The 144,179-nt window shown below is 35.9% G+C and overlaps 8 protein-coding genes across 30 annotated transcripts in view; 3 read left to right on the top strand and 5 right to left on the bottom strand.

Annotated features, from left to right (window-relative positions):
* Nucleotides 1-10,243, bottom strand: part of LOC18442278 (P-loop containing nucleoside triphosphate hydrolases superfamily protein) — a 27,033-nt gene extending 16,790 nt beyond the window's left edge. For all 22 annotated transcript variants that reach the window (XR_016056586.1, XR_016056584.1, XR_016056588.1 and 19 more), the window contains exons 1-4: nucleotides 7,944-10,243; nucleotides 6,522-6,662; nucleotides 4,671-6,393; nucleotides 3,142-3,362 (exon numbers count right to left, since the gene is read on the bottom strand). Coding sequence is in view for 7 of the 22 variants with exons in the window: in XM_088868424.1 (XP_088724550.1) it covers nucleotides 3,142-3,362; nucleotides 4,671-6,393; nucleotides 6,522-6,662; nucleotides 7,944-9,689 (3,831 nt within the window). In the remaining 15 variants the exon portion in view is untranslated. The remainder of the gene's footprint in view (nucleotides 1-3,141; nucleotides 3,363-4,670; nucleotides 6,394-6,521; nucleotides 6,663-7,943) is intronic.
* A 47,069-nt stretch (nucleotides 10,244-57,312) lies between these two features.
* On the top strand, nucleotides 57,313-81,501 carry ETT (auxin response factor 3). 2 transcript variants are annotated; one of them, NM_001305825.1, is given in 13 exon segments: nucleotides 57,357-57,381; nucleotides 57,561-57,816; nucleotides 57,919-57,975; nucleotides 58,751-58,930; nucleotides 59,069-59,153; nucleotides 59,787-59,877; nucleotides 59,966-60,133; nucleotides 75,224-75,343; nucleotides 75,466-75,541; nucleotides 79,428-79,587; nucleotides 79,691-80,625; nucleotides 80,721-80,911; nucleotides 81,013-81,249. In NM_001305825.1, coding segments are annotated over 12 exon segments (2,523 nt in total). In that variant the 5' UTR covers nucleotides 57,357-57,381; nucleotides 57,561-57,570; the 3' UTR covers nucleotides 81,227-81,249.
* Nucleotides 81,502-87,874: 6,373 nt separating this feature from the next.
* Nucleotides 87,875-89,798, bottom strand: LOC18442276 (proteophosphoglycan-like protein). The gene has a single exon (XM_006852499.4). It carries the CDS (start codon nucleotides 89,096-89,098, stop codon nucleotides 88,106-88,108), a length of 993 nt encoding a protein of 330 aa, XP_006852561.1. The 5' UTR covers nucleotides 89,099-89,798; the 3' UTR covers nucleotides 87,875-88,105.
* Nucleotides 89,799-93,868: 4,070 nt separating this feature from the next.
* Nucleotides 93,869-94,369, top strand: LOC148783875 (protein FAR1-RELATED SEQUENCE 6-like). The gene has a single exon (XM_088846198.1). It carries the CDS (start codon nucleotides 93,869-93,871, stop codon nucleotides 94,367-94,369), a length of 501 nt encoding a protein of 166 aa, XP_088702324.1.
* A 4,932-nt stretch (nucleotides 94,370-99,301) lies between these two features.
* Nucleotides 99,302-102,451, top strand: LOC18442275 (uncharacterized). Its single transcript, XM_006852498.4, has 4 exons — nucleotides 99,302-99,725; nucleotides 99,852-100,067; nucleotides 101,922-101,947; nucleotides 102,032-102,451. Exons 1-4 carry the CDS (start codon nucleotides 99,381-99,383, stop codon nucleotides 102,243-102,245), a joined length of 801 nt encoding a protein of 266 aa, XP_006852560.1. The 5' UTR covers nucleotides 99,302-99,380; the 3' UTR covers nucleotides 102,246-102,451.
* LOC18442274 (spastin, putative (Protein of unknown function, DUF599)) lies at nucleotides 101,787-111,183 on the bottom strand. Its single transcript, XM_006852497.4, has 2 exons — nucleotides 110,902-111,183; nucleotides 101,787-103,302 (listed from the first exon to the last, which is right to left on the bottom strand). Exons 1-2 carry the CDS (start codon nucleotides 111,067-111,069, stop codon nucleotides 102,721-102,723), a joined length of 750 nt encoding a protein of 249 aa, XP_006852559.2. The 5' UTR covers nucleotides 111,070-111,183; the 3' UTR covers nucleotides 101,787-102,720.
* Nucleotides 111,184-117,094: 5,911 nt separating this feature from the next.
* HCF243 (Serine/Threonine-kinase pakA-like protein) lies at nucleotides 117,095-120,056 on the bottom strand. Its single transcript, XM_006852496.4, has one exon. The coding sequence runs from the start codon at nucleotides 119,385-119,387 to the stop codon at nucleotides 117,372-117,374; it is 2,016 nt and encodes a 671-aa protein (XP_006852558.2). The 5' UTR covers nucleotides 119,388-120,056; the 3' UTR covers nucleotides 117,095-117,371.
* A 5,915-nt stretch (nucleotides 120,057-125,971) lies between these two features.
* On the bottom strand, nucleotides 125,972-143,291 carry LOC18442272 (Optic atrophy 3 protein (OPA3)). The gene is made up of 4 exons (XM_006852495.4): nucleotides 143,055-143,291; nucleotides 138,601-138,735; nucleotides 127,709-127,795; nucleotides 125,972-126,518 (listed from the first exon to the last, which is right to left on the bottom strand). Exons 1-4 carry the CDS (start codon nucleotides 143,181-143,183, stop codon nucleotides 126,354-126,356), a joined length of 516 nt encoding a protein of 171 aa, XP_006852557.1. The 5' UTR covers nucleotides 143,184-143,291; the 3' UTR covers nucleotides 125,972-126,353.
* Between the last annotated feature and the right edge of the window lie 888 nt (nucleotides 143,292-144,179).

The raw sequence follows: 144,179 nt of genomic DNA, 5'->3' as shown, positions 1-144,179 counted from the left end.
AATGAAATAAAAATTATCAATCCAGTCTAGAGTTAAATCCCAATAAGCAAGTAGACAAATTTATGGGAAGTATACCCATACAATAATAATAATGGACAAAAAACCTTTGTAAAGACCATATTACCCCCAGGAATGGAAGCGAGGGGAGCTCCGGGATCGGAAGAAGCGGGAACCTAAGAGCGAGGGAAGCTCGAAAATCCTAGTTGAGGGAACGAGTTCCGTCCATCGTAAGGTAAAATGATCAAGATCCCTAACATTAAATGAGTGTGTTCCATAATTGCCCATGAACAGAAGCTAAACTAAATGGGATCCCCATCCGTCGAGCTTAGTTTCAAGTCTCACAAAGATCACTTACCCACGGTATTCTAGTTTGAGAGCGAAGTCCATTGAACAATTGTTTAACCAAGCTCCACTCCAAAAATTAACTCATGGTTCCAAACAAAAATTGCACACCTACCTACATTGGTCTGCCCATGTACGCACATGCCTCATTTTTGGCACCAATCGGTTGCATTGGACAATTACCCCTCAACTATCAATTGATTATATTTAAGAATGCTGCGGTAGATTATTTTCGAAAACGAAAAGCTGTGATAGATAATCTTTCCTTTGAGAAAAAAGGAAAGACGTAACCATATATAATTCCCAATAGCTCTCCCCATCAATGATTGCTAGTGGTTCAAGGACATATAGACAAGAGAGACCTCACATTTCCACGCATATATGTTGTTCCATTACCCATAAGGAAACCCATGAGTGGCTCAATTTGGGTGACCAACACTCAAGCAATAGTAAGTCCTTCGAGGTGGACAGGACCCAGTGGAACTAGCGCAAAAGAAGTTAAGCCTATTAATTGCGATTTCATTCCTCGATTAGAACCACAACTCATATTTTCTATCTCCTTCCATCTTCTCCCTTCTCTCTCCCTGCCCTCTCTTGTTACCTTTCTTTGAAACTAGTCAAGTCACAATTCACAAGGTGTGCAAAACTGTAAGCTGTAAAATATATTCGAAATCAGGGCCCTTAGAAAGCTTGTAGGTCATAAAAATTACAGATCCGCACTCCATTGTGTATGAACCTCAAAATGTGCAGGTGAAACTCTCTCCCAAACTAGAAGATACTCGATTCCAAGTAGTGAAATCGGTTCCAATTACTCACGTACCCATGATTTTGGGATCTAGCTCCTTGATTTCCCGTATCGAGATACCTAATTCAAGGAAATGCCCAGAATCGAGATCCCATGACTTGAAGCGTGGGTTCGAGCTTCCAGAGTATGAGTTAGAGCTTCTAGATCCCGGTAACTATGGTAAAGACATATATATGAATGCACAAACACTCACAAGCCGATACATTTACAAAGCCAGAGACCATCCTGTTTCCTTCCATTACACCTCTCCGAAGCTTCTTTGTTTTTCGAACTATTATGAATTGAGAAGAAACAATTCATCAGGTTGCTCGTTGAGGAGCATACAAACTTCTGTGAGCCTATATCTACGACCCTTAACATATCTAACGGCCTTTGACCTTCATTCATTTGATTTCAAGTTTCAGACAGCCAGCATAGATTTCTGCCAAGCAACTGTGAGAAATAGAGAATGAATTGGACCAGGGAGAAAAGGCTAAAAGTCTTGCATAATGCTATGATGATAAAGAAACTGTTAATTTAGGAAAGGGACCTCAGGCTGGGTGGTCAAGGTGGTTGATCCACAGCATGACACCAAAGGTTCCATTCCTAACCATTACTAAAATGTTTTAAAGAGAGAGAGAGAGAGAGAGAGAGAGAGTGAAAAAAGATAAAGAAATTGTTAGTTTGCAACTTCTCGCCAATGAGAGTTTCAGAAAGAGCTAAATTGTGAGAAACCAACAGATGTTCAACTAGAGATGCCTGAGAAGGCACAAAGGGATCGAGAATATACCACCTAAATCATGAGATACAAACATGAAAGCTTGGTAAGACACGAAAGCATAAATATGATACTCAAGCAAAGAGCCAATTTGAGGATGTGGTCCTCTAGTGCATAGCAATAAGAGTGAATCGAGCAGATCAGCTCGCCCTACAAAAGAATCAGTTAGATAGCACAGGGGTCCCAGAGCTGAAGTGGATCACAGCGTTAAAGTTGAAATCAGACGAAGTAACTTAAAGCATAAGCACGATAGAGATGGGGTCTATTAAGTGAGGGAAGTGATAGAAACATAGGCTCTGGCCTTTGAGGATGGTGCTGGAGAAACCAGTGGATAAGGTCACATATCAAAAGCTATAGCAAAGCAAGAAGCTGTACCAAGGTGGCACGCAAAAGTAATAGTAACCAAAGACATGCAAAGAGTCTAGAGGTTGCTGCAGAGAGACAAGTGAGCCAGCAAATATGCTCTCTCAGTCATCTCTAATGATATTTCATTGCAGGCTTCTGTGCATCACTTTCGAGAACCCAAACCACATTTGAAATTTTGTATTGCACAGCACTGCAGGCAATTTCAAAGACATCCATAATCACCACATTCCAAGGCCCCAACATTTGATCCAGGAAACATAGTAAGAGAAACAGGAAATATTACCATAACACCAACAGACTAGATCCCAGAACACCAGGAATACATGAGACAGTGGACTCCCTAAGGCAGAGCGCCCTACATATGATATAGTGAGGAAGCCTCAAGCTAGAAGAGAGACTTCCACATAAAAATTTTGAAGTTGCAAGCAAGTCAGCATTGAGAAAACCTTCGCATTGCAGCCTTCAATATTTTGGTTAGCCTTCAAGCCAAGCAATGACCGCTTTGAGATGCGACCGTTAGTATTAATTTATTCCTTTATGCTCACTAATCCGTGGAAATTAAATAAATGATGAACCAAAATTCACAAACTGAAGATGGTATAAAAGCAAGAACACAGCAGTCAACAGCAGATAAATATACATTATACTAGGAGACGTATAGAGTGATCAATTTGTGCATTGGCAATATCTTAACTACGTAAGAGAATTGGCAATATCTTAACTATGTAAAAGATTAAATGAATGGTGCCCATTTCCTTGCACAATATCAAGTAATACTGTAACAGAAGGATAGAATCGTGTCAATACTAATGCCAATAGAACAAAATTCAGAATTAAATATGCAACAGCATAATAAAGCATAATTTATTACCAAAATCATCAAGGATGAAGGACACAGAGAATCAACTTGCTCGACCAATGAATTCCATGCATGTGATGCTTTAATTGCTCCTTCTGCCTCTAGGAATTTGTTGCCAGCATTTATACAGAAATCAGTATCTTTTTCCGTGGCTTGATGGTCAGAAATCTCCACAGCCCATAAATCAATTCTCGGCATGTATATTACGCATGGACCAATACTTAGACATCTCACTGTTATAAAAATTAGTTCAATAATTAGAAAAAGAACGTAAAGATTAGCTCAAAAAAAAAGGTCAAGCGCCCTAAAAAGAAGCAAAACACACAAGATTTCAGATACCCTCCAGTTAATTTTGAAACTCCGCTAATCCCATAACTTCTCAAGACAAATTCAGAACCTTAGTAAAGACTCAAAGTAAAAACTTAGTGACTGATGCAATCAAGTTAATCAACTCATTCACATTGTCTTTTCCTTTTATTTTTTGTGCACAATTCATTCAGAATTTTTCGCTTAATTACAGCTTAAAAAAAAGTCTATATGGCAGTAAGCGAAAATAATTTCCATAAACACTATAAAAGCCCTCATCCCTCACATGCACAAGATCAGAATACAAACAACCAACCCTAGTGCTAATACCTTTGTTATGAATTTGCCCAAGTTACTCAAAACCAAAATAACACTTCACACATCCTATCTGGATGTGCATGATATTTGAGACACAAAAACCCAATTTGACAAGGTATTGAGGTTTATTGAACACAAAGACCCACAGGAAACAATCTCTAGGAAAGCTTCAGAAAAATTGTGCAAACAACGTATATCATCTATTGAAACAATTAGTTAATGTAACTTGCAAGATGTCAAAATATACTCCAAACATACACAAACGATACTCTCCCAAAGGTGACACAAGGCATAGAAGACAAAATTCACCATCAATAAACGAAGGGAACAATATGAGGCATGTGAACATATTCAACATACACACACAGACACAACAAGCGCATGCAACCACGAGTGTACACACAAGTAGAGTTCATAGTAGACTTATCAGAAGTCAGGACCAATATTTGACTTTTCTATAGCCAGATGCACAAACACAAAAACATGATATTCCACTTATAAAAGGGAGAAATAAAACCAATTTGTGTTGCACATTTATGCGAAGAGCAACAAATGCAGTAAGGCCCTAAAGTTCCAACGAATTGTATGCACTCAAAACCACAAAGATTCAAAAAACTCGATCACATCCACAATCAAATCCCAACAAGGTTCACATGCTACAGAACGGGTCAGACAGACTACTAAAGGAACAAATATACTGGGAGACGGGATGCCCAAGAATTACAATAAGATTGTGTCCTCCATGTCAACCTTATATATTAAATTACTCGCAGACCTACCTGTATTCTATACACAGCTACGAGGAGAACAGCCACCACAAAAAGCATAACATAATTTTCAAATTTCTAAATTCCAATAGCAACTACAAAAGCAAGAAAGAACTGGATCATAGGAGAATCGATGTTGTGAGCACTTACAGAGAATGTGTGTTAACCCTTGCACAATGTCACCATTCCCTTCTTGAGATATAGTTGCTGGATCAATCTTCCGAATTTCAACATGACCCTCAAAGCCATATAGAACACAACTGGCAAGATGCCTTTGACCTGACCTAGGACTTCCCCCAATCAAAACTCTAAATCCCCGTGATCTTTCCTTCTCATAAAGTCTACTGTGAGTCAGCATGCAGCCTGGTGGACAAGAAGCCTCCAACACACAGGAATCACAATCCTCAAGACCATCATCATTTTCACCATTGTCAATCAATAAGCCAGCCCGAGAAAGGCTTTTCTGAATGTCTCTTGCAACATCTGGCTCCCTTATCAAACAATTAATAGCAGACCACCAGGAAACAGTAGGAAGCTTCCTATGTTCCAAGGCAGAAATTAGGGAAATCTCAATAAGTTTTGCAGCTTTGAACAAGGGGGGAGGAAGGACTATGTGCCCGTCTAGGTAAAGGGAAATGAGTAACTCAACCAATGGTTGACACAAGCAAGAAAAAAGATGACTCTGAAGAGGACAGGGGGTGACATCATTTGCAATCATTCCTGCACCTCTTCGGGAGCAGGGAGGAGGGGCACATGCAAGAGCAGCTAACCAATCTCTTTCATCCACGGCAAATGTTGGAAGACTAATGCATTTATTACGTTCAGGATCAGATAAAAGTTCTTTCAATGGACAAGTCCTCTTCAAAGCAATCATAGCAGCTTGAGTACAAAGAGCCTGGAGATCAGCCCCTGCATACCCAGCAGTTCTTTCAGCTATCTTTGTCAGCAATGGTTCAAATGCAGGCCTCGGCCACTTTCGAGTGTGAAGGGCAAGAATAGCAGATCTGTCCTTGACAGATGGAAGAGGAAAATAAATTTCCCTATCAAATCTTCCAGGGCGCCTCAAAGCTGGATCAACTGCCTCAGGCCGATTAGTTGCACCAATTACAATGACTGAACCTCGAGATTTCAAACCATCCATGAGGGAAAGCAATGTCGATACAACTGAACTATGTGTTTGATCTTGTTGCCCGAATCGTGTTGGCGCTAACCCATCAATCTCATCAAAAAATATTATGGATGGCTGAGATTTCTCAGCAACCTGAAATAACAGCCTGAGTTGACGCTCAGCATCACCAACATATTTTCCTAAGCAATCTGCACCTTTACGAGCAAAATAAGCAATCCGCTTATCTCCACGAGAGCATGCTCCAATCAAGGCTCGAACAACAAGTGTTTTACCAGTCCCAGGGTATCCATGCAAAAGAACTCCCCTTGGAGGTGTAAGTCCTATACTACTAAAATATTCTGGGTATAAAAGTGGTAAAATGACAACCTCCTTCATGCATCGAATGACATCCTGGAGCCCAGCCACCGACTCCCAACCCTCATTCAACTTGATTCTATCAGAAGAAGAACCACCAATGTAGACGGGCGAAATTCTCAAGAGATCTCGATGAAGCCTTCTTTTTTCACGCTTCAAGAACTCTTCATCTTCACCACAGTTCTCCAACCACTTTTCTTCCGCTTCCAAGTCCTTGCGCCAGGCATCATTTGACTGCTTCCGTGTATCAAATCTCATCTTCCTGACTTTCAATTTGTTGATCCGCAGACGGTATAGTTCTCCTTGAGGTCGGAATAGATGGCGATGATCCGAACAGGCAATAAGGAATTTTCGATGATCAAAGACAGAGCCTTCAGCTCGCGCACAAGGCTGTAAGTACCAAAAAGAGCTTGAGAAAAGGATGTTACCAAACTAACTTGGCCATTAGAAAGGTGGAACAATGACAACAACAAAAAAATAAAGAAAGAAAAAAGATTTTGAATGACAACTGAGCATACCAAGTGATAGGTTTTAGGACAGCGGTCAACCCGACACCCAATCGTTGCTCCAGGCCTGCCGCAGCGGTTGCACTTCAATGCTCTTCCTCGGCAAAGTGCAGCTCTGACATTTTTCAGGCACCCCAAACCAGCAAAGTAAACCTGAAAAACCAAGCTATCAAATCTTGAACTTCCAAGAGTAAAAACCCAACTGTGATTTAACAGAATAAATTGAAGAAAACAATAAAAATTCCAACACAGCTCAACAAAGAGCCCATTGAACACTTTACAATCACTGTTCTTTCATAAGTCATTAAACAGGTTCCATAAAAACAACCCAAGATTACCTGGTGGAAAGTGTCGTGAAGGTAGTAATGTGATGTTGGAAACAAGGAGTAAGTCGAGCATCCATGATTAGGGTATGTAAGAGTTATAATCTATAGTTGGGCGTAATTCATATTCACAATTAAATTTAAACATGATATATGAGCTAAGAAAAAGCCAAAATGGTAATACCCTCCAAGAGGTGGAAAACTAATAAGACACCACATCTTCAATGAAGGCCCAGAACACTTGGGAGAAAATAAATGGTCCTCGCAAGGACCTCCTGAAACAAGGTTTTTTGGAACCAAAATTGGATTCATCGATCATGTGAGACAGATGTTCCATGCAAGTGGCTTGATCAGGGGGCTCTGATCCTACAGTCTTGTTTGTAACCTTTGTATGTATCGAACAGGGTATATTGGCAGGTCAGAAGAAATATATCAACACCTTTATTTTAAAATAGTCTCACTCGAATATCCAAATGAACATATCTCTTAAACCTGTCATAGTCCTGTAGAACAGGACTAATCGCAATTGTCATGATATTTGTGTTGGTAATATCTAAGTATAACAAACTAAACTTCAACAATTTGGAAACAGTCTTGAACAATTTGATTACAATCTAGTTGATTAGGAAACTTCATTTGAGTAAATATGCCCCCTAAAATTAAGAGCTGGAAAGACACAATAGGGATGCAAGAGTTGGAAGTTCCTTTGTTGAGCAACGTTGAAAATCTTGGGCAGAAAAACAACTATTTAGTTCGTAGGTTTTACATTGCTCTACACACAATTTCAAAGAAAAGTACAGAGCTTTTTATTAAGTCATCCCAAGGAACCATCAATCACTGTCTACTGCAAATTCGGAAAGCAGATCTCTATGTTTCATATTCTATATCAGACTATCCAAGATTTAAAAGACCACAATAGATGTGAAGCATTAGTTCCAGAATAAAACCAATGCCACAAACCTACTAATTGTCAGATTACAAGTACAATAAACTGTAAAATACCATGCATCCAAACATTCAGCATGCAGACAAGAAGAACATGGAGACATCAACACTCATATCAAGAAAATAATATAATTTATTCAACAATATACAGGTCAATAAGCCGCACCTCAGGGCTCCAAACTGCACAATGTTGATGTACCCATATGCCAGGGATTCCAAAACGATCAATTATAGGGCCCAAAAGGCGCCCAAGCCAACCAGGTTCATCACCAAAACCATCCCACACATCATAGTTAGGCTCATCTGAAGCCGATGACCCATCATAGGCCTCATTATCACTGTCAGCACCATCCTGCAACAGCCTCCTTGGAGGCTTTCCATCAACCCCTCCACCACATAGACCGCACCTTCGCCCCTCTGTTATCCCTGGTTTTGCAATATCAACATTTGACTTGAGCTTGCTATCATCTACATTTGCACGTTGAGATGATTCTTGATTGTCTGATCTTTCTTCAACCCTGTAAAAGCTATAATCCACAACACCAGGGCACACTTCCCTTATATTGCGTTTAATGTGGTTATCATTTTCCACAGTGGGTCCTTTAGAGCCAAGAGGATTGTTTTCGCCAATAGGTTCTTCAGAGCCAAGAGGATCGTTTTCGCCAATCGGTTCTCTAGAACCAGGAGGAATAATACTTTGAGGATTCTCAACACCATTGATGGGAATGTCAGGCTGTATCTCTCTGTCACCTTTTAAACAAGGATCTGCATTTTCCAAGTCCTTCCCACTTGGACTTGTCTCCAAATTACAATTGGGTATGGGCGGTGGAGCATTAACAGCTGATGGGTCCATGCCAGAATCATCAATTTTGTTTGGAGTATCCATAACTACACAAGATATTAAGTTTTCTGAGCCCCTATTCTTCTCCAATCTCTCGTTGTCTAATGCATCGTCACATGATGGAAACTGCTTTGATTCAAGAGCATCATTCCTCACCAGAAGAGCAGCACTTGAACTTGCGACCTGCATCCTTTCACTGTCAACTTGTAAACGATTATCATTCTTCAATTCCCCAGCATCCCCGTGGCTCATAGAGTTTGATTTATTAAAAGCTATACCTTCACCAACATCGCCTTTCTCCTTGCAAACCAAATCTTTAGGTGCTCGTGAATTGAGTCCACCATTACTATGCCTCAGCCAGTCCCTCAATGTTTTCTCATTGCTCTTTCCATAACTAACCTCATCGCTGATTTCTTCCTCACTTTTCTCTATAGAACACACCCTTGGCCTAAACTGCCTCTTTGATTTCCTTGCCCAAGAGATGCCACCATTGAATCCGTACTCATCTGAGACATCCAAATCCTTCAGAAGCTTCCTCTTTGCTCGTCTAGAAACACTTGTACCCTCATTATGAAAACCAGCCCTATCTTTAACTACTCTTGATCTAGGCCATCGCTCCCTGCTACTGGTTTTCTCCGCATCGTCAAGAAATGGTTTATTCAAATCCTTTCTATTAGAAACCCTGGTTTTTCCAACAACCTTTTCATCGGAAACACCTGCCTTTTCAGCCCTAACCCTGACTTTGTCCAATTCCTCCTTTTTCTCGACATTGTTTCTATTAATCTGAGGAGAAGGAAGAGAATCAGATGTTCTGTTAAGGCGTGAGCTTCGTCGAAGACCCAAATCTGGAAGGTCAGTAGTTTCCGATGAGGCCTTACCAGTCTTCTCCCACAGATGATTGGTTCTTTTTAGGGTAGAGCGATAGGAGTGAGGATCACAGAGGTCATCAAGCCTCTTGTGCTTCTTTGAAGCTTGAGAGAGCTCGCATTCACAACCACACGGTGGGCGAGAAGGCTGCTTCCTTCTCTTGCGACTCCTCGCAAGGGAAGTAAGAGCCTGAGAATATCGCATGACAAAGAAAGAGAGAGAAACCTAACAAAACTCTCAGTCACAAGCAGGCGCTCCTCTACCTCGTCAAATCAATACAACCCATAAATCTCCATTAAAATCAGACATCCGAGAGACATACAGAGAGATATAAACAGATAGATAGATACCGAGAGAGAAAAATAAACAACAGTGACCTGGTACCGATGGCTATGGAGACAAGATCGAGATCATTAACCAAGGTTTCTTCTCTTCGATTCTCCAGCCCGATTGCCCTATTCAAGTTGCAAAAGGAACGTCAAAGTTGGAGAAATAGAGAGAGAGTCCATTTTAGGGCACAGCAAGACTCTCCTGACCTTTGCCCTATTCTGGTTGCTGAGAGAGAGAGAGAGAGAGAGAGAGAGAGAGAGGAGTTGTTTAACCGGAGGAGCAAAGTCTGCGTTCTAGGGCGGGCGGAGAGGCGGAGATGGGCATAAGTATACGTTGGGGCATATAAGTAGTAGGAAGATGAAATGTTTTAGATGCTATTTTTGGAGCGCATTCTCCCACAGGTTAAATGTGTGTACATCTATGCACACAAAACAGTGACGTACTTCTTCCCTTTCCCACCAAGTTTTGCCGCCATTCCATTTCCTTAACTATAAAAAATTTAAGCTCATGCTCTCCTAGGCATCTTTTTTTCAAAATTTTGTATTTTACCCTAAGACTCATTCTTTTTCCTTTTTTTTTCATTTTTTTTCTTTCTACATAAATGTTTATAAAAGGATGACGCCTTATGTTTTCAAATTCATTTTCACCTCAAAAATCTATTAGAAATGGTTGTTATGATGTTGGCAAACTATTTAATTGGAATACCATCTAATCATCTGGACATCGAGATGTATATATATGAGGAACAAAATATTTCATGTCCCCAAGAAGCTAACATATTGCAACGCATTATCTAGACTGTTAATTTTCAATATTTTTATGCGTTTATAGATCTGCTTGATTTGAACTTTTTTTTTTAAATTTAAAATGTATAATTAGAGATAATTATAGATGATTGGGTCATCCTATTTTTTGACCTATACCCAGACCTAAATCGAGTCTACCCCTCGAGCCCGGGTCCATTGCCACCCCTAATCAAAACTCCTCAAACAATCACTGAGAGGTTCAATAGATCCCAACTAACGAAGGAGTTTAAGATTCCAAATTCATTGAGGTAATTTATATATATATATATATGTGTGTGTGTGTGTGTGTGTGGAAAATGTTAAGAGTAACCCACTAGCTCATATGAATATATGTGTTCATATGAGCCTAACAGTCCATATTGAATCTGAGCAGATCTGACGGTCACGACTTCATTTCATATAATATTTTAATTTTAATTTTTTGTAAATCTAAATAATTTGAAATTTTAGACGTGAATTCTTAACAAACAAGAAAATCTAATAAAAATATCATGATACAACATAAAACAAATATAAATTTTGTTAAATGGCTTAGGTATATCTTTAAAAAAAAAGGAATAAAATACCCAGAATTTCAAGATAATACTATCCATAATATTAATAATGTCCAAAACACATTTCGAACCTTTCATGCAGTTAAAGGCTAAAGCATTGAAGCTATCCATTATCCTGAAACTAGTCTGAACCTAAAAAAAGAAAAACAAGACATAAAAGCTTCACCTTTCAAAATTAGACCAAAATATTCTGATAACCAGATGGCTAAAATTGAAATCATACCCCATATAATAGAACAAAATAATTATATAAATTTATTCCTACAGACTATAAGGAAACAGACTAATATAATAGAACACGTCTTAAATAAAATAAAACCTCAAGAGAAGAAAAAAGATAAAGAAAATAGTGCAGTTTTATTCAAACCACCTCCGAGTATTGCCGCAGGAAAATTTAACCTGTAAGGAATTAAAAAGAAATAAGACAATAAAGAATTAGTAGATGAGTTAATGAAAAGATTTGAAAAATTAGATAATAAAGGAAAATCAGGTAATGTCCAAGTACTTCAATAAGACAAAAGTTTTTCTGATCTTGAAATATCTAAAATAGAAGAAACTTTTAAACCAGAGAGCTTAGAGCTTAATAGGATTAACTATGGGAGAAAAACTAGGCATGTAGCCCCAACAAGAATGTATTATCCTAGGCCCATTCCTGTAGATCTACAAATAGAATATGACGGCATTCCTACTTCAGTCTCCTATTCAATACAATCTATAGTAAATTGGAATATAAATGGGATGTCTGAGAATCAAATTCTCGATCTAATGAAACATGTGACTATGTATGCCACCGCATGTAAAGCAAGTAGAAACCAATACCACGAAATTGTTAAAGCCATTATATGTGGCTTTACTGGATTGATTAGAGGATGGTGGGATTTTCATATGGATGAATATCGAATCTTAAATGCTATTAAACAATAGGCTGTTAAAAGTGAGGTAGGACTTGGACAGGTCCTTTAGAATATGGTTACTGATGGAGATGCAGTTAATACTTTAATATATACCATTACACTTCACTTTGTGGAGAGTACGACCATTTTATCAGTTAGATCTGCGGATCTACTTTCAAATCTTCGTTGTCCAACTCTCTCACATTTCAAATGGTATAAAGATATATTTTATTTCAGACTGCTATCTAGAGAAGATAGTAAAGCTAACCATTGGAAAGAAAAATTCATTGCTGGACTTCCTCATTTGTTTGGAGAAAAAGTTAAGATAAGATTGAAAAATAAGTATGGAGGAATTATTCATTATTCTTTGTATACTCTTGAAGAATTATCAGCAGAAATTTGTGCTGAAGGTCTTGCTTTATGCACAAACTTAAAATTGAAAAGACAATTGGAGAAATAAAAAATGACGGGGAAAAAGGAATCATCTTTCATAGCTCTGAAACCATAAATAGTAGCAGAGGAATAAAATAGTGGAAGAGGAATATTGAACATATTCAAGGGAAAAATAATCATCTTCCTTTATAACAAATTCTACAAACAAAAGCCCAGTTCTGGGATCAAAACCTTGAGTTTTAAGGTTAAGAGTTAACACTTTTAATAAATTTGGATCGGATAGGGACACAGAAAAATTTAGAAAGCAGTTGAAATATATAGGTCCATTGCAGACACTTGACTCAACTATCCCTAAAAGAGAGTCATTGAATCTTCTATGTCTAGTATCTCTTAGACAGAGTAAAACCGAATTATTTAGTCCTTCTCTTGTTAATCGTTTTACTGCTATTTGTACAAGACTTATATAAAGATAGTTATAACCCCTTTTGATATGATTTGTAATCATTCTAATTGAAAAGAGGTGAAACTATCTTGATTTTCCATAACGGAGAGAGTTTATTCAATCGTTTTTATTGAAAAATTGCTTTTAAACTCAAATGTTCCGCTTTTATAAATATCATTTGTGAGGAACTTTAGGATATTCCAGTTTTGCAATTGTTTCTCAATATTATCTATTATTATTTCTTCTCTATTATTTACTCGTAGAGTATTATTACTAGAACTATCAAAAGCGGTTCTATTCGATAGTGTTCGAAACAAATTTGCCATTTTATCTTAGTTTTCTTTCCCTAAGTCATCCAGAAACAATCTCTGCACCTTATGGCCTTCATGGCTCACGGTGGTCCTTGGGTCACAACGACTTTAGGTATGTTAACAAGATAAAATGTACAAATTAGATCAGTTTTCTACTGAATAAACTTGGCTCTGATACCATAAATAGCGGAAGAGGAATAAAATAAATTTCATAAAGAAGAAAGAGTAACATTCATACATAATAACATTGATTTATAAAAATAGAAACAAAAGTACAAGATTTACAGAAGCAGAACAGAGGCATTTACATGAAAGCTCGAAGCAGATAGGAAGAAAATAGACTTGACATACTCACAGGAATCACTCAAACTTACAATAATAACTCAGAAAGCACTTACTTACAAAGTATTAAAACCCTAGCTATGATATTCGGAAGGAAATCCCAAGGTTCTGTCGTCGGGACATGAACCCGGGTCTCTCGGGTGAGAGTCGAGTATCCTAACATGAACCCAGGTCTCTCATGTGAGACCCATATATATATATATATATATATATTTGGGTTTGTCTAGAGTTAACAACCCCACAAAATACAAATGTTAAATGGCAAGGGCAAATTTAAATTTTTTACAAAAGTACAATGGCATTTTGGCAGTTAGTGGCCTAGAATTTATTTATAGAGTGCCTTACCCTTTAGTTAAAATTTTAATTTTACCCCTAATGGAGATGACAAAATTACCCTTTATATTGTAGTAATATTATAAAATTCTCACAAAAGTATCTTTTTTTAAAAAATAGACTACAAAATTAATAAATCACAACTCTCTTTATCTTGTAATTTGAACGGTTGTGAAGTTTTAGAATATATATATATATATATATATATATATATATATATATATATATATATATATATATATATATATAGGGAAGATATGGGATTAGCCCACCAGCTCATATGAACATACGAGCCCAACGAACCATATCGAATATGGGCCGATCCGATGATCATCGATGTCCGATAGTGTTTAAATTTTATTTTATTTTTCTACAAATTTAAATCACATGAAATTTTAGTTGTGTGTTCTTCTTATCAAGGCATACCTCATAAAAATATAAAAAAAAAATTTATTTTTGAAAAATAAAATGACCAAAATACCCCCAAAACGTTTCGGGGGCATTTTAGTCAATTTATTTCATGTAAAATATTTTTTTGATATTTTTCAAATATTCACCTATTTTTTATGAACACACAACTAAAATTTCAAGTGATTTAGATTTATAGAAAAAAAAAAAAAACTAAAATTCAAACACTATCGAACATCTGTGATCGTCATATCGGCCAAGATTCAATCTGAGATATTGGGCTCATATGTTTATATGAGCTAGTGGGCTAATCCCATATTTTCTTTTATATATATATATATATATATATATATATATATATATATATATATATATATATATATATATATATATATATATATATATATATATATATATATATATATATATATATATATATATATATAGGGTTTGTTTAGAGTTAACAACCCCTCAAAATACAAAGGTTCAAGTTAGAAGGGGTGATGGGTGTATTTATCAAAATAATGATTACTTTTTTATGAAAAAATTATTTAAATAGGTAAATTTACCATTAAGCAAAGGTAAATTTGAAATTTTTACAAAAATACAATGGCGTTTTGGAAGTTAATGTTATGGAACTTTATTTGTAGACTGCCTTTGTTATTTAGTTAAAATTTCAACTTTACCCCTTTATGGAGATGACAAAAATACCTTTTGTCATGTAGTGATATCTACAAAATTGCCCCACAAAAGTAACTTATTTTTTAAAAAATAAACTATAAAAATTAACAAATCCACCCTTCACAACTCTATCTATGTTGAACCTTTGCAATTTGAAAGGTTGTTAAGATGGGTTTGTCTAGAGTTAACAACCCTTTAAAATACAAATATTCAAGTTAGAAGGGGTTGTGATGGGTATATTTATTAAAACAATTATTACTTTTTTATTAAAAAATTAATTAAATAAGTAAGTTTACTATTAAGCAATGACAAATTTGAAATTTTCACAAAAATACAATGGCAGTTTGGAAGTTAGTGTGTTGGAACTTTATTGGTAGAGTGCTATTGTATTTTAGTTAAAATTTCAACTTTACCCATTATGAAGATGACAAAATTACCCTTTGTCTTATAGTAATATTTACAAAATTGCCCCACAAAAGTATTTTTTTTAAAAAAATAGATTACAAAATTAATAAATTCACCCTTCACAACTCTCTCTAATTTGAAGGGTTGTGAAGATTATATATATATATATATATATATATATATGTGTGTGTGTGTGAGTAATGACACTATGAGACCCTTCCATACCTATGTGAATAGGACCCTAAAGGATCACCATTAAATTTTGACACATATCTCTAGAAAATTTATGACATAGGTGTGGGACTTAGGTGAATGGGTTTATTGATAACTTTTATAAGGATCTGTGTCAAAATTTAATGGTGATCCTTTGGGGTCTTATTCATATGGGTGTGGGAGGGTCTCATAGTATCATTACTATATATATATATATATGTGGAAGATGCTAGGGTGAGCCCACCAGCTCACAGGAAAAAATGAGTCCAATGACCCAGATTGAATCTGGGCCGATCTGACGATCACAAATGTTTGATAGTGTTTGAACTTTAACTCTTTTTTTTTTTTTTCTAAAAATCTAAATTACTTGAAATTGGGAGCATGTGTACATAAAAAATAGGTGAATCTTTGAAAAATATTAAAAAAATATATACATGAAAAAAATTGACCAAAATACCCCCACAAAATTTTGAGGGTATTTTGGTCAATATTGTTTTCACAAATTATTATTTTTTTATATTTTTATTAGGTGCGACTTAATGAGAAGAACATGCTTCTAACATTTCAAATGATTTGGATTTGTAAAAAAAAAATTTAAAATTTAAACACTACCAAATATTCGTGTTCATCAGATCGGCTCATATTAAATATGGGCCATTAGGCTTATACTATTCCATGAGTTAGTAGGCTCACCCAAGCTTTTTCCTCTCTCTCTCTTTCTCTCTCTCTCTCTCTCTCTCTCTCTCTCTCTCTCTCTCTCTCTCTCTCTCTCTCTCTATATATATATATATATATATATATATATATATATATATATATATATATATATATATATATATATATATATATATATATATATATATATATATATATATATATATATATATGAGCGGATCCTGTACGTCCACTCGCTAACCGCTACAGTAAATGCCAACGGCCCTAATTGAATTTGGTCTGATCTGACGGTCACGACCTCATTTCGTATTTGAATTTTAAATTTTTTTTCTAGAAATTAAAATCACTTGAAATTTTAGGAGTGTATTATTTTCAGCAAGTCGCACCTAATAAAAATATATAAAAACTAATATGTGGAAAATAAATTGACCAAAATACCCTCAAAATTTTCAGAGGTATTTTTGTCAATTTATTTCATGTAAAACATTTTTTTGATATTTTTTGTAGATTCGCCTATTTTGAAGAACCCACGCCTAAAATTTTAAGTGATTTAGATTCGTAGAAAAAAATATTTAAATTCAAACACTATCGGACATTCGTGATCGTCAAATCGGTGCAGATTCAAGCTGAGCCATGGGTGTTTACTGTAGCAGTATGCTCATGGGCGTACATGATCTTTTCCCTATATATATATATATATATATATATATATATATATATATATATATATATATAGCAATAAGACAGAATCCAATAGAACTTCTGCTAAAGAAAGATTTTCCAAAAGATTCTCTCCAAAAAATAATTTTAAATGAACTAGGGAAAAAATAAGAATACCTATCTGTTATAAGTGTGGGAAGGTAGGACACTATAAAAATAAATATAGAATAAAAAAGAAAATAGCCGCCTTGCAAAATAGATGATAATGTTAGAGACCGGTTATTTAGCATATTACAAATTAATGCTGAATCTTCTTGTAGTTCTGAATCTGAAATGTTAACCGGTGAAATAAAAGATGAAAATTTAATTTTCAGTAGTATAGACTCAGAAGACAATAATACTGATTGTTTTAAAGGCAGTCTTATATTTATCCTTTTCAGCAATTTGAATCTGCCAATATCCAGATTTTAGATCAAATTTAGAAAAAATACAGGCAATTATCAGTCTATCTAGCAGATCTTTTTTATTAAAAATAGGGTACCTAACCCATCTTAATGCTTTATTAAGCGGTTTATAGTTTATTACCAAACGGGGAGCTCATCTTTCTATTTCATAAGCTTTTTCTATGTAGAATGCTGAGCAACTCCAGGGAGAGGAACTTTTCCTGATAAGCCTTTTCTGCAATAAGTCAGCAATCTCTTTTTTGCAAATCTCTAAGAGTCGGGGATTCATTTGTATTGGTCTAGTCTTAGTAGGGATTTTATTTTCATGAAAATCAGTTTCATAAGGTAAGTTTACAATATGTTTTTTCCTATTCCAAAAGGCATTTGATAGTTCAGCACAAATTTCTTTTTCAATACTACCTTTGATGTTTTCAATTAGCTTTTTATTTTCAGGGGCTAAGACCTTATTCTCAATTGTTTTATAGTTTAATTCTTCTTTAAGATGGTATAAGAATTTTAATTATTGACATAATAGACAAAATAACTGATCTTGAGGCTAAGCGAGAAACGTTAGTCCATTATATCCATATGGCAAAAATTAATAAAAAACCCTCTCCTCTAGTCCGTGCTCAGGAGGATTATAGCTTTGCAAAAATTCTTAAAAGAGTTGAGGATAAAAAAAATATTAAAAAAGAACCATCTATCTCTGAATTAAGGCAAGAAATTAATGAGGTTCGTAATGATCCATATGAAATAGCAAATATTTATATGAATAACCATATACATCCAAATGATGGGGATAAGACCAGAGAATATTACGAAGCTTTCCTCCTAGAAACATGACTAATTACATTTGTCCACTTCTATAAGAAAAATACAAATATGATAGCCTACTCTAAATTTTAGATACGAAGAATACTTTCATATAAAGACTGGGGTATGGAACCTTCAAAACCAAGAAAAATGCAATCAGAAGGATTTACTGATAAATATTTTTAATACTTTGAATATATTAAAGCCTGGCATAAAGTATTTGCCTTTCAAAATAATATTAACTCTCATACTTGGTTCATACAAATAAAGAAACCAATAGTGGGTGAATTCCCAAATTGGTTTACAAATTGGTTCCGATTATGGGGCTCAGGAACATAAATATTACCACTTAACATCTAAGCCTCTGAAAGGAAATTCATGGAATATAATAATAATGATACCAAAATACACCTTCATATGTATTTCATGGCTCTATATCAAGTACCATGGATTATGAAATGGTCCTATCAAATGACAGAAGATTATGCTAATAATTGGGAATACATCCCAAAACTCGGAAGACAAATATACGTAAAATGGTGGGATATATATGAAAATAAAATCATTAATCCCGAAAATATAAAACTGAAAAAAGTACCACTTGCACCTCCAAAAGAAGAACTTAATATGACCAACTCTATCAATAAAATGAGGCAACAAAATCCTACTGCTACGAAAGAAGAACTCAAAAGAAAATTGTTGCAAATGTTCGATGAAGAAGAAGAAGCAATGTCTACATCCACGCAGAATGAAGAAAACTACGCACAGAAAAATGAAGACATAGAGTTCAGACTATCCCAATGGGGATGAACAATCAAAATGCTATCCGGGACGGAACGACTACACTTCACAAGCACATGAGTTCTGCCGACAAAATAGTTCCTGCCGCCAAAATAGTTCCTGTCGACAACCGACACCTTTTCCCTGTTCATACTTTGGGTCACCTCAGCCGACACCTTTTCCCTGTTCATACTTTGGGTCACCTCAACCGACACTTCCCTTTTGTTGAAATAATTTTGGAATCTACGGGCTATAAAAGGGGTTCCTCTCTCTTAGTTGAGCACGGTCTTTCTCCCCCAGTCTGCTCTGCAACTCTGTTCTGCACCTCTGTCTTACATCGCTACTCTGTATCTCTATAGACTCTCTTCATCTCTCTAAAGTCTCTACTTGACTTTCTTCATCGTTGTTCTATACAATCCTGTAACTCATTTTTCTCTCTCTTTCTCATTGTTATATATATGGTGGTGTATCTACTCACCTAGAAGCAAATAGCTTTATGTGTGACTGTAATTGGGACAATCTACCTAATTATTGTCCAGAAGAGTGGAGATTATTTTCTAGCTATGGCAAGTGTCATATGTAAGTTTTTTCGCTTACCTTACTATGCAAGTTAAATTAGTAGTTTGTTTAAAAGTCAGAAATGTTTCATATGTGAATTAGCTCGTAATTGACATCTCACCACTTTTATGTATTCGATGCTTAATAATATTTATCTTCATAAAGTTTGTGTACCGTTGATTCTTAACTTACATCTGTCTATTTGTTGGAATTTATTAGAATTTAAAGTTTTATATGATCTTGGTTTATTTTGGTATTAGAGCCAGTAGCTTACAGTGGGAAACTATAATTAGAAAATCATGTTCCAGAGGTTAAAACCTTAATAAAATTTTCCATTTAGATAATAAGGAATTAAAACTAAAAGTCGTCATAACCCGAACTACCGACAGGCCAGGAAGAGCCGCAACAGGTACAAGGACTGTTTCTGATTGACTCAGTATTCATCCATTATCAAAAGTGGCAAATTTTATTAGGACTCTATCCAATAGAACAGCTTCTTCTTCTAACAGTACACTTCGAGTAAGAAATAGGGAAGAGATAACAATTAACAACATAGAAAAGCAAATACAAAACTGAAATATTCCTTACGTTCATGTATTCGATGTTTACAAAAAAGGAACTTTTGAATTTAAATCTAGTTTTGCTATTAAAACCGTAGAACAAGGCATATCTATTACTAAGGAACAAGATGGCTTCCAATTGCTTTCTAATAGAATGATACAAGATCATAAAAGTAAGCAATATAAATATTTACATATAGGACTTATCCAAATTGCAATAAAACCACTAACCCGACTAGATTTAAATAACTCTGTGCTGTTATGTTTAAGAGATGAGAGGCATAATAAATTTTTTGACTCACTTTTGGGAATATTATAATCTAGTCTTTGCAATGGACCTATATATTTTAACTGTTTTCCAAATTTTTCGGTTTTCTTGACAGATCCGAACCTTTTAAAGGTCCTCACTCTAAATATAAAAACTCAGGGATTCAATATCAATCCAGGATCCCAAAATATTGCACTAGTATATAGAATATGCTACAAAGTGATGAACACTTTGTGCCCTAATGCGCTTCATATGGATACCAAGGGACAGACAATGTTTTTCCAAAATAATATGGAAAAATCACATATTGTTATACCTAAGTCTATAAACTGGTCCCAAATAGTACTTTCGAAAAAATGTTCCTTACGCTGTGAAAATAAACGGTCCAGAATCCCGGTAAATAGAGACCCAGATCAAATAGTCGAGTATCCTGATGGAGATATAGAAATACAGTTTAATTTGAATAGACGAACTCGAATAAACCTTTGTAAAGGGTCATCACGAATATCTTCAAGACACTCTACTTCTTCGGTACCACAAACCGAGCAAGAAGAAACTACTATAAGACCTATAATTTATAGATTAACAAGAACAACAGCCATATACAACAACCAGTATATAGGATATATGAACCTAGCTCTCCAGATAAATAACCAACACCATCTGATTTGGATTTTAATATTCTTACTCTCCACAAAGAGGAAAAATTCAGAATAGATAAAGAAGGACTCAAGAAAGACTTGTTATTTGAAGAAAATAAAGATATACGAGACTAATATCTAGCTGAATTCCCTCAAGAGTTATTGGATGCATTCCATAAAAGATTCAATACATTCATAAAGAAAGCTAAACAGAATATAAAGTTCTTTGACTGGTTAAGATATACCCTAAAAGAAAAGGAAATAGCAATTCCAAATTTTGGCCTTAATATTATAGAAAACCAATATCAAACCTTCCATACAACAAAAGGAGAAAAAATACATCGTATTCACCCTCCTTAAAAGATCCTTCAACTAAAAGGAGCATTAGAAGATAAACCAGAAACTAAAGCTTCTCCCTATAAAGTTATTTCAAAAGAGACAGAGCACTATACTCATAAAATAGATGTCATACCTCATATTATTGAGCAAAATAATTGTACCAATCTTTGCCTTCAGACTATTAGAAAGCAAACAATGAGAATAGAAAATATGATTGTTAAACCTCAAAATAAAACAATCGACATCAACGAAAGAAAAGGTCTTTTGTTCAAACCTCCTCCAGTGCTCAGTAAAGAATAATTTAGCCTTCAAGGAATAAAGAAGAAAGATGACAATACAAAATTGATTGATGAATTGGTAAAAAAACTGGCAAAACTGAGCTTAAAAGGGAAAGGAGTGGCTACTGATCAAGGAGCCATGATGCTTCAAGAAAAATCTTTATCTAATAATGAAATCCAGCAAATAAAACAGGCTTTAAAACCAGAAAGCCTTGAAGTTAATAGAATAGACTATGGGAGAAAAGTAAGACCAACTTCTCAAACTATAATGTATTATCCGAGGCCTGCTCCAGTAGATCTTCAGTTTGAGGAAGACCTGATTACTAGTTCCGTTTCATATTCAGGGAGATCGATTGTAAACTGGAATATTGACAAAATATCTGAAAATCAAATACTTGATTTAATGAAACATATGCTTATGTACGCGACTGCGTGCAAAATAAGTGGGAATCCTGAGTAAGAAATAGCTAAAGCCATTGTCTGTGGTTTTACAAGCTGGCTAAGGGGATGGTGGGACTTTCATATGGAAGAAAATGCTAAAAACGAAATCCTAACTGCCACAAGACAGTGGGCGGTTAAGAATGAACATGGCCAAGATATAATAAATAATGAAGGTGATGCAGTTAATACGTTAATATATACAATTACACTCTACTTTGTGGGAAGTACTGCACTACTAGATGCTAGACCTGAGGATTTTCTTTCTAATCTTAGATGCCCAACACTATCCTATTATAAGTGGTACAAGAATGTGTTCTTCTCCAGACTCATTTCTAGAGAAGACAGTAAATCGGACCATTGGAAGGAAAAATTTATAGCCGGGTTACCCCACCTTTTTGCCGAGAAGGTCAAAACTCGATTGAAAAATAAATATAGAGGATTAATACCCTATTCTTTATATACACTAAGAGAACTCTCGGCTGAAATTTGTGCCGAAGGGCTTGCCCTTTGTACCGATTTAAAATTAAAAAGGCAACTCGAAAAGCAAAAGATGACTGGAAAGAAAGAGCTGGGAAATTTCTGTGAGCAGTTTGGATTCAATACATTGCCTCACTCCAAAGATACTAATAAAAGAAAACATAAAAAGTATAGCAATAAGACAGAATCCAATAGAACTTCTGCTAAAGAAAGATTCTCCAAAAAATAATTTTAAAAGAACTAGGGAAAAAAGAAGAATACATGTCTGTTATAATTGTGGAAAGGTAGGACACTATAAAAATAAATGTAGAATAAAAAAGAAAATAGCTGCCTTGCAAATAGATGATAATGTTAGAGACCAGTTATTTAGCATATTACAAATTAATACTGAATCTTTTGAATCTTCTTGTAGTTCTGAATCCGAAATGTTAACCGGTGAAATAAAAGATGAAAATTTAATTTTCAGTAGTACAGACACAGAAGACAATAATACTGATTGTTTTTTTAATACTCTGTCAAAAGAAGAAAATTTAATTATTGACATAATAGACAAAATAACTGATCCTAAGGCTAAGCGAGAAGCGTTAGTCCAATATGTCCATATGGCAAAAATTAATGAAAAACCCACTCCTCTAGTCCATACTCAGGAGGATTATAGCTTTGCTAAAATTCTTAAAAGAGTTGAGGATAAAAAGAATATTAAAAAAGAACCATCTATCTCTGAATTAAGGCAAGAAATTAATGAGGTTTGTAATGAATTAATAAATTTAAAAAATAGAGTACAAATTTTAGAGCTAGCCTCTAATCCTGAAGAATATAGTCGTGCCAATTCTGATGACGAACTAGAATTTAATAATATCATAAGTAGTAATAAAAAGCCTTTACCTCTTACAAAAGAAGATTGTCCTACTATAAAAGAGGAACCAGAATCTTCTAGTACAATACAAAATTGTAATTATGTTAGTCTTCTTGACAAAGTAGTTGCTAAAAAATGGTTCACTTTAGTAAAAATAATCGTCCATAAAGAATACAGCTTCCAAACTCTGGCTTTAATAGACACAGGAGCTGACTTGAATTGTATAAACAAAGGACTTGTTCCCACAAAATATTTTAGTAAAACCACTCAAATTTTGAATACAACAGATGGTAGTAGAATGAATATAAATTATAAACTCTCAGACGCTGTAGTTTGTAATAATGGTAATTGCTTTGAATCCCTTTTATCATGGTAAAAGGATTAAGCTAATCTGTAATATTAGGAACTCCGTTTTTTAATATGTTATATCCAATAAAAATAGACAGTACGGGAATTAAAGCAAATATAGAAGGCCATAATGTGAAATTTGTGTTTATTGAAAAACCCAAGATCCGAGAAATAAATAATATCAAAGAAATAATTTCTAATAAAGAAAAAATCTTATACCACCTTAAAGAAGAATTAAAATATAAAACAATTGAGAATAAGCTCTTAGCCTCTGAAAATAAAAAGCTAATTGAAAACATCAAAGGTAGTATTGAAAAAGAGATTTGTGCTGAACTACCAAATGCCTTTTTGTAACAATCCTAAAATTTCAAAAAAAAAAAAAAGGGGGAAATGATGCTTTTAATAGGTGATAGTCTGATTGAGTATGATGGTCCTTGGGGACCATCACTATTTTCAAAACTTTTACTTTGGTTTAACTTTTGCTTTGCCTGCTTTTGCCTCCTGCTGCTTGCAGCTAGCAACGTCCTTTAGCGGACGTGGTTTTCGTACGATAAAAGCAGACTTTTAACGCGATACCTTAGGTATGAGGTAGAGCGTAATAAAATAATATAATAATACGTTATAAGAATTTAAATAGGGGATGTGAGCACTCCCACCCTAAAACAAAATTTTGAGATCTCTCTCTCTGGTCGAAACACAGTGAACTTCTCTCTCGAACCGAATTTTTTATCGGAAGCTCCCTCTCAAATAATTGTGGGTAAGTGACATCGTCTTCCTGAAAAATAGTCTGTTTTTAATAAATAGTGATATTTCAGTCCAGGATCTTTATTTTATAAGTTTTATGTGTAAGTGACCCCATTGTCTCGAAAAATAATCCATTCTTTTTAAAAATAAAATGAAATAATTATTTCTGCTTATTATCATGAATTTTAGGCGCGACAAATTTTATGCGCACGTGACCCCATTATCTTGAAAAATAATATTTTTAATAAAAATTGTGATATTTTATCTATGTTAGAAATTTTGAATGCTGTAAATTAGAAAAATAAATTTATTTATTTTTCTTGTCTATTGGTAGAAATAAATGTGATATTTCTGCTTTTAGTAAAATTGTGATATTTCTTTCTACTGTTTTGAATATTTAGACATTGTAAAATTCATGTGCAAATGATTGCCTTATTATTTAAAAATTGACATTTTTGCAATTGATTATAGTATTGTTGTGAAATGTTTATTTTTGAATTGATATTCCATAAATTGTGATAATTCCGTATTCTTGAATTTTTATAAGAGTTTTTCTATACATATTAAATTGGCAATTATGCTAGAATGCCTTTACAAACTGCTACCTTTCTAAATTTGAGCCCAAAATATTTGATTGGTTATTCTTGAAATATTATAGAGAGTGACTGTTATTAATGGTTTAAGTGAAATTCATATTAATGGTTTCAGTGATATGTTGAGTACATGATATTGCTGCTTTCGAATGTTTAAAGAGATTTATAAATAATTTAAGTATGCAAGTGGACTCATCCGGTTCGTCGGTGAGGTATAAGTGGACCTATCTGGGACGCCGGAAGGGATTAAGTGGACTCGACCGGTACGCCGGTGAGGTATAAGTGGACCTGCAGAGATTAAGTGGACCTATCTGGGACGTCGATAGGGATTAAGTGGACCCATTAGGACGCTGATGGGGTATATAGGTGACCTACTTGGGACGCCAGTAGGGTATTTTGTGAAATCCTTTGAATTTTGTACTGCCGTTAAAAGTGTTACAAGCATTTCAACTACTCGGATTATACTTAATTATGCATTTGTAGAAAGTGAAACTGTTGATGCATTTCTGTTAATAGATCTCATTTTGGAAAATATTGATATCTTTCAATCATGATTATTTTTGGGATTATGATGATCACTTACTAAGTAGCCAAACTCATCAAACTATGGTAAACATTTTTTTCAGGATAACTACGGATTCATTTTGAGTGCTAGTCAAGATCAACCTTGGAAGATACTGTTGTTGTGCTAGCTTTCTTTATTTACTATGTAAGACCTCGCCACTGTAAATTTGTCCTATCAATAGATGTATATATGTTTTATCCGTCACATCTCAAGAATAATAGTATTGTAAATTCTTGGGGTGTGACAATTATGGTATCAGAGCAATAGGTTTAAGATCCTTATGAAATTTAAAAGGAATGTACTTAAAATCACATTTATTGTGTGTACAGACGGGATAAAGTCAGGATCCAGAATAGCTGAAGCCAATATGGAAGGAATTCACAAAGCCTTGGAAAATATGGTTGCTCTAATGCAACATCAGATGGAAAACAACAATCCACCCAGGCAGTCAGTTACAGGAAATGGTGGGAGCAATATCGAACAATTTAAGAAATTAAACCCACCTTCTTTTAAGGGTGCTGTAAACCCACTAGAAGCCGAGGGATGGAATCTGCAACTGGAAAAAATATTCGAGGTTATGGAATGTCCTGATGATAGGAAGGTGGCCTTGGAAGTTTTTATGTTAGAAGGTGAGGCACAACACTGGTGGCGAATGGCAAAAGGAGTATTGGTCAAAGAAAATAAAAACTTGACTTGGGAAGTATTTCTAGAGGCATTTAATGAAAAGTATTTCCCAGATTTTATTCGAGACCAAAATGAAATGGAATTTCTAGAATTAATCCAAGGAAATAGGACAGTAGCACAATATGAGGCCAAGTTTACTGAATTGGCCAAGTTTGTACCACATATGATTAACAATGAGGCAAGAAAGGTGAAGAAATTTGAAAGGGGTCTCAGGCCAGCTATTAGAAGCAGAATATCAGTCTTGAAATTAAGAACTTATGCTGAAATAGTGGATCGTGCCCAAATTGTCGAAAAAGATTTTGAAGATTACCAAAAGACGAAAAATCAGAGCAGTCATGTTAGACCTATATCATCTAATCGACAACAGTTTGAAAGGCCAAACAAGAAGCTAAGGCCCTCGCCATTTCAAAACCCAATAGAACCATGTAGAAAATGTGGGAAAAATCATGGATCAAGCCCTTGTTATTGGAATACCGGAGCCTGTTTTAAATGTGGAAAATTGGGACACCAGATTAAACAATGTCCTAGCTTACAGACACAACAGCTTCCAAAGCAGGGAGAGATAGCTCCAAAGCCTCAGATGAAGGGAAGAGTATTTGCGATTACCGAGCAAGACGCTCAGGCCTCAAAATCAGTGATCCAAGGTACTCTTACTATCTTCCAAAAAGTAGCTCATGTTTTGATTGATCCTGGATCTACTCATTCATTTGTGTCACAACACTTTGTATGCCACTTAAAGGTAGAACCAGAACAATTAGAATACATTCTAGAGGTAGCCACACCGATGGGAGATTCAATTAACACTAATATAATGTACAAATCATATGTAATAAAGATAGAAGAAAAGGAACTGTTGGTTGATTTAATACTCCTGAAAATTCAAGATTTTGATGTAATCTTAGGCATGGATTGGCTTTCTGCATACCATGCAAGTATTGATTGTTATAAGAAAATTGTTACCTTTAGTATTCCGAATCAACCAGTATTTTACTTCAATGGTGTCAAAGAAGACTCCCCATCATATTTAATCTCTTGTATTCGAGCTAATCGCCTCCTTCGAAAAGGGTGTCAAGGCTTTCTTGCCTATATCAAAGAAGATAGGAAGGAAGAAATAAATTTGGATACCACTCCGGTTATCCGAGAATTTCCCGACGTTTTTCCTGAAGAATTGCCAGGATTACCGCCTGACAGGGAAATTGAATTCTCCATTGAATTATTGCCAGGAGTAGCACCAATTTCTAAGGCACCATACAGAATGGCTCCTGCAGAACTTAAAGAACTGAAACAACAATTGGAAGAATTATTAAATAAAGGTTTTATCAGGCTCAGTGTGTCACCTTGGGGTGCTCCAGTACTGTTTGTCAAAAAGAGAGATGGGACTATGAGATTGTGTATTGATTATAGACAGTTGAACCAAGTGACAGTGAAAAATAAGTATCCATTACCTAGAATTGATGATTTATTTGATCAATTACAAGGATCACAAGTGTTTTAAAAAATTGATCTTAGATCTGGATACCATCAGCTTAAGATTAAAAGTAAAGATGTACTCAAGACAGCTTTCAGAACAAGGTATGGCCATTATGAATTTTTAGTCATGCCTTTTGGATTAACCAATGCACCAGCTGCATTTATGGATTTGATGAATCGGATCTTTAAGCCCTTTTTGGATAAATTTATTGTGGTATTCATCGATGATATTTTAATTTATTCCAAGAATCAGAAGGAACATGAGCAGCATGTAAGAATGGTATTGCAAATATGAAGAGAGAAGAAATTATATGCCAAACTTAGTAAATGTGAATTTTGGCTTGAACAAGTGACATTTTTAGGACATGTCATATCAAAGGAAGCTCTATCAGTTGATCCTTCAAAGGTTGAAGCCGTTGTTAATTGGAAACAACCAAGTAATGTAACTGAAGTTCGAAGCTTTTTGGGATTGGCAGGATATTACAGAAAATTTGTAGAAGGATTTTCTAGAATCGCAATTCCATTGACTCGATTGACACAGAAAAATGTCAAATTTGAGTGGACAAGTGAATGTGATGAGAGTTTTCAAGAACTAAAAGTTCGATTAACTTCAGCACCTATTTTAACTATTCCTGAGGGGAGTGGGGGATTTGTGATTTATACTGATGCTTCACATAAAGGTTTGGGCTGTGTATTAATGCAATATGGGAAAGTAGTGGTATATGCATCCAGACAGTTGAAAGAATATGAGAAAAAATATCCAATTCATGATTTGGAGCTAGCTGCAATAGTATTCGCTTTGAAAATATGGAGGCATTATCTATATAGTGAGCAATTCGTAATATATACGGATCATAATAGTTTGAAATACCTTTTCTCTCAGAAAGATTTAAATATGAGGCAGATAAGATGGATGGATTTCTTAAAAGATTATGATTGTACAATCCATTATCATTCAGGAAAAGCTAACGTTGTGGCCGACGCTCTAAGTAGAAAATCTATGGGAGTCTTAGCTCATCTAATGATCCAAGAAATGCGATTGTTAGAAGAAATAGTGGATTGGCATCCAACTCCGTCCATTAATGGTGTGGTAAGTATGATTGCCAATATTAAGGCGGAACGCCAACTAATCCAACAGATTCGATTGGCACAAAAGAAAGACCATCAGCTTATAACAATTATAGAAGAGGTGAAGCAAGGAAAGAGAGATGAATTCTCTATATGTAGTGAGGATTTGCTAAGATTCAAAAGTCGGGTTTGTGTCCCAAATGATGAGAGTGTAAAGAAAGCTATCTTAGAAGAAGCACATCATTCTCGTTATACGATACATCTCGGAAGTATTAAAATGTATCAGGACCTGAATAAAACCTTTTGGTGGAATAATATGAAAAAAGAGGTAGCACTATTTGTGTCTAAATGCCTAACATGCCAGCAAGTAAAAGCTGAACATCAAAGGCCCGCTGGGTTGTTGCAGCCTTTACCGGTGCCAGAATGGAAATGGGAGCACATCTCTATGGATTTTGTCTCTGGCTTGCCTAGAACAAATTCAGGACATGATAGCATTTGGGTCATTGTGGACCGGTTAACCAAAGCTGCCCACTTTCTACCGATTCGCACGACGTACACTTTGGATCGACTGGCTCAGCTGTACATTAAGGAAATAGTGTGGTTGCATGGAGTTCCTGTCAGTATTGTATCGGACAGGGATACTCGGTTTACTTCTAAATTTTGGGCTAGATTACAGTTAGCCATGGGGACGAGACTCACCTTTAGTACTGCCTTTCACCCCCAAACTGATGGACAATCGGAGAGGACCATCCAAACCTTGGAAGATATGCTGAGGGCCTGTGTTATTGACCTTACAGGAAGCTGGGATGACCATTTACCTCTGATTGAGTTTGCTTATAATAATAGCTTCCAAGCCAGTATTCAGATGGCACCATATGAAGCCCTGTATGGAAGGAAATGCAGGACACCCATATGTTGGGACGAGGTTGGTGAAAGAAAGCTTTTGGGGCCCGAAATTGTCCAGATAACCACAGATAAGATAGCATTAATTCGTGAAAGGTTCAGGATAGCTCAGTGTCGGTAAAAGAGTTATGCCGATAACCGAAGGAGAGATCTTGAATTTGAGGAAAGTGATCGAGTTTTCCTAAAAATCTCACCAATAAAGGGCATTATGAGATTCGGCAAGAAAGGAAAGTTGAGCCCACGTTACATCGGACCATTTGAAATCCTGGAAAGAATCGGAGGTGTCGCTTATAGACTTGCCTTACCACCCGAATTGGCAAATGTCCATAATGTCTTTCATGTATCTTCACTACGAAAATATCAGCCCGACCCGTCCCATATCTTAAAATGAACCTTTACCGATCAGGAAAGACCTATCCTTCATTGAGCAGCCAATTTTGATACTGGATGGAAGGGTGCAAGTATTGCGTAACAAGGAGATTCCTTTAGTCCGTATATTATGGCAGTACCATTCAAGGGAAGAGTCGACTTGGGAACGAGAAGACGAAATCAGAGAAAAATACCCCTATCTTTTTCAGTAATCAGGTACACAAATTTAGAGGACTAAATTTCTTTAAGGAGGGAAGAATGTAACAATCCTAAAATTTCAAAAAAAAAAAAAAAAAAGAAGGGGGAAATGATGCTTTTAATAGGTGATGGTCTGATTGAGTATGATGGTCCTTGGGGACCATCACTATTTTCAAAACTTTTACTTTGGTTTAACTTTTGCTTTGCCTGCTTTTGCCTCCTGCTGCTTGCAGCTGGCAACGTCCTTTAACGGACGTGGTTTTCGTACGATAAAAGCAGACTTTTAACACGACACCTCAGATATGAGGTAGAGCGTAATAAAATAATATAATAATACGTTATAAGAATTTAAATAGGGGATGTGAGCACTCCCACCCTAAAACAAAATTTTGAGATCTCTCTCTCTGGTCGAAACACAGTGAACTTCTCTCTCGAACCGAATTTTTTATCGGAAGCTCCCTCTCAAATAATTGTGTTTAAGTGACATCGTCTTCTTGAAAAATAGTCTGTTTTTAATAAATAGTGATATTTCCGTCCAGGATCTTTATTTTATAAGTTTTATGTGTAAGGGACCCCATTGTCTCGAAAAATAATCCATTCTTTTTAAAAATAAAATGAAATAATTATTTCTGCTTATTATCATGAATTTTAGGCGCGATAAATTTTATGCGCGCGTGACCCCATTATCTTGAAAAATAATCTTTTTAATAAAAATTGTGATATTTTATCTATGTTAGAAATTTTGAATGCTGTAAATTAGAAAAATAAATTTATTTATTTTTCTTGTCTATTGGTAGAAATAAATGTGATATTTCTGCTTTTAGTAAAATTGTGATATTTCTTTCTACTGTTTTGAATATTTAGACATTGTAAAATTCATGTGCAAATGACTGCCTTATTATTTAAAAATTGACATTTTTGCAATTGATTATAGTATTGTTGTGAAATGTTTATTTTTGAATTGATATTCCATAAATTGTGATAATTCCGTATTCTTGAATTTTTATAAGAGTTTTTCTATACATATTAAATTGGCAATTATGCTAGAATGCCTTTACAAACTGCTACCTTTCTAAATTTGAGCCCAAAATATTTGATTGGTTATTCTTGAAATATTATAGAGAGTGACTGTTATTAATGGTTTAAGTGAAATTCATATTAATGGTTTCAGTGATATGTTGAGTACATGATATTGCTGCTTTCGAATGTTTAAAGAGATTTATAAATAATTTAAGTATGCAAGTGGACTCATCCGGTTCGTCGGTGAGGTATAAGTGGACTTATCTAGGACGCCGGAAGGGATTAAGTGGACTCATCCGGTACGCCGGTGAGGTATAAGTAGACCTACAGGGATTAAGTGGACCTATCTGAGACGCCGATAGGGATTAAGTGGACCCATCAGGACGCTGATGGGGTATATAGGTGACCTACTTGGGACGCCAGTAGGGTATTTTGTGAAATCCTTTGAATTTTGTACTGCCGTTAAAAGTGTTATAAGCATTTCAATTACTCGGATTATACTTAATTATGCATTTATTGAAAGTGAAACTATTGATGCATTTCTGTTAATAGATCTCATTTTGGAAAATATTGATATCTTTCAATCATGATTATTTTTGGGATTATGATGATCACTTACCGAGTAGCCAAACTCATCAAACTATGGTAAACATTTTTTTCAGGATAACTACAGATTCATTTTGAGTGCTAGTCAAGATCAACCTTGGAAGATACTGTTGTTATGCTAGCTTTCTTTATTTACTATGTAAGACCTCGCCACTGTAAATCTGTCCTATCAATAGATGTCTATATGTTTTGTCCGTCACATCTCAGGAATAATAGTATTGTAAATTCTTGGGGTGTAACACTTTTGGAATAGGAAAAAGCATATTGTAAACTTACCTTATGAAACTGATCCCTACTAAGGCTATGCCAATACAAATGAATCCCCCACTCTTAGAGATTTGCAAAAAAGAGATTGCTGACTTATTTCAGAAAAGGCTTATCAGAAAAAGTTCCTCTCCCTGGAGTTGCTCAGCATTCTACTTGGAAAAAGCTTCTGAAATAGAAAGAGAGAGCTCCCCGTTTGGTAATAAACTATAAACCGCTTAATAAATCATTAAGATGGGTTAGGTGCCCTATCCTTAATAAAAAAGATCTGCTCGATAAACTGGTAAGTGCCTGTATTTTTTCTAAATTTGATCTAAAATCTGGATATTGGCAGATCCAAATTGCTGAAAAGGATAAATATAAGACTGCTTTTAATGTCCCTTTTGGGTAATATGAATGGAACGTAATGCCTTTTGGTCTTAAAAATACTCCTTCAGAATTCCAGAATATTATGAATAATATTTTCAACCCTTATAGAAAATTTATGATTGTTTATGTTGATGATATTTTAATATTCTCTGAAAGCATTGAACAGCATTTTAAGCACTTAAATATTTTTGTTAAGGCAATAAAATCTGTGACTAGTCGTTTCATCTAGAAAGATTAATCTTTGTCAGACAAGAATAAGATTTTTAGGACACAATATCTTCAAGGTAGCATAGTCCCGATTGATAGGGCAATTGAATTTTCAAATAAATTCCCAGATATCATCACAAATAAAACTAAGCTTAAAACGTTTTTGGGTTGTCTAAATTATATTGTTGATTTTTATAAAGATTTAGTCATTGATGCTAAACCATTATTTCAAAGACTTCAAAAAATCCCGATGGCAGTAAGAAAAATAAAGTTAAAAGCCAAGAAATTACCTTGTCTTACACTTTATAACCCTGCTGCTTTCAAAATAATTGAATGTGATGCTTCGGAGATAGGATTGGGAGGAATCCTAAAACAGAAAATTGGAATCCAACGCAGCAAAATAACTCAACGATTAAAAAAGAACTTTTTGCTATTGTTCATTGTGTCACTAAGTTCCAAAGTGACTTGCTCAATCAAAAATTTCTTATCCGCATTGATTGTAAAGTTGCTCGGGAAATTCTTCAAAAAGATGTCAAAAAACCTAGTTTCCAAGCAAATTTTTGCTCGATGGCAAGGTATTCTCTCTTCATTTGAATTTGACATTGAACACATTACCGAAAATACTAATTATCTTCATGATTTTTTAACCCGTGAGTTTTTGTAGGGGGAGAGGATGATAGCAAACGCAAACACCAGCACCAGCAAGGGAAAGGGAAAAACAAAAGTAGTCCATGTACCAAGTAGAGCCCTAATAGCCTCAACCACACCAATAACACCCAATCAAATAATTCAAAACAAGCCAAAACAAACCAAGATCATATAAAACTTTAAATTCTAATAAATTCTAACAAATAGACATATGTAAGTTAAGAATCAACGGTACACAAACTTTATGAAGATAACTATTATTAAGCATAGAATACATAAAAGCGGTGAGATATCAATTACAAGCCAATTCACATATGAAACATTTCTGACTTTTAAACAAACTACTAATTTAACTTGCATAGTAAGGTAAACGAAAAAACTTACATATGACACTTGCAATAGCTAGAAAATAATCTCCACTCTTCTGGGCAATAATTAGGCAGATTGTCCCAGTTACAGTCACACATAAAGCTATTTACTTCTAGGTGGGTAGATACACCACCAGATATACAACAACGAGAAAGAGAGAGAAAAACGAGTTACAGGATTGTATAGAACAGAGATGAAGAAAGTCAAAGAGAGAAAAAGAGGCTGCAGGGATGTAGAGACTTTAGTGAGATGAAGAGAGTCTACAGAGATACAGAGTAGCGATGTAAGACAGAGGTGTAGAACAAAGATGCAGAGCAGATAGGGGGAGAAAGACCGTGCTCAACTGAGAGAGAGGAACCCTTTTTATAGCCCGCGGATTCCAAAATTATTTCAACAAAAGGGAAGTGTCGGTTGAGGTGACCCAAGTATGAACAGGGAAAAGGTGTCGGCTGAGGTGACCTAAAGTATGAACAGGGAAAAGGTGTCGGTTGAGGTGACCGAAAGTATGAACAGGGAAAAGTGTCGGCTGGAACTATTTTTGTCGGCAGGAACTATTTTGTCGGCAGGAACTATTTGGCATGAACTATTTTGTCGGCAGAACTCATGTGCTTGTGAAGTGCAGTCGTTCCGTCCTGGATAGCATTTTGATTATTCATCCCCTTTGGGATAGTCCAAACACTATGTCTTCATTTTTCTGTACGTAGTCTTCTTCATTCTGAGTGGATGTAGTCATTGCTTCTTCTTCTTCATCGAACATTTGCAACAATTTTCTTTTGAGTTTTTCTTTCGTAGCAGTAGGATTTTGTTGCCTCATTTTATTGATAGAGTTGGTCATATTAACTTCTTCTTTTGGAGGTGCAAGTGGTACTTTTTTCAGTTTTATATTTTCGGGATTAATGGTCTTATTTTCATATACATCCCACCATTTTACGTATATTTGTCTTCCGAGTTCTGGGATGTATTCCCAATTATTAGTATAATCTTATGTTATTTGATAGGACCATTTCATAATCCATGGTACTTGATATAGAGCCATGAAATGCATATGAAGGTCTATTCTGGTATCATTATTATTATATTCCATGAATTTCCATTGAGAGGCTTGGATGTTAAGCGGTAATATTTTTGTCCCTGAGCCCCATAATCAGAATCAATTTGTAAACCAATTTGAGAATTCTCCCACTATTGGTATATTTATTTGTATGAACCAAGTATGGGAGTTATTATTATTTTGAAAGGCAAATACTTTATGACAGGCTTTAATATATTCAAAGTATTGAAAATATTTATTAGTAAATCCTTTTGATTGTATTTTTCTTGGTTTTGAAGGTTCCATACCCCAATCTTTATATGAAAGTATTCTTCGTATCTGAAATTTAGAGTAGGCTATCATATTTGTATTTTTCTTATAGAAGTGGACCAATATAATTGATCATGTTTCTAGGAGGATAGCTTTATAATATTATCTGATTTTACCCCCATCATTTGGATGTATATGGTTATTCATATAAATATTTGCTATTTCATATGGATCATTATCTCTATGGATATTTTCTATTACCATAATTGGCATAAAAGAGGTTTCCAGAAACCTACGTTTTTCTTCTATTGATGATGTTATTGGTACTAATTCAGGCGAGAATGTTATTTTTTGCGCTTGTTTTCTAATTATTTGATTGAGTGTTATTGGTGAGGTTGAGGCTATTAGGGCTCTACTTGGTATAGGGACTACTATATATATATATAGGGAAAAGATGAGATTAGCCCACTAGCTCATATCAACATATGAGCCCAACATCCCAGATTGATTCTGAGCCGATCTGATGATCACGGATGTCTTGTAGTATTTAAATTTTAGTTTTTTTTCTACAAATCCAAATCACTTGAAATTTTAGGCGTGTGTTCATAAAAAATAGATAAATCTTCAAAAATTATCAAAAAAATATTCTACATAAAATAAATTGACTAAAATATCCCCAAAAATATTTGGGGGAATTTTGGTTATTTTATTTTCGTGAATATTTTTTTTATATATTTTTATTCGGTGTGCCTTATGAGAAGAACACACAACTAAAATTTCAAGTGATTTGAATTACTAAAAAAATAAATAAAATTCAAGTACTATCGGACATCCGTGATCGTCAGATAAGCCCAAATTCAATCTGGGCCGTTGGACTCATATGTTCATATGAGCTAGTGGGCTAATCCCATATTTTCCCTATATATATATATATATATATATATATATATATATATATATATATATATATATATATATATATATATACCTAAATTGCCTTGTCGAGGGACACATTAGTAATTTAGTCACTTAAAAGGCCCCAAGCAAATGAAGGGTGTATCGTGTTCAAGGTGAGTAAATATTAAAATGCCTTTTTGGGTTCTTTAACATATTTTTTTACGAGGTAACTGAGTAAAAAAATGAAAATTAAATTTTTTAATATTAATTGAGATCTTCTAACCCACTTTATGATTGTTTAAGGGGTTTTGACCCTTTAAATGTATGTTATCATGTAAAAGTATATTTGATTTAATCAAAACTTATATATGTCTCTCCCTCTCTCCTCGAAAATAGCAAATTAACTTTAGTTATATTTAGTAAGATTTCCTTACATGACTTTTAGGCTACAATTGATAAATTTCTTTGTGGTTTCCCTAGGAAAATCTCAGTTGCTGAGTTTTTTGGAAACTGGGATGTGTATTACTGAAATATTGACATTTGTTGAAACTTCACTAGAGAGCTTGTATAGAAAAAGAGAACAAAGTTTCCTCTTACACCCTGTTAATTCAGGAATACTCATGTGATAAGGGCAATACTTTTAGTTATTGACTCGCAATATGAAGCCTTCAGTAGCAACATATTCTAACTACTGGAAGCCTTTGTCACACTGACGACAGCCATCCTCAACTTCATCTTTATATTCACTCCGATGAAATCCTCTTGCCTCAGTTTACCCTTTGGACAAGTAGCCCACAAGGCCCTATTCCATTTATTACCCCTCGACAAAATGGAATAGATCATTTCTTTGATCAAAATTTAAAAGATAGGGTGTCTTTAAAAATATCATTCGGTAATATTCCAACCAAGGGTCGAAGAAACGGATTGGTGACACAAATCAGCCACCCCAAAAATCGTGTGGGATCGGCGATTTGGATTGGAGAATCGGGCGGATCAGCGGGTTTCAACCCAAAAAAATTCTAAAAATCATTAAAAATCTTTGAAGAATTATTTTTAATTTATAAAACAAATTGGGAGTAGTTAATTATGTACTTTTATTATTTTGGAAAAATATGTAAAAATTGAGACGTTTTTCTATTTGAATTTTTGTTAATCATTCATTCATATCATTGAAAAAAAGAGCTTACAACAATTAAGGATATAAAACAAAGTCCAAAATGGAACATAAGATAACCAAAATACAATCTAATACCAAAACAAAAGGCGGCGGCAGTGTTCTTCCTTATCATCGCGTTGATGCATCTCATTGAATTCTCTCGACAATTCATTGAGCCGATTCATGTACGCTTTAGAGTCCTCGATGCCGAACTGACTATATCCATGTCCCCCATGGCTGGAGAACTGATGCTCTCCATACCCGAAGTCCCCAAGGCTTGTCCAACCCTCATAATGAACCCCCACTATCTTGCTCATCCTCGCCAGCTTGTTGCTGGATCTCGGGCTGCGTATATCCTGATTGGGATAGGGTTACCTCAAAATTATAATCTATCTCATTTCCTCTCATACCCCCTTCCCACTCTCCTTCAATAAGTGCAACACAACCTACATCTCCAATAAATTGCTCAAATGCTGATAGGGAACTTGCTCCTACTCCAGTTCCCCCTCCTCCTCCCAGCTCATCATCTTGTTCTCGACACTCCTCACTGAATGCCGCGAGGAATAGTCTCTTGTCCAACACTTAAGGCTCTTCCTCCACCAACCACTAATCGGCTGTATATATGATAAATGTCATATCCAAGTTGACTGGGTTGTAATCCTCATTCTTCTTATCAAGATGTCATCGTCGGAGTTTCGAATTGTAATGAATGAAAATGAGCTTATGAAGCCTCTTGTAAGTCAACTGATTTTTTATAGGGGTGTGTATCCACTAGAAGGTACTCAAGTTCCGCACACATCCAAAAGTTAAACATGCATGGGAGAGCACCTTGATTGGCATCCTCTTTAAGTGAGGTGCTTCTCTACTATGCCACTCCCACCATTCAACTGAAATGAGATGTAATGTACGTTATAAGAAAGGGGCAAAATATTCCATAAGGGAAATTGTGTAGCAGAAGACGTAAACCTGGATCCATCATACTTCGAGAAGTCATAAATGAGCCTTTTGCTTCCTTATACATAAATATTTACAAAAAACCTTATGCTTTAGTGCTTTAATTATATATCAAGTGTGTCATGTCAATGGAAATTTTATAAGCTACAACAGTTGTTAAATGTTACCTCACTCAGTGTTACTAATTAGAATCTACAGTTCCTATCCAACATCTCGATAATATATTTCACATCCTCGATAACCTTGTTGGGAATAACATGTACCGCATAAAAACTACTAGCTTGCTCTATGGGGCGGAATGTTGGACGGACAAAAAAATTATAACCATATAATGAGTGTAGCGGATATGAGGATGTTGAGATGGATGAGTGGTAAGACAAGAAGGGTTAAAATTTGAAATGAATCTATTCGAAAAAATTTAGGTGTGGCTTCAATAGGTGATAGGATGAGAGAGAGTAAACTTAGGTGGGTTGGCCAGGTTGGTGCTGACTTAGTACAACACCTGTTAAGAGGTGCGAGTTAGTTTAAGTAGAAGGCTCACAAAGGGCAAGGGGTAGGACCAAAAGGAAGTAGTTGGAAGTACTCCGAAAAGATATGGGACCTTATGACCTCACTAAAAGAATGAACCTTAATAGAGCAGTATGGCAGACCAAGATTTGTGTAGCTAACCCCAATTAATTGAGAAAAGGCTATCATGATGTTGATGATGTTTTAAAAGAGGAGCATGCACCTCTTTAGAATGATGGTTTTTGGAGAATAAGAAAGTGTCATTTTTTATCTTGTAAAAAGATATTTTAGCTGGGTTCCCTTATAAACTCTCATATAATCTCTCAAACCTCTTATTTTTTATCTTAATTTTGTGTTAATTACAATGCCATCAAAACCTAAATCCTGTTATTTATGATTGCATTCCACAAATTATAAAAGGTTTAACTAAAGCCATGAAAGATATGCGAAGCGAGATGCGTGAACTATGAGGATAGATCGGAAAAGTGAATCAACAGCTGCAACGATTGGAAAATACCATTCACCGAGAAGAAAGTGCTTGCAACCACATAGATCTGACCCCAATAGTCCGGCGATCAAATGAGGGTGTCAATCCCGATCACAATGAGCAAATTTACAGGCAAGATCCACATCCTATAGAGCATCATCGAGATTTCGATATTAAAGTTGATATCTCTGAATTTCATGGTACGCTCCATATAGAAGCTTTTATTGATTTTTTTAGTATTGTTCAGACTATTTTGAATGGAGTAAATTGCCAAATGAGCGTAAAGTTAAACTTGTTACAACCAAGCACTACAGGTATGCTTCGAACTGGTGGGAGCAAGTAACAATCCCGACTTCATAGTGGAAAGATAAAAATTTCCAATTAGCAAAAGATAAAAAAAAAAATAGAAAGAAAAATTTATTCATGTGGATCATGAAAAAAATTTCTTCCAAGATTTTCAAAATCTTCAATAAGATAAAAAGGCAGTGAATGATTATATTGGGGAATTTTATAGAAGAGTAGCTTGAAACAACCTCTAAGAGACGGAAGAATAAAATATTGCTCAATATGTAAACGGAATTCAACCAACCATTAGAGACAATGTCTTTCTACATCAGCCATGAATCTTAAGTGAAGCATTGCAAATTGCTTTACAAGTAAAGACCAAAATCCAATGGAACATTGATAAGCATTTTTTCACCCAGAATGAGCTTTCGCATGAACCAAAACTCTATGAAAAAAAAATGTATACTTCAAAGGTTACTTATTATAAATGCAATGAAAGAGGACACCATGCATATGGATGCTTAAAGAAGAAGAAGGAGGTGCACTTGCCTAAGGAAATTGATTGAGTTCCATACATATTCTTGCATGGTGATGAAGGTGATGCTCTCCTTAACTAAAGTTGGACTTTCAAGCTCGAGGTTGAGCTTCTCCAAACCCGGAAGAAGAATGCTACAAAACAAAGTTTTAATTTTATTTTTTAATGGTTTTTTTTTTTAGGAATAAAGAGGTAGGCATTAAAAGGGGGTTGTGGCGTGAGCTTTCTAGGATAAGATATAAATTAGATTTTGATATTTATTTAGTTTTGATCACTAGGAATGATTAAGATGTGTCTAGATTTAATTTTAACTGTGAGAGATGTATGGATATAGGAGAGGAAGAAGGAGGAGATTAAAATGTGTGATGGTATGGGGGGCTTTCTAAATTTATGGGGTCACGTGATGGGAAAAGAATGAGGGAGAATAACTTGAGATAAAGATAGAGAGGAAACGTAGAGGAAAGAGAGTTTATTGGTAGGTTTCTTTATTTTATCTTTATTCTTCTTTTTTTTAGGTCGTATTAAAGAGGAGTACATGCTTATTTGGAAAGATGGTTTTTTGGAAATTAGAAAGTGTAATTTCTTATCTTATGAAAAGATCTTTTGGATGGATTCCATTGCAGGTCCTAAAAGAGGGTATAATCTCTCCAAGCATCCTGTTTTATTTTTTTGTTTATTATTTTTCTCCATTCATTAATAAGTGAGTGGTTTCAGTTTCCACTACAAGCACTGCTTACTTTTCAGACACATCAAGATAGCCATGCGATTTGAAATCTACAAAAGACTAGTTGTCTCCATATCAAAGACACCAACATAGATAATAAGAAAGTACAATAGAGACAACAACAACTACATATATATACACTCAGGCATATAAGCAGACATAGCAAGACTGAAGGCCCTTCGCATGTGAATGAAGGGCATTTTATCTTTTCTTTCAAATTGTTGTGCTTTGTAATCAATTAAACATAGGTGTTTTGCCCATCTATTGGTTGAGGTGTGAAAGAAATTATCAAGGTATCCAAAGAGCCTTAGAATCATTTACCAAAAAATAATAAAAAAGTTTTTTTTAAGGCTAATCACCTAAACAAGGTGGGGTTGTGTAGAGCGGTTAGGCTAAGGTTTGTGAAGGTTGGGTTAGGGTTGAGAGAGTTTGGCTAAGTGTAGAGAGAAGGGAGATGGGGTTGAGTTGAGGTTTGAGAGCTTAGGTGTAGAGAGATTGGGGTTAGGGTTTGTGGAGGTTGGGTTAGGTGTAGAGAGCTAACCAAGGGTTACCAAAGGTTTAGGGGGTGGGTTACATTTCCCTTATACATGGGTATATTACTTATTGTTGGTTGGGTTGAGGTCCAAAAACATAAAAATGAAAATTCAGGTAAAATAAAAAATAACAAAATTAGACATGAATACTATCCAAAATTACTACTTAGGTCCCCAATAATAAGTCCTCTTCCAATCCACATGGTGCGGGGGTTTCATTTCGCATGTCCACGAACATACAATCTTCCACAAAGAAAACGTAGATCAGGCCCATGTTTGTTTTGATACAAGTTTCACATGAAACCCCAAAGAGTCTAAGCATTTCCAATTGTTTTTGGGTGTTATAATTCATGCTCTTTTCCATAAATTCTTGTTGACCAATTCCTTTGGAATGCCAGAGTTATTTATTGTTTGCTCATCAGAAAAACCGCCATAATCATTTTTCATAAAAGAAAATTCTCGGCAAGGGGCATTTGGCACTATCCCCTTCGCCGTTTTGAGAGATATGGAGGATACTTTTGTTGGGCATGAAAATCGAATACATCTGTGATGGTCTTGAGACTTCTGGAGATTTGTTTTAGGAATATATCTTGACCATACACGGGCTGCACATGATACCCTGATCTATATTTTCTTGTTATGTGGTCCTTTGAGTTGAAATTAGGGTGATGGTTCTTAAATACATGCAAATAGCCTCTTCTAAGGTTGATCTCTCATTGGTTGGAGTTTGTTGGGAGCTACCTCTTTCAACTGTTAATTTAATGAGTTTGTGCATAGATGGGAACTCATCAGACTTTTAAGTAGTTTGTTTTATCTCGATTTCAGGTGTAAACAAATAACATGTGATTTGATTGAAAAACATTGTCTTGGTCGGTCAGTTTTAATCATGTATACAGAGAGGCAAATGACATTGTTGACAGGTCGGCGAAGAACGGGACCTCGTTGGATTCTTTGTTAGTGTCATCTGTGTTGTTTTGATTTATGAGTTCCGTGTTGCTTTGATTTATGAGATGTAACACCATTTTAGTTAATGAAAAGTAAGTAAGAAAAGAGTAAACATTGTTGTTATATTTAATGAATATTTAGTCAAAGAAATTGCCAAGTATTTTCGGGATGATACTGGATAAGGATGATAAAATTATTGTTCAATGACTTTAATTTAATGTATCAATAACAATAATTTTATCTATGTCTTTCATAAATAAAATTATTGTTCAATGACTTTAATTTAATGTATCCATAACAATAATTTTATCTGTCTTTCATAAATATTTACCATTCTTTATTTTACCTAATTTTTTAGATCCCTTTTAATGATCTTATTTTTTTGCCTCTGACCTTTTGAAACAAAACCAATCATTACCATTATTTCGCTTTACCGTTATATTATTGTTTACATGCTCACTGCGATCGAAACCAAAGAAAAGCAATAAAGTAATGGAGAGGGAGAAGTGTGTTGATTAACTTAATAAAAAACTGTTAATATGAACAATCCACTTTAATGTATTTTTATTACCATCCATTGAGAAAGAGTTATTGATTAACTGAATCAAGGTTATTCCATGAACAATCAACTTTAATGTATTTTTATTACCATCCATTCAGAAAGCGTTATTGATCGACTGAATCAAGGTTTTTCCATGAAAAATATCTATTTTACAAGTAATAGCATGGATAAATTATAAAAACAGGAAAATCATTCAATATAGAAATTTCAAACCCCTAGTCCAACGAATTACCTATTGAACAATGAGTTGCTATTCTTCTAGGTTAACCTAACTTGGAATACGACCAACAACGTAAAAGGCTGACAGATTCCCTAACAAGTGATCGCAGTTAGTTGGCCCTAATTTCCAAAAGGAAAAAGGACAAGGTGTTTATGAGTCAGCCGACTTACCTATTCAAATGAGTCCTCTATCTCGAATCTATTTTAGAGGAGCAAGTATAGAAACTGGATTGATGCATTCCTTTGAATCTCCTACTGGATCGGAACATGATCCTTTTGACCTGTGACCTTCCTTTGAACGGTGCATATATCATTGTCTTTCCACTTAATCTTGAAGTAGCTTTTTTGGAGAAACGCAAATCGAGGGGGCAGGGTCATCTCCATCTAGAATGATACCATTTACCTTTTATATAAGGTGGTCACAATAATCTTGATCAATGGATATGAAGTTGGTTGGTCGTAATTATTCCATTGACCAAGTTTAAACTTTTAAATAATTTTTGTTGAACTTCGTGACATATCCAAGCTATCAAATTTCACATCAAATGGTTGTAAGGAATTGTAATCACCTTGTATCAGAGGCAAATGGTCTCATTATATACAATCCCATTTTAGAGATAGATTTGGATTCAAAATTTAGAGGAATATATAATCTCAATTCTTAATAATGATAAGTAGTAATATGAACAAAATTAAAACTTAAAAGCACCCAAATAAATTTTTTAATGTAATTTTGTCACCAATGATTATGAAACTTTTTGGAGCTATCATTTTCATACATTCATCTCCATGATGGATGTTACTAGCGTCAAGAGGTGCGATTGTAGAAGTATGCCCCCTTACAATTGAACTACTTTTCCAAAAAAAAAAATACGTTAATTTATAGGGCGAGGTGTGTATAAAGTGCCCACCCTTAAGGCACACCTCAATTTTTGCACGAAATAGGCAATTTAATTGTCAAGATACTTTATGATGGCTTGAAAATCTATGTTCAATACTAATTATAGAATTTAAAATTTTAAAAATAATGTAGATCGAGCAAATTTATGAATATTTAAAAATCTTGAAAATATATGGTTCAAATAATTTGTTATAGGAGTTGATACTGCAGCCCTATCAAAATAACCAAAGCATCACCTCATAACTCATCAAAAATTGCTATTCAAGTATTTAAAAATCTTTACACTGATCATCTTGGTTTTATCATTATGGTTGGGATTTCAAGTTGTAAAAATAATGTATATTGTAACAAATTATCTAGATGACTCTGTTTCTATGCGGCCAGCCCGCATATAAATGCGGGCTTGGCAATAAACATATTTTAAAATATAATTTGATCCTAATTTTTAGAGAATATATAATATTTAACATGGAGATCATGAATATGAAAAAAAAAAATTGAAAACTAAAAATAATAATTATATTAATAAAATATTTGGACCGTTAGTTACACCTCTTTTCAGATGGACCACTTATTTGCATCCATCTTTAAGATGGACACTTTATACCTCTGGACAGAAATGTGGTTAAGCCCGCATGAAACAATTTTCTTTATCTATAATGTCTATTTCGCCCTAGAAATAAGTGTTCATAAATTTGCCAGATGTTTACCATCTCTTGAGTTTCAAATTTCCTTGTGGTGGTTGGAAATTGATTTTGAAGCGATATTTTTTTTTGGATTATATATAATGATACTATTTACTTCTGATATAAGGTGGTCACAATTACTTACAACAATCCGATGTGAAGTTTACTAATTTGGATGTGTCACAAAGTTTGAAAAATTTTATTTTGAAGTTTGAGCTTGGTCAATTAAATAATTGTAGCCACCCAATTTCACATCCAATGATCACGATTAATGTCTCACCTTGTACCAAAAATAAATGGTCTCATTCTATACTTTTTTTTTGGGAAAATTGTATAAAACCCAAAAAATATACTTTATAAGCAATTTACTGGGACCTAATTTTTCCTAGCAACTTTTTTCCCAAAACCATGTTTCCTTGCAAATACCCCCAACTAAAAAAAAGAATAAAATACCCCTCATTTGGAAAAAAACACGAGACTAAAATACGGTATGGCACTTCACCATGGCGGTATGACGTTCCTGTACTTAAGTCACTGATTTGGAATGGTCCGGCACTTCACCATGGCAGTCCGGCGTTTGGAAGAGGCGGTCCGACGTTTGGAAGAGGTCATTCGGTGCTTTACAAGTGCGGTCCGACATTTGTTTGTGCTTGGAATAGGCGGCTCAACAGTGTATAGTCCGATCCGACATAATGGACGGGTCCGGCAATATACAACAGTGGTCCGGTGTTTCCTTTTATTTGGATCTGAATAAGATTTGTTATGTACATGAAAGGTATTTTCGTAAAAAAAAAAAACTTTTTGTATTGGGGTATTTGCTATAAAACTTGATTTTTGAAAAAATTATGGTAAGAAAATTTAGCGTGGGGTAAAAGGGCAAGCTTTTTATGCTTCCCCTACAACATAAAACTTATATGCTTTCTTTTATCCAACCATCCATTCTAAATGGAGGGCTAAGATTGTCCCAATCACAATGTCACATCTTTATACTATTTTATTTTTAATTTTTTTCTATAAACTATTTTGACACCAAATTTTGGATGTCCAATTTCTATTAAACTCGCACTAACGAAAAATATTAAAAAAAATATTTATAATAAAAAATGACCAAAATTCTCTTTAAAATTGTAAGGAGTATTTTGGTTATGTTTTATCAAAAAATTATTTTTAATATTTATTATAAGTGCGGCATAATGAGAAGATGACATATATTAAATTTTATATTCATAAATTTTGTATAAAAAAAATTAAAAATAAAGTACTTTGAAACGTGAGCTCTAAGATCAAACAGTACGCGGCTCTCACGAGGACGGGTGGATGGAAGGGGGAATGATAGAAAGAGCGGAAGAGGAAGTACGGAAACTTTTTTCGAGATAAAATGACTATAAAGCCTATTTTTTAGAGTTTTATGTAATTTTTTTATTATTTTTTATAAGAGCGAGATGTCCATTGCTAAAAGTACTTCGTGGATAAAGATCTGAGGTGAGGTTTTTATTTTGTTTTCATCGAGCCCACGTGTTATAGAAACCTCATCCTTTTCCAGGTAGCGCTGACCGTTAAAACATTTTTAATATCGGAAATGACCTTTGGAAGAGAGAGAGAGAGGAACGGGGAGTACGGCTCCTCATCCAAACGATCCAGCTGTTCATTGGAGATTTAGTGGTACGGCTTCTGCTTGTCAGAGAAGTGGACGTGACCCTAACAAACGCTGAAACCGGGCTCAATTTTTACACATTTAATTTTAACGACTGTTTCGCGGGACGTGCCGGCTTAAATCTCGAGGGGCCTCTCTCTCCGTCCTTTCTCAGACGTCTCAGCTCTGATCTGCTCAGACTTTCCACTTTCTCTCTCCACACCGTCGTCTCCTACATTTTTACACTGACGAAAATACCCCCATTTCGCCCTTTATTCTTCGACAAGACCGGGTTGCCATCAATAACGGTCTTTTGGGGACAAGACAGATGTCCGCTTTGACAAGACACAACATGCATTCATAGGACACTGGTGGGCCCTTTTCTCCAGCCACGCCCAAAGATGGAAGTTCCGGACTTCAATCTGAAATATTGAATTGGAAAAAGGTTGTGGTTTGTATCGAGCCTATGCTATCAACGATCAAAGAGGCTACCTTCCGATAGAAATGTGTTTTGCAACACTGAACATCTTTGTGATAGTTTTAAAATATATTTTTATTTTTTTTTATAAAATTTAAAGTTTTAAAAATAACATAGTTCCACATATCCATGAAAACTTGAAAATCTTGAAACTTGATGGTCTAAAAATTCATTACAAAATATACTATTTTCGAAATTTGAAATCCATTGTTTTCTCATGTCCATGCATCTTGATATCGATATGAACAATTTGTAGATATTTAAGCATCAAAACAATATCTTCTAGTGATATTTTTGAGATAAGCTCTAATTTCATTGTCTAGAGCCTCAGCTCTACATAAACTTTCCCTTGACAAAAGTATGTCGCCACTACTAGGGGTGGGAATAGATCGAGACCCGCTGGAAATACCCGACAGGGGTTGGGGTATGGGTCCAATATTGGGACTCGACGGGTTGGGCCTAGGTTCAAAACTTAGACCCAAACACTATTCAGGTTTGGGTCTGGGTCTGGGTCTGGGTCTAGGTCCGATTGGACCCAACCCGTACCTGTGAATTGTTGGAGATAAAATATTTCAAACCCTATTCGTTTGGCTGTATTAAGGATCGTATACAATAAGTATTCATCGCAAGTTATTTGTGACCTGGTTGCCAACAATATAAGTATATGGCAGTAAAACAACGGCAAAAAAAGAAAGAAGAAGCTTATAGTGGGTGGTAATGGACCTAACCAGACCAAGGACCCAACCGGTATGGGTCATAAGCAGCATAAATTTTACTGGCGAATACCACCCCAACAAATTAACCGCATTTTAGAGCAAGAAGTAAAAATAAAAATAAAAATTAAAATTAAAATTAAAATTTCGTAAACACCAAATTTTGATCTGCATCGATATGGGTCCGACTTTTAGACCCGACGGATACAGGTATGGGTCTGACTTTTGGACTCGACGGGTTGGGTTCAAAACCTAGACCCAAATACTATTCGAATATGGGTTCGTGTTGAGTTGGACCCAACCCGCTGCACTCTTCAGGGTGGCAATGCGCTGGGCCGTGCTTTAGTCCCTACGGGTATGGTGCAGGTTCTGTTAGGGCTAGATTGGGTTGAAAAACAGATACACAAAAAAAAGAAGAAGAAAAAAATTAATAAAAAAAGATGGTTGGGTGGATGAATGGGGCCGACATTGGAGCACTAGTTGGGCCCTTGGGCCACATTTTGTGGCCCAAGCCCTACCTTTTTAGGGCTGGCAAACTGGGGCTGCGTCGGACCACCCATCCATTGCCAGGCCTACATGCTCTACACATGGGGTACTTGCTTGATCTCAACCGGGACTTGGACCTGCCCCCGCCTATTCCAAGCCGACTTGGTTGTTTTTAGAACCGGGTCAAAGATTTAGGAATATTGGGATTTAATAAGAAAATGATAAATTAGATACATATTGTTAACTATGCTGTAAGCGACATTAAACATTCACCTTCCTGTTAAAAAAGATAAAATAATATTAATATTTCTTATAATCAGTGGTATTTAAAATTTTATTCTCATATTTATGTGTGAGTGCCCATTTTTGTTTTTTATTTTCTTAAATATTTTCAGTTCAGAGCCACTTGTTGTAAAGATTCAAAATGATCGGGGACAAGATTACTTTTAGAATAGATTAAAGTAGTCCAAACCTGTCGTATCTAATTTCAAAACAATGAGGTCTTAGTAGTCTGAAGCTAATAATTTCGAAATAGAGATTTAAGAAAAACAATAAATGAGCATAAGAGGTAAAGTACAAGAGATATTTATAACCTTGTGGTTGTATTAGGCTGAGGACCTAAACAATCAAAGTAAGGTGCACCTTCAAATACTGCCGAAAGATGTCATTTCAGCACTATAAATTTTTATGATTGCCTAAAATTTTATTTTCATCTCTAATGAAATTTTCAGCTTAAAAAATAGGGTAAATCAAATAGATATATGAACACTTTAAAATCTTGAAAATTGACGGTGTAGATAATGCATTTAAAATATTTAGTATTTTAAAAGCATGAAGTCCACTTTTTTTTATAGCCATGTATCTCAAGGTCGAGATGATTAGACTTGAGGGTTTTTCCTCATTGAAATAACTTCCTCTACTTAGTTTTTGGGTTGTTCCTTAATTTGATTGTTTAGGGCCTCAATCTTATATAAACTTGACGATATTAAAACAAAATAATGCCTCACCTCAAATTCTCGTATGGAAAGTGCTTTCAGCGACAAAAATCTCTATAACGGCCCTCAAATCAATTTCCAACACCCAAAATAAATTTGAAATACAAAAAATGATACAGATATTGCGGATCAATGAACACTTATTTTTAAAGCAAAATGGGCAGTCTCGATAATTTATTACAATATACACTATTTTTATAGCTTGAAATCCTAATTTTTTTCATAACCATAATATTAAAGTTGAGATGATGGATGTACAGGTTTTTCAATTCTTAACTTGCAATATTTGAAGAGTTATGAGGTGAGGATTTACTTATTTCGATAGGGCTGCAACCCTATCAAACCATTTCCCATTTTGAATTAAGCTAATTGCAAAAGTTGCAATGTGATTTTTTTTTTGAGAAATTTATCAAATACTATTTAGCATTTTACACTTGGGAAAAGTTTATATAGAGCGGAGGCTCTAGACAATCAACTTTGACCCTACCTCAAAATTTGAACTAGAAGAGGTGGTTTTGATGCCCAAATATCTTCAAATCGATCATATCAACATCAAGATGCATGGAAATAAGAAAAAAAACGGATTTCGAGTTCTGGAAATAGGGTATTTTGTAATGCATTTTTTTATCATCAATTTTCAAGATTTTCAAGTTTTGATAGATATGTTGATCTACACTATTTTTGAAGCTTTAAACTTTATAAATAAATATTAAATATATTTTAAGGCTATCACAAAGATTTTTAATATTTACACCACATTTCTCAAAACTATTTGAAAGTAAGTTCTAATTTGATTGTTTAGAGCCTATGTTCTATGCAAAGGGCATCGTTTGCACTTTTGACACTCTTCCAACTAAGATCACGTGTCTTTCTATAGGTATTTTAAAATTAAATCAAATAGCAAAGGTACAATATGAAATAGTTAATCTTGCGAGTTTTTTTTTGGTAATTTTTCTTTATTTTTTAAAAAAAGATAGCTACGCGGTCACTTTTACAACGGATAGCTAATTTTAATTGTACCGTCGGGTTACAAGTACTGGAGATGCAAAACTTAGTAGATTTCATAAGAATATTGATGGAAAAAGAATTTGACAAGAGCACATGCACGTGTACTACAAAATAGACTACTCGAAGATGATTGTCCTTTCTCGTTTTTAATTTAGTCTCTATCTTTCTGAAGGCATAGAATTGCAGCCTTTATCAATCATCCAAATTACCGGAACGCCCCTCGTGTGAGTCTATATTTAAGTGGATGCAATTTTTATAGAGAGCCGAGGTTTTAAACAATCAAATTCGAGTCCACATCAAAAAATTCATAGGAAGAGATTGTTTTGATGCTCAAATATCTTCAAATTGATCATCTCGACATCAAGAAAAATAGATTTCAAAGTTTGAAAATAGTGCATCTTGTAACGTATTTTTGGACCATCAATTTTCAAGATTTTCATAGATCCGCTCGATCTACAATAGTTTTGAAGCTTTAAATTTTATAATTAAAGATGAAAATATATTTTAAGGTTATGGCAAAGACTTCTAGTATTGAAACTACATTTCCCGATACTATTTGAAGGTGCGCTTTACTTTGATTGTTTAGAGCCTCAACTTTATACAAACAACGCCAAGTTTTATATAAAATAGGCTCTATGTAAAATCTCACCTTGAATCCTTATCCAAAAAATACTTTGGGCATCAGAATCTTCATGATACATCTAAAATGAATTTTCAACACCGACTATGAAATTTGAAGCTCTAAAATAGTACAGACCTTGCAGATCTATGAACACTTATTTTTAGGAGATATAGACGGTCTAGATAATATGTAATAATAGATATTAATTTTATAATTTGAAGTCCTAAAATTTTTTACAACCATAATGGTCGAGGTCAATACGATGATTTGAAGGTTTTTCGATGCCAGAACTACAATTTTCAATAAGTTTTGAGGTAAGGGTTTACTTGTTTTGATAGATCATCTCAACATTGTCCATTATAATTGTGAAAAAAAAATCTAGAAGTTCAAACCCTAGAAAAAATATATATTATAACACATTATTCTTATCGTCCATTTCACTCTAAAAATAAGTGTTCACAGATCCATAACATTTGTATTATTTTTTTAGCTTCAAATTTCACACTCAATGTTGTAAATTGATTTTAGATGATCTGGACCATTTTTTGAACTTCAAATTTTACAATTGATTTTGGAAATTAATTTTAGAGCTGTCATGAAAATTTCTAATCCCCAAAGTGCTTTTAAAACAGGACTCAAAATAAGGTGTTACATTATTTTCCTGAAGCCTAGGCTTCTGCATCTATTTAACGTTAATCTTTTATTTTGAGTGATCAGTACATTTAATATCCGTCAATTCGATGAGAGTTTTACCAAACTTAATGAAGTTCAATGTGAGTAAATATTTTGATATTTTATGAAACCTAAAATAATGAGGACCAATATCTATTTCCATTTATGGGGAAAAGTTTATATAGAGCCTAGGCTCTAAACAATAAAATTAGACCGTACCTCAAAACTTTGGTCGGAAGAAGTTGTTTTGATGCACAAATATCATCAAATTGATTATCTCGACATCAAGATGCGTATACATGAAAAAAAAAATGAATTTCAAAATTTGAGAATAGTATATATTTGTAACCAGTGTTTAAAAAAACGTCGAGTCGAACCAGACTCGCCCGGTTATACTCGAAAATCGCCATGGACGGATAGAATCGGCGAAAAAAACGGGAATCGTCCGGTTCTAGAGAGAACCGGACGATTCTGTACAGTGACTCGCCGATTCACTGTACGTAAGCGGAGAGTCCGTACAGTGAATCGACGAGTCCCGTACGGAATTTATTTATTTATTTATTTATTTGTAATCCATGATAGATTTTTTTGTAATACTTGATCGATTTTTTTGTAATCCATGATCGAATTGTTTTTTTTTTTTTGTAATCCATGATCGAATTTTTTGCTTTTTTTTTTTTTTGTAACCCATGATAGAATTTTTTGTAATCCATGATCGAATTTTTTGTAATCCATGATCGAATTGTTTGTTTTTTTTTCTTGCAATCCATGATCGAATTTTTTGTTTTTTTTTTTTTTTTTTGTAACCCATGATAGAATTTTTTGTAATCCATGATCGAATGTTTTGTAATACATGATCGAAATGTTTGTTTTTTTTTTGTAATCCATGATCGAAATGTTTGTTTTTTTTTTGTAATCCATGATCGAATTTTTTGTTTTTTGCTTTTTTTGTAACCCATGATAGAGTTTTTTGTAATCCATGATTGAATTTTTTGTAATCCATGATCGAATTGTTTTTTTCTTTTTTTGTAATCCACGATTGAATTTTTTGTTTTTTTTGTTTGTTTTTTTTTGTAATCCATGATCGAATTTTATGTAATCCATGATCGAATTTTATGTAATCCATGATCGAATTTTTTGTAATCCATGATTGAATTTTTTGAAAATTTGTGATTTTTTTTTTTTAATCCATGATCGAATTTTTTTTTGTAATCCATGATAGAATTTTTTGAAAATTTGTGATTTTTTTTTGTAATCCATGATAGAATTTTTTGAAAATTTGTGATTTTTTTTTTTTTAATCCAAGATCGATTTTTTTAAAAATTTGTTATTTTTTTTTTTAATCCATATTATTCAAAGAGAAAATGAGAGGCCACCCTATCCCAGCCATGTTATTCACATATCGAGTCCCAACAGCAACAATGTAGGGATGAGCACGACAGTGCAGGTGAGCATGAAGGATGGACAATCTTCGGGGATTTTAGATTGAAAACACAACAAAACACTAACACTCAGGGATCTGGAAATAGTCAGACGCCTACTAATATCGATGATTCGTTTTTAGATCGAATCAATGAATTGTTAAACGAATTCAATCAATGACACCAGCGTGACCAAGAAGAACAATAACGTCGTCTATCATTTTATTTTTAGATCCTATGTTACTAATTCTATGCTTTATTGTAGTCCATGTATGTTGATATACTTATTCCATGATAATTATATGTTCATCCTTTTGTGTGATGTAAATTAAATGCTGAATGACAGTTCATGCAGGGAAAGAACATATAAATATTCTCATATTCATTCAAAAACATGAAAATTCTTAATGGAGTACCCTCATTTCTTATTGAATTCTTAAAAAACAATATTTATAATGAATTTTAATAATTTTTTCGAATTTTTTTTAAGCTTTATTCTGACCAATTCACCCGATTCCTGATCCCGATCGTCGATTTGCCTATCCAGATCGATTTTTTAAAACCTGATCCGAATCATCGATCCGTTTTTTAAACCATTAGTTGTAACGTATTACTCGATCGACACTATTATCGAAGCTTTAAATTTGATAGTTAAAGATAAAAATATAATTTATGACCGTAACAAAACATTTAAGCATTAAAATCATATTTCTCAACATTACTGCAAAAAGTACTGGTTCAAAACGTACTTTTACCTGTGCGTACTGAGCACTGGCTTTTTTATCAAAAAGGGGAAAGACGTCCTCGACTTTGTATAAAATGGTAAGTCCGTATTTGGCTCAAGGCTCGAAATTCTCATTAGGGCTGTAAAGATGATTGGACGTCTCAAGCCTTTTTTGGAATCTCAAAAATAACTCATCTTCTTTGCATATGGCGATTATGTCCCTTGCAGTAAGTTCCAAACATTAAGCAGTGGTTTGCTTTTTACGAAGGTGCAACATGATGCAAAAATGGGTTTTCAAATAAAAATAATATAAGTAAATAAAATTCCTCAGCTTTTCCAGTGCTCCATCTCCCACATTTTTTTCGTTAGTGTCCAAAATGCCCTCCTTTGTCTTGGTGAATGCAACGGTGAAGAAACTTCAAATGAAATGATGAGATGTCGCCTTCTCTACCTAACATGGCCCAAATTTCAGAAATGACTAAAGTGCCCATTCTTGGCTCTCTCTGGTTTAGCCAGATCGATTCTTTTTGTAATAAATAAATTTAAAAAACGGATCGTCACATGAATTGAGCACCCAAAAAATCAGTATGCATCAGTGAGTCGGCAGTAAAAAAAATACGTGGAAATAATAGTGAACGGGCTAAAAAACATGAAAAAAAATGGTGAACCGGCAATAAATAATAGTCTGGATCGAGAATCGATTGTTTGGATCACCGTTTTACCGTGTGGAACTGTTGTTTCTCTTCTAGATTCGGTCGTTTTTCTATGTACATACATAACCAGAATGGGATAACCTATTCTCGGGTCAGATTGGGTTATTTCGTGGTCACTTGTTTGAACTTTGAGTTTAGTGAATCGCGCACTTACAATCACCCGATTTAAAATCTGATGGACAAGAGTGATTATGACCTTTTTGTACTAAAAATGAATGTCTCTTTCCAACCGAAAAATGCATATCAACATCTTTAGTTAGCCAAATGTAATGAGGTGGAGCATGCTATCACAATGCGTCCAATTGAGCATCCGCCGTCTATTGGCGCTGTGAGACTAATGAACTAAAGCTGTAGCAATTGTGGATGTTCACTAGGAAGTGTTGCTGCATTATGCTCCCGTGATCATAGTGTACTTCACGAGGTCACCATTAGAGACTAGAGTGCCCTTTTTTCCTAAGGTACAAAAGTCGTATGCATATGTATGCATACATTTGACTGCATTTTTATAGACTTCACACTCAGGTCAATAGTGTACTTCATTGTGCGATTTATGAGCAATGTTTAGTAAAACGTCGATTTAGATTGAAAGAGGTTGATCGGGATCAGGAATCATAGGGGCTAAATTAGTTCCCACTAAATATGCTGATTTGGATAAAGAATCATGGGGGCTGAATCAGTTCCCACTAAATATTAAGAATCAACCGGTTCAATATTGGGAGTGAGTTAGTTCTGTCGGATAACCGACTCTATTTTTTTTTATTTTAAATATTGGTTTGGTAGACTGGATTGCTGATCCGGATCACCAATTCATTTTTCTAAAAAAAATAACAATGTATTTGTAAAATCAATGTAGCATGTGGTTTTTCTTGTCATAAATGCAACATTAGACACTTACTTTTAGACTGGTTGGCTAAGAACAAGGCCTTTGGACATTTTGGGACAGGTATTGGACTTAGATATGGTGTAGTGCCGTGGCCTTTTGTTTGAATAAGGTAAGATATTCAAAGTTTGCCACCAAAAAGATATCCCCTTAACCACCTAACAATGCAAAGCGAAAAGACAACACCATAGCTATTGGCATCATTAAACTATCAAATATGTTTCACCATTTTTAGGGAAAAATTGGTTCTATGTTTGCTCTAAAAGTGGTGAATGGACTTTTATTATGGCTTGCTTATAGAGGACGCAACCTTCTTGCTTTTCAAATCGAGTTATTCTCGTATAGTGTAGGAAAACAGGAACCGGGAACGGAACCCGGCCCTGGCCAGGTAGGTCTCGGCTAGGCCAAAAAATTGTTAAAAAAATCCTAAAAAATATGAAAATTATGTAAATGAGGTTAAATAGTATTTAAAAAATACATTTTGAAAAATCGATTTGTGACTACAAGTATTTAAAAAAAAAGAAATATATATAAGAGTTAGTATTCATGGCCAAATTACTTTCCAACCTTTGAAAAAATATTAGAAAATATATTGCTAATTAATTTCCTATTTTTTGGATTTTTAATATTTTTTATTTTATAAATCCCTAGCCTAACCACCAAAAATAGGCCAAAACCGGGTCACCCAATATGCAGTTCCCAGTAACCCACCTGGCCCACATTGACCCGGCCCGCTTTGCGATCAGTCTTCTGGTGTCCACTTTTTGCCTACTTTTATCATGCTCTGTCCAATATTTCGTAAGGGACAAAGCAAATGCGAAATATGTTTCGTGACTATTGTGAAAAAGATTTTAAGTTTCAAAGATCAATGTAGTAGGAGCGGACTCACAATTAATAATTACGAGCTTAAGCCATGACCCAAACCTAAACCTATCTATAACATTAATGGTCATAACAAAACTCATCAATTCACTATGTTTTAATTTAAAAAAAATAAAAAATACAAATAAATTCTATCAATATATTTGATCTACTTTACCTTGTATTTTACGAAATTTCCTTGTCCTTTTGGAGTAAAAAATGAGCGGATTTTTGCCGTGCTGGGTCACATGGGTCTGACCGAATTCCGACATTCGGGATAAAAGTCACAATGTTATCAAATGCCCGGCACCCGACAAGGGCGCCACGACGACAAGAAGTCCAAATCACAATTCCTTGATATTTCACTAAGAATCATGGTACCCAAATCACCCTTAATATTTCGGCATAACCTTTCCCCAAAATTTCGGTGAAACCCACCAAAAAGAGTCACAAAAGCTTCTCAGTTCACACAAAGTGTTATCTGGATCGGAGTGGTGCTTGAAGGGGTGAAAGGGCCGGTCAAATGCCTTTTTTGACCGGTTTTATCTGAATTCTTATTTGGTACTTGTATCGGATCGGATAAGGTTTCGGATGCTTGCTCTACCGGTTAGAGAGTGCATCGGGTCCGGTTTTAATAACTTTGTTTCTAGGGGTGACATACGGATCCAGTCCAATTGTACTTGGATTTGGACCCAAATAGTATTTAGGTCTAAAATCAGGACCTATACCCATACCTTTCAGTTCTTAAATCTAGTTGTCAGGTCTCGGTTCTGGTCGGATCCATTGCCACCCTAGGATCATGAACTTTTTTTTTTTTCTCAATAATATTGTAAAGGAAAATTGTTTGATGCGGGCTCGATTGCATTTCTACAATATGCAGTCCAGAAATATATCTTAAAGATGGACGTAAATAGGTGGTTCATCTAAAAACAAGTGTAACTAACAGTCCAAATATTTTTTTAATATAATTATTATTTATAGTTTTCAATTTTATTTTATTTTATCATATTCACGATCTCCATGTTAAATATTATATATTCTCTGATAATTAAGATCAAAGCAAATTTTAAACATATATTTATTGCCAAGCCTGTGTTTCTATAATATGTAAGTTAGGCATATAAAAATCGTGTCTTACTGTAAATATTGCCAATATTATGACAATATGAGCACCTAATGCGTAAAGACACATGATTTCCATCATATATTCAAGTCCACAATTTAGACATGTACTGGGACGCGAGGTCGGGTCTAACCGTCTTATCGCCGGTCATGTTGGATCCATTGCCAGCCCTATTTGCTTCAAATTGCAACATCCAAAAGAAAAATTCAATTAACTGATATAAGGGGCCAGAAGAAGAGTTAGAGAGAGAAAGGGAAAGACACGCAGATGCAATGGGCTTTAAAAGGCATCAACCCCTTTTGTCCAATTTTCAAGCGCACTCATCGTTATGTACATGGGTATCGTTGCTGCCTCAGTTATGTGAGAGGTCTCTAATTATTGACCAGCGGTCCATAAATAACCCGGTCCCCTCCATAACGATAAATACCACTTACTAAATAATAACAGTAACAATAATAACGCCAACAATAATAACAGGCGTCAGTCTCAGTGTTAGCAGGCTTAAGCATCAGAGGGAAGCAGAGGAGGCAGTAGAGAATCAGAGTTTCAGAGGGGCGTGCGATGGCAAAGGGGGCCGTATAACGTGAGAGAGAGACCCATCCTGTAACAGTAACTGTACATGGGTTGGCGGTCGCTTTTTGACCGCCCGCTTTTTATGGTCGCCTCCTCGCTCTCGAGGCCGCGGACTGTGCGTCTGGTTGGGGGGTTTTGATGGTGGCGCTTGGGCGTGGGGGCGAGCGATGGGCATTGATCTGAACCGGCGGGTGACTGCGGAGGGCCACGCGCCGCGCGCCGAGGAGGGCGCCGCGGGGACGGTGTGCCTGGAGGTGTGGCAGGCGTGCGCGGGGTCTCTGATATCGTTGCCGAGGAAGGGGAGCGTGGTGGTGTATTTTGCGCAGGGCCATTTGGAGCAGGCAGGGGCGAGCTGCGATGGGTGGGGGTTGCCGCCTCAGGTCTTTTGCCGTGTGATTAATGTGAATTTGCATGTGAGTTCGCTGTTCGCTGGGCTTTCTTTCTTCTTCATTTTATTCCCGGTCTGCTTCTTCTTCTTCATTTTCTTGGTGGTGAGAGTGGATTTGTGGTTTCAGGCGGACCAGGTTAGCGATGAGGTGTACGCGCAAGTATCTCTGACGCCGATACCTGAGGTAGAATCTTCTTTAGACTTCTTTCTTACTCGTGCATTTCTCCATTAATTGCGGGGAAAGACCTCTATCTGTTCTTCTCCTTTTCTGGCAAGTATGAAATCGCAATTAGCGTGTAAATTAAGAAGTTCCAAACGACTGATTTGGGTTGTTGAACTTTCTCATAGACCTCTTCAGATAAAACCTCTCTCTCTCTCTCTCTCTCTCTCTCTCTTTGAGCTTCTGAGTTAGATCTGGAGCTTATGGTGCAAATGAAAGGACTAAAAGTCACTGTTATGGATGTTCATCCCTAATGAACTTTACTTTCCATCATCGCTCTCACTCTCTCTCTCTCTCTCTCTCTCTCTCTCTCTTATCTACAGCTGCAGAGATTGTTTCCCGCTCTCATAATTATAAACTTCTGAGTCCATTCAATTATAGGAGTTTTAAACATTGGGGTGAGGTGTTCATCTCACTCTCAGTCATAAATCTCTCTTTCCATTGATCTTTAGCTGCTGGAAAAACCATAGTACTGGGGGTATTGGCCTCTCTTCTGCTTATAAGCCTCCCTTTCAGTTCCATTGCGCATTTCTCCCTCTCATGTTCTTTTACATTTTCCTTTTTGCTGGTATCTTATGTTGTTTTGTGTTGTTGCTTCTCGAGATCATGGCCATCCTCTTCTCTTTCATTGTTCATTTGATGGCTTTCCGCTCCTTACCTATTGAATTGCTACGAGATCTTTCTTATATCACAATGTTATTCTGTTCCATTTATACTTGTTGTCAACTTTTTTGGATAGCCTGTGGAGAAAGGCTTGCCTGAGGAAGAGGTACGAGAAGATGGTGAAGAAGAGTTCGAGTTTGTGAGTAGGTCAGCGACTCCGCATATGTTTTGTAAGACACTCACTGCCTCTGATACAAGCACTCACGGAGGCTTTTCAGTCCCACGCCGAGCAGCAGAGGACTGTTTCCCTCCTCTTGTAAGTTCTTTATTGTTCTTTTTTGGGCTTCTCTTCCTCTTTTTCTTCTTCTATTTTTTTCTTTAAAATATGCTACTTTATTTTCATCTTCTTCTTTACTTTTTTTCTTAAGCATATTCTATTTGTTTTTTATCGCAGGATTATAAACAGCAAAGGCCTTCTCAAGAGCTTGTTGCAAAAGATTTGCATGGCTTTGAATGGAAGTTTCGGCATATTTACAGGGGTATGTTCTGTATGTTTTATTGTTGGGTTTGAGCTAAAGTTGTGTCATTTATATGGCGGTGAGCATTAGGAAGATATCTCCATCACGTGGCATGAGGGGGAAGACAAATATTTCAGACATTCTATTTCTAGAACAATGTTTTATGGATGATCATCAGACCCACTAATTGTAGTTTATTCTGATAACTTGTGATAGGGTCACTTTTATTATGTGTATTAACTTTTTTTAGAAGGGAACGAATTTTGACTTTGTGTGGCCTCAGAGCCGTACTTTTTTTTATTTGGTGTAGGCTCAAAGCTGTATTTAATGCACTGGTTACTTTGTTAAGCTCAATTACTGCATAGCCTTTCCATATTGTTGAATTTATGTGTTATGTTCGCTCTTCTTCTCTCTACGACCCTGACACAAACCAAGTAACATCGTCTAATTCCTTGCAGATTTTTCTGGCACTATCATTCCCTGAAAATTCCTAAAAAACTGATAGTTAAAGTCATCCAAGAAGTTTGATTTCTTGGTTTTCTCAAAATAATGTTAGGATGGGATGAGGCTCGGGTGCGATGATGGTGATGTTGGGATGCTTTGATAGATTTTTCCCTCCATAAAGAGAATGTAAAGGTCTGATCTCTTTTACAGGTCAGCCACGCAGGCACTTGCTCACTACTGGGTGGAGTGTTTTTGTCAATCAGAAGAAGCTGGTCGCTGGGGATGCTGTACTTTTCTTAAGGTACACTAATTGTCTGGTTTGTTGGTACTTTCTTAAATGTACTTTCTCAATTTTAAATTCTACAGAAGTAATAAATTTCTTATCTCAGGGGCGAAAGTGGTGAGTTGAGGTTAGGGATTCGGAGAGCGGGTCGACCAAGAGGAGGTTCTGTCCCTTCTTTGGCCCTCCTTAGCCAGAACTTAAGTGGAAGCACTTTTGCTGCAGTTTCCAAAGCTGTATCTACAAAGAGTGTGTTTCATGTTTCCTACAATCCAAGGTATATTACTAGTAGCTTGGTGTCGTTTAGGTTACAGTGGCATTTAAAGTTGCATGGTGTTTCTTATGGCTGGAATTTTAAATGGATAATGAAAACTGTCCTCTTTACTCATTTGATAATGTATCTCTTTAATCGGTTGGTATCATTAGTCTGATGTCACTGAAACATTTCTACATGGCTACACGAACATCCATTCTAAACGTCTGCTCTTTAGATGGGGGATATCAAGGCCACTGTGGTGGCCAGTGCAGTGACCAAAATGACATGTGACACTTGGTTGATGCTTATACCGAGTTCAAATGCTTGTTACAAGGTTGATTCTTTGTTCTATCAGAGGATACTGAATTATATATTTTATATTCTCAAATGTCTTTTTTAATTGAGGTTTTTTGGGAATGATAAGCAGAGCTTATGTCCTTAAATTTTTATATCGTTTTTTATTAGAGACCTAGGGCCTTTAAGTATAGACGGCAGCTATTAGTGAGCTCTAATTCCCAAAAAGTCTTCAGTGAATGAATTGTATTATTGATCCACAAAGGTAGTCTTTATTCCACTGATATGCAAACACACACACCTTTATCACACATATAACGCAAACACACACATATATTTGGATATTTAATTATTATGAGAGAAGAACATAATCATATTAAGCTGTCAGATGTGAAATCATGAGGCTTGAGTGTGTCACAAATTTTGAAAAAAACTGACTTTGAGTGCGTCGATAGCAAAACCTCCACCCATCTGACTTCACATCAAAAGGCTAAGGATGATTGTGACTTTGTACGAAGGATATACTGTTTTATTTTATACTTATCCATTATTATATAATCAATGTTGGCACTTGACATAAAATGACTCTGATTTCTTCATAATATTGGTGGTATCTGGCCTGAAGCCTTTCCACTATATTACAATTCCAAAACCATTGCTCATGTTCAATGGACATTGCAACATTGTTGCACCAGGTGCCAACAACAAGAGAATGTACAGATAGTTACTACAAAGTACAGAATACAGAGATTTATACGCGGAAGAAGTGATGGATGGCCATTAACTAAGAGCCCCACTTTGCACTCTTTCCCCTCTTGCAGGTCAGCATGTTGGTATCTGAGTTGGCTTGTTGGAGCTCCAAGGGCCCCAGATCTCCATTGTCATTGAGCCTCTAGTGATGCTAGCACGCACTGTTTGCCTACCGCCTACCATATTATGTTAAGCGAAGCTCCTCGAACCAGTGATGGGCTGGAAAGACCAAGAAAAGATCCAGAGAGATGTTACTCTGGAAAGAAGTTTGTGTGTTGAACTGTGATGCATCACAGTGTCCCACTGGGCATGGAGAGATCGGTTGTACCATCCTAACCTTATCCCTCTTAAGTGCTTCCCACCACAGATGGGCTTGGTGTACAAAACAAGCCCTGTCAAATTGGAATCATTCCTAAGTTCCTAACTGATCTCAAGGGACTTGTGGGCCACCACCAACTAGTGTTCCCATATGAAGTTCAGATACCCTTGAATTCTTCAATATCTGATCTGTTATAATAGATTGTTTGATGTGAGAGAAACAAAACAAAAAAGGAATGGAACAACTTCCCTTCTAGCACCATTTCATATATTTTCTATTTGTTGCATTTACAAATCTGCCCCAAGACTTTTAAAATTGCACACTTCAGTCCTTATATGAGCTATAGATAGATACAGCAGGAACAAAGTACGGAAAAATATGCCCTTATGGGTCACACCTTTCTAGACTCCCCCATAAGTTGGTGTGTGAATATCATGGATGCCCAACATGCTAATAAGTTCTTAGAACTTTCCCTGCCCAACTCCTTTAGTGAACATCTTAGAACTTTCCCTACCCAACTCCTTTAGTGAACATGTCTTGATGCATAGAAGAGGGAAAATAATAAAATAAAATAAAATAAAGGGATAATCTTCTTCTCCCTTTTTTTTGGGCCACCACTTGAATATTTATAGAATAAAGAAAGTGAAAACCCTAATTACACCATGTCTACACGCTCTTCAGAGGTTCTCATGCAAGGTGCGGATATAATCTTTGACGTTACTTTGTCATGAATGTGGTGATGGACAACTTCAATGTGGGTAGTGAGCTCATGGAATGTTGGGTTGGTTGTTATGTGGATGGAAGCCTGATCATCACAATAGAGGCGGATAGAACCATGAAGAGGAAAGTGGTTTTTGCTATGCCATGAAGAGGAAAGTGTTTTTTGCTTTGCATGTCTAAGATTTCCCCCAACAAAAGGGCCAGAGCTTGGAACGCCTATGGTGATGACATCATGCCTAATCTGCATACGTATCCCCTTCCTAACAGTGAATTTAAGTAGTATAGGATGCGATTGACTGGCTCAAGATGGCTAGTGTGTGGAGCATGCATGTCTTGGCTCACTAAGTTGACCACAACAAACATGATGTCAAGGTGACTAATGGTCAAATATAAGGTGACCTACTAATCACTTGTACTTACCCACTTTCTACTGTAAAGCACACGAAATGGGTTTTGGTTTGAAATTGAGGTCAGGTAGAGAGCCAATGGGAAGGTCCACCAACTTCCTGTTTCCTTCAGGAGATCTAAGGTATAATGTTGGGATATAAGAATCCAAGAATCCCTTTCTTCTATCATGCAACCTCAATGCCTATAAAGTTTAAGGACTCCCATATTCTTGATAACTAACTATGTGTGCAAATACTCATTAAGTTTTCGGATTTCTTGAGTATCATCGCAGTAAGAATGATACCATCAACATAATAGAATTATTGAAACTGCCTTTGTTTCTTTACATGCATGGAATAATACAAGGAGATATGTGTATATCCAACATGTATGGCTTGGCTGAATCTCTCAAACCATGCTTAAGGAGTCTGTTTTAGGCCATAGAGGGCTTTCTTAAGGCAAAATGCAAGGCCTAGTGGTGCCTTTTGATCAATGGTGGGCCTTGCATGTAGGCTTCTTCATCAAGATCCATCTGGCAGAAAGCACTTATACATCCAATTTGAATAATTCCAAATCCTATTTGCTGCAATAGAAAGAACTCGAGTGATTCGCATCTTAGTTGGGTGAGGCCCTTGGCCATAAGTCTGGCACTGTATTGATCAATGGTATGGTCAATTACCAAATGGGCACTAATTTGCCAGAAATTACGAGCACCCCCCGCCCCGATCTTGTAGCAATTTTTTTTTCTAAGTTGCCCCCGTTTCCGGCAATGCAAACACCAAACAAGGGACATCCATTTAAATTGGGTGAATTTGCAGTCTGGTGTTTGAAATACCAGATATCTATTTGGCTTTCCAAAACTCCCGAGCCCCCTCTCTATCCCTCTTCTCTCTTCCCGCTAGCTCTCTCTCTCTCTCTCTCTCTTATCTTCCTCTTTATTGCTCACCTCTGCTCAGCGAAGACTTATTTTCCTGGTTTTTTTCTATTGACAAGATAGAAGAGCTCCCAACAACCACCACCAAACCTCTTCATCTACCCATCATTCACCTATAAATCAACCTTCTCCTCCACCCTTCGACTCTGGGCTTCTTCTCCTAGTCAAAGAAACCATTCTAGAGAGAAATAGAGGAACTACTCCAATCTTGTAAATATATATAGAGAGAGAGAGGCTGAGGAGGAAGTTAGGGGAAGGGTTCCTCTGTTGCATTCCTTTGAAGAGAGAGAAAGAAACTTAAGGACTAAGAAAGTCCGAGAAAGAGTAAGAGGGAGGAAGGGGTCCTCAGTTCCCTTGGATTTCTTTGGAGAATATCAAAGGAAAAAGGAGTAAGGAAACGAGAATGGCTTTGACAGGACCTTCATTCTTCGACACCTCTCACCTCCATTCTTCTTCATCCCAAGGAGAGAAACAGAGAGACTTCATCTTCTCTGCCGAGTCATTTGGTCTGAGCACCAACCTGAAGCGAAGCTCAAAGCAAAAGGCGATCTTGGCTGTCGATGTCGCTGAGCCCCCCTCAAAGCACCTCAGAAACCAGCGGAGAATGCATAGAATGGCGCTCCTCTGAGATGGAGTGTTGATAGCTGGAAGAGTAAGAAAGCTCCACAATTGCCAGAGTACCTTAACAAAGAGGAGCTCGATGTAGAGGTGAGCGAGAGATAGGGAGAGAAGAGAGAGATCTAGCGGGAAGAGAGAGAATAGGGAGAGAGGGGGTTTGCAGGTTTTGGAAAGCTAAATAGCTGTCTGGTATTTTAAACACGGATAACAAATCCACACCCAATTTAAACGGATGCCCCCTGTCTAGTGTTTGCATTGGCGGACAGGGAGGCAACTTAGAAAAAAAATTGCCGTGGGAGGGGCTGGTGGTGCTCGTAATTTCGGGCAAATGAGTGCCCATTTGGTAATTGACCCCCCCAGTAGTATCCGTATGTAATTTTCTCAAGGATATGATATATCCATAAAGAACTCAAATACTGATTAACTGAAATACAAAATACAACCTGAAGTCCATAGTTCATAGTTCACAGATTCAAATCTCCATACACATTGCAAAATCCAAAACACAATATAGTGAAAATCATAAAACTAAAGTGATTAAAAAAGGTATTTAAAAAGAATTTAGCCTTCAATCGTTAAAGGTATTTAAAAAGAACCTCGCCTTCAATCTTTATCTTCATCATCCTCATTGGCTTTGTCCCAAGCACCTACATGCGATTCAAGGCCAGCATTATCAGAATCATCATCCTTTTCAACATAGTGGCCCTCCTCTGTTTCTTCCAGATCAGCCTCCTCTATGAACCAGAGGTGGTCGTTGATCTTGTGGCCATCCCAGAGTTGGAGGCTTTTCCTGGAGCGGCTCTTTAATCATATCCAAATTCATATACTCACCAAGGAAGACCTCTTTAGTCCTAGGATCTTCCATCTACTCACTGACATCATCCATGTCTTTGGATGCAGTGGTATACATCTGCTCAGGATCATTGAAACACTCCCTTAGCCTCTAATTGTACTTGACAAAGACTAAATCATTGAGCCTCCTTTGCTCAAGCTTGTTCCATTTCTTTGTATTCACATAAAGAAAAATGCATGAGCTAGAGTTCAGACTTAGGGCTTGTTTGGATGTACTCATTATCCTTGATAATTCACTGTTTTAGTAAAATTAATCCTGATAATGAATTATCTTTTGTTTTGCAATGCCCCTTATATAGTTATTTGAGATAAACTTATAGGTAGTTTAACAATTTATCTTTTTCAAAAGCTATTTTAAACTTTTTTTTCCTGAATATATCACCGATATAGAGATTACAAGTATTTCACTAGTAGTGAGTCTTAGGCATCCCACAAGCCAGGTGCTCTGTGCAATAAAGAATGTTGTCAAAAAATGGTTTTATGGAGGCCCACAAGACGGGTGCTCAAACCTCGAGAAACCAAAAAAAGTTGAGGGGGCAACCCATATTGGGTGCTCAAACCTCAAGAACAAGGAAGGTGGCAGGTCACAAGTTGGGTACTCAGGCCTTCAACAATAAAGAGTAGATGGCAGCCTACAAACAACTGCTCAAACACCACCAATAAAGACAAGGAAAGGAGAGAGGCAAGTGGCGGAAGGTTCGAGGAGAAGGTTATGAGGTTGAGACTGGAGAGAGAGAGAGAGAGAGAGAGAGAGAGAGAGAGAGAGAGAGAGAGAGAGAGAGAGAGAAGGATTAGAAGTAGTCAAGTAGAAGAAAGGTTATGATTTGAAGGGAAACAAAGAGATGGCCAGAAGTGAGAAGAGAGTGCAAGGTGTATAGAGGAGTGCAACCCAAGATGATGTTAAGATAATGGTAGAGAGAGATAGCACTGATAGTTTGTATTAAGGGGCAAGAAAAGAGAAAGAGAAGAGGAAAAGCAAGTGTAAGGAAGAAGAGGAAAGATGAGATAGAGATTTATATATCCCAAGCATATTTTAACCCAAAAACAAGAAAAAAACATCAAACTACAACCCAGAAAAGAAAAAAAAGACCAGGCTTCACGGAACTGGTGGGACAACACTAACAGCAGTGCCATCCTTAGCTAGAGCATCTACTGCTGCGTTGGCTCCCACCAGATATGACGAGAGCTGACTCGAAGGGGCTTGCAAAGATGGAAAATCGTGTCCAAGATGTGAGACAGACACAAGGGTCTTGAAAGTTTCTTTCGGACCATAGGATTATATTCTTAGAGTACCCTTCGATCGCAAGTTTCTCACCCATAGAAGGGATAAATCTTTTGAGACCTTCCAAAAGCACTTGTGCCTCTGCCTAGATGGGTTAAACCTTTTGATACCTTCCAAAAGTGCTTGTGGCTCAACCTAGAAGGATTAAATCTTTTAACTCATACGAAGTAATTTGCTGAAAATTACATCATTTTAGCCAAAAATAACTAAAAATAGTTTAAAATTGCCGAAAAGGTCAAATAATTAAATAATATTATATATAATATGATGGATGTACTACATGGAGTATACTAATTTCAGATAAGATACTTTACTCCATGTAAGATTGATGGTCATTCAGAGAGGCCCTTAAGCGAATTAAAGTAATATTGTAATTCTACATTAGATTAATAGTTTACTAATAGAGCATTATAAGCTCAATATAAAGTTATAATTTTGTAACTCTTAATACATTAATTGATCAATGTAGTAATACTAATTGATTATGAGATACTATTAATTGATTATGAAATATGAAATATGAAATTATAATATTTGCAAAATGCAAACTGCCAACTTACCATCTCGAATGAACTTCAATTGCTTTCACACCAGATGAACTATATGTTGATCTCAATATTCGGATGGCCTTCCTTTGTAGGTTCGGAGTGCTAATTCCATGTTGGCTCCACCATTTACCTGCGAATTATATATAATCACCATAAGTCTATTCTATTTTCTGTAACACAATGTAAAACTATGAAAGTTGAAACTCGAAATAGTTATTCAGATTTGATAGATTACTTGGTTCAGATTCAGTCTTTTGTTTCATCGCCATTTCTTCCCCAAATGATTTTAATTCACAATTATACAAAATCAACTCTTCAACAAAATTCTTATCCTGGGTATCCTTTCTAAAACGAGCCTCTCAAAAATTTCATTGGAGCCATCCATAATTGCATCACTCCTCTCAATGTTCAGATCTGCATAAAAGAAATCCGTGTTCAAATAGTACCTAGCTGCATGCAATGGCCAATGAAGCTGCCTTTTCAATTGTCTCTCTATAATCTCCTATATTGGACCATAATTGTTCTCATCATTGCCCAATGCCTTTGCTATCTACCTATTACCTCCATCTAGTGCATCATATATAATGCCCATAATGACTTCTCCTCACTATCAACCAATCCTAAAATTTTCATTGAGGATGAAAAACTTTAATTGAGTATAATACCCACTTCTCCTCAAAAGGAAAAAAGTATACTACCCACTCCAAAAAAGTCTTAGACAAATTTACATCACATGCTTTCTTTCCTTTAGCATGCTTAAAGCACTTGCATCTAGACTGCTCTTTTGAAATTAACATAATCTCACTTGGTTTCCCATATGCAATATGCTTTGTGGACTTAGGAAAGAGGTGGCCCTTGCGTATCACGCTAAGGATAACGGTGTGATTCTAGATGAACACCGTCATGACCTTAGCCTTATTCAGTGCCCCCTTTACCCTTGGCATTTCGCCAATAGCCTTAAGCATGAGGTCTATGTGATGTGCTTTGCACAATGTCCGAAATAAACAATGCTTCTTTTGCGCAACAAATTATTGGTAGCCGGACTTGTTGCAGCATTGTCTGTTACAACTTGCATGACGTGCCCCACCCCAACATTCTAAATACCCTTGTCAATTATGGTAAAATGTATTGTGCATCATGAATATCATTAGTTGCATCAATAGGACTAAAAAACAATGTCCCTTGATGAAAATTCACCTTCAAGTTCATCATATTCTGCTCCTATCACTCCATGTATTTGTCATTATTGAGACCGCATATCATGCCCACACATTTAGGTAATGTGAGTTGTGCCTCCTTCTATAGCAATGGTTCCTTAAGCTCATATGGAGTTGGAACCCCAAATTGGCCAATTGCCTCCACCATTGTATGAAAGGTGCTTGGACAAGTAGCATTGAAAGTAAACCCTCCTAATATATCCAGTGAGCAATATGTTGATTTCCTTGGGCTTACTCTTCCTTCTTGATCCTATTTCTTTATTATTACTTGGTTTTTCCCTCTCTACGACAGCCTGGGAATATTTTTTGTTTTTCTTAAAGATACAAATGGAACAATCTCGTTAAATGGGACAACATTTTCCCCTGTACCTGCAAGATGTTTCTTAAATCCATTGATCACCTCATTTGTATCTTTTTTATCTTTTTTATTTGGGCAAAAGCCATATTTTGATCTCGGATCCCCACTCCTATTAGAAACCATATAGGACATTGTGAAAAAAGAAAATATCAAATACATAGATAGTTTACTAACCTGTGTAGCTCTCAATCGTCTATGTTATGCATGAATATGAACCTCTAAATCACCCAAAAATTCCTCTTATAACCTCTTTTTATAGTTCACAATGAACCCAATAAGAAAATGTAAGGTTTGGGATAATTTCTTAAACATCAAAATCTTTTCAATTTTTAAAAAATTGAGAAATCTAGTATTTTTGAACTCTTTTTAGGTTCCCCAAATCCTATTTTCATCTTAAGATTGGGAAAAAAAGAGAATTTTGCCCCTCTCCCAACGACAATTTAGGGATTGTGCTAGGTGGGCTCCTAGGCTATGGCACCAAGCGGCCTAGGTGTCCGCCCAGGAACATGGCACCAAGGGAGGCCTGCCTACGCCTACCAAGGCACTCTGCTCCCCTAGGCAGGGGAGTCCATCTAGGTGCTCCGTGGGTTGTTTTTGGCAACTTAAGTCAATGGTATAATTTGGGAGCAGTTTAACATTGCATATCCATTTGCATCCTCTGGTCTTCTTTCCTTTAAATGAATTAGGTCCCAACCTTGTCTTTTCCATGCATCCTTGTTTCATCTGCCATGGGATTTTTTCTTTCAGGGAAGTGACTGCTTCGTAATAGGGTTTTGGTTTGTAAGCAGTCAAGAGAAGAAAGAAAAGCACAATACAAGGATGATATAGTTGAGTCGGAAGCAGTTTTTTGATTGCAGTGAGAATTTCTTTTAGGGAGATTCACAAATAAGTTTGATTTTTTTTTAGAATTAAAAAATAGTCCCATATATTTCATATTTTACACTGAAGTCCCACTTTTTGATAGTATAGAGTATGTGTTTTAGTTTTATCTCTTTTACTGTGCATCAAATTATGATCAAAGTGTTTTCGTTTTATGTCTTTTACTGTGCATCAGATTATGATCAATTTTGATATGTTTATATTCTCACCATCACACATTTCTAAAAGAATATTAACAATAACGTAAAATAATAAAATGACCAAAATATCCCTCAATATTATAGGGATATTTTGAACATTTATTAGTTTAAATTATTTTTAATATGTTTTATAGGTGTGCGATGGTAAAAAGGTATGGCCATACCTAATTCGAGGTTAATCTAATGTATAGAAGAAGAGATAATGAAAATACATTTATGCTATCAAAAAGTGGGAGTTGAGTATAAAATAGGATTTTTCTGTAAATTTCCCATTCCTTTTTCTTCGCAATGCAATCGGTAAATCAGAAATTTGATAGGGAGCTATTTGGGTCTAGTGTTACATAGACACTTCACTCTCCCTTTTATGTCTCGTGTCAACACATGTCGATAGGTAGACATGCATTCAACACACTGACCATACATGTCAAGTTGTTTCGTAAGAAATCAGTACATATCAACACCTTTTGTATAAAGTATCTTCCATTTTTCTTCGCTTAAAAGAATCCGGTCCACACAATAGACCTTAACTTTTGGCCAAGGAACCCCATATTCATTCCTATATGTTTTCAAATTTGAAAATGGTCATTCTTTTGGAAATTTGGATTGGGTTTAACTAGGTTTTATGAAAACTGAAATGGGCTTTAAGTTTGCTATTTAAAGACACCCGTACTTTTTGAAATTTGAATTGGGTTTAACTTGGTTTTTCAAAAATTAAAATGGGCTTTAAAGTTTACTTTTCTGAAACATTGAGTGAGCAAGAGGAGTGGAGCCTTATTTAATTGGAAAAAACACCTTAGTAACTGACACAGAGGAAATGTCAAATGTTTTATGCAACATTATTTTAAATTTTAAATTTTAAACATATATATATATATATATATATATATTGATGTTGTTAACTGTTGTATTAAAAAGAAGAAGTTACAAGAGGTATGCAGAGGAAGTCCACTGACTGGGCTCCATGCCAAAAAGAATAGACTACCCAGAGAGGCAGCCCTATACATATATTTTGGAATGTAATTATACTTGCTTGTAAAATAGTATTTGTATTACTAATAAGGCTTTAAAAAAGCATCATTCTGAAAATAAAAAATAAAAACATGTATATATATATATATATATATATATATATATATATATATATATATTTAAAAAAGCATCATTCTGAAAACAAAATATAAAAACATCTATATATATATATATATATATATATTTAAAAAAGCATCATTTTGAAAACAAAATATAAAAACATCTATATATATATATATATATATATATATATATATATATATATATATATATATATATATATATATATATATATATATATATATATATAGATAGCATGGATTAAAGACCGTCACGGACTTAACATGTCCGTAGCGGTCTGTCACAGACATAGCAAGTCCGTGACGAGATTTTTTTCACGCAAATTGACGCAAAAAATATAGGGGGACAGCCATGGCTCCTGTAGGTCCGTGGTGGTTTTTAGGCAAAATCGTCACGGACATAACATGTCCGTGACGGGGACGAAACACTGTAGCACTTCGCCTGTAGGTGTTTTCAAGACTTTTCCATATATAAACTGAAAAATCTATATTTTTTGTGTCAATTTTGTTTGAAAAAAATCCCATTACGGACATGCTATATGCGTGACGAACCGCCACGGACATGATATGTCCGTGACGGTCTTTAATCCAAGCGTCTGAAAAATCTTTTTTCGGACGACGTCGAGCCTTTGGGCGAAAATACTGTTCATTTTTGCCCATAGTCGTTTTGGAGTGTCTTCCATACATATAGCCCGTTGTATGGATGTATCGGGCCGTACTGGGTTTTTTGGCCAAAGTACTAGACCTCAAGACACGTAATAGACATGACACCCATATCCGGATCTATGCAACACTGTTTGGGTCTTGACATGATGGCTAAGAGTTGTTAGAAGACAAGTGATCTTGCGGATATGTATGTTGCTCAAATTGGAGTAAGCTTTCATTGTAAGTCTGAAGGGGAGGAGACTCAATCCATGTGGTAAATTGGCATTTATGGTGTAACAAAAATTGGTGAAACAATATGATCCTCCCCTTTAAACATTTTAGATGATGACGTGGGATCCTTACATAAATTTGACGTTTAGTTAAAGAACGTAATGTTTCTTGAAACATAGTGCTTTCTCTTTTTAGGTTCAATACTTAAATCTTTTCTAGAATGGGGGAATACCATTAAAAAAAATTCACCTAATTGATTTAGGTTCCAAATTCTTCTTGTACTTTCTGGTAGATGGACATAGCATGCACACTCAATGACCCCAAGGTTCTCTAAAGATTGTTGGGGTGCAGACGTGCAATCATTTTTTCTGAGGGTGAACATGATCTAAAATAGCAGTCAATAACCTATTTATTGTGAATGATGCAATAGATACAACAATTAACCTGTGAATCATAGGCACATCCATTCATTGTAAACATGATTGCTCTAGTTACCTCCAGGAGGTGTCTATTCTTGCATTCCAGATCTGCATTCTGTTGGGGAATAAAAGGGCAAGATGTTTGATGAAGAATTCCCTGAAATTATTCAGAAATGTGTCGATTGACAAACTGTTCCATTGTCAGATCATAGAATTTGAAGTCTAGCACTGTAGTGAGTTACGAACATTTCATGAAAAACTTTAAACCAAGATATCAAATTTCCAGATGTAATAGATTGAATCCATGTAGTACGAGAATAATAATCTAAAACTAACAAATACCTGTTACCTACCAAAGAAATAATGGGTTTGGGACCCATACATTAGAATGAATCATTTTATTAGTTTGTCACATGGACTTCTATCCAAGTTTGATGATTGTCGTGAAAATCGTGGATATTCTATCAAACAAGTGCAAGACGCAATGTGTAGGATAAAAGGTTATGGAGTAGTTTCTAGTCTGGGGAATGCTTCTAACAAAGAGAAGACTAGCAGGGAATGAAGGCATATGGAGATCATTTGATAAAGAAAAAACCGTGGACCAAGTTACTTGCCTAACTTTAAGAGCTGGGATGGTTGATCCATCAGCAAAACTAATAGTTTTGAGAGAAATAGATGATGAAAAAGATTTGGGTTCAATTGTTGATGACCATCATGTGGTGCCTAACTCGAGAATCAATTTCCAGTTTGTGGTGGGGGTAGCAATACGAGAAAGCTAGTTGCTACTTCAGAAGGAGATGAAGATGTGTTGTAAAGCTCAGGTCTCCCGAAGCATTGGAAAGTCTCTACACTAGTGGGATCAATTGTATGAGTAGCATTTGTACAAGCAGTGGAATTTTGCCCATGTAAAGACCAACGTCTTTCCTTGTCGATAGTCATCCTTCTTGGGGTAGGTGCAGTGAATTTTTCTTGATTTGGATGCTTCACTTGGTTGGGGTGCCCTTGAGCTCTACCCTTCCACTTGTTATGATGGTTTTGCTATTTGCTGCTAAAGTGGGGTGCTCAACTGGTTGGGTCATTCATAACTTCCCTTCCCTTCTTGTTGAAAAAGACTATAAATGGCACAAAGGAAAGAAAGTTTTTCATGAGCCAAGATTTGATTTCTATCAGTCCCAAATTCAGAATTAAGACATTCAGAATTAAGACTTGCAAGTAGCCCAAAAACCTCGCTTTCATCTACTTTTGTCCTATACTTTTCAGGCTCAGTTGCATAATCACACAAAGGCAGTTCATAGTAACTCAGTTCATCCCACATCCCTTTTAGCACACCAAAATATGCAGCAAAAGACTTATTTCCTTGTTGATTGTGTGCTGAAGTTGGAATACACGTGCGCTGTTTTCCTTTTGCAGGAGTTGATTTTGTAAGGGTATCCCATAATTTCCAGCTGTTGTTGGGATTATCTTACTATCACATTATCAGATTCCATGGAGTTAAATAACCATGACTTGGCAATTGCATTGTTAGCTCTTCATTCACCAAATTTTGGATGTGTAGAACTAGGGGGCTTTAATGTCCCATCCACTAGACCCAGATTATATCTAACCTATTGAATAAAATTAATAGTTGTGTTTATACATGAAATTTCAGCAAAAATAATATTTCTGCCTAATTTATTGCTTAAACTAGTCAATCAGAGGTGGAGAATGAAGGTTCCATCAAATTATGGATCATGAAAGAAAAATGACCTAGCAGTCCCTTCTTTGATGGTTAGCCGGCATTGTTGGCTAAGATTGTCTAAAAACCGAAAAAGAAAAACAAATTTAGAAGATTATGGGAAAATAAGGGATTTTGAAAAATATCTTAGAAATGGAACAACAAAACTAAATTATTTGGTCGTCTGCCGGCCTTGCCAATTAAGATCCCCTAAAAACCAAAAGAAAAGGAAATTTTAGAAGATTAAGGGAAAATAGGGGATTTGAAAAATATCTTAGAAATAAAACAAGAAAAATAAAATAAATGATAAAAATAAATACAAGCAGGGATCGTGAACCTGTATGCGGCAAAGCTGGGCCCACAGACCTTGCACTTGGAGTTGATAGCTCAGATTACAGTTTGTCGGTGCGAGGAGACCGTTACCATTGTTGTCGGACGAATGAGCTAGAGACGCTCAATTTTGGAGAGGGTGAGAAACTATCAAAATACACCTTAGTGCACCCTATACCATACTCCATTCCTGCTCCATATTCCTTTTGCTCTATCTCTCTTTCTCTCTCCTCCCATTCCCCCTTCTCTCTCTCTCTCTCTCCACTCTTTTCCTCCCTCTTCCCAATGCCCCTCTCTCTTCCTCCATTTCTCTTTCTCTACTCATTTCCTCCCTCTTCCCAATGTCTCTCTCTCGTTCTCTCTCCATCTCTCTGTCTTTCTACTCCCCCTTCTCTCTCTTTCTCTTCTCATTTCCTCCCTCTTCCCAATGTCCCACATCTTTCTCTCTCTCTCCACTCACATTTCCAAGCCCACTATTTTCTCCCTCCCACGTGGTTCCACTTTTTCTCCCATTCACTTTCTCCCTTACTAACATTTCCCTCTCTCTTTTCAAACTGCAAAACGGGTGGGGCCCCCTTGCTCCTTTGAAACTCCCTTCCCCACTACCTCCCACAAACTAATTTTCTCACCTTCTCCAAAAGTCAACGCACCTCTCTCTCCCTTATCATTACACACCCACACCTCTCTCTCACTCACTCAACCTCTCCCCCCGCTCACTTAACCTCTCTCCCTCTCACATACTCAACCATTCCATAACCCAATCACTCTCCCTCTCACGTACTCAACTTCATACCCTCTCACTTACTCAACCTCTTTCCCTCTCACTTACTCAACCTCTCCATAACCACCCAGCACACTCACTCTCCCATCTCAATTATTCCTTCGACGCAGTCGCACTCTTCCACCCACTTACACACGAATAAACTCTTCCTCCCACTTTCTCAAATGTAGTTGTTAATTACAAAATCATGCCACAACTATGTTGACAGCCTTGGATACAGGCAGCTAGGCTGGCCTTACACACCTGCATATGTATTTCATCTGTTTAAAATGGAATCCACTTTCTTAGATGCAATTGTGGTACATTTCTATATCTCACTGAAAGTTTGAGTTTCCATCAAATTGTGTTGATGATGTTCTCTGCGAATTAAAAGCTGCTTGAAAATAAAATTTTGTGAGGTTTCCTAATATGCTTTATGTCCTTTAATTCAATTATGCTTATATATGTGCTTATAATTTTCTTTTTAACTCTTAATAATTTTCTTTTTAACTCTTAAACCTCTACCTCAACGTTCTAACATGTAGGGCTAGCCCTGCGGAGTTCATTGTACCATATTGGAAGTATTACAAGAACTTCAACCAACAGTTTTCCCTTGGGATGAGATTTAAAATGAAAATTGAAACAGAAGATGCGGCAGAGAGGAGGTTTGTTTATTTGCTTCTTCTTAATATTGAATGAGAAATCTAAACAAAAAAAAGGAAAAAGGATATTTTAAGGGAAATCTGTCCTTTGATTAAAAGTCTAGGAAATCACTGCTGTGTTACAGGTGCACAGGATTAATAAGTGGAGTGGGTGATATTGATCCAGTTAGATGGCCTGGTTCAAAGTGGAGGTGTCTGATGGTACATGCCCTTCCTTGTTGCATGCTTTCATCTTGTGCTTAGTCTCTTATCTTTCCAGAATGGAGCATTCTGGCTAAGCTGAACTTTTCATTCATTTGTTCCTTACTAATAATGCCATGGTGCTCATGCATTTAGCTAATGTACTAGAATAGTTGTCATGCACCAACTTGGTGTGTTCTGGTGATGCATAATTGGTGCACCCAGTACCATACAACTTTTTGTACTTCTTCGAATCTGTCAATGATTTATCAGCAATATGAATCTGAACTTAAATTGTGTTCTTATTTTTTCTACTGCTCCATGGGAGTGGAAAGTGTTCCATAAGAAACCTTGTCTCCTCCTATTTAGCAATTTATTCTAACTATTTACATTTTCCTCGTATACATACTTTTCTTGCATGACATGGTTATTAGGAACTTCTTGTTACACTTTTTTAGTAATAATGCTGGAATTTATTTATATTCTATCTTGAGTATGAAAATTGTTCTCTACATTTGCGGTAGTCACTAATGTTAAAAAGAGAATGACAAAAAACAAAGCAGTTCATAGTGAACTCAGTGTAATGTTTTATGTTTTATTGTCGAAGTCACTATATTGCTAATATGTTGCAGCTTCCATCTCTACAACTCGTTGAAGAATCCATTAGAGCTATCATGTGCTTTTGCAGCTGTACCATTAGAAAGGAATTTTGTGCTCATTGGCTGCAAGTAAATCTTGAAATTGGAAAGCTTAGAGCAATGCTAGTTATCTTTTAATTTGAGATAGCTTAGAGCAATGCTAGTTATCTTTAAATTTGAGACAGTAAATGATTCTGTTTAGGTGAAACAATGAAGCCCTACTTAATACAAGTTATGTGGGGTTAAAGGTAGGAATGCCCCAAAGTACGGTGAAACATATCTGATGAATATTGGAGGAACCAAATAAGAAGACTGCTTACATAATCGGAACAAAATAGAAATAATATACATATATGACACCGTTCTATTCCTTCTAACGCTTCTAAATTTCAGTTAGGAAGGATTTCACCAACAAGAATTTGCCGACAATATTTGAAACCTGCTCCTCTCGAACTGTGATGAATGTCAATGAGGAAGAATATAACAAGAAAAACTGGTACTTCTGGGATCTCATGGCGCAAGTGAACAAATTATGTTTTAGCGATCTCTATGGAAATATGAGGAGAATTCTCAAATCTTATTTCTATGGACATATGAGAGAGTATTATGTCCCCTCATGAGCTACTCTCATGAAAATGGTAATCAACCTTGATGTGTAATTTGCTTATGAACAAGTGGACTTGTGGCAATTTTTAGCATTGTTAATGCTGCAATAAAGACATGCGGGGAATTTCAAATTTATGCAGATTCAAATGATCTCACTCTGCATTAGCGATTAGCCCATTACCTTATACTCGGCCATGGTGTTGGTCAATGCTTTAAAAGGTGGCTGCCTCAAGGTGAGGCAGACTGAATTCGTCCACCTAGGCCAAGTTAGCCTCCTAGGCAACTAGAACGAGCAGTGTAACTAAGGCCATAAGAAGGCAACATTCTGATATGGATCAAAAATAAAAATAATTATGTGAACTGTAAGTTAGATGAGGGTAGTCAACTTTTCTCAAAAAAAAAACTGTAAGTTAAGATAAGGGTGCAAAGTGATCTATTAACAACTATCTAAACGACCCACAAAACATGTTGATGAGTACTAGTCTTATAGGTAAGGGTATAGTTGCCAAGAGTTTACATGGGTGATGTATGGCTACGAGTTTTGGTACTGATAAGGTTTTTTAAGTACATTTTAGTTGGTACCTCTTGGGATATGAGTTGGTGTGAGAAGGATATGTTAGAGCCGTGCCAGTTTCTGAAAGTGAAATATCTGTGATATTGATGCTGTCTGGATATGAAATAGGTGGGCTAGTTATGTGGTAATGGTCCATTGTGCTTGTGCTTGTACTTGTAGTTGTGTTGTATGTGTGTGTGCATGTGTGTGTGTGTCATTTTAAACTTGTGAAGCGTATCACTGATATGGCCGTTCCTATGCACATTATCACATTATTGTAAAATGGTGAAGTATATCCCCAGAAGAATGAGAAACAGGCTCTATGATATGTATTTCTATTGTATTAACATTACATAACTAGTTTATAGGTTACCTTTATTTTGATTGTCCTAGCAAATTTAATAGCATATGAAATTTATGTTTGGTAATAAACAAATCGTAGTATTATTAGAAGGGTGTAGTTTGTATAAAGCCGAGGACAATCAAAGTAAAGCTCACCGTAAAATAGTGTTGAGAAATATGGTTTCAATACTAGCAATCTTTGTGATAGCCTTAAAATATATTTTTATCTTTAATTATAAAATTTAAAGCTTCAAAAAATTGTGTATATCGAGCAGATCTATGAAAACTTGAAAATCTTGAAAATTGACGGTCCAAAAATGCGTTACAAGATGCATTATTTCCAAAACTTGAAATCCATTTTTCTCTCATGTCCATGCATCTTGATGTTGAGATGATCAATTTAAGGATATTTGGGTATCAAAACAACCTCTTCTACTGAAATGTTTGAGGTGGGCTTTAATTTATTTGTTTAGAGCCTCAGCTTTATATAAACTTTTTCCTTATTAGAGTGGTTTTGACTTTCTAGTATTACTGGTGCTTTGCAACTTCTGGTGATCATGTACCAGTAATAACCATTTCTCAGACTCATTTCTAGTCCTACCACAAACACATTTCAGATATAGGAGATCATTTCTAGAAACAATTGCGAAAATCATGTAGCAAACTGGGGTGTGTTTGTAGGAGGGAGTCTATCGGGTGACTGAGCATGTTTGCTCCTCCAATAGCAATACTATATGCTAAAATCATGTAGCAAACTTCTTATCAACATTTAAAATAAGCACTGCCTTAGGTGCAAGCTTCTTGCGATTAAGTTTTGGAGGGAAAGGCTATATTTGTATGCTGAAACACGTTATTGCAAATGCCAAATTGTAATGAAGGTGGAAATCTTAGGCTCTCCTCAGGACTTAGTCAAGATCTGTGGCAAGTGTACTTGAACTTGGGATTAGATCAGGTTCCACCATCCAAGTCCTGAAAAAATTTGCAAATATGTCCCAAAAATATTGGACAACGAATAAAAATAAAAAATCAAAATAAGAAAGAACTCTATAGGGGAATTTTAATAGTTCTATTTTTTGTCATCATTTGATCATGTAGTTTTTCAGTCAATTTTCCTGACTTTGTATTTTTCTAAGTTTTACTTTTAAAGTAACCCATATTAATCCATCTAAAATAATGGCAAAAAGTTTGTTGAAGAGTCCAGCTTTTCAAGTAAGAAATTGGGGAGAATTTGGAGTTCAAATAAGGAAGAGACAAAAAGACTTGGCATTGATGCAAATTGACACATTTGTTCATTTATTCCCATGAATGTAGCACATATTTATGCTACAAATGAATATGGACTGAAATCAGGCAATCACAAAAATTGTTGGATAAAATATTTCTGCAAATGAAATGATTGTGGCCTTCATTGTTGCCATCAGTGGCAGACGGGTGAGTGTGGCGAATGGGTTTCCTTACTTCCTGTGTACTCTTTTTTGGAGCAGCTGCTATGCAGTTGAATTTGAGTCGGAATGCATTTTGTGTAACTTGGTCATCTGCATTCTCCACCATTACTGCTTATTTCTGATAGCTCAGGCGGATACAATCATGCTTGGTATCTGGATGCTTTTTCATTTTTGTCTCAGAAGGCCCTGTGCCTTGCACATTTATTCATTTAAGGTGTTTTTGTTGTTCGATGGCTTGGTATCTGGTTTTGAATATTTTTCCATTGACTCTTAATGGTATCTTTCGGAATATTAGTTTGTGAATCAGCCTCATTTTTTTACAGGTCAGATGGGATGAGGATTCCGGGAATGATCGTCTGGATCGAGTTTCTCCATGGGAGATCGACCTTTTGGGGTCTGTTCCAGTATTTAGCCCTCCAGCAACTGGATTAAAGCGACCCAGGATCAGTCTTCCATCAATTCAAACTGGCTGTTCCCCTCCTGGTATTTATCATTCTTGTCTCTATGAATGTCTCTTGTGATGCCTATCGAAATCTTGCTGATCTTTTGATTGTGGTAAGCCTACTGTCTTTGGTTAATTGCGCAGATGGGAGCACGTTTTCAGACTTTGGGGAATCTGTAAGATTCCATAAGGTCTTGCAAGGTCAAGAAAAATCGGGTTTTAGCAAACCCTATGACAGCTCAAGTCATCAACTGTTGGAATCTCGAAGATTCATCCCTTCAATTAACAGTCCCATGTCATCTGAGTTCGTCCGAGGTGCCATCCAAACACCACTTGGAGTTGGCCCTTTCATTTCTAGTAGCAACAGCATAGGCTTTGAAGAATCTGATAGATTCCATAAGGTCTTGCAAGGTCAAGAAATTTTCCATTTGAAATCACAGAACAATAGAGAGAGAAACAGTGAGCTAAGTGTTGGAACCCTTGAAGGGTACCCTATACCAATAACTGGGGAGAGGTGGTCCGTATTACCACTTCAAGGGCACCCTGCCCAATTTCCTCTCTCTCCATCAACCCCAAGATTTCCTACACCATCGCTTTTGAGGTTTCACGGGTCAGGAAGTCATTTACTCCACCCTCCTTTGGTACCGCAAGATATAAACAATACTCTAAGAATTGCGGAGCAACCGTCTGGCAATTTCTCTTTGTTGGCCTGTGGTGAAGTATCAAAAGGCCCATTAAATGAGAGCCCATGTGATTCTTTGAAAAAGAAAAGCCAGGCTCCCGATGTATGTGCACCTCCTACTGATGCCTTTAGAGTTGATATTAAGGATGGGAAAGATGGAGCTACTAATGCTAGAAACAGTTGCTGCAGACTCTTTGGTTTTTCCTTAACTGAGGAGCCTCCTCTCTCAAATGAAGCAATGGACCCTGCACATGTCTCTCTTTCTTCGAATGATGACTTCAATTCAAAGAGCTCTTTCCAGCCCTCGACTTGGACAGTGAGCTGCGAGACCCAGCAGAAACAGTCTGAGTCCAAGTCGCAGTGTTTGAATAAAACAGCCAACCGCAGTTGCACAAAAGTAATCATTCCTTCAAAATCACATTCCCATTTCATCTCTCTCTCTCTCTCTCTCTCTCTCTCTCTCTGCTTCTTATCAAACCCGTGTTGCTGCAGGTCCACAAGCAGGGAAGCATGGTGGGAAGGGCTATCAATCTCTCAAAGTTCGAGGGGTATGACGATCTAATTAGTGAACTGGAGCGGCTATTCAATATGGAGGGGCTTCTAAATGATCCCAAGAAGGGATGGCAAGTTGTCTACACGGATAGTGATGATGATATGATGCTGGTGGGGGATGATCCTTGGCAGTGAGTTGTCCTCTCTCTCTCTCTCTCTCTTCTCTCCCCCCACATGCACATGCACAAACACATGGATCTGATGCTTTTCTCGTCCCATGAATGTATGTTAGGGAATTCTGTAACATTGTCTCAAAGATCCTGATATATACGCATGATGAAGTGGAAAAGATGATCCCTGTAGTGGTGGCAAGTGATGATGCTCAGAGTTGCTCGGAGGAAGCTCCCACTACCACCACTGAGGCATCAAAGTCCTCGTGTGGTCCTCAGGATTCTCTTCACCAGTGGTCCGAACATGAATCTGATGGCCTTGCTAGAGCTGTGTAAGTGTATGGTTGCATTGCCAGATGCAAGTGTTACTTGCATGACAACTTTTAGACTTAGTTAAGTATTGCAACCGTATTGGGCTTGTTTCACCATGACATATGTGTTTTACAATTCGCTTTCCTCTCTAAGGTGTAGGGAGCGATTCTGGTGGATGTGGATTTGTAGTTGATCGTTTCTATTATGCTTAAACAAATTTAGATCAGAAGCTTGTGGTTGTGCTTGAACTACCAACGGTTTGTATTGTAGAAGTGAATGGAGATAATAACTCCTGGCTATTACCGTTGTTTGCTTTACTTGATGTTGCTTGGAGGGTAATCACCGATATAGGAGTGGATGGGAGATGCAGACATAATGTCCTTTCTACATCAGCATATCTTCTGTTTTCGATGTAAATGCTTTTTTGGGTCATAGTTTTCAAAGTTGTGATATCGGTTTAGTAAAGTCTTTCATTATAGACAAGCTTGGTTGATCAGCTAAGCACAAATAACACTCGCTAATTGCCGTCTCATTTGGCGATTGTAGCATCCTGTCCGGGAAAAAGGATGGTATAGGGTCCACAAAGTGTGGATACTTGGGGTACACAAGTACCTTTCAACAGTTCATATTAAAAGGAAAAAGGATATTATGAGGTCCAAGTGTGGATGCTTAGGGGTACACAAGCACCTTTCAACCCTTCATATTGAAAGGACAAAAGATAATATAGGGTCTACAAAGTGTGGACACTTAGGGGTACACAAGCACTCTCCAACAATTCATATTAGAAGGAAAAAACATGGATGGTCATGATTTAATATAGAATTTTTATTTTAAATTTTTTGACAAATTGGATTGACAAGAAGTTCTGAATTTTTTTATGCTACACTAAGGTGTACCTAAATTAAATATAAAATTAATAATTTGTAAAAGGTAAATAGAACAAGATACTCCATGAACATTTAAAAGTATTCGGTCAATTTATTTTATTATAAATTATTTGTTATATTTTTTACATGTGCGTGATTGAGATTTGTGGATGTCCAAAATTTTGGAAAAATCTAAAAATAAAACATTAAACAATCTTTGATCATGTATTTTCTTTCCTCTAATTTGAAACATTGGAGGGTGTTTGTCATCTGGTCTGCATGATAGAAAGAGGAAAAAGTTTTTATAGGGTCGAGGCGGTAAACAATTAAATTAGAGCCCACTTTAAAAATTTCATTAGAAGAGGTGTTTTAATGCCCAAATATCCTCAAATTGATCATCTCGACATCAAGATGCATGGATATGAGAAAAAAATAGATTTCAAGTCTTGGAAATAGATTTCAAGTCTTGGAAGTAGTGCATCTTGTAACACATTTTTGGACTGTCAATTTTTAAGATTTTCATGTTTCCATAGATTTGGTTGATCTACCTTATTTTTAAAGCTTTAAATTTTATAATTAAAAATGAAAATATATTTTAAGGCTACTACAAAAATTATCAGTATTGAAACCACATTTCTCAACACTATTTGAAGTTGTGATTTACTTTGATGATTTAGAACCTCGGCTCTATACAAACCACACCCATAGAAATGTTTCCCTGGGAAAAATACTTGGTCAGGGAGAACCGGAATAGTATCCAAGTTCGCTAATTTGGGGGTTGTTACTCATTTGTTTTGCCCCAAATTTGGCATTACGCTTTCTCTCGACCTTGGGGAAGAAGATTGTGATAAAACTTAATACTGAAAAAACTTCAAAACAAACTTAGCAGTACGTTTTTGTCTCTAGACCTTGGGCATTACGCTCTCTCCTCTCTCAATGGCTTCTCTCTTTTTCTCTCAGTTATTAAAAAGCAACCTCATTTATTTGTCTCATATTTTCTGTTTATGGAACAATTACTCTCTCTCTATGGATTTACATTTTACGTTTTATAAGAAACAGCCTCTCCACATGCGACCCTCGAAGGAAAAAAAAAAAAAAAAAAACGTATGTAAGTTTTCTATCTATCATTTATTGTTTTTTCTTTAAATTCTATATCCTCAATTATTTCTCTCGTATTTGTCTTTCTCTTATACTTATGGAAATTATTCTCTCTTAACGCCCTCTCCACATGTGCAACCCTCTCATCCAAATTTAAGTTCATTTCTCAATCTTTTCTCATTCCCTCTTTCCCCCTCTGAACGGATTCTCTTTCCCTCTCTCAATGGATTTTGTTCATCTCTATTCTTTTTTATGTTGCAACTCAGCCATATCAATATCCTCGTCTCAGCTATACTCATTATATGAATATATTGTTTTTGTAAAAGAAATACACATCATCATCATCATAATGATTCAAGTTTTATCTCAAATATTTGGGGTGGGCTACACGAATCTTGTTCCATTAACGATTTATAAAAAGATGTGGCATAGTTTTTAACTGGCTGTCTACCTAAAACAACCTTTCTCTTTATCTGAGTTTGGGACTGGTATGACCAGCTTGGAACTAGTCGTGACAGAGTTTGAAAATTGATACACATGTAAGATATAAATATTAGAAAGATTTTCATCATTTCAAAGCTTTTTCTAACTAATTGGGATTTGCTACACAAATCCTGGTTTGTTATTTAGCTTTATCAAGGGCCATATATTTTTTCACTTCTTTCAACCATTTCTTTTTGGGATTGTTGCTTGCCTTTTTTGAGCCTTCCACTTGAACTAACTCGCACATCCGAATAGGTGTTGTATTGGGTCAGCGCCACCCATAATTAGCCCACCTAAGGCTACTTTATTTCATCGTATCGCTTTTTGGTGCCACACCTAAATTCTTCTGAATATATATATTTGGAATTCTATCTCTTAATTGTCATGTCACTCATCCATCTCAACATCATCATCCTCGCTATGCTCATTTTATAGGTATGTTTTTTTTTGATCATCTAACATTTCGTCTCATAAAGCAAAGTTGGTCTCACTGCTGTCCTCTAGAACTTGCCATTCACCTTCATGCGGTGCTTACATAAAACTTATGTTGCCATATCTCCACTTAGGTCATCCTGCTCTAATTTTTTGTGATATCTTTCTCAATATCTCAATTTTCCTAGATTATTGACCCAAGTTATTGAAAGTGCATTTTTTTTTGTATTTATTGATCGTCAATCTTAACTACTTTCTAATCTCTACTCCTATTACTAAATTTGCACTCAATATGCTCTGTATTAATTCGGCTAATTTTAAAACCTCTAGATTATAGAGTCCTCTAGAGTTCTAACATTTTGTTGATGCCGTTTTGGGTCTCATCGATCAAAACTATGTCATCAACGAATAACATGCACCAGGTACCTCATCTTGTAAGTGCCAAGTTAAATCATCCACAACTAAGACAAAGAACTACGAATTCAATGCTGATCCTTGATGTAGACCTATTATCATTAAAAACTCACTCATCTCTCCACCATTTATTTATACACTGGTTAGTGCTCCATCGTACATATCTCTCACCAAGTCAATGTAATGTCCATAGACTCTTTTATTTTTCAACACCTACCTAATCAAATCTCAAGGTATTCTACCATAAATTTTTCTCTATTTCAACAAAGACCAACGAGAAGTATTTTTCTTTTGTCCTAAGCTTCTCAATCAGTTGTCTAAGTAGGAAAATAGAATCGGTTGTTGACCTCCGTGGCATAAAGCTGTATTGCTTTTTTGATACTCATTTCATGCCTTTGTCTTTGCACTATCACTCTCTCTCCCAAAACTTCATTGTATGGCTCATAAGGTTGATTTATTGATAGTTCATACAATTCTGTACGTCTCATTTGTTTTTGTAAATAGATACCATAGTACTTTTTCCTCCATTCGTCTAACATTTTCTTCGTTCTTAATATAGTATTGAACAACTTGGTTAGTTAGTCAAGGCCAATCTCCCCCATGCACTTTCAAACCTCTATCATAATATTATATGATCCTAAAGCCTTTCCTATATTCATAATCTTTACAGCTACTTTCACTTCTGAGATCCTAATCGTACGAATGTATCTATGACTTCAACACTCATTAAATGTCAATGGTTCCTTCTATTATTATGTTCCCACTGTGTTCATTATTTAATAATTTTTAAAAATAAACTCTCCACCTTTTATTGACTTCTTCATTCTTCTCCAAGACCCTTTGGTCCTCACTCTTAATGTATTTAATATGGTCTAGATTTTTACACTTTCTTTCTCTCATTTTTGCTAATTTGAAGACAATTTTTTCACCTTATCTTGCTCACATTACTGTATAGATTATCATATGTCTTAAGTTTAGCTTTATTTATTATTGGGTTAGCGTTTTTCTTAAAAACTTTATACTCTTCTAAGTTTTGTTCATTTCTATTGCATTGCCAAGTTTAATAATGAGATCATTTTTCGCTAATGACCTTCTGAACCTCGTCACTCCATCAACAAGTTTCCTTATCGAAATTTCTTTTCCCTTTAGTTTTAACAAAAATTTCTTTTGCCACTTTCTTAATACAATCGGCCAGCTCATTCCATATCATTGACCTTATATTCAGAGTTCTATTTTCCTTCTTTAACTAATTTATTTTTAGATAAGTTTAAATTTTCATTTTTTTAAATTCCACCACCTAGTTCTTGGTCAGCTATCAATTTCACCTCTTTTCTTCCTTGTCTTTATGCAGACGTTCATAACCACAAGCCTATATTGGGTAGTCAAACTCTCTCTTGAGATAACCTTACAGTCTTTACATGATGATCGATCTATCTTCTTAACTAAAAAAAAGTTAATGTGGCTTTTATATGAACAATTTTTTATAGGTTATTAAATGCTTTAATATGAACAATTTTTATAGGTTATTAAATATTCATCTCGCTTTTTAAAGTAAATGTTGGTTATTCTTAGGTCGTAGATCATAACAAAATTTCGAATAGCCTCACCTATCTCATTTCTTTCACCAAACTCATATTCCCAAATGTAACCCTTCATATCTTCTATTATTCTTCCATATATATCCATTTAAATCCCCTCCAAAAAATGTCATCTCTCCATTTGGTATGTCTTGTACTAGGCCATCTGTGTCCTCTCAAAATTGTCTATTAAGTCTATTCTCTAGTTCTACTTGTGATATATAAGCACTAATTAAATTAATTATCTCTTCCCTTAATACAAATTTAATTAAAAGGAGTCTATCACCAGCTCTCTTGACATTAACTACTTTATCTTTTAATCTTTATCTACTATTATGCCTACATCACTTATATTATTTCTTTTTTATTTACCAAAGCTTATACCCATTTATTTTTTTAACTCTTTTTTTTCTTTTCCACTTAATTTCCTATAGACATGCTACGTTTACTCTCCTTCATCTCATTGTGTCACTAATTGCATACTCTTACATGGAAGAGTTCATACATTCCATATAACTAGGCGAATCCTATTATCTTTGACTAGCTTCTTTATTCGCACTGTCTCGATTTGTCGTAGGAATCCTTACCTATTTTCTTTATTCGCATTTGTCCCGATTGTTGCAGGAATTCTTGCTTATTTTCACCGCAATCGGGCGACGCTGTGATGCTTCATTTCTAAGGTACGCCCTAGCTAACCCTTGCTCATTTCTCACTATTCTCGCGTTCCGAAGTAACGGGTCGCTTCTGAAAAATGCCCAAGCATAAGCAAATAACGTAGATTTTGAATTCATGAAAAGTTTTGGCATATTTTATTTTGGTTATTTACCTAATACAACCCACCCCTTTACCAGGCTTAAGAAATGTTAAGGGGAAAAATTTTAAGGAAAAGATTTTTATAGTTACAATATTTATATTGGATATACGAGTAAAAGATTTTTATAGTTACAATATTTAATTGGATATTCGAGTAAAGTTATGTTCTTTTCGGTAACAAGGCCTGCAATGATGTTTTTTTTGCTGCCACTATACTTTTTTGGCACCCTTTTAAGCCCTACCTCTCATGAGTGAACACGAAATTGTTATCTTTCATCTTCCAAGCTAATTGAGCCATCTAAACCCGACGATTATCAATTCAATTATTTGAGACCGAACCAAAACAAATTTTATATTAGCTACCTACCTAACACGACCCACTTTTTTATGAGACTTGGGGCGAACCATCCATTTAAGAAAGTCGGATTTTGAAATACCAATCACAACCCTACTAATTCGTTCCCGTGGAGAAAAGACGGGCAATTCCTGTTTCTAGTCTACATTCCTTCCTGATAAGGACTTCTTCCACCTCCTCTCTCTCTCTCCTCTTTGTATACCAGTTAAAAGAAAATCTCCCTTTCCTTCTTTATATTACAAAAGTAAGCAGGCGTGACAAAGAGATGTACCGGAAAAAGTTACCCTACCAGCTCGCTATACATTTCTATCTTCTTTTCCACACCATTTATTTGATGAAATTTGGCTTTTTTTGTCAATCATGTTGGGTTCCAAACCCACTTCTTCCTGCAATATTCATTTCTTTTCCACACCATTTATTTGATGAAATTTGGCTTTTTTGTCAATCATATTGGTTCCAAGCCCAAGTAAAGATGGAAAGTTGTATTAAGTAGGCAGCCGGGGTCGATGACAGTGATGATCAAAGAGAAACTTAAAAATTAGTTTCAAACCCAGTAAAACTTTGTAACAAGTTATTATCAAAGCCAACCCCAACTATTTCCCAAATAGTTGGGATAAAGCTCCCATGACAGTGATGATCAAAGAGAAACTTACAAATTAGCTCCAAACCCAGTATTACAACATAAACCAAACCCTAGTTCGAGTCATCGAAAAATAAACACATTAATAAATAAATATGCATAAAGAAAGAGCAAGAATCAGAAGATGAATATAGAGACTTGTTCGGAATATGCAGTTCTATAACATATGGAGATTCCAAAGAAACAAACATCATCGGATCATGATTTCGAGCTATTACCCCTTTCTCACTCAGCGGCCCACCTCTGTGTCTCTGATCTGTAAGAGCCATAAAACTGGGGTTTTCCCGTGGGCGGATCTGAATTCCCCGCGACCCGACCGCCAAAACCCTGCCTGAACCCGCCGGAACTAGGCCGTGGTCCACCGGGACTCGATCTGCCGCCACCCGAACTCGGTCGCATCCTCTCGTCCCATCCTCCCGATTTTGGCCTCCTTTCTTCTCCATTATTACCAGTATGTCCTCCCATCTCATCCATTGAATTTGGAGAGTAACGGACGTCGCGCACCCTGCCATAATTATCCCCGAATTGCCCCTGCCCTAACGCGTTGTTTCTCCCAAAGTCCCTGAAATCTCTGAACCTGTGGCCATTGCCATGGACCTCATTTACAAAAGGTTCTTCGTTTGATGAAACGTAGCCTGGACGTAGATGGGGCGGTCGAAATGGTTCCGGTTTTGGGATTTGATTCCCTTTCGCTCTCTCCTTCAATGAATCTCGATTCTCTCTCTCTTTGTGCCCTGATAAATCAAGACTCCCTCTCTCTATTTCTCTTGATAAGATGTCGCTCCCTTTCTCTGAGACGGTCTCTGTGCTGTGATCTTCTGCTTTTGCCGAGGAATTCGAAGAAGGGGGCGTGTATTTGTTGCTGCGCCCCAAGGGCCTCAGAGAGATAGAGTCTGAGATGGTGGGTTCAGGCTTAGAGGGCTCGATGGACTGGACGGCGGGTTCTGGCTTATATGGTTGGATGGGTGGGATAGTGGGCTTGGTTTTGGGGGGGTCGGTGGCTTGCGCAGTGGGCTCGAGTGGGTTCGATGATGGGGGTTGTGGGTTGAGTTTTTTGGGTTGGGGAGGTTGGGGTTTGGAGGGGCGGGTTAAGACGAGCATTCCTCCATGAGAGGCGGGGCGAGAAGTTGCAGGAGAGGAAACAGAGTTGGGTGCGGGGTTCTTGTTTCCATAGACTTCGTTGAAATTAATGGAGGCATACTTGTTGATCCTGGCCATCCACCGCCCTTGCTCGAGAGAGAGAGAGAGAGAGAGGGAGGGCAAAAGGAGCCTATTGGTGAGTAGAGAGAGAAACTAGAGAGAGAGAGAGAGAGGAGAGAAGAGGAGAAGATGATGGATCGATTGGGTGGATGAGAAGTGAGGAAGGGAAAGAAGAGAGAAGTCATCCTACGAATGTGTTATATAAATACAAAACCATATGCGATGGTGGGGGTGGGTGTGGGTGCATGCAGCGAGCCGAGGTCTTCTCGATTCCCGAATCCACTTTTCAGGGTTTCGGTTCCGTCGATATGCCGGTCCGCACCCCTTCGCGGTGCACCGACTTTTCATCCAAGTCTCTCAAAACCCACATCGGCGGGGCCTTATTTACCCACTTATCTATATCCGGTTTTGGGTGGCAATTTATGGTTTTATTTTATATTTCAAAACATATTTAAAATAAAAAAATAAAAATAAAAATACAAATAAAAATAAAATAAAAGTTTACAAGCTGAGAATATAGATGGATCCAATAAATCACATAAAAAAAAAAAACAAGATATATAAAAGGAGCCAGAATACATACTATCCCAAAACGTGTCTTGGCCGATTTCCCATCCAAGTCGGTGATCTATGTAAAACATTGAATACATCCATCCAAGGCATGTAAATACAAGCTTTAACGAACGATAGAAGCTCTACCTCTAGTCTTGTACATGGCTGGATGGTCAATATTCTTTCCCTTTGGAGGAAATTATTTTCCTTTGCCCCATTATTGGACTCATTAACCTTGTCAAATATATATATTTTTGTCCTACGGTAGAAGCTTGTGAGCTTTTATTTATATATATAAAAGCAATGATTCAATGCAACGGTAGTATCATCGTATAATGCAACGACATTTTTAGAAAATCATGTTTGTGGTATTTGTATGATCCCAAATTTTGCACACACACTCTCTTCATCTCAATAATCAAATCCAAAAAAAGAAGAAGTTACATTTGAATCCTAAATATGGTCAAAATGAATTATCTCCAAAAACGAATCTAGATCATTCATTTTGTTAATTTCAAGATCTTAGCCTTTATAAATGCAAAATCATTTTTTTCTTTTTTAACATTGTTGATCTAATGATAATAAAGGCATCCAAAAAAATTGGAAATGAAAAAATCTTTCTAAGGCCTAGATCTAAGTATCTCACCAAAATGAACGGCCTATGTTAATTGAGCTAAATAGGTTGTGTTTTCAATTTTTTTTTGGTGATTGATTCATTAGTATGAATCAAACAAATGGTCATAAGATGGTTTTTTAAACTTGTTGCATCATATTACTATACAACGGTTCGCATGATATCATTGCTCTCTCTCTCTCTCTCTCTTTCTCTCTCTCTATATATATATATATATATATATATATATATATATATATATATATATATATATATATATATATATATGGAAAAGTCTTTTCAACTCCTATAGGCATTACCGTCCAAATTTCATCGTGCGGTCATGATGGTCCAGTAGTGTTTTATTTTTCATTTTTTTTTTACAAATCGGAATAACCTAAAATTTGGAGGTTGATACGCATCTAATAAAAATATAAAAAAAATTATCCGCGAAAAATAAATTGATCAAAATACCCCCAAAACTTTTTGGCGGTATTTTGGTCAATTTTTTCATGTAAAATATTTTTTTTATATAATTTTCGAAGATTCTCCTATTTTTGATAAATACACGTTCCAAATTTCAGGTCATTCTATTTTTTAGAAAAAAAATGAAAAATGAAACACTTTCGGACAATCGTGACCGCTCGATGAACTTTGGACGTTGATAGGGGTAAGCAAAATCATTGCTCATTTTCGCCTATAGGCATTGCGTAGTGTTTATATATAGTTTATATATATATATATATATATATATATATATATATATATATATATATATATATATATATATATATATATAGGGGAAGTGTTAAATATAGGGAAAGTGTTAAATAGGCGAATATATATATATATATATATATATATATATATATATATAGGGGAAGTGTTAAATATAGGGAAAGTGTTAAATAGGCGAATTGCTATAGTGTTTCACCCTTATCATGAACATGCTATGTTCGTGACGGTTTTGTCTAAAATCCTCCACGGACCTACGAGAGCCGTGACGGACCCTGTATATTTTTTACGTCAATTTTGTGTGAAAAAAATCCTATCACGGACATGCTATATCCGTGACGGACCTCCACGAATATGCTTATAGCCTTTAATCCACGCCGCCCAAATAAATCAGACGGCACTGAGCCTATGGACGAAAATACTATTCATTTTCGCCCATAATCGTTTTGTAGTCTCTTCCATATATATATATATATATATGCTTAATTTATAATGTGAATTTTTTTATATCTTTCCTAATATATTAGTATTATGCACATACATCGCACGTGCTATAGTTATTAGTAAATATTTACTATTAATTGAAATATCTTTAATTTACTTATAAGTAAATATTTAGAATTTTAGACTATTTAGTTAGTTGAGAGAAAGTGTGTATCTCCGACCCGTGTAAATACAAAAATTTCACATACATAAGTGCATTAGAGAATAAATCATGAAACTATATTTTTCAGTGACTATTCATCATGATAGTTTTTCTAAGTTTGTAATGATCTAAAGAGGCAAATGTAAAAAATCCCTCACTTGCAACTTGCATTACATATGTCTCTTGCTAATCCATGATTCATAACGGATCTAATCTCTTTTTGTGTTGGTCTTTTATTTGTGGCACTCTCTAAACCACGAAATAAAGTCTCTCTCTCACATTATACCCATGCAAATTCAATAGTCTTTTCACTGCTAGTCAAAACAATCTCATCTCTCTTAACAAACGTGTGAACCAAGAATAACTAACACTCTTTTAAGGTTGATATCTATCATAAAGCCAATACTTATGGCACTCCCACATACCACAAAAATCATGTTAAAATGAGTACATTAATAAAAAGAAAATTATCGCAAATATTACCTTAATTTAAGCTTAATTGGAAAAAAACCCCAAACTTTGTAAACCTCGTCAATACCATTGTTTCTCATTTTTAGTTTTTTTTGGACCAAAATAACCTTCATGGTAGTCGTATTATCGTGAAGAACGTTACGATATTTTAAGTACCATAATATTTAGTGTATTTTATATAGTACTTTAAGTACCGTAATACTTAAGCATTTTATACGGTAGTTTAAGTATCGTAATTTTATACGGCACTTTTAATACCGTAATATCTCAGATCTTTGCTATGGTACTCGAACTACCGTAGTTATTTCCCTCCCTTTTTGAACAATTTATTTATCATAAAACCTTATTTTCACGATTTTTTTATCTTTTCTCATTTTCTTTAGCCTCATAAACTACTCTTTTTTTATTTTCCTTAGCTTCTTTTCTCTCTCTCTCATCCATTGAGCTTTTTCTTACCCTCTCTCTCTCTCATCCATTGAGCTTTTTCTTACCCTCTCTCTCTATCTCTCATCCATGAGCTTGTACGCAACAATAATAGGTGACAATAGAGTGAAAATAGTTTTACACTTTGGTGGTTTTTTTAATAGGAAATCTAATGATGGACGTATTTTTTATGACGGTAGGGGCATGAAGGTTATATTTTTTAGGGGGATCCCATCATTTGACCAAGTAAAGGATCACTTATAAAAAGTATCAAATTATGCCCCAAGTACTATGACTATTAGGTACATTGATCCAGGATTACCAAGTAACAGTAATATGATACCTATTGATGATGATGATGACATTACAAATATGATGGAAGGGTCTTCTCCCATCACTACGCATGTATCAAACAGACCTATTGAGTCCGATTCCACCGAATATCGATCACCAATAGTGCCCGATAATGATCCATTAAGATTAGTTATGTAATAAGTTTGCAATGAAATTTATTATTATTTTTATTTATCAATATTTTGTTATATGTTAGGATAATTCTTACTTGTTCTTCAAATTTTTTTTCGACATAGTTCCCTACTCGAGCACGTATCAAACAAATCTATTGAGTTCGACTCCACTAAATATCGACCGCCAATAGTGCTCGATAATGGTCCATTAAGACTGATCATGTAAGAAGTTTGTAATGAAATTCATTATTTTTTATTTATCAATATTTTGTTATGGGTTAGGATAATTCTCACTTGTTCTTTTTTTTTTCTATAGCAGTTACCTACTAGAGAAAGTAGTTCGTAGTAAAGGTGTTGCTGGTATAGATGTAAAAGATAAGCATGTTTTAAAAATAGAGCGGAATATTGACGACATCGATCTGATAGAAAGTCCCATCAGGATTAACAGTTACGAAGTTGTACTTCGACAGAGTCAGAATTTTGATGACGTACACACCTTATTGATTATGCCATATCACAAAACTTCAATATGAAGTTTATAAAAAGCGAGGAGAGACGTGTATGGGCGAGGTATGCGGCAGCTGGGTGTTCATGGCAGGTGCGTTGTTGGAGGGTTAATACAACAAACTTTTTTCAGGGTGAAGAAGTTTGTAAACATGCACTCATGTACCGGTACCGGTGGAATAAGTAGGGTTCATCAGCCGCTTGTCCGAAGCCATTGGGTGACAAGCAATATCAACGATCATATGAATGATATGCTCAGTCTGATATTTGGAGATGTAGTTAATGATATACAACATGATCACGGTGTTATGCTATCTTACCAACAAGCATGGTTGGGCAAAGATGTTGCACAAGAGAGAAATTAGAGTTCCTATGTGATGGCATACGAGGATCTCACCAAGTACTTTCATAAGATCCGAATCACTAACCCTAGAACCATAACAGTTATTCAAACAGATGATTATGATAGGTGTGAGAGTGTGTTTATAGGCAATTATCCATGTTTGTATGGTTGCAGGATACTGATGGGACTCAATATGATATTTTTGAAGGGAAAATACAAGTGGACAGTATTGGCTGCAGTTGGGATAGATGCGAATGAAAATATATTTCCTATAGCATATGTAGTGGTTGAGAGTGAAAATACACCAAGTTGGACTTGGTTTCTAGAGCCTCTTAATGAGTGGTTTGACAAGAGGCCTGATTTGCCAGCATTGACTATTGTCTCAGATCGTCAGAAATGGTTAAAAGTCGTAATTGAAAAAGTATTCCCAACTAGTGAACAAGGATGTTGTATGAATCACTTTGTCGATAACTTCAAAAGGACCCAAAAGACCGTAATGCTCCAAACCTCCACGTCATTTTTAGAATCTTTTTGAGCATTACGGTCTTTTGGGTACTGTAATGCTTTAACAAATCTTTACAATATTAAAAAGATTATAATGATTATTACAGTAGATTTTTTATCATAAATATTAGTTAAAGCATTACGATACCTAAAAGACTATAATGCTCCAAAACTTCACAACTTTTCTAGCAGGTTTTGAAGCATTACAATATTTTGAGTAATGCGTTAACTAATCTTTACAGTAAACAAAAGACTGTAAATGTTATTATGGTAATTTTTTTTACTGTAAAGATGAAACTGAGCTTTATGGTAAAAGAAAGACCACATTTATTTTTATAGTTTTTTTATATTTAGTCTTCATTTTAAAATTGGATAGCTTAAACAACACATACTTTTTTAATTGAATATCTTCAACATCACTTCTTTTTAAAAGTGAGCTTCAACAACACATCTTTTTAAATTCGAACTTTGTGACGCATCCAACCTATTAAATTTCACATCCAATGGTTGTAAGGAATTGTGACACATCCAAACTATTAAATTACTCATTCCAATAAGCATATAAGATGCAGACTATTGTTATAAACTCATTGAATCAACCAAACACAAATATTAAAAAAATATACAAATATCACAAAAAATTGATATTTCAACTTTCATAAATATAACACATCACAAAAAAAACAGTATAGGTACTACTGACCTCTTTACAACATATAGGCACTACTGACATCTTTACAACAAAAAAACATAAAATATCATCATGAATGCTTTCGTCGTACTAGCAACTTCTCACCCCACTGTGGCAACTATAATTCTGTATTTGAGCTGCTCTACTGCTGTCTTAGCACGCGATAACGTAACTGCCATCTAGGCTCCTCTGCTTGAATCGGTGTGGGGATGAATTGTGTATTACTTGGCCCCTTATTTGTTTAAGAAGGGAGCCATACTGGTGGTACATATCTTCCATCTCATCTCCAACTCCAATTCCTCAAATGCATCTTCATCCCCTGCAGCTTATGGGTCGTAAATTTTGAGCGAATCTAATGCTTCCCCAATTAGGTCCCAATTTCTTGAATTGTAACCTTCACGCACAAGTCAAGCTACATGGCTGATGTCCCTAGGTTGCATCAAGTCATATGGAAATAGATTATTGAGACTTCTAAAATTAAAATGTTCCGAATAAAACAGAAACTGTTTCAAAATATTATTACCATTTTATCTTTATCATTGTAACCTCGAGGTGCATATTTGGATGGACGTTTCCTAAATAGATAATGGATTAAGGGCATAGTCCTTAGCGTATACCACTCCATAAATTATTTTGTCGGTTTCCATTGAACATATCTTCATCTGCTTGACACTTATAATCAAACCTATTCGTTCACATGTCTATTTCATTTCAAAGTTCGTCTACCCATTTGTCAATCCTCTTTCCCCTTCTCTCCCTCTACTCCCACTGTAAGGGATCTGCCAATATCCCTTGGTGAAATTCAAACTAGAGCATTTGATCTGACATATACTCCTAACAAATGTGTCGACATATGAGATATGTACGACACAAAGCAGTCTGACGAATAATAATGCCGTAATCTTTGTCATCTTCAATTTCATCTCCTAGGTCAGGATAATCATCTTATGGGGTCCACATGACCTATGACCAAAAAAGGATAAATTTTAAGTTAAATAACCTGTACCAAAAATTAATTAAACTATAAATAAACAAAATCAATAATAACTATTCTATACTAACATTATTTATCTACACGTTATCGGTCGCCTGTCGTCCCATAAAACGAAAGTTATGAGAGTTATCCCATACTCTATGAGGGGCCCATCTGAGGGATCTAGGTTGCCCTACCCTTATTTCTTTGGTAATTGTGCGCAACAATTTGAAATTCTTGTATGCTCAGCACTGAAATGCATGTATAAAAATAAAATTACAACAAAAAATATCTATCAATTTTTTAAAAAACTAGCAAACGATTAATATTCGAGCATTGCTAGCAAACGAGTAGCTGATCCACTTAGGTGTTGATGACCAGGACGATCAACTTTTGATAAGCCTTGAAACAAAAAGGCTAAGGCAGTTGTACCCCATGTATACTGACCAACTACTTCCATATCTTAAAAAAACTGTAAATATATTGTAGGCACCGAACCACCTGTGGAATCTACAAAGATTGTACAACCGACTAGATATAAGATGTAGGCACGAGTGTATTGTAAAAGGGTGGTGCACTTATAGTTATGTGGCAGTTGTTTAAAAGTATCTTCAACCATGTCAGTCGGATAATAAAATGGTTACCACCAGGTGGCACTTGTCCTAACATGCAGCCAATAAAGTCATCGTACTTCTTCACTCTCCTAAGAGTTGTAGCTACACCGGTCACTTTTAACCGAAGAATTTTCTATACATTTTCAATAATAGGTATCATCTCTCCGACGTTTACAATGAAGTGCCTAGTACGCGTCTCTACGTGCCACCTCTCGATCATAGTAGACAATGTGCTAAGGTAGTGGTGAGTCATCCGTACTATGGTCAGATGATACAATCCTAATCTTCTAACCAAATCGATTTGATCATTGTTTGTTAAGGGCCATAAAGAAGCTGCATTGACCTTCTCATCAACCCTAGGGGGATTTTCTTGATCTTGAAATGAAATTTGTGATTTCAAATACTAAAATAAATAATTTGTTTAACCTACATGATAGATAAAGAATATAATTTGAAATAATTGTACATACATTTCCTTCCCATATCTTCTGTGATATATACTCTCTCTGTCTATTGAGCAATATAAGAATCTTAAGACCTCTAGAGTAGGGTGCATCTTCTGCCATGATCCATGTTAAAAAAACCATCATAAACAACAAACTCATGGTAAATAGATTACTGCCGGTCTATCAAACACCTGACAAAAGATATGACAAAGTAAAATAAGAATAAGTAAAATAAACTACAGAAGCTCATTCAATTATAATTGGGACACAAAGTTTAACTACATTTAATCATAATTGGGACACAAAGTTTAACTAACAAGGCAAACAAGAAATCACTTTTATATGTATTTTCATGGATAATTATGAAGATTTGTCATGATAAAGAAATCATAGATTTGCTACAAAAATGTTATCGATATAGTGTCGAGCATCTTGGTTTTACGAGCATGATTACTACTCAAGAATAATTGAATCAATAAGAAATTTTAAAGTGGAGTAATTTCATGCTTATTTTTAACCCGTAATCAAAGCTATATCAACCCAAAACAATATAGAGCATTTATTTCAACAATGCCAACACTAAAATCCCATTCAAAACAAGCTAAAAAATAATATATAACTCTCTCTCTCTCTCTCTCTCTCTGACATACACAATCACAAACTGAGAGCATCTTGAAACAATAAGGATTTTACTAAAAAAAATTAATTAAGGGTTTTGCTATCGTAAATATCAAAATAGAATAACAATTGTGGCTATTGTACAATAACACTATTGCAACTATTGTCAGCCACATTTCCTTAGATATCATTAATTTTCCAAAACAAAGTAATAAAAAAAAAAAAAAAAAATCAATCATGAAGAATCATGTCATTTACCACTTCATGTGAACACTGTATAGAGAGAGAGAGAGAGTGCACCAAATCCCATATGGAACCATGAAATGTAGATAAATAAACTTAAAATTGACAATATATGATGTATTTACCCTAAATTGGTTGAAATGCTACATAGTAGTCAAAAAAATAAAATTTGGGAAATATTACTTACCTCAAAGATCTGATGAGGTGACGGAAATAGGGGAGAGAGAAACCCTGTGAGAGATTGAGCACCAGAAATGTTGAGGTGGTGAGGAAGAATAGAGCCTTAAAACGGTAGAAACAGAACCATAAAGGAGAAAATAAGAGTGGATGGTATTACGGCATTTCGAGTGCCGTAAAACAAATTCAACTTCTTACGGTAATAAAATATTGTATAACATTGTTAGATTTTCACTGTACTTAAAGTACCATAATATTACTTCAAGTTATAATGGTATTTTAAATACCGTAACAAATGCAACATATATTACGGTAGTAGGACTACTGTGAAGGTTATTTTGGTAAAAAAAAATCGAAAATAAGAAAAAAGGGTGTAGACAAGATATACGAAAGTTTGGAGCTTTTTTTTTTCCAATTAAACTAAAATTATGGTATATTTGCTATAATTTCACTTAATAAAAGGGTGCGGTTTGTATATAGCCGAGGCTCTAAACAATCAAAGTAAAGAATAGTCTCGAGAAATGTGGTTTAAATACTGGAAATCTTTGTGATAGCCTTAAAATATATTTTCTCTAATTATAAATCGGGCAGATCTATGAAAACGTAAAAAATGACGGCCCAAAAATGCGTTACAAGATGTACTATTTCCAAAACTTAAAATCCATTTTTTTTCTCATGTCCATGCATCTTGAGGTCGCATGATTAATTTGAGGATATTTGGGCATCAAAACAACCTCTTCTAGTAAATTTTTTGACGTGTGCCCTAATTTGATTGTTTAGAGCCTCACACTTGTATAAACACTTACTCATGAAAGCCTAATATAAATCCATACCCATATAGATAGGGGAAAAGTTTGCATCGATCCTAGGCTCTAAACAATCAAATTAGAGCATACCTCAAAAATTTTACTAGAAGAGGTCATTTTGATGCCCACATATCCTCAAATTGATCAAGATTTTGAAATGTTCATAGATATGCTCGATTTACACTATTCTTAAAGCTTTAAATTTTATAATTACATCTGAAAATATATTTTAATACTATCACAATAATTTCCAATATTGAAACCACATTACTCGATAGTATTTGAAGGTAGGCTCTAATTTGATTGTTTAGAGCCTCGGCTCCATACAAACTGCACCCGATATATAGATTGATAGAGATAGATATAAATACAATGTGCCCGCCCGGACCACTTGTGCGCTCTCTTATCTCAAATTCTCAACTCCATGGGGATTCCCAGCCGCGAAAAAAAACCCCTTCCAACCCATTCATCGTCATGCTTTTCCCGCTAACCCTGTCAAACCCCGCACCCTCCATTCCTCTTCGCCATTCGCCGCCCAGAAGCGATCAGCGGTGGGGCATCGGTGCCACTCCTCCGCCCTTCCCCACACCTCTGCTGCGACCCCGAGCGCCCCCACACAGTGCCCTTTCCGTCTCACCATGGCTCACCTTTCTCTCCGCCCTTCCCCTGCCAGAAAACGGCCCCATCGTCCTCCCGCCTTCGGCCGATGCCTCAGAGCCAACGGCCCTTCAACTTTCCACCAGTGTTTTACTCACTGGTGCCATCACTGTTTTCCTCTTCAGGTCACTGAGAAGGCGAGCAAAGCGAGCCAAAGAGCTGGTACACTTGCTTTTTGAGTACTTTGTCTCTGTTAAGAAACTTGTGTTGAGTTCTGTGACATTGATTGAGAGTTTACTTTGTATCTTTTGTTCTTAGTCGTTTTAATTGGGTTTATTTTGTTTGTAGAGAGTTAGGTCTAGTGGAGTGAAGAGCTTGAAGGAGGAGGCCCTTGACAACTTGAAGGCCATGGGGTCGGCGACGCTAGATGACGGGGCACCGCCTTCTCCTCTGCAGGCGCTTTTGGGTGGGATCGCTGCTGGGGTGGTGGCATTGATTCTTTATAATTTTACGACTACGATTGAGGGGGCGTTGAATAGGCAGGCGATTTCGGACAGTTTTTCGGTCAGCCCTAATCCTAAATCTTAAGTTCTGAAGGTTCCTACGTCTTTGTGTTGTAAATGTTGCTGTTTTTGGATTGCTTGATGCTTGTTTTTGGAATTGATTAGGAAATGTCACTATTGAATAATCCATGTTTTTCTATAGATAATGTTCCTATGGTCTGTGTTTGAAGTATTTGTAATTCAAATTGCTTTGAGTTTGTTTGTTTGCTTTGATTGCATGTTTTATATTTCTTGTTTGAGGTGGATGGAATAGTATTTCCATTTTGCGAACTACGTTTTGGCTCCACTAGCAGGGGTTTGTACCATACTCATATGCATTAAAATTTAAGGAGGGTTTGTAATATGTACGAAAATTCACAAGAGGTGAAATAGACCTCGTGTGATGCAGTATTTAATAGAGCCTCGCTTTAAGTATCTCTCCATCTCTCTATATGAATTAAAACCTCATGCATAGTATCTCACTCAGGGTCATGGGTGTTTGTATATCCTTTATGTAGGACTCTTTCTCTTTCAATCTTTGGGGTATTATGTTAGCTTCTGGGTTTTGTTTTGGATCTTCCGGTTCATCTCCCTTAGTGCCACTTGAATGTATGGTGATGATCTTCCTTTGCTCTTGGGTTTTTTTCCTTGTAATATAGTCCAAATTACAGTGGGAAGTGATGCTCTCCGAAGCTTATCTAAGGTCTTGTTTGGAACTTTCTTTTTGAGCTAAGTGGTTAAGAGACTTTGGATGTTTGAATCAACCATGGCTTCAAGTTGAATCTCCATGTAATTGCTTGTGAATTCTCACTAACAAAGGCACATGCAATAAAGAAATTAACATGATTTTTGATGTTGGACTTGTGTATGAAGCCGTTGTTGCGCATGTGAAACCCCCTTTTCACTCTCTATCGGCACTTTTATAAGCTACCCATGCGAATAACGAGGCCCTAAGGTGTCTTGGTTTTCCCTATGTGACCTCAAGTGTTTTGTTTTAGGCCCCATGCTCTGTAGTAAGTACATAAGCACTTTTACATGTGATTTCCAAATAGTCATTAGCCACTTGGTATGAAGCATCCTCTGGTATTAGCCATCCGTACGATGGAAATCAAATGGTTGGAGGCCATGAGCAAAGTACTATTTCATTTTGCTCGTGACTGGATTTTGTCCTGAAAAAAGTGCAGCTTGTAATACGCTGTCTGGACAATCCATTTTCATGGTTTTCAAATATTTATAGATTTACTTGATCTGCACTATTTTTGGATCTTTAAATTTCATACATGGGTGGAAATAGATTTTTTAGGCTATCTGCCATCATAAGGGGACTGGAACTGCCGCTTCCTGTAGGGTTTGGAGGCGTGCCTTACATTTGGTTGAGGGGAGCCACTTTTACTGAAAACTTTAAGAAAGTAGTAAACCCTCTTTGGATTTGTCTGAAATCATGGTTGCATGGTTTGAATGGCTTTTGTTGATACTGTTATTGTTTTTAATGGTTTTCTGATTTTTCCTACTTTCCCTTTTCTATTTTAGTTAAATAAATATAGTATGATCTTAGTGTAAAATATTTTAGTGATGATACCTACTATGAATTCAGATGTCAAAGATGGTTTTCTCAGCTGAATCCATAAGAACTTTTAGGATCACACTAACAGGGGACTTAAGTTTAGGTTGTAATTCATGAAACTGGAAATTGAGCACATTCTAGTAACTAGCCTGCCATCATTTAATGGGCCATATATCATCAAGCATATCATTCATGCAATTTAGTTCTGCACTTGGTGATTTGCCACCAATGTTTTCCTTGACACATGGACCTTGGCCCATATTTAACTTTTTGTAATTCTCAACTTACTATTGTTCTTCCTTTACTTTTCAGGTTCGTCAGATGACAATAACCGTAAGGTATTTTGCGCTTCTTTCCTTTGTCGTTTGATTTTCATCCTAATGCTGTAGAACTTCAAACCTGCTGCATGTTGGACATTGCAGGACCATCGTGAACGGTTTGTGTTACCTTGCAACTTTCGTCTTTGCAATAAACTCTGTAGGTTTATTCCTTTACTCAGGGCAACTCGCCATTAATTCCTTCATAGAGACCCCTGCAAGCAACAAAACACCGGAAAACAACAAAGGGCAGAAGAGTGAAATCGACTCCTCATCGGAGACCTCTGTTGAAAATGTGGAAACTGATGATACCTCGTAGCCCAACCAGTATATCACTAGCCCTTTCTTTTATGTATTATCTGTATCTGAGTTCTTTTGTAACTATATGAGCTCACAATCTCTTATATTCTTTGGGAAGTTTCCCTTTTTCTCACTGTACAATTCCTAGTTAAATTTTGTAAGATTCGATGGATATCAATCTCTCTATGAGATGCACCTCGCCTATGAACATTAAGTTTCATTTAACCCACGGCTATCTTGATAATGCTTGATACCCACTGCTATCTTGATAATACTTGATACCAACTGATCACACAACTTATGAGCTGTTCGCCAACGTGTTTGTGCGTACACACAGAGGCACAGAGAGAGAGAGAGAGTGAGAGAGAGAGAGGTTGATACATATGAGCTGTCTTACAGCATTGCTCATGCATAGTTGCGCTTGCATGCACACTCAAAACAGAGAGACAGAGAAGTGTTCCTCCTTTTGATGACCAAATCCTTCCAAAACCACCTCAAAGTTGTGGCAGAAGCATGGGGTCAAGACCAGGGCTCACGGCACGAGACATGTGCCTACTTGGTGGCTTTGCAGAAGGACAGTAGTGAAGCAAGGGAGTGGAGTTGGTATCAAGGAAATGAAGAACAATTACCATGGAAATGGATCCCACAAGCATTGGTATTGGCCCAAAAATCCACAGCAGCAATGTAGCAGCAAAGTAATGTGCCCTCAAGCCAAGTGACCAAAAGTTGCTCCCTCTTATCACTGCCTTTTCCACATAGGAAGTGGGCACCCCTGCGTCGGGGCTGCTTATCAAGAAACTGGCATGTAGGAAATATCGAGTTGACTGCACAAATGACATGAACCCAAGCATGAAGCAAAAGAGGATCGATATGTATTTAACAGAGGCAGTGGCCACACTCGTGTTTCCATAAATTATGTCCTTCATGAAGAGTTTAGAGGGTGGGGTGGTGGGGGAGCTGCCTATCCATGTGCCTATGAGGGAGCTTAGTGCGATGGAAAGGGAGGCCAGATAGGTTGATGCCGAGATGCTGCTGGAGATGACTTGCAGAGCAGTGCTTGGATCATTGGGATTTCCCTGGGTGCAGATGCCAGCATCAGAACCATGTGGGCCAGTTTTGTTCAAGAAGTTTTTCTGTGAGGTGTTTTTCTTTTAAATTCAAATTTTTCGTCTATATATTTATTTTGGAATTCTATCGTTTACTTTTTTGGGCGAATAGTTTTCTGAAATTTGTACGTGTGTTAACATTAAAAGAAGTGAATAACACAAAGTATCCGAAGGCCCATAATGAACCACCATAAAGAGAATTTATTTTTTGTTTTTTGTTTTTACAAGTGCTATTGGCCTGAAATGTGGGGCATCCTTGTATCAAACATAGGGCGCACATAATAAACCTAAAAAATAATTTAAATAAAAAATTGAGAATTTATCAATTTTTCATTTGAGCTATTTTTTTTAGTGGGAGAGTCCTAATGAATTTTATGCCAATAGCATTTAAAAGTCATCATCATCATCCAAGATTTATCTCAATGTTGAATACATGAATTTTATTCTTCAATTTATAGGGTCTAAGATTCATGATAATATGTAGTGAAGTTTTACATTAACTGTCTGTCTATCTAATGCATTCTACCTCCTCGCGCTTGTTATGGTTTAAGGGTAAATTTAATATCCTCGCCCTTATCAATAGCATTTAAAATAAAAACTAAAAATAAAAAGTATATCATGGCTCTTTAACTACCCATCTTCATTTTGTGCGACACAGTATGCAAAGTGAGGTACATGAGTAGGTGTACCGCATATGATAAAGCTAACAATATATTGCACTTGTGAATAGTAATGTAAGTTAACTCCTGGCTATAAGATTTTAATCGGACGGTTGAAAATGAATATCATATTTTGAATTTTAATATTTTTTCTACAAATTTGTTTAAGCTAAGATTTTAAGCGTATATACTTGGCACCATCAAGCACCATATAAAAATATAGAACAAATATTTTAAAAAATTTAGAATGACCAAATTAGCCCTATTAATTTTAAGGGGTATTTTGTGATTTTAAATTTTGAAAAATATTTGTTTTATGTTTTTTTCTTGCATGCCCTATTATGTAGTACAAAGACCTAAGATTTCATATCGATCTGATTTGTACAAAGAATATTAAAATTCAATTGATGGCATGTATTTTTAATCAAAATCCTATATTATAGGTGTAATTTATTGGTGTGTGTATCAGTGTTTGCAAAATTGAATCGGAATGGTTAATCGGTCATGGGCCCGGAAACGATTTAACCGGTCTAACTAGTAAACCGGCCGATTCAACCACTCTAATCGGGCAAGTCCCAAACGATAAAAAAAGTGTTGAAAAAAATAAAAAAGATACAAAAAAAAACTATTGAAATATGAAAAGCATATAAAGAATGTGATTAAAATAAAACACAGTCAAATAAAGTTGAAAATTATTAAAAAAATGGATTTTAACGAATTGATTTGTGTTTAGGGGTATTTTTAAATTTTTTTGAAAAAGATGGGAAAATATAAAAGTGAGTATCAATGACCACAATTTTTTTTAGTCTTTACCATAATATAAATAGTATTAAAATAGTGTTAAAAAATGGACTTGACCAACTCTTTTTTTAAAAGAAAAGGAAAAAAATTAAGTTATATACAATATAGACCATTCCTTTTGTAAATACGTAGTAAATGACATATTAGTAGATGGTGCATTGGTTAGTGGGTTTAATAACAAATTATTTCTTTACAAGAACTTTCAAGCTTGACTCATGCGGGCAAGTAAATTTTTTGAACTTCTTACCAATGTAATGAATTCTTAGAATTGTTAAAAGGCAAAAGTTTATATAAGGATGCTACCTTAAAATGTAGAACTATGGATACCTCTCAAAAATCCATCGGAAAAGATAGTTTTAATGTTGAAAAACCCTTTGATTGATCATCTCAACATCAACATGTATGACTATGAAAAATAAAAAGATTTTAAGTCTCAGAAATAATGCATTTTATAACATATTATCTACATCGTCTATTTTCAAGATTTTCATATGTTTATACATCTACTTGATTTTAACCATTTTTGAAATTTAAAATTTTATAATTAGTTATAAAAATAGAATTTGAGATAATCCTAAGAAAATTTTACATCAAAATTATAAACCATGATAAAATTTGAAGGTGCACCCTACCTCACGCCTACGGATGCATCCGTATGCAAACAATACCCTTGTTAAAATGAATGCATCCGTATGCAAACTGCACCCTTGTTAAAATGAACCACACCAATGTTTAAAGGGTGCGGTTTGTATGGAGCCCAAACACTAAACCATCAAATTAGAGCCTACCTTCAAATAGTGTCGAGAAATGTGGTTTCAACACTTGAAATCTTTGTGATAGCTTTAAAATATATTTTTATATTTATTTATAAAGTTTAAAGTTTAAAAAATAGTGTATATCAATAGATCTATGAAAACTTGAAAATCATGAAAATTGACTGTCCAAAAATGCGTTACAAATTCCCTATTTCCAAAACTTGAAATCCATCTTTTTTTCATGCATATGCATCTTGATGTCGAGATAATCAATTTGAGGATATTTGGGCATCAAAACAACATTTTCTAGTGAAATTTTTGAGGTAGGCTCAAATTCTCAAATTTGATTGTTTAGAGCCTCGGCTCTACATAAACTTTTCCCATGTTTAAAACGAAAATCGCCTGCGCTAACCAAGACACCATTCTAAAATATTTGATATAAATGTGTAGTAGTATTCTATTTAAACGTTATGAAATTTGTTAATCACCAAAACCGCCCAAAACCGGAACTGATCAGTAACCGATCTAACTGGGCGGTTAGTAGTTAGATCGGCCGGTTTTACGAACACTGGTGTGTGTGTGTATATAATATTAATATATATATTAAAGACTCTTAAAAACGCCTCCAGGCGAAATTGAATAGTGTTTCGCCATGCCACAGACATGCTATGTTCATTGCGATTTTGTTTTAAAAACCACCACGGATCTATGAAAGCCGTGGCGGTTTCTCGTATTTTTTTTGCATGAAAAAATATCGCCATGGACATGCCATGTTCGTTGCGGTCTTTTAATGCACGTTGTCCAAACAAATTGGACGGCGTCGAGCCTATGGGAGAAAACATTGTTTATTTTTGCCCATAGGCGTGGCGTAGTGGCTTATATATATATATATATATAGGAAGAGGATCCCGTCAGCCCACGGGCTGATAACTACGGTGTCAGCCAACGGCTCAGATTGAATCTCGGCCCGATCCATTGGTCACGACCTCATTTCGTGTTTGAATTTTTCATTTTTTTTCGTACAAATCCAACTCACTTGAAATTTTGAGAGTTGATTATTAAAAAATAGGAGAATCTAATAAAAATATAAAAAAATAATTCACAAAATATAAATTAACCAAAATACCCCCAAAACTTTTTAGAGGTATTTTGGTCAATTTTGTGAATTATTTTTTTAATATTTTTATTAGGTGTTACTTGATGAGAAGAATGAATACCTAAAATTTTAAGTGATTTGGATTTGTAGAAAGAAAATAAAAATTCAAATACAAAATGAGGTCGTGACCGTCAGAACAACCCATATTGAATTTGGGCTGTTGGCTGACACTATAGCTGTCAGCCCGTGGGTAAACAGAATCCATTCCCATATATATATATATAGAAAAAGCTAACAATAGCTGGCCAGCAATAAAAAATAGTGTTATAGGTGGAATGAGAACCATCAGATCTTCATCATATGGTTTAGAATGTATATCACTGTTTTAATTTTAATTATATTTTTATAAATCGGATCATAATAAAATTTTGGACATGTGTATTAAAAAATCGGATGCACAAATAAAAAATATTTCTCAGAATATAAGATGATCGAAATACCCATGAATAATGATGGGGGTATTTTGGTTATTTTAAATTATTGAAAATAATTTTATTTTTTATTTTTATATGGTGAGAATCAATGTTAGGTATATATATACCCAAAATTTTATATTAATTATATTTATATAAAAAAATTTAAAAGTTAAATAGTGATGTGCATTCTGATTGCATGATGAAGATCTAACGGCTCTCATTCCACCTATATACTATTCATAATAGCTGGTCAGCTGTTGTAAGGTTTACCATATATATATATATATATATATATATATATATATATATATATATATATAGAAATCTTTTCAATGTTTATAGGCGAAAATGAACAGTGAGTATATAGAGAAATCTTTCCAATGTCTATAGGCGAAAATGAACAGTGATTTCGCCTACCCTCATCATCGTCCAAAGTTCATTGCACCGTTACGATTGTCTGGTAGTTTTTTATTTTTTATTTTTTCTACAAATTAGAATGACCTAAAATTTAGAGCGTGTGTACATATTAGTGAGGCACACATAATAAAAATATAAAAAAAATAATTTGTAAAAATAAATTGACCAAAATACCCTTGAAACATTTCAAGGGTATTTTGTTCAATTGTTTTCATGTAAAATATTTTTTTGATACTTTTTATAGATTCATCTATTTTTGATGAACACATGCTCCAAATTTCAAGTCATTCCGATTTGTAAAAAAAGAAATAAAAAATGAAATACTACCGGACAATCATGACCATATGATGAACTTTGGACAGTGATGAGGGTATGTGAAATCACTGTTCATTTTTGCCTATGGGCGTTTTGTTTATATATATATATATATAGGAAAAAATTGGGATTAGCTCACTAGCTCATATGAACATATGAGCCCAACGGCCCAGATTGAATCTGGGCCGATGTGACGGTCACGACTTTATTTCGTGTTTGAATTTTAATTTTTTTTGTACAAATCCAAATTATTTGAAAATTTTGACGTGTGTTCTTCTCATCAAGACGCACCTAATAAAAATATAAAAACAATTATTTACAAAAATATCCTCAAATTGATCATCCTCAAATTGATCATCTCGACATTAAGATGCATGGACATGAGAAAAAAATAGATTTCAAGTTTGGAAATGGTGTATCTTGTAATGTATTTTTAGACTGTTAATTTTTAAGATTTTCAAGTTTTCATTTATCTGCTCAATCTACACTATTTTTTAAGCTTTAAATTTTATAATTAAAGATGAAACTATATTTTAATACTATCACAAAGATTTCCAATATTAAAAGCACACTCTTGACACTATTTGGAGGTGCGCTTTACTTTGATCGTTTAGAGCCTCGGCTCTGTACAATCCACACCCTTTATTATAATCATGTGCATCATAGTATTGATTATGGGTTCTAGTTTTGGTATGTTATGGGCCCTCCATTTACAATGAATGGAGCAGGTAGTGTCTCAAATTTAAAATTTGGGTCTTCCAATGCACCGCAGCTCTTCATTAATTCTCTCTCCCCCAACACTGTCAGGTGCTAAACTGGTTTTGATATTTTTTAAACATTAGTTGCATGATTATGATCTTATTGATAACTTATTTGATAGAATAATGTGCATCATAGTATTGATTATGGTTCTAGTTTTGGTGTGTTAGGGGCTGCCCATTTACAATGAATGGTGCAGATCGTGTCTAAAAATCAAAATTTGGGTCCACCAATGCAACTCAGTTCTTCATTAATTATCTCTCCCTCAAAACTGTCAAGGTGCAAAACTCGGTTTGACAGTTTCCACTTCCCACATAAGCACATGGAAGAAATGATGGTGTTGCAAATGTCGTGGTTCTTCTTATAGTTAAGATTACTTTTTGACCAAAAATATGTAATCTATTTTCCCCAATAATTTGAATAACCTGTTTAAAATGGAGTGGTGAGACATTGCCCTTTAAATAGCTACTCATATTATCTGCTTGATTGCCATGCTCCCCCACAAATTTCCTAAAACCATTCCCACTAGTTTCCAAAAAATTATCATTTTTCAAGTTACATACAAAATGCTCTTTGTTGGGCGGTCCAAGCCAAAAACAAATAAAAAAAAAAAAAAAAAGAATAAAAAGAGGGCTAGGTCGGGAAGAACCGGACTAACACCGGCCCTAACCGGACCCTAGGGCAATAGTTTGTGGCGTAAGCCCTACGTTTTTAGGGCCGGGCCACCTGCCCCATCGTCAGCCCTACTTTTTTAGGGTTGGGCCACCTTCCCCATTGCTTAGTAAGAAGGAAAGGAGGACTTTAGTCCTCTCCTACTAAGTCTTGTACCAAGAGAATCCAAAGGGCACAAAAGGGAGCAAGAGAACTCAAAAGTGAGACACTTCCCAATAAAGGTTTATAAAGTTCACTATGGATGACATTTCTATCAATATTCAACTACGTACAACAGGAACAATATTTTTCTAAAATAATAACAAAATTTTTATGGTATCTACTTGTACGGGTAAGGTTAAGGAGTAACACACACATTATGTGAAAGTGTACAAAAGTATCATTCTCCATAAATTGTTGCCTTTTTTTCCTTTAGAAGAAAATAGTTGCTTAAATAAGAATTGAAGCAGAAATTATTTGAAAGGAAATTAATGATGCCTTACTTTTGTGAGGTAATAAATGCCAAGTTCAATGTAAAATGGCTCATGGGCAACAACGTAGTACAGCTGAGAAAAAGAGTATTAGAAAAAGGAGAAAGGAATAAAGAGTAATGATATGAGTAGCCAAAAGATTTCATCTTCTTGGATTTATTCCCTGGGGTCGAATTCAATCTAAGAGTATTTTTAGGAACCAAAATTCGATGATGTAACCTTTTAAACCCATAGACTATACTCAATAAAAAATAATTTCAATTGCACTATGTCTATGCACTTGAAAAAAATAATGTCTCAATATTGATTAGAGGTTTGCCCAATTTTTTAAAGGTGAGAATCAAGTGTTAGAAATTGTGTCTTTTGAAAATAATTATCTAATAAGTCTTAGGTGGTTCTAGATTGAAAAGAATCCTCCCAAACGCATCTTATAACCTAGGGCATAGATATACAATATGCTCCTGTAAAAGCATAGTATACGCGCTACTTGCACCAGATGCAAGGAAGAGGGCAGAAAGAAGGTAAATTTTTTCCTGTAAAAGGGAGGGGGAAGAGGCTAGAGAGGGTGACTTATTTCGTTGGGGTGATTCTCATTATTATTATATTTATAGGGCGTGGTTTGTACGAGGCTGAGGTCCTAAACAATAGCGTAGTTTTAAATAGAGCCGACATATATTTTCAGTATAAAAAAATCTTTATGATGACCTGAAAATTAATTTTCATCACTAAAAAAATTTAAAGATTAAAAAATAATATAGATCGAGATTTATGAATACTTGAAAATCTTGAAAGTGGCTATCTATATAATACATTACAAAATGCATTATTTCCAAGGCTTGGAATCTATGTTTTCTTATACTCGTACATTTTGTGTTGGAGATGATCGAATTTGAAGATTTTTAGCATTGACATAACCTTTTCTACTAAATTTTTGATGTGCACTTTGATTTGATTATTTAAATCCTCACCCTTATTTAAACTTTTTCCTTTTCAGATAAACAAATGAAGAAACAGTCAAATAGCTAGTCTTTTTCTTTTCTGGGAGGAAAGTGCTGCTAAAAGGATTAATGTTCTTGGAACATGCAAGCCAATGTCTCTAATTTTACTTTTTCAGAAATAGAGAGAGAGATAGAGAGAGAAAGAGGGAACCTGCATCATTCTCTGCACCCAAGCCTTCTTGTTGTGGTTCTCATAACCAATGACTGTAGTCTCGGGAAGCCTTAAGAATCTATAGAGCAGCAAAAGATGGTAACCTATCATCAGGAATAGGCCCAATGGTACGAGGACCGTGTCTAAATATTCTCTCTCTAAACCCATTTTCTCACACTAAAAACTTGAAGAGAAGCTTGAAAACCAGGCTTTAATTTAGGAGGAGGCCCCTTCACCATTCATCATCTCTCTCTTAGAAGAAAGAGTAGTAGGCCATGTTTGTTGCGGATAGATGAAGTTGCATGTGAGAGAAGCAAAGGGACGTTGGAAAACAAGCAACGCCACTTGCTATCCAACTAAAACGTCAGAAAATGATGGATTCCAAGAGTAATAAAAAAAAAAAAAAAAAGGAAAAAAAAGAAAATAAAAGAAAAAATAAGAAAAGAGAAGATATTGATTCATAGTTTAGATGAGCGTCAGTTGTAGGTATATGCTTATGTTTTTTTTGTGTAATTAAATTAGATGCATGTCAACTATTTGATAATATTTTTAAGTAGGATATAATAAGAGATATTGATTCAAATATTCTTTGCATTAATCCATATCAGTAACCGTTTTGAAATCGATTCAACAATTGGGGGCTTAAATGCAAGCTGCTGCCATGGGATCTAGAGATAGATCCAAGGCATTAAGAACACTCATCTCCCGAAGTCATTGAAGTTATTGGAGAGGCATATAGGAAATGGAATAGAGTGCTTAAAATAGTTTCGAAGGGGAATGAATTCCAAAAAGGGATTGTATACAAAGTGGCCATTTATCTTTGGTATAGGGGGGTTATAATTACTTATAACCATTTATGTGTAATCTAATAGCTTAGGTGTGTCACAAAGTTCAATAATTTTTTTTTTGAACTTTGAGCTTGGTCAATAAAATAAATGTAACCACCTAATTTCAAATTCAATAGTCAAAATTAATTATGACCACCTTGTATCAACGGTAAATGATCTCATTGAGAGGGAAATAATATGAGTGTTGGGCCACTGTGTAGGACATGTGGCTTCCTTAGAGAGAGAGGCAATGGCTTCTTGCATAGAGATGCAAGGCTTCCATATAGAGATAAGTGAGCTTTTTAGAGAGAGAAACACTGTCATGCTACGTCTTGCAAAGTGAAAGGTTAATTTCTTGTAGAGAAATGATTCCAATAGATATTCTGCTGGTATCCCCTTTTAATAAGAGAAAGTCTTGATTACTCTCAAGATTCTCTTTCTAAATAATAGTTTAGTTTTAGAATAGATATCAAAGATCAGTAAGCGATGTTTATTGAGAGTGTTGATTTAAAAGTGTTTCTCAACTAGTTTTTGACAAGTATTAGAAAGGTAACTATATGTCCCAAAATATGTGATGTCAATTTGACTAGTATAATGGATTTTAGTTTGTCATGCATGTGATTTAGCTTTTTTGGGGTGAATATGTAAAACTTTATGCTCTTATGGTGTATTATTATGCTTTATTTCTCGTGCTCATATTATGGACCGTACTCCCACTGATTTTATTTCTAACGGGTTAAGTATAAGATCTTAGTGAGATCCAATATTTATGTTTCCTATTTCTGCATATAAGAAAGTTATTGAAATTTAACAAGTAGTGTCAGAGCACATGGTTCTATACAAGGCTCTAGTTTATGCATTTAGCAGAAGAAAGCACATCTCAAAATATGTAAGTATTTTGTTTGAGATAGAGAATTATGACGACAAACACAACCTTTTTAAGCAAGAACGATCAAAGGATTTGATTGGCAAAAAGAAAGAAATTATGAGGCTATTTTATGGATGTTGGCATTGTAGATTGTTTGAGTAAGTGACAGGCAAAATCACTGACCCATAGAAATCCTATTATAAGTAAAACTAAGATTGGGTAAAATCAAAGTAGTAGTCTTAATTATATATCCAAGGTTTTGAGATAGGAAAAAGTTTATATAAGGTTACAACCTTATATGTAGAACTACGGATGCACCTCAAAAATCTATTGGAAAAGGTAGTTTTAATGTTGAAAAACCCTTTGATTGATCATCTTGACATCGAGATGTATGACCATGAAAAATAAAAAGATTCTAAGTCTCAGAAATAGTGCAATGTGCAACATATTATTATCTACACGGTCCATTTTCAAGATTTTCATATGTTTATAGATCTACTTGATTTTAACCATTTTTGAAATTTAAAATTTTATAGTTAGCTATAAAAATAGATTTTAAGATATCCTAAGAACATTTTACATCAAAATTATATACCATGATGAAATTTGAAGGTGCACCTTACCTCTATAGCTATGGATGCATCGGTATGCTACCTGCACCCTTTGAGATATATGTGATATCTATGGAAATGTTTTCTTAATGACATGTCATTCCTAATCTTTTATATATATATATATATATATATATATATATATATATATATATATAATGTGGCGAAAAGAATGTGTCTTATTTGGATTATCATATGAAAAATGTAGCTTCTTCTAGAGAGAGAGGTAGGGGTTTCTTTCATAGAGAGACAAAGCTTTCATAGAGAGAAGTGAGCTTCCTAGAGAGAAACACTAACTTGCTACTTCTTATCGAGAGTGAGAGGCTGGTTTCTTGTAGTAAAATGGATTTTCTCAATATTATTTTCTTAGACAGTGGTTTAGTATAATCGAGATACGAGATCAACAAATAATGTCAGTTGAGAGGGCTAGTATAAAAGAGTTGCTCACGTAGGACTTGTTGAGAGATAGAAAGGTAACGTTGTGTCCCAAAATCTATGATATAACTCTTATCGGTATAGTGGACTTAAATTTGATATACCTGTGGTTGTAGCCTTTTTGGTATGAACTATGTAAATCCTTGTGTATTTTTGGTCTGTATTCTCTTATATTTTATTATTGTAAGCTGTATTATGATAATTACTCTGGATGATTTTGTTTCTTGCCAAGTAGATACGCGATTTTTTAGGGATCCAATACTTGTCTATAAGAGGATTTTAAAAACCTAACAACTTTCAGCGTGGTCTTGTTGGGGCTTGTTTATGTAGCCTGTTAATGCTGTAAAAAAGGACAACCCCATGTATTGGTGATTTTTTCTAAAAGGTACAATTGGCCTATGGAAAACATAAAGAAAAAGAACTTAGACAAAATAAAATAGAAATCAATACTTCATACCCTGGATGGCCATCTTCTAACTGCTACACATGCTCTTTTCCATTTTTGTACTATCCAAGCACTTGAGTACTAAATGCATATAGGATTTGGGTATTTTGGTTGTTGAGAGATTATGGCGAACTTTTTAGGAGTACTTTCAGATTTTGAAAGGGTTCACCATTTAGCTAGCATAAAACGAAGAAGAAGAAAGGGAGGGTTAACAGACCAATTTAGGCAATATTTTACTTAGGAAAAGCTTTAAAAATGCTATAGAGTGAAATTGAACAGCGTTTTGCCCATAACGGCTCTCGGTGGTTTTGTCTTAAAAGTCGCAACGGCTTTACAAGAGCCGTGGCAGAATCTTGTGTTTTTCACATGAAAAACGACCTCAACAGCTCTACTATGTTGCAATACTTCAATAGAAATCGTAGAGCCGTTGCGGCCATTTTATCCATGTTATTCGATTTAATCGGACGGTACAGAGCCTATAGGCGAAAATACTGTTCATTGTTGCCTCACATACATTCGTTTGCAAAATCGCCCGATCTAACCGCTAACCGCCCTGTTAGATTGGAACCAGCTAGTGGCCGGCACCGGTTTTGGACAGTTAGGGTGATCTACTGGTATTTAAAAAAAAAAAATTAAAAAAATATATATAAATTCTCGAAAATAAAGAATTTGATTTGTAATGTATTTTTAAATATTCTTTACATTATGGTAAAGATTAAAAATTGCTTTGGTCATTAATACTCACTTTTATATTTTCCCATCTTTTTTAAAAAATTTTAAGAATAGCACTTGAAAAAAATAAAATGGGTTAAAATCCATTTTTTTCATCAATGTTCAACTTCATTTGAATGTATTTTATTTTAATCATTCTTTATATGTTTTTCATATTTTAGTAGATTTTTTTAGTATTTTTTTTTAACTCTTTTTTAACACTTTTTTGACTACCTAAGACTTGCCCGATTAGAACGGTTGAATCGGTCAGTTTACCGGTTAGGCTAGTTAAACCCTTTTCAGACCCATGTCTGTTTAACCGTTCCGGTTCGATTTTGCGAACGCTGACACATACGTTGCACAACGGCCTCCTTTTACTAAAGCCTTCAAGCTTTGCATAATGCCTGCTTATCTTAAACCATAAAAGTAGGTGATATGTGATATCCATTCCTCCTGTTGATTCAAGGAGGTAAAAAATTAGAGCCCCCCATGTCTCACAACAAGCCACCCAGCCACTGAAATGAAATGCCACTGGCGTTTCCGAGACATGAAGTTTCACTTCACAATTACGGTAGCACACTTTCATTTCTATGGAATGGGAGCGTCATAGTAACATAACTAAACTGCCACACTATTTTGTTTATTTATTTATTTTTTAGCCTTGGGGATAGAGGGTACTTAAGAAAAATAAACTTAAAAAAAAAGATACAATATATATAACAAGGGGTTATAAGGGGAACCTGGCTAGAACCGATAGTATTTAGAAACTAGTTCAGTCCCGATCGATTTCCATTAGAATGGGTTGAATTGGTTCGAAAATCGCTAAGTTTTAAAACACTGATGTTAGTTATGCTTGGTTATAGTCAAAATCACTACATCTATGTTTTTTTTCAAAAAATAAACCATGTAAATCTTGTGTCTTTTTGGTATGATTTTATATTTTTGTTTTATCTATTGCATTCAATAAATGGTTGTGCTCATTTATTTTGCTCTAGCCAACTATATATACACAATCTTGAGTGGTATTTCAATATATGGGGTTTCTAGTTCCACAAATAAGGGCGATTGAGGTAGTCTTAGTTCCCTACATTGGTTTTAGAGCATAAGGTGTACACAGGACTAAGGTTTCTATTAAGAAAAAGATGAATGGTGAAGTTTGATGGATGCATGATTTGAAGTTGAAAAATATAAAGGCAAAGTGTTTGTGAAAATTCTATCATAGATGCTAGTGAGAAGAAATCCACAAATCTATTAAGTAAAGGTTGACAAGGTAATTATGGTGTTTTTGCTATTAAAGTAGAGATTGTTAAAATCCCTCGTATATATATTTTTGTTCAAAATATAAAAAAAAAAAAGTTTATATAAAGCCGAGGTTCTAAACAATCAAATTTGAGCCCACCTCAAAAATTTCCCTAGAAGAGGTTGTTTTGATGCCCAAATATCTTTAAATTGATCATCTCGAAATCAAGATACATGGACATGAGAAAAAAATGGATCACAGGTTTTGGAAATAGTGTATTTTGTGATGTATTTTTTGGCTATCAATTTTCAACGTTGCATAGAGATGTCGAGCTATACTATTTTTGAAGCTTTAAACTTTATAAATAGATATAAAAATATATTTTAAAGCTATCACAAAGATTTCTAATATTGAAACTATATTTCTCGACTCTATTTGAAGGCAGGTTCTAATTTGATTGTTTAAAGCTCTATACAAACTGCACCTAAATATAAAAGGTAAAACAAGAAGACTTCCTTGATGAGAGAAAAAGGCCTAGTAAATTTTTATAAAATGGGATATATACTCATCTTTTTTAGGATCATCTTTTTGAGGACTTTTTTCATCAATTTTACTCTATCCAACTATATCACGATCTTGGATGCAGCGTGATGATATGATATATAGGATTTCTAGCCAAGAAAGTATGATCGAGGTAGTCTTAGTTCCTCACAATATCAACACTAAAATGCACACATACTTGTAAACTGCACATATATGTGTGTTTATACATCTTGGCATAAATAAATAAAGTGATTTAGCATTATTTGGACGCACCACCCACTTCCATTATAACACCTCAAAAGTGGAAACCAGAAAGGTTTGATATCTCTCCGAATCGTACACACAGTCCGGGACCACAATTGGACCACTGTAACCTAATCATGGTCCCACGCCTTAGTTTCCCAACCCTCAACAAGAAGAAGAAGAAGCACAAATCCATCCAGCATTTCAAACTCCATTTCTCCAAGGTTCAAAATCAGCCAGAAAAATCACAATAAAATAAAAATACATCCATTTGCTTATCCATTTCATCACCATCGATTATTGATTATAGTCATTATACAATGTATGGAGCATACTGTACTCCTGTTAAAAGGACCTTAGCGCGCACACACATATCAATGTACAAATCCCCCATTACACAACAAACAGTAAAACGCAAAAAGCCTGCAACCAAACAACACACAGGGCCCACTGAAACTTACCAAAAGCACAAAGGTTTCAGGCCTCGTTCTCAGGAGTTGGTTGGTGGGTGCAATTAGTAGGTCCATGTCTTGAAAAGTGGGCTCGGTCAGAACCCCATCCCTGCCGCACCCACGCCGAGAACCGGACCAGTGGCTCGGTCCAGGTTCCGGGTCTTCCAGAAACAGGCCTCGGGAGCGAGTCTTGCTGAGGAACGCATGGGCTCGGACTTGCACCGTGTCAAGACGAAGGGCTCGTACGCGTTGATTAGCTTTTGCTCTATGGCCTTAGCCATGGAAGCCACTGTTGTTTCACATGGTGTCTTTTCTCTCTCTTCATCTGTGCTCACTCTTTCAATCCGGTCGCCATTGCTGGTTGGGTCAATCTGTGTTTGGGGCTTGGGTTGTGGTGGTGGCAGTGGCGGAGGCGGGCGGTGGTGGAGGAAATCGGTGCTGCAAACCCATGTTTCTTTGGAGACTTCCATGGAGAGCTTGGGCTCGCACATCATGAGCAGGAGGCATTGGGGCAGTGGCTTCTCGGCCACGGGTTCGGGTTCGTACTTGTCCTCAAGGGAAGAGCACTCGGTTTCTCTTGCTACTTCTTCCAGTCCTTCTGTTTCTTTTGCTTCCTCTTCTTCTGCCGCTTCTCCTGCGTTTTCAATGCTAATGGCTTCTTCTCTTTCTTCCTCTTCTACTACTGCTGATGTTTCTTGTTCATTGCTCTCTTCCACTACTGCCGCTGTTTCTTGTTCATTGCTAGGGCTCCTTGGTTCTTCTTCTTCTGGTGCGAGCTCTGGTTCTTCTAGTTTGAGATCTTCTTTGATGGCCTCTGTTATATCGATTTCGCCTTCTTCCGTCTCTTGAGTATTTGCTCCATGGTCATCACTTGTGCAATTTCTCTCTGGAGCTTGAATTTCATGTTCCTCACTGCTCCTCTCTGCTGAAATTTCAGCTGCCTCTTCCTTCTCAGCTGAAATCTCTGCTGCATCTTCCTTGTCTTGCAATAGAGACTGGATCTTGGACTCCACCAAACCCATGAACTCGCAGAGCCCAGCTTCTTCTTCTTCTTCCTCTAGGGTTTGTAGAAGAACTTCCTGTGTAGCAACTTCATCTGTTACTGCTACACCTTCTTCTTCTTCCTCCTCTTCATCTTCTTCTTCGTCGTCGGCTTCTTCCTCTTCGTCATCCTCTTCTTCGCTCTCATGCCTGTGCTCTTCTTCTCCCGCAACAGGGGAATCCCAGAACCGATTAGCCAGAGCAGACATCCTCAAAGGCTCAGATCTGCACCTCATAAGCAGCAAGGCATTTCTTGGGGGAACAGCAATGGTGGGTTCCTCCTCCTCCGCCTCGTCGTCGTCCTCCTCCACTTCCACTTTGTTCACCTCTCTCCTCTCTTCTAACTCCTCCTCCCCTTGATCAGCTAGTATCAGCCTCCTCTTCTCTGAACCCACCTCCGCCTCACTCAATGGCAGCCTCTTCTCGTCACTCTCCTGCAAAACCATCAACCACTTTGCGAATACAGCACCACAAGCACTAGCAGCCCCATCCTCCTTCTCCTTGACCGCCTGAACATTAGATTCAGAGCCACCATTATTGGTGGCGCCACCTCCTCCACCGCATGGAATAAAGCAGTTGAACTCAGCCCCAAAAGTCCTTAGAGCCTCACATATATTGAGAGAAACCTCTCTCTTGAACCCAAACAAATGGGCCCATTTCTGGTTCCTGTGAGGCAAGCAATCGTGCTGCTCCCTCTCTCTCTTGCTGCTCCCCCTGAAGCTCACCTCTCCTGCTTGCCTGGCTCGAGCCCTGCGGCCACCTTGCTTAGTCTTGACCCGAACCTGGCCTATGCAGGTCACCTTTGGAGAAGATGGCTCTTGGGTTTCAAAACCCGACGCCTTTTTCCGACCAGTCGGGAACATCGGGCTCGACTGGCCTTTCACACTTCCATTGCTTTTGAGCCTGCGGCTCGGGGCTTCTCTGAACTTCGTATCCGTTCGACCTGGGCTTAAAATGGATTTGGAAGCGAGCTTCATCGAGGAGGAGGAGGAAGACGAAGAGGGTCTAGATGTGAAGCAGACAAAGAGCTCACTTCCACTTCGATGTGATCTCTCTCCCTCCATCTTCATAAACCATCAGCCGAAACAAGCATCTGTTTTCTCTCTCTAGAGCTCACTCCAGAGCAATGCGTTCAGAAGAAACTGAAGGTTTTTGAGAAAATCAAATGGAAAGAAGAGGTGGGTTCCTCCTCCTTATTCAGAAGAATGCTGATCTCTCTTTCTCTCTCTAAAGACCCACCTTGATAACACCAATCTTCACGGTTTCTCCTGCATTTGCAGCAGTACTTCAGTCGGGCTTATGTTTCACTCTCTCGCGAGAGTAGCACAATTTCTCTCTCTACAACAGTGGCGCAGAGATGAGAGAGAGAGAGAGAGAGACATGCGTTGTTGTGTAATGAGAGAGAGAGAGAGAGAGAGAGAGAGAGAGAGAGAGAGAGGGTCACATGGGAGGTGGTGCACAAGCATCCAAACGCCACCTGTGAAGGGCGCACATGAGTCTGGCTGCAGCCGAGGGCGACGGGTCGTGTAGGGGTTTTTAATGGGGAAAGGCAGAGATGAAGAGAGGGTCACTTTCGCTTGCCTAGAGAGAGAAAGAGAGGGGCTTGCCCACAGTGCTTAGCTTTAATTAATGAATCTTTGAACTTGTGAAAGGTAGGTTTGACCGAGATCAAATTGCTTGTGGACAAAAAGTTGAAGTATTTTATAGTGTGTGAAGAGGATTCCCTGTTGCCTTCTCTCTCTACTATCTTCCCATTTTTGGCGATGTTTTCTCTCTCTCTCTCCATCGCTTCTCGTGGATCTAAGCGAACCCAAACTCCCACACTGAGTCTCGAAGGTTTGTGAGTGGAGAGGGGACTGCGGGCAGAGTCTCACGAGTTTCGTCCCTTCGCGTTCGTACGTGGATTGGATTATTGACCATCGCTTCTTTTTACTTTGATCATCCTAAAACTTCATCCTTCAAGTAACAAATCGGGCTTTGCTAATTTATCTGGGGCGGCTTGGATTCGGGTCCGACAGGGACCCGAGGGTAGACTCGCGTCATGGTATTGCTCTAAAACTTGAATATCCCATAGGTCGGGTTTGAGTTCGGACATAAATCTCCGATCCAAACACTATTTAGGTCCAGGTCTATGTCCGGGTTCATTATCTAAAATATAGTTAAATATATTGATATTTTAATTTTTAGATTAGTCAAGTTCAAGTCCCGCACAATATTTTTTGGTTAAGGTCCATATCAGTTTTTTTGGGTCCAGGTCCAGCCCACCCCGCCTGACCCGTAGCCACCGCTACTAATTTGTCTCTTTTCTCTCTAAACAGCCCTAAAGATTGAATTTAGTCGACCATGGGTTATAATTGATTCTTGACTAAATTTGTTCATTGGACCCTACCTATTAAAAAGCATTGAACAAATTTTGCAATCCAACAGGTTTTGAACATCTGATATCCACATGGAAATTCCATCCATATGTCTTTTATAGGCCTTCTTCTCTCCTTGTCTTTGGCTCCAACGATGGGGGCCCCTTCAATGGCTCTTGCTTTAATAAAACATTACATATATATCCTTCAAAACTATGCTATTTAAATTTTTTTTTTTTTTTTTTTTTCAAAGTTTAATGTTATGTTGATCCTATTTTTTTATATTTTTATTATTTCCAAATTGTTCATGTTTCGAACCTTCAAGATATGGAGGTTTTTGAATTTTTTTAATACAAGGCCCTTCCATATTGGGAATTGGAAGGTTTATTGTTGAAACAAAAAACAATCAAATAAATTCACCAACTTTGAACCCTGAAATTCTGAACAATTTCATTTAAAAGTTTTTTTTTTCATTTATGCCCTTTTTTGAGTTTCTTTCTATCTTTTTAAAAATTGCGCCTATCGCATTTCAAAGTAAAAGTATTGTCTAAATTTATATTGTTCCTTGTTTTTATTAATTATACATTATGACTAGGATGTCTTTTCTTCCCCTATTCGCCTTTGACTTCTTTGTTCTTATCTTCTTATTCATCAACTTGACTTCTACAGTTTTTTTTGGACGTGGTTGAAAATCCTATGACAAACGGCTTGTTATGGTAACATTGGTTAAGCCAACAAGTTTGTTAATAATCCTTTTTTCAAAATTGTTATTGAAGTACCTTCTTATAAATGTATCTAAAAATACCCAAAGTACCGTTACTGCGTTTCTGTAAACAGGATGAAGTATCATTTGAGCTAAATGAGTTGAATAACCCTAAATGCTACTTCTTCTATTGCCAAACAGAACAAGTGATTAGACCTATCATCTCCCATATGAGGGAGTCAGCATAGGCGGAAACTTGGGCTTTTCCCTTGTCAAAGAAGGTGATTATTGAAAATTTAGTGCTAGCAAGAAACCAAGTCTATCATTCCAATGGCATGGTTTTCTCTTAATCTCAAATACTTCAAGCTTAATATTGATGGTGCATCCTTGCAAAACCCAGAGCTAGCAGGTGGTCGTGGAGTTATTTGAGATTATGATGGGGTTTTTATTGTAGTGTTCGCCAAACCTTTTGGTATTGCTTCCAATGATTTTATGGAATTCTTTGCTTTGGAGTAAGGTTTGGCTCTAGCTGTCCAGCTGAAATGCTTTTCCCTCCAAATAGAAAGTGATTCTTTTTTGCTCATGAATGTTATCTATAATCATTGCAGAGCCCCATGGGCCTTAGACACGGTTGCAGTCAATAGCAAGTCTAGACTCTCTAATCATATATGGTCCATTACCCACATCTTTCGTGAGGTGACTACGGTAGTTGATATTATTGCTCAAAGAGCCACATCCCATTCTGAGGCTACAGTTTGGCGTTCTGGTCTGCCAGATTTTGTTACACTTGCTTTGGGTAGGAGGTCTTCTCCCTTACTGATTTACCTCCAAAAAAAAAAAAACGCTACTTGTTCTTGAAATATATATTTTTTAAGAAAACTTGTTTCAAGTTTGTAACTTGGAATTAACAAAGGCACTTTGCCATGGCCCATTTATGTCATCCGAACCAAAAGAGGCAAGTAGCTTGTTCCCCTCTCAAACTGGATGCAAGACGCGGTTAGCGTGCGCCAAGCCTGCATATCAAGAAATGCAAGCTTAGTAATAAATATATTTTTGAAATATAATTTGATCTTTATTTTTAGTGAATATATAATATTTAGCATAGAGATCATGAATATAAAAAAAATAAAATAAAATTTGAAAACTAGAAATAATAATTATATTAAAGAAACATTTGGATCATTAGTAACAATTGTTTCTAGATGGACCATCTATTCGCATCAATATTTAAGATGGATGTTTTATACCGCTGGACTGCATATTATATAAATGTGGTTCAGCCCGCATGAAATAATTGTTCTTTAAGAATAAATATATTTAATGTTTAGAACCTGAGTAGGGGTATTTAAATCATTAAGTTTGAGTAATTTAAGTGGTCAAATTACTACAACGACCTCCCTAGATCAAGTTCCAAATCAGTCTGCAAAATAGTTGAGGGGAAACTAAGTAAAATAATTATTTAAAAAGTAACCACCACAGAAAAATTAGTTAGTTCAACTACCTTGCTGAGTTCTTGAGGTGGTTTGAAATTTTTATTGATATCTTACCTAATATTGTTTGTTGTTATTGACAAAGTGATTATCTGTAGATCACATGCATGCATTAGGCACACAGGTGTTATAGAGAGATTGTTTCTCAATAGCTCGTCGTTACTAATGGGTTTAAATGAAATGAAAAAGAAATCTATGTTATCAAATAATTGGGAAAAAGTTATGATGATGATGATGACGAAAAAATCTATGTAACTCAAGCAAGGGTCTCCGAAATTCAAATAAGTAACAATTGATTTAAGTGTAGGAATCGGTCTGGCCTTAAATGGTGGTACCACATCTTAAATTCAATTCCTACCATTAAATTAGCCCCAATAAAATAAAATAACAAAAAAAACATTCAAGTGTACAACAAGACAACATGTGGGTTAGTTGAAGTAGAAAAGACCTGGAGACATGGGCCCTACAGTTGTCTATCATATGTTAGAGACCGGTTAATACAAAACATTTTTAGCATATGGCCAAATGATTATAAAAATAAAAAGGAAATGAGGCGGATCATATCATCTATGGTTATTCAGTAGTAATTTTAGGATTCTAGATTGGAAAAGTTTTGCAAATCTAAAAATGTGAAAAATGCTGTTTCAATATTAAAAAACTCTTTAATGATCACATCGATATCGAGATATATGAATATAAAATAAATAAATAAGATTTTGACTCCCAAAAATAATGTATCCTACAACACATCATCTGGACCGTCTACTTTCAAGTTTTTCATATATTTATAGATCTACTTGATTTGAAATATTTTTTAGTTTTAAAATTTTATAATTAGAGATGAAAATAGATTTATAAGTTATCCTGAGAATTTTTGACGCCAAAATTACTTGTTATGATAAAATTTGTAGGTGCACTTTAAATAAGGTTGCAATCTTCTATATTTTCGTGATATAACCTCATCAATTTTGGAACCAGCTACAAAAAAGGTACTCTATATGTGCCTGAAAACATTAACGTCCTAAAATTGGATAGGTACCATCCAATTCAGATAATAAAATCTAAGAGTTTATAAAAGCGAAGTACAGTTTTACTTTTTGAAATTACAAATATGTTGATCCTGAAATAGATCCCAAAGTTTTCAAATTTTATTTAAATTTTTCCGGAAATTTTTTCGGGATTGTTCTTTTGCCTGATATGCCTAAATCTGAAGTATGCTCAAGTGTAAATGCACAATTCATATAAATCAAGTAGATCTATAACTTGTATCATGCAACACATCATTTGGACAGTCCACTTTCAAGATTTTCATATGTTTATAGATCTACTTTATTTGAACTATTTTTGAAATTTAAAATTTAATAATTAGAGATAAAAATAGATTTACAAGTTATCCTATGAATTTTTTACACCAAAATTGTTTGCTATAATAAAGTTTGTAGGTGCGCTTAAATAAGGGGGCAACGTTATGCAAACCGCACCCTTCTACATTTTCTTGATATAATAACATCAATTTATGGACCAGCCACAAAAGGGAAAGGTTTTTATACTTTCTCTACAGCATAGAAGATCTATGCTTCTCCTATCATCCAGCCATCCAATTTTGTCCAAGTGAGCCACTTACCGTTTGATCTTATATCCGACATCTCAGGGTATTTTATTTTTAATTTTTTATACAATTTGTATGAGTATGAAATTTGGTACATGCCATATTCTCATTGTGGTACACCTACAAAAAAGACTAAAAATAATTTTTTGATAAAATATAATGACCAAAATACCCCTTGAAACTTTCAGCAGAATTTTGGTTATTTTATTTTATTGTAAATATTTTTATATTTTTATATCTGCGAGTTTAGTAGAGGATTGGACTCTCCAATTTGGTGTAAAAATATTTTATAGAAAAAAATTAAAAATTAAATAGTGTAGAGACATGATATTGTGATTAGGGTCATCTTAGCCCTCCATTCATAATGGAGTGTTGGAAAAGAAAAAATATATAAGTTTTATGTTGTAGGAGAACATAGAAAAGCTTACGCCTCAAAAAAGAGGTACTATTTTGAGTAGGAACCATCTTACACCCCACAAAATAGGTACTATTTTGAGTAGGAACCATCCAATACAGATAATAAAATCTAAGAGTTTATAAAAGTAGAGTAAAGGTTTACTTTTTGAAAGTACAAATATGTTGACTCTGAAATAGATCCCAAAATTTTCAAATTTATTTATGCCTGATATGCCTAATTGTGTAGTATGCTCAAGTATAAATGCACAATTCATATAAAGCAAAATACATTGCTAGTTGTTGAAAATGTAAATAACTTAGGACCTTGATGGGACCAAAACTCTAGACGTCGCAACGGGCCACTGGACCACCTAGGCCCAGCGGTCATTCCTAGTTTTACAATTACAGTTTTTAAAAGCCTTTGTCGAAAATATTTTATAAATGCTTTTGGATAAATTCCTTTCCATGTTTATTTGGAGGTACATTGTGTCTTATATTGGTTTGGGCTAAAATGTTATCTTACAATAGAAAAGCATAAATTTGTCTTCTATGAGAATGGAATAATTGATATTGCTTTGTTTTTTTGGGTGCAGTTGGCATATGGATACATCCGTAGCTGTAGTTGTAAGGAGCGCCTTCAAATTTTATCATGGTATACAATTTTGATGTAAAATGTTCTTAAGATTATCTCAAAATCTATTTTTATATCTAATTATAAAATTTTAAATTTAAAAAATGGTTAAAATCAAATAGATCTATAAACATATGAAAATCATGAAAATAGACGATGTAGATAATATGTTGTAAAATGTACTATTTCTGATACTTAAAATCTTTTTACTTTTCATGGTTATACGTCTGGATGATCAATCAAGGGTTTTTCAACATTAAAACTACTTTTTCTAATAGATTTTTGAGGTGCATCCGTAGCTCTACATTATAAGGTTGCAACCTTATATAAACTTTTTCTTTTTTTTTTCCTTTTATATTGTAGGATCTGATGTTTAGTAAAAAAATAATATAGAATGAAATCATTTACCTTTGATGCAAGGTGGTCACAATTAATTTTGACCATAAGATGTAAAATTGGGTGGCTGCATTTATTTCATCGATCAATCTCAAACTTCAAAAAAAAATTTCTTATTAAACTTTGTTACAAACCCAAACTATCAAATTTCACATAGGATAGTTGTATAATGTGGTTCCCCTCAAGGGTGTATTGAACAAGGGAAGCTTTAGACCCTCTACTTATTGTGGTTCCCCTCAAGGGTGTATTGAACAAGGGAAGCTTCAGACCCTCTACTTATTCAACAAATAGTTTCATTTACACTGTTAGGGTGGAAGCAAATCATTAAACCATGGCCACAAGAAGCAGCAATAATTGAATAATGAAAAGAAAACCAATGTCCTGAGAAGGAGAGCAAAAATTAGGACATTGACAGGTAACATTTGAGGTTTGAAACTTCCTTGCCCAAGGCTATTCAAGTGGCGGCTGCTGTTGGCCGACTATCTTCACCTGCGAGAGTATGTTTGAAGTTAAACACCCCGGCTAGGCCTCGTCCCTTCGCAAGGTGCTCCAACTCCTCGATTTTGTGCTTGAGAAGCTCTACTTCTTTTGCTAAATCCTCGTCCCTTTGTCTCAATGCCTACAAAGTTAGCAAAAGATTTGCACCATAAAGAAGTTATATAACATTAATGGCTTTCAAGATGTTGGTCAAATTCACAAGAAATTCCATTGCATCAGCTCTCTTTCATGTGCTAAATGTGGACAAGTAAACAAGAATGACTTCACTCTAGTAACAAATAAATAGCAGTATGTGCAAGACGGGAAAGCATTTCCAGAGAAGTTTTCGGCTATTGAAGCTTAGACATGGACAGGTAACACAACGAATGCAAGGAATTTCACTATAGTAAACCATGAATGGCAGTAATACTGTTTTTTTGGTGAGCCATTCTAGCAATAATAAAAGGAAAGCATTTCTAGACAAGAAAATTTCCACTTTCAAGACAACCTCATCTTTTGCATCGTCATAACCCTTTTAGAGCCAACCAGTAAAGAGTGCGCATTACCCAAAGAATTTTGAAAATCCTCATTTCCCCCAAATTCACACTCACTTTCAAACAATTACAGCACGCATTTTTCTTGTTCTATTTGTGCATCTGTTTGCTCATTATATTGTCTGCTAAAGAAAATTCCCTTCGCTCATTCTTTCATTTTGCATCAATTATTTTTTTCCGTCAATTAATAACCTGAACTTTTTTGGCATGTTATCCCAGTCTGGTTTTGCAGTAGACCATAACAAATGTCCTGACAGGAGATTTAGTGACAGATATGAGGCTGAAAATAGAAAAGACTAAACATATTTGGCTTCTGAGAATTAAATGTTGTTCGATGACTTTCCTATTCGATCTATTTTAAGTTGAAGGGCGGTTAAGCTTGAGATACCTCCTCAAGGCCATAGTTATCAAAGGAAAAACACATTTCTACATGAGTCGGCTTGCCTCGCCTATGAGAACCCTTATTTCTTTATTGAGGTCTGTAACATATATAAACACATATACAATGAAATGCATCCAAAAAATAAAAGCTTCTGAAAGAATTGATTCAGCTACAGCAAATGCTAAAAAAATGGAAACCTGTCAGAATTTGTACTCTTCACATGCTGACTGATACAAACAGACATGTGCAACAAGTGCTCTCACAATAGTTACTTAAAATAAGAATTCCTCGGCAAGAAATATAAAAGCTCATAAACATATCGTAAAAATACATAAATGAATATGGAAAAAGAAAGCACTGGCAATTGCGCCAAAGAAAAGAATTTAATGAACTAACCTCCAGCTCCACCTTTCGTGCTTGTTCCTTCCTGGCTTCTGATCGAGCGTTTCTTTGCACCTCAAAGATAACGATAGCTCCAGCAACCTACACATATACAGGCCCGACTAAGTAGTATGAAACAAAAATTGCTAACAGAAACTGAAGAGTACGTAGAGAGTGACAAAGTCGGCAAATGCTACAACTCCAAGAGTGACACAGTATATACAAAGTAATATGTAGAAAGTGATAAAAATGGAAAATGCTACAACTCTTGGGACAAAAACTGATGCCCAATCAGCAGCAGATGTAGTACACATATCATGCCTTCATAATTTGGAGGAAAGCAGCTTGAGTTGCAAGTTTAGAAACAACTCTCATTAACCATGATAGAAGACACACATTCGAAGTTTCACAAAAACGAAAATTATACTTCCATCTCGTTGTGAAGGTTGGAAAACAACCATTCCTCTTAAAAATAATAATAACAATAATAATAATAATAACAACAACCACAACAAAGAAAACAAGAAAAAAGACATTTCTAGTGAAACTTAGAGTTCAAGCGTGCTAGAAGGACTTTTTAATCTTACAGATAAATCCAGTGATTATAGAAGGAATCCAGAGCTACACACAGTGAATGGTTTCATGGATAAATACTCTGGTTTCACCCTTAAAATTCACAACTCAATGTTACCGATCATGTCAAGCACTCAACTTATTTTTTGATATTAAAAAATTGATCACAAACGGAATCCAGTGATTGGTTTCATGGACAGATAAAATCTGGGTTTGTCCCTTACACTTCACAAAAGTTCTCATGGCTAATAGTGACATATACTTTAATAAGTCAGGAGTCATGAATGACAAATTAAACAGATCCTGTAGCAGTACCTCTTGACATTTACATAAATCTTAGCCCAAAAAAAGAACATTCCCATCAAGAATTCAGCATAGTGCTACAAGAATTCAGCATAGTGCCACAAGATCTAGTTAGCACGCACATCCAGCGGAAGGAAATTAGTATCATTTGCTCTTAAAGCCATCGGTGTTACATATTAAAAGAAGCTAAATTGGCATTGCCAGAAATAGTGATCTCAGAGGGAGATTTTACTGACGCATATATACCAGCAGGGACAGCCTTTCCAACTGAAAAGAGAATTGTTCAAAGAACTCAAGAATCAAAATTTCTAATTTTGTCCTACAGGAGAAATGAAATTACATTCAGGAAAACTATATGATCATCTTTGCTGAGAAAAAAAAAGGAAAAACAGAACTTCACCCACATCACTAAATTAGTACAAGCATGAGAAGGTACATGTTGCTGTAAACATCAATACTCACTCTCAAGCTGGAAAAATTGCATCGAACTGTTGCCAACTTGCATAATAACCACAGGCAATTTCCTGTAGCTTTGCAAAGACATCATCAAGATGAAATCATATGCATAGATTAAGAGTTTCCAAAATTCCTTCTACTGCCTATGCACTCTACAAGTGACATCCTACCTATCTGGACTTACTTTCAACTGGGAACATCATTAATGACATGCATCTTGTCATTCCAGTGTCCCAATAACTTTGTGATTATCATAAATGTCAGGATATTTCACAAAAAAAGGTTAGAAGTAGTTGATGCCAGATCCCGCATAACACGGGATTTGGGTACCATTTATTTATTTTATTATGTTTCCACGAAAACTCCGCCATGGCAGGTCCCAACCCGGTCATGCCAGTCTTTTGTGGATGGTATCAAATCATTATGGGAAGTGAACTTGAGTCGTTCGTTGTTGATAAGCATGTTTTCTTGGAATGTACAACCTCTGTTGCGACCAACATGTCTAGTATTGGTGACTCCTCTGCCATCTCTAGTAATCCAGATGTGTTCTCCCATTTGGGTACATAGAGAGAATGTTCAAGAAGTCGGAGGCAGCTGCCTAGGTGGTGGGGAGGGGGGGGCTGGGCCACCTAGGCACTAAGGCGGCACTTCCAATGGCAGCACTTTGCTTCACGATGATTGAGAGTGGGAGGGTTCTCCAATGTGTGAGGATTTTTTAATGTGTGAAGAGCAATTTCCAATGAGTTGCCTTTGTCTCACAATGATTTTGAGAGAGAGAGAGGGAGAGAGAGAGAGAGAAAGAGAACTTATTCAATTAGTAGCAATTCACACGATGAGAGAGAGAGAGAGAGAGAGAGAACTTATTTAATTACTTGCAATTTGTCCTACGATGAGAGAGCGAGAGAGAGAACCTTTTTAATGACTAGCACTTCGTTCCACAACGAGAGAGAGAGGGAGAGAGAGAGAGGACTTTTTAATGACTAACACCTGGCCTCACGATTTGTGTTGAGTTATTTACGCTGTGAGAGAGAGAGAGAGAGAGGACTTTTTTAATGACTACACCTTTCAAGATGATTTGTGCCGAATGATTTATGTTTTATCTGTTACCCTCTGATTGCATGTGGCATTTATAATGAGTACTAATAGCTAAACAAATAATTATTAGCTTATCTGGCAAAAATATATTAATTGTTTCCCAAAAGGTCGACATGTGGTGGGTTTATTCTTGAAATGTTAAAGGGCTAATCAGGCTTATCCATCTACATAATTAGCCATGACGAATACCTCACCTTTTCCCATCTCTCTCTCTCTCTACAAAACGAGCCAAGAAATACCTTACCTTTTTCACATCTCTCTCTCTCACGCTAATACTGACTACTCTTGGATTTCCATCTACAAAACTGGCTAAAGAGAATATCTTTCATCTGTTTCCTCAAGCTTTGTAAAGCAAATAGGGTCGAGCAATTTCAAAACAAAAAAACAAAAAACATGCTAATAGGGTCAAGGTGAAGCCTAGGCGTATACCTTTTACCCCGCCTAGTCGGGTGCCCTAGCAAAAACCGCCTAAAACAGGCCGCCTTGACAGCACCTAGGCATTTTTTGAAAAAGTCTGCCTAGGTGGCCGAGTGGCCGACTTTTTGAACATTGTATAGAGATAATCCTGGACTGCAAATTACAATCATCAAACTTGATGGGACAAATTATTTAGAATGCTCAGTCTACTAAAATATTGATTGGTAGAAGGGGAAATTGCTATGCCTGGGTAAACTATCCCTTAACCTATCTCATGCCCAGGTAAAGGAGCTGGCTTGTGTTAGATAGGCAGCCAACATAAAACTTTTGCTAAAACTCATCATGAATCCTAAACCAAAAGAATCTGCTTATGTTAGGGCGCTCCCCAGAAGCGACGCACCCTTAATAGAGCATAATGGCAAACTAGGCTTCATGTAGCTGACCCCAATTAGGTGGGAAAAGGCTATAACGATGATGACGATGGTGGAAGGGGAAAGTGCCAAACATCAAAGGTAGGATTATTGAACAGAAGAAACAAATCCCTCACATGAGTTTGAAACAAAAAATCTAACCGTAATTTCTTGGTTATTACACTCTGTGCAACCATGAATTAGTAGGGCCTTCTAATTCCTGTGCAAGAGAGACTTGGGATTTGATATACCAAAGGCACTCCCAAGGCAAAAATGTCGCTCAAGAGTACCAATAGAAAGAGAAAAATCCCATTTTCGACAAGGGAAGAGGCTCTTGCTGCATCTTCTCCTTCGTAGCACGTGGGAGGAGATGGACCACTACCAATTGTTTAAACCAACTTGTAAAGAAGATGGGAAAAACTCAAGTAGGTTGTAGAACATAATCGTACTTTTGAGTTCTTGGCGGATTGAACTCGAAGTTTGAGTTAAGGTTCAAACTTCAAATACTCCAATGGGATATTCTTCCATTGCTCAACCATGTGTGTTCATTTGTCCAAAGTGAGGAGAGTACAAAAACTGTCATGTTGCATGCTTAAGTAGTTGATCAATCTGCCCTTGTCTAAGCCTTACTGCTTCTTAAAAACGATAAGGGAGAGACCTTGGAAATTTGGAAAAGGATGGCCTAATCAAGGAGATAAAAGCAAGATGAAATGTGCTCATAGCAGGAGAAATGGTTATATTAGACAAGCTTATTGGGATCTAGTTGGCTGGCCAAATAAATTCAACCATCTGAGTCAATTTAATACTCATAATGCTTCATCGACTGGGAGCTCAGCTGTTGTTAGTACTAATCAGCTTTATGCAATGCAATCTAACCTTCAATTTCTACTCCTAAGGAGATAGTGTCAGTTCCTAAGGAGGAGATTGAGAGTCTTAGCCAACTATTTGAATAGTTCGATAGCCCGTCTCTACTTCTACTTCATCCTTTGCACACTCAAGTATTCATCATCATCATCATCATCATCATTTTAGCCGTTTCCCAATTAATTGGGATTGGCTACATGAATCCCGATTCTCCATTATGTTCTTTTAAAGGCCATATCCTTAGTGAGGCCATAAGTCCCCATATCTTTTCGGACAATTTCCAACAACATCCTTTTGAGCCTACCTCTTGCCCTTTTCAGCCCTTCCACTTGAACTAACTTGCACCTCCTAACAGGTGTTGTATTTGGTCGGCACCACACATGGCCAACCCACCTAAGTCTACTTCTTCTCATTTTATCGCCCATTGGTGTCACACCTAAATTCTCTCGAATCGATTCATTTCAAAATTTATCCCTTCTTGTCTTTGTCTCTCATCCATCTCAACATCTTGATATCTGCTACACTCATTCTATGGGTATATTGTTCTTTGCCCGCCCAATATTCCGCCCCATAGAGTAGCAAAGCTGGTCTCGCCGTTGTCCTATAGAACTTGCCCTTCAGCCTCATTGGTAAGCGGCAATCACATAAAATTCCAGTTGCACATCTCCACTTTGTCTACCCAACTCTAATTCTGTATGCGACAGCTTCCTCAATCTCTCAAATTTCCTGGATTATCAACCCAAGATATCGAAAGTGCGGTGTTTTTTATACTTCATGGCCGTCAGTCTTAACTACTTCTCGTCTCTATGTCTATTATTACTAACCTTGCACTCGATATACTTTGTCTTAGTCCGACTAATTTTAAAACCATTGGATTTTAGAACATCCTTCCAAAGTTCTAATTTTGTGTTGACGTTGTTTCGGGTCTTATCAATCAACCATGTCATCTGCGAACAACATGCACGGCGGTACCTCATCTTGTAGGTGCCTAGTTAAGTCATCTATAACTAAGACAAAGAGGTACGGGCTCAATGCTGACCCTTGATGTTGACCTATGTTCACCGAAAACTCACTCGCCTCTCCACTAATTGTTCGTACACTAGTTAGCGTTCCTTCGTACATATCTCTCACCAAGTTGATGTAATGTCTAGAGACACCTTTATTTTTCAACACCTGCCAAATCAAATCTTGAGGTACTCTATCATAAGCTTTCTCTAGATCAATAAAGACTATGTGAAGGTCTTTTCCCTTCAACTTAAACTTCTCAATCAGTTGCCTAAATAGGAAAATAGCCTTAGTTGTTGACCTTCCTGGCATAAAACCAAATTGGTTTTCAAATACACTCGTTTCATGCCTTAGTCATTGCTCAATAATTCTCTCCCAAAGCTTCATAGTATGGCTCATAAGCTTGATTCTTTGACAGTTTGCACAATTTTGTACGTCTCCTTTGTTCTTATAAATAGGTACCCAAAATACTTTTCTTCCATTCGTCTGGCATTTTCATTGTTCTCAACACCTTGTTGAACAACTTCGTCAGCTAGTCAATGCCAATTTCCCCCATGTACTTCCAAACCTCTATTTGGATACCATCTGGTCTTCAAGCCTTTCATATCTTCGTCTTTTCAAAGCTTCTTTCACTTCCGACATAGTAATTCTACGAATGTATCTATGACCTCTTTTGTCTCTTGTGCCAACAGTCCCGTCACTTGTACCAACACTCAAGTATTCATGCTTCTAGCCTCTCTTCCTCTATCTGGACACTCCTAGATTTTTTGTTCAGGAGCCTCAAACCACATGACCAGCATGTATTCCTTGTTTTTTTATTCCCTTTATTCTGATAGAGACAAGGTTAGGATCACTAAGGGATATATTTCTTCTATCTCTAGAAAAGGAACTATAAATGTTACTCCTCAAATGTCATCATCATCAGCTCTTCATGTTCCCAATTTTACTACAAACTTAATGTATGTTAGTAGCATTTCCTAAGAGTCTAAATCGTCATGTAACCTTCTTTCTTTCCCTATTATGCAGCGGTCTTGAAGTTGGTGGTCTCTATAAATTCTAGACTTGGCAACAAGCCAACAACTACTCCTCAAGCCCTTCAATCTAGCAGTAGTATTAAATACAATAGGATGTGGTAGTGGCATCTCTAACTTGGTCACTTTCCTTTTTAGTCATTTAAAGTTTTTTTTTCTAAGTTGTTTATTTCAAGTAGTGTGTCAAAGTTCAATGTGAGGGTTGTGAACAGTCAAAATATTGTAGAAACTCTTTTTTTTTTTAATAAACATTAACTTTTGTATTACTATAAAGAGTTGGTGTATAGTTTTGGGTTAATCCAAGACTGGCCTCTAGATGGGACTCTCGGTAAAAAATAGGTCAACAGACCCTATACAAAAAATGGGCTTATAAAGTTGCCCCCATACAAGAGGTTTACAATGAGTTTACAAAAAATGGGATTATAAGGTTGCCCGAATACAATGAGATATTCGTCTAAGTGTATCCTCCGTGGTCCAGAGAAAAAAGGAGATGGACCGGGTATGATCTTCTTCATAGGCCCTAGCCCCATCCTTCGCCAGGAGATCGGCGAACTCGTTTGACGTCCTCGAGGTATGCATCCATAAGACGGCCATATCCCTGCAGATGTATGCAATATCATCAAAAATTGAAGCAAGATACCATGGAGGTGTAGATCTCCCGGTTGCCCATGTTATGATGTTATACGCATCACCCTCCACTATTAGGTTTCGCCCCTAAGATTGATCGAAACTTTTTAGGCCCCTCAGAAGGGCCATTGATTTGGTATCCTGACAATCTTGGAAGCCAAGATATTCGGAGTAAGTAAAAAGGATATTGCGTTGGTGAACTCTAAAGACACCACCAGCTCCTGCTTGGCCAGGATTCCCCAAAGAACACCCATCGAAGTTAAGTTTAATGGCTCCATCAGGGGGTGGCTTCCAGTTGCTTGATCTTTTCGCCTTCCGTGGTCGGTGGAATAGCATGTTATCCCATTGACTTAGAAAAGAATTCGCAGAGATACCCTTGAAGAGGTGTCGGTTAGAAGCCCAGAAGGTTACTAAGGATGTAACCTTATGAAAGAGTGTTCGGACTTGGCTAACCTGTCCTTGGAAAATTCTAGCATTTCTTTCTGTCCAGATCACCAAATGGTTGCTACCACTGCAGCCTTTCATAGGGTTCTTCCAACCATCGGCCATTGAAATGCATAATTCGAAGCTATTAGGTCCTTGACCGTCATTGGTGTTACCCAGTGGACACCGAACAGTTGTAGCAATAGACTCCAGAGGTCGTGGGCAAGATTACAATGGATGAAAAGGTGGGGATTGGATTCCTCCTCACACAAACACATGATGCATCTGTTGGGGATGGGAATCCCTTTCTTTTGGAGATGATCGACAGTAAGTGCCTTTTGAGAACCCGCTATCCGGTTGAAGGTCTGCACTTTAGGGGGTGCTATAGTATGCCAAATCTTAGAAAGAGTCGAACGAGGGTTTAGGGGGAAGGTGGGAGGTTGGATGAGTTTCTTGTAAAAAGAGGCCACTGAGAAGACCGTTGTAGGGACAAGAGACAATACCAGCTGGTCCCTCCCTTGTGTGGGGATGAAAGAAAGGTGCAAAGCTGCCGACAGGGAGAGAAAGTGGTTTGTTTCCTCCTCGGAGAAGTTTCTTCGGAATGAGGGGTTCCACACTCTTCGACCTCCCACCGGCACCATTTCCTCCTCTATAGTAGACTCTTTGTTTGCCACGATGGAATAAAGAGATGGAAAGAGGTCCCTTAGTGGCGCATGTTGTAGAAACTATTTTTTACCCAGTAACAATAAAAGCATTGCTCTTTTTGCTATTGTCCATTCTAATGTTAGGGTCCCTCTCTTAGTGCATTTATTTTTGGCTATCAAGAATTTGTTTCTTTAGTGGAAGGTTATTCTCAGTGTATATAGATCTATCTTATGAAGACCAACGATGAAGTTTTAATATCTTTAAAGGTATATCATAGACAAGTCCCTCTACTTGGATTTAGGACCCCCGACTCCTAGATATGAAGAAAACATCTATGGATTCAGAAAGGCCATTTATGGACTAAAGAAGTCTCCCTGAGCTTGGTTTGAGAGCGTTATGGTGTTGTTCAAAGAACTGGGTATACATGGGGTCATGCAAATCATACCTTATTTGTAAAAACATACCGAAGTTAGTACCACTAATATGGTAGTGATTGGTAGTTGTACTAATAAAATTCAGCAACTCAAGAGCTTTTTGGCAAGGGCGTTTGAAATTAAAGATCAAGGTCCATTTGAAGTATTTGTTTGGGAGATAGGAATCTTTATTTATCAAAGGAAGCATGTGTTGGACCTTCTTAAGGAAACAAGAAAGGTTGGATCTAAACTAATAGATACTCCTATAGAACAAAACCACAAACTGGATGATCAGAGGGGTGAAACTCTCAAATATGCGAGAATGTTTCAAAGATTAATCGACAGGTTGCTATATCTTTCACATTCACACCCAAACTCTGCATACGTTGTGAGTGCGATTAGTCAGTTCATGTATGCTCGATGATTTACTCATCTTGAAGCCGCTTAACAGAGTTCTTAGATATTCAAATCCATCACAGGTAAAGGACTGTTCATGGGCACTGACAAGTTACGAGTTGAAGCATATACAAAGAAATTGGGATGGTTCTATTATGGACCGGAGATATATATATACATATATATATATATATATATATATATATAAGAAGATACTACCCTCATCACCGTCCAAAGTTCATCGCACAGTCACGATTGTCTGGTAGTGTTTCATTTTCCATTTTTTTTTCTACAAATTGGAATGACTTGAAATTTGGATCGTGTGTTCATAAAAAATAGGTGAATCTACGAAAAATATCAAAAAAATATTTTACATGAAAAAATTGACCAAAATACCCCCAAAAAGTTTTGGGGAGGTATTTTGGTCAAAAACAATTTCGCAAATTATTTTTTTTATATTTTTATTAGGTGCGCCTCGTTAAGATGTACACACCCTCCAAATTTCAAATCATTCCGGTTTGTATAAAACAAATTAAAAATGAAACACTACCGGACAATCGTGACTGTGCGATGAACTTTGGAACGTGATGATGGTAGGCAAAATCACTGTTCATTTTCGCCAATAGGCGTTGGGAAGACTTTTCCATATATATATATATGTATATATATAAAGCTATTGTACTCTGGTTGGGGGTAACCTTGTGACTTGGAGGGGCAATAAAACTCTCTCTTGTAGCCCGTTCAAGTGTAGAAGCAGAGTATTGATCCATGGCTCATGGTGAGAGTGAAGTGCCTTGGTTACAAATCCTATTACGAGAGTTTGGTTTTCACGTAAAGGGGTCAATTTGCTTGAGTTACGATAACAAGGCAGCCATTAGGATAGCTCACAATCCGATCTAGCATGATAGAACCAAGCATATAGTGGTAGACTGCCATTTCATCAAGAAAGAGTTGCGACAAAAGAAATTTTCCTTCCATATGTGAAAACCTAAGATGGTAGACTTAGGTGGACGGACCATGTGTGGCATCGAAGAAGTACAACAACTATTAGGAGGTGCGAGTTAGTTGACTGAAAAGGGCAAAGGGTAAGCGCAAAAGGACGTGGTTGAAAGTAGTCTGAAAAGATATGGGACTTATGGCCTCACTGAGGGTATGGTCTTTAATAGAGTAGAATGACAGGCCAGGATTCGTGTAGCCAACCCCAATTAATTGGGAAAAAGCTATGATGATGAGGATTATGTAAAAACCTAAGACTGACTAGTAGACATTCTTACTAAGGCCATTCAGAAACCTCGACTACAAGTGATCTTAAGCAAGATGGGCATGGGGGATATCTATGCACCATCTTGAGGGGGAAGTGTTGTGAATGTTGAAATTATACTCCTTTCTATTGTATTTAAGTCCTTAAGGACTACTAAGTCTTTTCCCTCACTTAAAAAACATCATTGTATACTAGTAAATAATGATAATATGTATTAATAAATTTTATGTGTGTGCGTGGGTGTGTGGGGGGGGGGGATGGGGGGGGGGGGGGGTGATTTGAGAACCCAACATGACTACCTCTCTTCCTTCCTTTGTCCTAAACATGACTCTCTCTCTCAAACTCTCTTTGTCTCTCTCTCTCTCTCTCTCTCAATCTTCTTCTCCGTCTATCTTCTTCTTTTCCACTGTATATTTTAACTTGTGCTCATAGAGGTAGCAAAGACATGATGGGGCATTGTATTATTCTTTTCTCTATGATGGATAACATAACATGATTACTAAGGACAAATTTCTACTAAAAAGTTCTGTTTTCTTCTGCAATGTTCTTGCATATCCTGGCTCAAGTTTAGGCCTGACAGAAGTCATATATTTATCAAGAAATGATTGCTAAACGGTTGTTAGTGACGTTTTGATTTTGAAAGCTACAAGAAAAATTTAAGTAATGTCTTCCTTAGGCTTGGTAAGCAATTTTAGAACCATCATGCAATGCTGCCACAGATCCATGAAGAAGTTGGAAGTTTAAGACGGGAGACAGACGATAATGAACAAAATATCATGCTATTGACCCAAAGGAGAAGAGAAAAGAATATCACATTTGCCCTCAAATGACATAACTAACAATCTGAAATCATAAATTTTTAATAGAATAAAGGAGATTTAGGAGAAAGAAACAATGGTACATACTTTGCATATCATATCTAAAATTTTAGGCTCCCAGCTAGCAATAGAATGTCAACAAAGGTTCTAGGAAGAAACGGAGTATGTACCGAGAATACAAAAAATTCTCCAATAAAGTCAGCAGCAGCTTGAACAGCTTTCTCCTCGTTTAAAGGCCGGATCTCGACATCAGTTGCATGTCCATAAAGGCGACGTTGCATGTGTGTGCTGAATCTGTGGTTTGCCTGATTTCAATTTGCCATTAGAAATGCTCATGGAAATATGAAACCCATTATGTTAGTCATTTTACATTTTAGGCAAAAAAGAACACTTTGTATTTGAAAACAACTCAAAATAATGCTAATTGGCTGAAACAGTATCCAAAATGCTAAGCAATAACGCAAAGAATTTTTAAGAGAAATTCTGAGCATAAAAAAATCTAGATGACATTCAGGGAAACAGTTTTTGTGAAAAAAGCATGTTTACTATTATCATGGTTCCATGTTTTGAAACACAATATGGACCTCAAATTCACAGAATATCATAAAGTAACCCAATCACAGAAACATAGATTTCTTTCGTACAAGAAAAAGTCTATTGCTTACGGTGGCAACTCTTGACGATATGCTTGTAATTAAAGGATATGCCTCAATCAAGTAATGTGCCAACGAAATTTAGTGGTACAGTCTGTCTAAGAAGCTACCTTCAAAATTAACTAACCTAGTTGCAAATGCTTCCTTCGAGTTTTCAGACACTAATGCACAATGTTGATGGTCAAAACATTTCTCAAAAAAAAAAAATGATGGTCAAACAAAATAGATATCCATTGCTCATTTCAAGTCTCACACCTGAATTTATTGGTCAAAAAATCCAGGATCCAAAGGCACTTAAAAATTTCACAGAACTTGAGGCAAATCTCCAATTATAGTTACATGAATCTTTAATAGGTAGCATTCTTCCCCCCCCCCCCCTTCCCCAAAAAAATAAAAAACACAAATAAAATAAAAAGTTTAAAAAACAAAAAAAGAGGACATCTTCCCTCGGTGAATCCCAAGAAAATAGCCTCACTAGCTCACAATTCCATTCCAACAAACATTTCCTACATGTTCCCGGTAACTAAGGCATTTCATTAATCATCAAATTCTAATATGGATTCTATCAGGTTGTTTCATTCAACGATAAAAGCTTCAACAAATGAAGTTGACCATATAGTCAGCACTTATTCACTACACATTACTATAGACTTTTCAATCCATCGCCATTCATTACCCAAACTTGACAAATATGAAGCACACATAACATGGATGAAACATAGTTACAGGGAGTGCCTTCCTTAGGGGATGGTCCTACTCCAGAAATATGGTTCCATAGCAGGGAACCTTGATCTTGCTAACATGAGAGCATGATTCATAATCATTAGATTTATGATATCAATCCCATTTAGCAGAAAATGATTATAAATGGGTAGAATGTTAAATAGTTCATCTCTTATGGGTACTTTGATAAATTACCGTGTTTTCCTCTGTGATAATTGTTATATGATATGTGATATATGCATCCTAGCTCGGCTAAGAATATATGGAACACAAATTTAGCAATGGGAAATTGAACAACCAATAGAAGTACAAGGCAAGGAGTTTAAATTGCAGAGTTTTAGAGATATTGTCCAAAGGTCATTCAGCGATTTCTGATCACGGCACAATCAAAATGTGATCGGCCTTTTCCTCTACCATGTATCATCAAGCTCAAGTTTGATGGGATCCCTAGAAAACATTCATGCCCTGATAACTTGGTGGAATATCTTAACAATATATATATATATATATATATATATATATATATATATATATATATGGGTGTGGTTTGTACAGAGCTGAGGCTCTAAACAATAAAATTAGAGCCCACCTTCGAATAGTGTCAAGAAATATGGTTTCAATATTGGAAATCTTTTTTATAGCTTTAAAATATATTTTCGTCTTTAATTATAAAATTTAAAGCTTCAAAATAATGTAGATCGAGCAGATTTATGAAAACTTGAAAATCTTGAAAAATGACAGTCCAAAAATGCGTTACACGATGCACTATTTTCAAAACTTGAAATCCATTTCTTTTCATGTCCATGCATCTTGATGTGGAGATGATCAATTTGAGGATATTTGGGCATCAAAACAACTTCTTCTAGTGAAATTTTGAGTTGGGCTCTAATTTGATCGTTTAGAGCCTCGGCTCTATATAAAATTTTTCCTATTCTATATATATATATATATATATATATATATGAAAAAAATGGGATTAGCCCACTAGCTCATATGAACATATGAGCCCAACAGCCCATATTGAATCTAGGCCGATCTGACTATCACGGATGTCCAATGGTGCTTAAATTTTATTTTATTTTCTACGGATCCAAATCACTTGAAATTTTAGGTGTATGTTCTTCTCATCAAGGCGCACCTAATAAAAATATAAAAAACAAATATCCACGAAAAAAAAAATGATCAAAATACCCCCCCGAAACTTTTTGGGGGTATTTTGGTCAATTTATATTTTTTGATATTTTTCAAAAATTCACCTATTTTTGATGAACACACGTCTAAAATTTCAAGTGATTTGGATTTGTAGAAAAAAACTAAAATTCAAATACTACCGGACATCCATGATTGTCAGATCGGCCCAAAATCAATCTTGGACGTTGGGCTCATATGTTCATATGAGCTAGTGGGCTAATCCCATCTTTTCCATATATATATATATATATATATATATATATATATATATATCATCATCATCATCTAAGCCTTTTCCCAACTAATTGGGGTCGACTACACAAATCCTAGTCCGTCATTTTGCTTTATTAATAAGCAGCTATTAAGGTTCAGGATTCATGATAAATTTTGGCAAAATTTTGTGTTGGCTACCTAACACAACCCAGCCCCTTTACTTGGGCATAGGACAGGTTAAGAGAAAGCTTAAGGTCATCACCCTTCTTTTATATATATATATATGAATAACTAGGTAGATAGATAGAGATAGAGAGAGAGAGAGAGATAAATCTCTACAGTGGTCAGATGTCTTAAAAGAGGTTTGGAGGACAATAACTGAGCTGAAGCCCACCTCACGTTTAGACATTTCTTAGGAATTTACCATGGAATGGGACTCTTTGAATGCCATAGACGGCTCTAGAAATGATTCACATTGCTAGTGGAGGATACAGAGCACCTAAGAATAAATCATGTTTATTAATTTATGGTGTTATCACATCTAATACAAATAGACCTCCAAAACTGGGTCATTTGTACGGTGGTTCAGCTAACAGACCATTTACTTCAAAATGGGTATTCTGCATTCATTTATAATTTCAAGGAAGCACTCACAACGAAAGTTTACTATAGCAAAGGCCATGAACCCTTCATTAACTTACAACCACTGAATCAAAATCTTGAACAAAATTTGTAGATCAAGACAGCAACATCCTTACCTATCACCCTCCAACATTAAACAACCATCAGGTAAAACTAAGGACCAACAAACTGAAGTCACTATACGGTAAAGAATGCACCAGAGATCCCTATGGAGAATATGTTATTTTGAACATAAAACGGTAATTAACATAAGCATTCTTTCAGTAGAGTATCAAAGAAATCTGCTTTCTTCATGGTGTAATTCCAGCTTATAAGGATGAAACAATTCTGAAAGTAAAATTTCAAACACAGAGGAGCTAGAAAATGTGGATGCCAACCATTTTAGAGGCAAGTTGTTACTTGTTAGAAGCCTTCATAAGGATTGGCACAAAAGCAGTGACTTAGATGTTTGATTAAATGATGAAAAAATAATAATAACCATCCGAAAGCTTTTAAACTTCACAAAAACAATTTTCTAACTAGTTAACAGATATGTTCGATCCTATCTTGCTTTTAAAGAAACGTTGACAAACTACTCACAACAGAAACATTCCCCAAAACCATGGATACACACATTCTCACATCAAAAAAAAGGAAAAAGACAGAGAGAGAGATCAGTTTCTGAACAAAATCTTGCAAGTTGACACAAGGCAATCATTCAAAGGGTAACGGCATTAGTTATATGCCAACAATTTCGGGAGCATCATCAGATAGTACGTCAAAAACTCCGAAAATTCCCAAGCAATTTTGTTTAGATAGCAAACACAGATGAACAATCACGCTTTTTACCATCATAATCAAAAGCAAGAAAAAGATGATGGATTATAAACAGATTACAAAATCCGTCAGGCAATTCTATCAACATCTCAATATCCAGGTTTTAAGGTCATGAGGATCAAGATTCAAGACAAATGCAAAATGCAAGAAATTTGAGACAGAAGGATGCAAACTTCTACACGAATTCCTATGACATTTGAAGAACCCAATTGCAAATGAATCACTCTCCATGATCAGCCTAATAAATGCCCACAACAAACAGAGCCAATTAATTCGAAGCAACAAAGGATCAAAAGTGATGGATTGCTCTCTATGACTAGCTTAAACACTGCTTAAAAGACAGCAAAAGGGAGAAAATGGACCGTAAAAGAAAATGATGAAGAGACCTGAGCGAAGTTGATGATGAGTTGGCGGAATCGAGGATGCAAGCCGGCCTCCTTCTTCAGCCTGGATGCGATGGGTTTGCAGAAAGTCTTTAAGGCAAGAGCTCCAAGTTTCACCAGCGGGAGAACCATCTCCACACCAACCAAAACTGGACTGGCGGTGTTAGAGAGAGAAAAAGAGTGTTCTTTTTCTTATCGGTAGAGAGAGAGATCAAGAGGGGTCAATGGAGAGCGCAGGGCAGACGAGAGAGAAAGCAGGAAGGGGATTAAGAGCTGCTCAGACGTTGGAGTTTAGAGAGAGAGAGAGAGAGAGAGATGGAGAGCGTGGCTTGGGGAGAAAGGAAGAGTATTTGAAGTACAATATCATTGACTGAGGAGGGTGTAAGAGAAGAGAGAAGCTGAGTCACCGGTGTAGAGAGAGAATCAGAGATGTCTAAAAATTAAAATAAGGGGAATTATAAATTAAAATAAGGGGTATTATACATTCCCATTAGAAATCATCTATCAAAAAATGGCCTTAGTGAGCTTTTAGGGCTTGGTGGATATCATTTTATTCTGATTATGGTTTAGAATCTATGGGTGATTTATTTGCTATTGTTTTAGGGGTTGCGAAGTCATTGCCGGCAAAATCCAGCTTGCAGTTTTTGTGGGAAGTTTATACGACTAAATGAATTAAGCTGAAAAAGTATGAACTGACCCAGAAAGCTAAAGATAGATTAAAAAGAGAGCTTTATTATTAAAAATCAGCTAACTTCTCAACCGACTCCTATTGGGAATTCATCGGGCTGGCTCGGTTATGTATAAATATGGGGAGTTGGACGATTCTATCGTAGAACTTATCACACTTTATTTTTAAATATTTTTCAAACCTTTTATTCCCTAATTTTTTTAAAAAAATTAATTGCCATTCCACTGGGCAGATTGCCTATCCAGACGATCATTCTGGACCAGTTTTTCCAAGGCGCAATCTGGATCACTAAACCGTGTTTTAAAAAAGGTAGTGCTTTCATAGAAAAAGACCAAAAAGTTTCCTTTTTCGGTATAAAATTGGGAGCCAAAAACATTAAAGTAAAAAAAATCACATTAAAGAGCTTGCCAAACAAGACAGCATCGAGGTTTTAAAAATTG

The sequence above is a fragment of the Amborella trichopoda genome, chromosome 1 (genome assembly GCF_054954075.1).
Source record: "Amborella trichopoda isolate Santa Cruz 75 chromosome 1, AtrichopodaSantaCruz75HAP2 v2.0, whole genome shotgun sequence".
NCBI classification, from domain to species: Eukaryota; Viridiplantae; Streptophyta; class Magnoliopsida; order Amborellales; family Amborellaceae; genus Amborella; species Amborella trichopoda.
This window is presented reverse-complemented; position numbering and strand designations above follow the sequence as displayed.

Bases quoted from the DNA above. Each gene is read 5' to 3' on its own strand.
- LOC18442272 (XM_006852495.4), bottom strand. From the start codon at position 143,183: ATGGTTCTCCCGCTGGTGAAACTTGGAGCTCTTGCCTTAAAGACTTTC. The intron at 138,736-143,054 runs GTCTCTTCATCA...AATTGAAATCAG, and splicing joins TCATCATCAACTTCGCTCAG to GCAAACCACAGATTCAGCAC. The intron at 126,519-127,708 runs GTTAGTTCATTA...CTAACTTTGTAG, and splicing joins CACGAAAGGTGGAGCTGGAG to GCATTGAGACAAAGGGACGA.
- LOC148783875 (XM_088846198.1), top strand. From the start codon at position 93,869: ATGGCATACGAGGATCTCACCAAGTACTTTCATAAGATCCGAATCACT.
- LOC18442276 (XM_006852499.4), bottom strand. From the start codon at position 89,098: ATGGCCAGGATCAACAAGTATGCCTCCATTAATTTCAACGAAGTCTAT.
- LOC18442275 (XM_006852498.4), top strand. From the start codon at position 99,381: ATGCTTTTCCCGCTAACCCTGTCAAACCCCGCACCCTCCATTCCTCTT. The intron at 99,726-99,851 runs GTACACTTGCTT...TTTTGTTTGTAG, and splicing joins CAAAGCGAGCCAAAGAGCTG to AGAGTTAGGTCTAGTGGAGT. The intron at 100,068-101,921 runs GTCAGCCCTAAT...TTTACTTTTCAG, and splicing joins CGATTTCGGACAGTTTTTCG to GTTCGTCAGATGACAATAAC.
- ETT (XM_011627988.3), top strand. From the start codon at position 57,571: ATGGGCATTGATCTGAACCGGCGGGTGACTGCGGAGGGCCACGCGCCG. The intron at 57,817-57,918 runs GTGAGTTCGCTG...TTGTGGTTTCAG, and splicing joins TGATTAATGTGAATTTGCAT to GCGGACCAGGTTAGCGATGA. The intron at 79,588-79,690 runs GTATTTATCATT...TTAATTGCGCAG, and splicing joins AACTGGCTGTTCCCCTCCTG to ATGGGAGCACGTTTTCAGAC.
- LOC18442274 (XM_006852497.4), bottom strand. From the start codon at position 111,069: ATGGGTTTAGAGAGAGAATATTTAGACACGGTCCTCGTACCATTGGGC. The intron at 103,303-110,901 runs GTTCCCTCTTTC...ATCTGCACCCAG, and splicing joins GGGTGCAGAGAATGATGCAG to GGAAATCCCAATGATCCAAG.
- HCF243 (XM_006852496.4), bottom strand. From the start codon at position 119,387: ATGAAGATGGAGGGAGAGAGATCACATCGAAGTGGAAGTGAGCTCTTT.